At 37.8% G+C, this 144,179-nt stretch overlaps 10 protein-coding genes across 35 annotated transcripts; 2 read left to right on the top strand and 8 right to left on the bottom strand.

The window, feature by feature from the left end:
- Positions 1-24,570: 24,570 nt before the first annotated feature.
- Positions 24,571-28,685, bottom strand: LOC126762520 (uncharacterized). Its single transcript, XM_050479326.1, has 5 exons — positions 27,891-28,685; positions 27,619-27,825; positions 25,953-26,089; positions 25,545-25,674; positions 24,571-25,478 (listed from the first exon to the last, which is right to left on the bottom strand). The coding sequence occupies exons 2-5, from the start codon at positions 27,734-27,736 to the stop codon at positions 24,706-24,708; spliced, it is 1,158 nt and encodes a 385-aa protein (XP_050335283.1). The 5' UTR covers positions 27,737-27,825; positions 27,891-28,685; the 3' UTR covers positions 24,571-24,705.
- A 227-nt stretch (positions 28,686-28,912) lies between these two features.
- Positions 28,913-32,421, bottom strand: LOC126762518 (uncharacterized). 3 transcript variants are annotated; one of them, XM_050479324.1, is made up of 4 exons: positions 31,742-32,421; positions 30,253-31,644; positions 30,003-30,167; positions 28,913-29,941 (listed from the first exon to the last, which is right to left on the bottom strand). In XM_050479324.1, exons 1-2 carry the CDS (start codon positions 32,123-32,125, stop codon positions 30,766-30,768), a joined length of 1,263 nt encoding a protein of 420 aa, XP_050335281.1. In that variant the 5' UTR covers positions 32,126-32,421; the 3' UTR covers positions 28,913-29,941; positions 30,003-30,167; positions 30,253-30,765. The 3 variants fall into 3 exon arrangements, with proteins under 3 accessions (XP_050335281.1, XP_050335280.1, XP_050335279.1); XM_050479323.1 differs by having other exon boundaries at positions 30,003-30,113; positions 30,253-31,647; XM_050479322.1 differs by having other exon boundaries at positions 30,253-31,647.
- A 720-nt stretch (positions 32,422-33,141) lies between these two features.
- LOC126762515 (uncharacterized) lies at positions 33,142-38,882 on the top strand. 8 transcript variants are annotated; one of them, XM_050479313.1, is made up of 4 exons: positions 33,142-33,232; positions 34,660-34,761; positions 35,834-35,995; positions 37,330-38,882. In XM_050479313.1, exons 2-4 carry the CDS (start codon positions 34,753-34,755, stop codon positions 38,632-38,634), a joined length of 1,476 nt encoding a protein of 491 aa, XP_050335270.1. In that variant the 5' UTR covers positions 33,142-33,232; positions 34,660-34,752; the 3' UTR covers positions 38,635-38,882. The 8 variants fall into 8 exon arrangements, with proteins under 8 accessions (XP_050335270.1, XP_050335269.1, XP_050335271.1 ...); XM_050479312.1 differs by lacking the exon at positions 33,142-33,232 and adding an exon at positions 33,577-33,657; XM_050479314.1 differs by lacking the exon at positions 33,142-33,232 and adding an exon at positions 33,702-33,830.
- A 2,570-nt stretch (positions 38,883-41,452) lies between these two features.
- LOC126762513 (uncharacterized) lies at positions 41,453-46,484 on the bottom strand. 2 transcript variants are annotated; one of them, XM_050479307.1, is made up of 3 exons: positions 46,080-46,484; positions 45,204-46,001; positions 41,453-44,052 (listed from the first exon to the last, which is right to left on the bottom strand). In XM_050479307.1, the coding sequence occupies exons 2-3, from the start codon at positions 45,318-45,320 to the stop codon at positions 42,034-42,036; spliced, it is 2,136 nt and encodes a 711-aa protein (XP_050335264.1). In that variant the 5' UTR covers positions 45,321-46,001; positions 46,080-46,484; the 3' UTR covers positions 41,453-42,033. The 2 variants fall into 2 exon arrangements, with proteins under 2 accessions (XP_050335264.1, XP_050335265.1); XM_050479308.1 differs by having other exon boundaries at positions 46,062-46,484.
- A 5,527-nt stretch (positions 46,485-52,011) lies between these two features.
- Positions 52,012-95,664, top strand: LOC126762521 (uncharacterized). 14 transcript variants are annotated; one of them, XR_007667468.1, is made up of 10 exons: positions 52,071-52,307; positions 52,369-52,485; positions 52,618-53,634; positions 65,580-65,751; positions 84,171-84,279; positions 84,329-84,450; positions 91,992-93,222; positions 93,319-95,001; positions 95,071-95,349; positions 95,408-95,664. XR_007667468.1 is itself a non-coding variant. In XM_050479329.1 (4 exons), the coding sequence occupies exons 2-4, from the start codon at positions 52,389-52,391 to the stop codon at positions 53,167-53,169; spliced, it is 588 nt and encodes a 195-aa protein (XP_050335286.1). In that variant the 5' UTR covers positions 52,012-52,307; positions 52,369-52,388; the 3' UTR covers positions 53,170-53,270. The 14 variants fall into 14 exon arrangements, 2 of the variants coding, with proteins under 2 accessions (XP_050335286.1, XP_050335285.1); XR_007667469.1 differs by having other exon boundaries at positions 84,344-84,450; XR_007667467.1 differs by having other exon boundaries at positions 84,171-84,450.
- On the bottom strand, positions 54,308-63,162 carry LOC126762517 (uncharacterized). 3 transcript variants are annotated; one of them, XM_050479321.1, is made up of 4 exons: positions 62,393-63,162; positions 57,455-57,651; positions 57,312-57,395; positions 54,308-56,131 (listed from the first exon to the last, which is right to left on the bottom strand). In XM_050479321.1, exon 4 carries the CDS (start codon positions 56,008-56,010, stop codon positions 54,643-54,645), a length of 1,368 nt encoding a protein of 455 aa, XP_050335278.1. In that variant the 5' UTR covers positions 56,011-56,131; positions 57,312-57,395; positions 57,455-57,651; positions 62,393-63,162; the 3' UTR covers positions 54,308-54,642. The 3 variants fall into 3 exon arrangements, with proteins under 3 accessions (XP_050335278.1, XP_050335277.1, XP_050335275.1); XM_050479320.1 differs by having other exon boundaries at positions 57,312-57,651; XM_050479318.1 differs by lacking the exons at positions 57,312-57,395; positions 57,455-57,651.
- On the bottom strand, positions 85,513-90,051 carry LOC126762514 (uncharacterized). Its single transcript, XM_050479309.1, is given in 4 exon segments — positions 85,513-86,626; positions 86,629-87,631; positions 88,556-88,606; positions 88,738-90,051. Coding segments are annotated over 4 exon segments (1,857 nt in total). The 5' UTR covers positions 88,747-90,051; the 3' UTR covers positions 85,513-85,832.
- A 6,065-nt stretch (positions 95,665-101,729) lies between the features above and the next one.
- On the bottom strand, positions 101,730-102,740 carry LOC126761768 (uncharacterized). The gene has a single exon (XM_050478147.1). The coding sequence runs from the start codon at positions 102,738-102,740 to the stop codon at positions 101,730-101,732; it is 1,011 nt and encodes a 336-aa protein (XP_050334104.1).
- A 2,986-nt stretch (positions 102,741-105,726) lies between these two features.
- LOC126762523 (uncharacterized) lies at positions 105,727-106,822 on the bottom strand. The gene is made up of 3 exons (XM_050479331.1): positions 106,539-106,822; positions 106,371-106,477; positions 105,727-106,166 (listed from the first exon to the last, which is right to left on the bottom strand). The coding sequence occupies exons 1-3, from the start codon at positions 106,730-106,732 to the stop codon at positions 105,868-105,870; spliced, it is 600 nt and encodes a 199-aa protein (XP_050335288.1). The 5' UTR covers positions 106,733-106,822; the 3' UTR covers positions 105,727-105,867.
- A 25,972-nt stretch (positions 106,823-132,794) lies between these two features.
- Positions 132,795-133,606, bottom strand: LOC126762524 (uncharacterized). Its single transcript, XM_050479333.1, has 3 exons — positions 133,278-133,606; positions 133,040-133,192; positions 132,795-132,982 (listed from the first exon to the last, which is right to left on the bottom strand). The coding sequence occupies exons 1-3, from the start codon at positions 133,501-133,503 to the stop codon at positions 132,942-132,944; spliced, it is 420 nt and encodes a 139-aa protein (XP_050335290.1). The 5' UTR covers positions 133,504-133,606; the 3' UTR covers positions 132,795-132,941.
- Between the last annotated feature and the right edge of the window lie 10,573 nt (positions 133,607-144,179).

Raw genomic sequence — 144,179 nt, forward strand, 5'->3', positions numbered from 1 at the left:
AGAAAAGGGCACAATAGACCTAAGGTCGCGGTACATTCCTCGGCTATTTATCTAATTTAAGTAACCGGAACGGGCGCGGATTTTCATGCAGCCAAGGACTTTAAACTCGGCACCATACCTCGAAATTACATAGGAAGGTTTTCTGTACCTACAACAACAACAACAACGCCAAACTGCGAACATGTTGTCACACTCGACTTTGTTACTGAACTCGGGCCAAATTGGCAATGCGACCGAGAAAAGCAGGTCCGAGGTGAAATAAACGCAATGTTTTAATTCCCTAAAATCAACGGTTCTGTGTTCAGTAGTGCCAACGACAAAATCGACATATTCATCGATGGAGCAAAGAGTGAAATAGGAACTGGAGCAGACTTCTTTGGATTTCATACGCAGAAGGTAGCTTCAAACTAAATTACTACGATAAGGCACACTGCGTTGGGTTATTCAGGAATAGAATGAAACAAAAAGGCAGGAGCAGCCAAAAACACCATTCCCCTAAACTGTTCTAGACCATATGTCTCTTTCAAGGGTCCCTAGAACACCTAAGGTCATCGAAGCTTAGCAACACAGGGCACACCACAATCATTCTTTGCGGTAGCTTTAATGGAATTTGATGAGGAATGATTTGAGGAATCATTGATGATGTTCCTACTTTTAGTCAATACTGAACTTAGCAACATTGTAGGGATCATCATTGGGGTCTTAGAGGTACCCCACCTACAGAAAATTGGTAAAGTGTATTCGGGAAGGATGAGGAAACACGAAAATAGTTCCTTTGCGAATAGCCAGTTTTCATCCGATTCAGACAGGATATCTCTTATGGCTTTTAATATTTCGGTTTAAGAGACATTGGACAGCTGGGGTGGAAAAAATTTAGTTCTTTACCCATTCCACTGAATTGTTGATCATAATTAATGGGGCCTAAAGATGGCTTAACTGTGACCTCTGTGGTACGGTGCTCTTGCCTTTCCCTTTTCAACCAACCAACTAACTAACCAAGTCAGTCTAGTTGTTCATGCTTCACTAATAGACCTAATAAAGATTATATATCTCAAATATTCCCCAAAAACATTTCTCTACATTGTCAGTTGCTGTAATTTTCAAGAGATGTCGTCAGAGTTATTATAAGACCTCAAGTAAAGGGTTTTCAAAATCGTTTTATGACTCCAAGAAATAAATTTGAAATTAATAAATAATTATTCAAAACCTCAAGTGCTCATTAAACAGTACTACCGAAACTTAAACTCATCTTATACTCTTAAAAAAATTGTATTTTCTTTCATTTATTTTCCAATTCGTTTTCTCTATACAATTTATGACCTGGAAGGCCTTAGAAAATTTATTTTTATTATGTTTGGAGGTTTTCCGGAATCTATTTTGATTAAAGCCTCAGATTTATTCCTACCGAACTCAGTAATGAATTGCTCAACGAAATTTTAATCCTCTAATCAGAAAGCTGCGGTAAGGTAAGGTTAAGCCAACTCAAAACGTCACATATGCTACTCAGCATTCCATCTTTACTAAACCAAGACTCAACCTCGCTACTAAATGAACCCATAACACAAATGATGATAAAGTAAAAAGTGCGGTACAAAAGTAATAAAAATAACATTCAATATCAAGTGCATGCCACAATCCTAAATTCAATTTGCTTTGCATTGGAACTGCGCCGTTGAGACGCAAATTAACCGCAAACCACAAAGGCCAAGTTGATATGACCACTAAATAAAATTCGCTATGGGTCTTCACCTTCGCGTTGAGCTCCTTAACACACCACCCGATTGCAGCTCAGCCACGTGTAAGCAACGAAATCAACAAATGGGCACAACAACACCAACTCACGAAGAAGCGTCTGCGCAATGAGCTACTGATTGCACTGCACCAACAACAATGCACGATCAGACCAAAAGGTTCAACCAATCATACATGGTAATTTGCTTTTACTGTTTGTTATTCCTGCTGCCAACCAACATCATCTGCTGCATTCGGCCTGCGCAGCCAATTTTGTATGCCACAAAGCGAGGCAGAATACGAAAATCATCAATTGAATTGACTGAAGCAGATCAAAAGGTCGTTCCAACTGAAAAATATCAAAAAATGAAATAGAAGAATGCCGGAGAAATGCGCGAGTAGCAAGCATGCCACAACACAATCGGTTGCTTAGCTGCAACGTGATTGATCCACGAACTTTATGGCGCGCACTAAATTTGCGATTGCAATGCAATCACTGGTAATAAAAGGAGTTACAACAACAACAGTGCATAACACTCTGTAGCTACAACATGCGCGCTCGCATATGCTGCGGCAGCTGTGCGGCATAGTTGCAAGAAAATGAATGTGCTACAAGGTTGCCGAAAGGTCACGAGTTGGACGTTGGGCGTGCGATCGATCCACATTTGCAACACTAAACCGCTCATAAGCTAATCTAGTGAACTGATTGCTAGGTATGTATGTGACGCTCATTTCCGCATGGTCGGCCAATTGCACGAGTGTTAGCGCCGTTACAGCGCACTTGTGTTGCCAATATGCACTATGCGCAAGTTGCCGTCTGTTACCAGCCAATGTGGATTAACGCATGCGCAAACGATTCGTTGTGGCTTCGTGTTGACCAAGTTCGCTTTACTAAGCTCGACGCACTGTTGGCTGGCTGACTAGCTTATGATATCGTGCTTACCACCAACTGTTGTCTTGCTGTGTGCTCTTCGCTCAAGTACTCTCCACTTGCTTTCCCCACATAGTGAGCATAACAGTGGCTGGGGTAAAGGTTTGAGGAGTACAGCGGAGAGTGTAGGAGAATTGGGTAACATTGGGGTGTACACTTAACAGCTGGAGAAAGTGCACATTAACAGCAGGGGTAAAATGTTGGTAAAAGGAGTAAGTGGGGTATGTAGCGCTGTTAAAAATGAGGGTGGGAAATCGTAGTTAGTGGAGAGTTCTACAGCAACTGTTATGTAAAGGTAAAGCATTTAGAAGGGGAAATTTTGTGCAGAGTAAGGAGAAATATGTTAAATTATGGCTGTTAAAAATGTCTGTTAATGAAGATGTTACTAGAGAACTTTAACTGATACTTTAACATTCTCTGATAACGTTTGGTTGTAAAAATGAATTTTCCGGAGACAAATTGTAGAAGCTTGATTTGTGCATACTTTTCTTCAAACTGAAAAATATTTAAAATAAGTGTTTTTTATTAAAATTATTTAAAAAACAATTAAAGTAAATATAAGCAGAGAGCTGACACTTTCAAATAACGGAAATCAAATAGTCAGGTACAAAGAACCTTAATAGCCGCACGCCTACTCTAGAATATTGTTCTAAATTCAAGGTGATGCGAGTAATAGTTTCGGAGATATAGCCTTGAGAACCTATGCGCTCGAAATTAGCTAGACTAAGAGCGCCGTCTTTAAATACTTTTATCTCGAAACAGTGTTCTTGAAGTCAGTTGGTAAGATTTCTCGAGAACTATTCAACCGATCTGCATGAAATTTTACACATGTCTTTGAGAAACAATTCTTAAAGACTTGGACGAAGGATTTTTTTTCGATTACAACTATTTGAAAAAAATTTCGCGAAATTTTCACTGAAATTTTTATTTTTTTGTAAAAATATCTGCCAAAAATCCAATTTTCAGTTTTTTTCTTTCGTCCAAGTTCAAAGTTAAGGTTTTAATTAAAACAAGTACTTTTTCACTTTAGATGGTTATTCAGCCAAGGCGGTCACATCTCTTTTCCGATTCATCACCGGAAATGGGGTCGCAATGGCCGAGTTTAAAATATTTTTTTAAAAAATTTCAAAATTTCTTTGTTAATAGTGTATGTATGTTTGTAACAATAAAAAATTCTAATAAAATATTTAATTTTTTATTTGAGAAACAAATTTTTGAAAAAAAAATGCTGTTTTTTACCCGAGGAAACCCATATACCACCTTAATTATTTGAAGACTCGACTAAGCCTAATCTCTGGGCGCGTCTAGGATTTTCAAAAAACAAATTTTTATCTAAAAATACACTTTAGGTTCCTAAAAAATGTAATTGAATTAAAAGAATTTCCAATCCGCTATATTGTCGAAGCCTACGGGTCCGTCTGTAAAACAGTAAACGCATTTTTCATGAAACCGAATTTTTCAGATCAAGCAACAATAGTACCCGGAGGCTATCGGATTTATCCACTTGAAATTTTAGCTGTAGCTTCATAGTAACATTGAAGCGATCTAGTGAACTATGAATTGCAAATTTTTTTTAATGAAAGCTGCTAATTTTTAGCCAATTTTGGTAGACTTGTAAACAAAAACATGTATGCCTTCTTTCTCTTTGTTCCTCTGGCTTTAGGAGCACTGCGCTGCTAAAAGCGATTTCATTTACAAGTATACTACGATCATTTCCAATTGAACATGAGTTTTGCACCTCCAAATCCAATGTACAAGCTGACACCGCAGATCGATTGCGCAAAGTAGTTCGCGTGCCTCTTGGAGACATATTTTCTATTGAAATATTTTTTTTTTTTTTGATAGTACTAGAGTAGATAAAGCCCGTCCAAAGGATACATGTCAGGGGTTGCAAGCGAGTGGCTCTACAAGTAAATGCCAGGATCGTTATGTAACAGCATTTGCTCTGCGCTATGTTATACAACCTGATCTCGGTCGACAGAATCTATTTACATAGCTAGGACGAAAGTGCACACCAAATCCAATCCGGACAGTGTGTGAAGTTGTTGGTTGAATAAGAGAGGCAGTTTGATCACTTCACTACCCCAATACACCCATCGTACTTACCAATAACTCTTATGTAGATTAATGTCTCGCATAATATTTTGCTCCATATAGCACAAAGCCTTAGAATCATCGTGGCCTTATTTTGTCTGCAAATTCGTCTCGCTTCCCTACTCAACTCTCTGCATCTATCCCATCCCGGCGAGGCGGTCTGTATTCTGTCCACTGCGACACGGCACTTCTCATCAACCAATTGCCTTTCCGAAAACCAAAGTTTAAACAAGTTAGAACTTACATTTTGTATAAAAGTCACAGTTAACTCAAGTTATGACGCTATTTTATGGATATATCAATACTCAATCAAAATGGAATGGCATGATTTTATTAGACCCATATCACACACTCTCCATCTGCACATTTTTTAGCTTTTGAATAATATGTATGCTGTGTAATAAAAGGTCCATTTTAAAAATGTAATTGAAATCTTATTTATAAAAGAAGTAAGGACGAAATAAATCAAATGATAAGACATAACACACTGCAACAGGGGCCGAACAGCGACGAATGACAGCTGCAACATACCAGATTTGACAATTCACCAAAAAAGCCCACAACAACAAAAAAGAGCGCAAACCACTGTCGTAGAATTGCTGAAAAATTAATTGTGAGGAGTGTGCAAGCCCCTTAAAGAATCAAACAATAACAACAGCAACAAGCTAAAGACATGTGAATACCATTAAGAGGCAAGAAAAATTTGGCACTGACAAATGTGCCACCTGATGATGCCGCGATATGCGCGACAAGCGAAGAAGCAACGAAGAAAAGCGGTAGCGAGATTGCGGCAGCCAGACGACAGCTTGCAACATGTTTTGCCAATTTGAAAATCACCTAATTACGTGCGACAGGCATAACTGTCGCCGCGGTCACTGTTGCTGCCACGGTCGTGGCCAATAACGTTAAGCGTGCTACCGTGAATTGGTGATTGCTTGTTGCTGTCACTCATTGAATTGTTAACTGCCAACATATTCTCATATGTATGTATATATGAATGTGTTTGAGTGTGCGTGTGTGTGTGTGTTATAGCAGCGATTGAAAAGTACCTGCATGTTGCTACAATATTATGACTTCTTTTCTTAATTGAAATCATCAATTTTCGCCACTTTTTCTCAAATGACGACAGCTGCAGTTGCATGCCACATAATCAGTAAAAGCCAGAAATACTTGCAACATGAAGCACACATACACAAATCTATGTGTTTTGTTGTTGTTGGTAGCGTTGTCGCTTTGGCAAAATGTCGTCGCAGATTTTCAAGTCCAACGCATGCGCAATGGATGAGTGTCGTTGACTGATAATGACAGTGGGCCGACGCACTCGTACCCACCGCTACCAAACATGTTGCATATACACCTGTACATAACAGAGGAGTTAAAATGCTTGTATGCATGCCGTTGACAGTAGCTGCCGCCGCGCTAAAGATGGGCAGCCGAAAACAAGTGCTGTGTGGCAGGATGTTGTTATTGCCACTTGGCCACTGCCACTTGCTGCCACCGCCTGACTCTTGCACGCTTAATTGCACGCAATTAATTGCGCAGCCGCACAGCCGTGGCGATAAGCATCACACACACAGACGCTGCTCTTTGAATGTTGTACGCGCAACAGCGACATTTCCGCAATTTGGTGGGCAATGTTGCAACAAGACGCCTTACTAAATAACACTGGCCATATGCAAATGCATGTGTTTATGTAGCATCCATGATAGGTAATCACTTGTTTAGCATGTTGGCATGCGTGTATGTGCGTATGCGTGAATGGCTCAGTTGTCGCGCATTGACCGGTTTTTCTTTTATTATTCATTCATGCGTTTCGCTGGCCGATAAGCCAAATGCGACAGTTGCAAAAACAAATATTTTCGCGTCAAGTGGGCCGCAGGCGCTCCAATCCACTTGTCAACTGCGCCACGCAGCAACGCAATGAACTCTTCACGCGCACCGCTGCACTTCTTGCCACACATAGCCACTTGCAACAAGTTGCTGATTTGCTTTTGGCCACTTGTTAAGTAGAAAAATCATATTTCTGCCAATGTTCGCTTCCATCATAAGCCGATCGCTGTGTCTTGACTTAAACGCGTCTTGCGCATGCGTAGCTGGTCAGCCGGCCGAGTGACGTTGCACCGCTTTTGACACCTCTTATCGTTACGCGCACACAAGCACACACACACACTCGCATATATAATTTATGCATATACGAGTTTAGCTACTTATGCGCCTAGCAATTAAATATTATTTATATTTCATCTATAAATACTCAAACAAATGCGCATACATATTTATTGCATGTCTATATATTTATGTGCGTAATTTGCAATTTCCTGTTTGTATGTATTTTCCACTCGCCACAGTTGTTATTGTGATATTTATTTATCCTCCAAAGTTGTTGCAAGAATTTTAATGCGTCTCCACCACTACAACTAACTGCTGCAGCACGTGTGGCTTATCATGCTGCCACCAAACTGGTTGCAAGCAATTCCGCCGCTTCTAATGCAAAATTATTGCAAACTGTGTGTGAGTAGCATTGGCGCTGGGTAGACAGTAGTTGGCGTATTAAAAGCTTATAAATCAGGTGTCGAAATGGTGTTTGTGAAGTTGATGCAAAAACAAAAATTATATAGGAGCAAAAAATTAGAAAAAATTAGAAAAATAAAAACTGAAGCTACGTTTCTGAAAAGTGGTTGACACATAAATATATTTTTTATTCAATTTCGAGTTATGTGGCAACTTTCGGTCAAAAGCTTTCCTCTAACTCATTTATGATTATGCTGATTGTCGTCCGTCGGTTTGATTTTTTAACCGCAGAAATCAGTTAATATATTCCCACAGGCCTCATACATATACCGAATGTGATGTGAGGATTTATGTCCAGGTATATTTTATGCATCGGTTTTATGTGGAATATTTTATTAAATCAGATGAGAATTCTATACATAGCTGTCGTCATTTGACATTATATATCGACATTGATTATAATACTATGAAACTTTCATGACGTCACGATCTTGTTTAGTTTTCCATCAAAAACAAGCCATAATCATTACGCGACGAAATGGAGTTTACTTCTACTACGGCGGTCTCTTTTTCATGTTAATCTTTCGAGGGAGAAAAAAGCATAGATTTTTAGAAAGGGTCTGGATTTTTCAAAACTTTACTGTGCCAACAGCTATTGAAAAATACATATTTTATAAAATTTTTTCCGGATAGAAAACTGAACTTAAATTACGATTTATATAATAGAATAGAACTGTGAGCAGAAAATAGTAAGACTTTGCTCATAATTTTAAATTTCTTATATAATTCTTCAAAATCTATATCGTTCCCCTCAAAGTAACTCTCCTTGGCCCCAATTACTTGTGCCAATGTCCTTTCCAATCTTCGAAACAGCTGTTAAAGTCAATTTCCAGAAAAGCATTCAATGCACTTAGCGATTCCCGTTTAATGTCTTCTATTCACTCAAAGGTGTACTTGGAGCGGCCGTTTGAGCTTTCTGAGTAATCAGAAGTCACACGGAACTAAATCAGGCGAATAGTACGGTGGTTGTGGCACGATATTGGATGAAAATTTGGCGAAAATCTTACAAAGAATCAATGCGACCATTATCGTGGTACAAAAACTGAGAGTTGTCGGCACATAATTCCGGCCTCTTTCTACGTATAGCTTCGAGCAAAGGACGCAAAACACTCAAATAGTATTCCTTGTTAACAGTTTGGCCGGTCGGAAGAAGTTCGAAGTGCACCGCACCTCGAAAATTGAAGAAAAATGTCAACATAACCTTAATTTTTCACCTGCTTTGACGTGTTTTTTCGGCTTCGGCTCACCTTTGCCACGATTTCGGCCAACTGATCGCATGTTTCCGGGTCGCAAGCAAACATTCAAGACTAATCGCCAGTAATAATATGTTTCATGATATCCTCGTAGTCGGAAATTATTGCTTCACAGACATTATTGCGACGCTGTTTTTCGAAAAAATTTAGTGATTTTGGAACCAATCGTGCTTTCACTTTCTGAGACAAAATGATCTTTCAATATGGTTTTCACTGATCTTTCCTATATTCTAACGATGCCATTAAGTTCTCTGACTGTTAATAGTCGATTCTCAAGCATCTAATTCCTTTATTTTATTGACGTGTTGAACATCAGTTGATGTTAATCACTGTGCTGAACGTGGTGGCTCGTCAACGAATGTCGACAAACAATTATCACCGAAGCCCTTTATAACTTTTTGAACATTGCGTCACCAGAAATTCGATTCCGCACACAAAATTTAATGGAACTTCTTAATTGAATAATTTCACTCATCGTAAAAATCGCCGAATGCACTTAATGCACTTCAGAAAGACAAGCGTTTAATAAGTTAATGATTATTTTGATATGACATTTGGCATAGATGTCACTGACAGTGATATCAACCTTGGAAAAAAATATTTCGACGAATCGGTTTTCGCGCGAAATTTAAATTAAAAAGCCTTACTATTTTTTACCCACAGTAGAATAAATAGAAATATATTGGACCTATTGTGCCTTCTTAATGACATCATTTCATCTGACTGCACCGCGGGAATAGACCTAACAACGCGTTTGGGATGATGAGATAACGTGCGGATTAGCCATACTGATGATTTAGCTCATTATTCATACATTCACTGTGCATTCAAAGAGCGAATAATCCGTTGTCCATGTGGCGGTCGCAGAAATTCTCTACTTCTGCTACTCTGTGGTGGATCAGATCTAAATTATTTCAGATTTTAGTCTCCAAAAATACTTTCGCCTGACAAAGCACAGTTCATGTAGTCAGTACCGAATTCCTTTCATTTTTCACATTTCATCTTCTTCAGGATTTCTTCTTTGATGGTGTGTAAATTCAGTTGAAAGAATTGCTCCGGTTTCCTGACCAGAAGGTTAGCCATTGCGTTTTCTTCAATGTTCTTGAGTCTAGGGATTCCGCATTACTATACTGTTAACCTTGTCGATCTTCATTTTCGGCCCATTCATATGGGCACCGGAAGAAATTCAGAGCAAATTTCAGATTTTGTAAAGAATTAAGTGTACTTTAATAATCCGCGATTGGTTGCCCTTGATCCCATATAGTTAATGTCCAGGAGTCGGAGGTGAGAAAGATTTTTCTGCTTAAAACTATCTCAAATCTAAAAACCAAAAAATAAAATTATTATAACTATAGATGAATACTGAAATGATCGAATTTTGGCTTTTAACAAAATGGCGATTTTCAAAAAAAATTTAATTTTTTGTGAAATAATTTACTTTTAGAGTAGCTTAAAAATTGAAGTTCTATCGAAAAATCTTATTCCTTCCCCTATTGTCTGATGAATATATCTAAAAAAAGTCGTGCGAAAATTTCAAGTCGATCGTTCCAGCCACTTCTGATATTCATATTTACTTCACCGCAAAAAATCGATTTTTTGCAATTCATAAGTGAATATAAACCTTTTAGGAAATGGTGCTGAAATCTTCAGAATAGTGCTTCAGATATGACTTTGGGACTTATATTTGAGGAAGTGTTATTCATAAAAGTAGCTAATTTTCATTAGAAGGATAGTATATGATTGTCTAAAATACATTTAAACTCGTAGTACCAGGACAAATGCCAGAAATGTACATGGTGATATTAAGGAACGACTTTATTGGCTTTTTGCATGTTATATCAATGATATTAAACTCATTTGGGATTTTAAATGGAAAAAAATTAAATTCCAGTTTATTCTTAATGGTCATAAGTACTTAATTCCACTCCTATAGCACATATACATACATATATATATACATGTTATCTCAAGGAAAAAGGAATCCAAGTAGAATAAAATAAATAATATATTATATCATTTCTATTACGAGCTCTTTATCTTATGCATTGAATAGTTAATTCGCTCTTGTCCTGTAAATTAACCGATATGACTATCGAATTGATGCGCACACACACGCGTTCCATTTCAAATTCATTAACCATTGAGCAGTGGCCCGAAGTGCAAATACAGCTGCAACAATTCCGATGAGAAATATTATTCTCCCATCAACGAAACATAGATCAAATCACTCCACAATAACACTGTCATAACAGCGCGCATTCACATCGAGCAAACGGAACAAACGGAACAAAATGCATACAAAGTGCAATTGCGCTAATGAAACAATAATCCAATTCGAGGGTAACAATAAATGTTCAACTTGCATACAAAAAGTTACAATCAACAAAAGCACACCCCAAAATCGCAGAGTACACAACAAAACACTAAAGCAATCGAAGGAAGGCAACGCGAATGTCAGAGAAATTCCCACGCGCACGTGGCGGACGCACGTACGGCAAGCGCAGTGAAGGCGGCTGTCTAACGGTAACGGCTGCGCTGAGCTCATCACACAGGCAGATAATTGAGCCGAACGCAAGGCGAGTAGCGCGATGGGGTGGTTGATAACGGTGAACTGCGACAGGCGTTTATGCGGCTGCGAAGTGTACAAACACTCATCGGCAAAGCCCATCGGCGACAATTGGTCGTCAAAACCGAATTAGCGCTTCGAGAGCAAGCGGTGGCGCGCAGCTGCAGTCGCTCAGGTGTCGCCGAACCCATTAAGGGTTGTGCGCTATGCGCTTTTCATACGCAGATTGATAAGCTGCTGCAAACTACTGAGTTAAGCCGACAATGTGTTTTTGTTTTTTTCTTCTATACCAAAATCCAATCGCTCTTTCACGCACAGTTCGCACTGCGTGAACGATGAGGCAAACCCTCGCACCTTCAAAGCGCTACTAAAACACTATTAACACCAGCGTTTAGCGTAAATAACGTCCATTCAACGTCTGCTGATTCGTCGCTTTGACTGCTGTGAATTTAACTAATTTTGGAATAACTGCCATGCCACTTGGGCGCAGAGCGTGGAAGTTCCCATCGGAATCGGTAGCGCGGTTGAAAAGTCACACGAGAACCACGCCATGTGATGTGAAAATATTTTAGAACGTAAAATCGTTTTTGTTGAGTTGTTTTTGCATTTCATTCGTTTGAAGCGATTGTAGGTGCTGGCAATATCACCGCCCGCATTTTAGTTGTAGAGGAAATTTTTTGTTGTTTCTGCACGCAATTCGTTTATTGTCGTTAGGGACGAGCAAAGAACTGACTTATGTGAAGAATTTCGAAATTGTTACATGTATAAGTGGAACAGGCCTACAAATACACAAGACGTCAATTGAAAGTTTACAACTTAGGGTTTCGTAAGTCAAACAAGAAGAAACGGCAACTTCGGTTGCAGCGAAGCTACAATGCCCTTCACATGTGCAATTCTTAGAGCATAAAAGGGTATAGAGAGATCAGTTTGTATGGCAGCTGAATGCTATAGTAGTCTTATATCGGCGGTTTCAACAAGTGAGTTGATTCTTGGAGAGAAAAGGATAGGTGCAAAATTTCGGAGCGATATCTCATAAGGTCAGAGACTAGATCACGTATATACAGACGAATATGACTAAATTGACTCAGCTCGCCATGTCCATCATTTATATACATATTTTGTTGGGCCACCGATGTTTTCCTCAGGGTGTTCGTGGCAAAATTAATACACCCTGTTTATGGTATAAAAATGCGAAAAAGCTGATTTTAATATGTGATGAAAATATGCGGAAACATTTTAACCCTACAACCAGAATCTCTACTACAAATATTTGCAAAGAGTTTACGAACTCAAGGACTGCGCCTAAAATAACAAAATCAATATTCCACAAGTATATAGGGCTTTCTGAGGCTTTTCTATTTGAGTCTTAAGACTCAAAAGTATGAGATGAACAATGGATTTGAAAATGATACAAGTTCGGTTGATTCCCTTGGACTTGGAAAAGCTTAAACACCTTTGTTAAGGTGTTACAAGGGTTTACAGGTTTCAAAAAATCGATTTTTTGTTGTTCAAACTATGTTCGAAACTATGTTTTTGAAGTCGGTTGGCAAGATTTCTCGAGAACCACTTAACCGATCTTCATGAAATTTTACACAGGCTTTGAGATACAATTCTTAAAGACTTGGACTTAGATTTTTTTCACTTTAGATGAACCTTTAAGGAGTTATTCTGCCAACGCGGGCGCATCTTTTTTCCGAGGGGTCACCGGAAATGGCCTCACAATGTATGTTTGTAACAATACAAAAATTTAATAAATTTTTTTTATATGAGCAAAAAATTGTTGAAAAAGAAGTGTTTTTTACTCGAGGAAACCCCTGTAACCTCTACAAAATAATTAGATTTATATACTAAAAATTTCCGAATCAAAAAGTTCCAAAGTTGGGCAAACTAACTGTTTTTCTTCAACTCGTTAGATTACCAATAAAAAGAAAAACTGTATTTTTCGAATATTAATGTAATATAAATTCGTAAGCTTTCATTTGACCGGCTTTGTACCCAAATTTAGCTTAGTTCAGAACATGTTGCGTGCGCCTCAAATTCCCACCAACCACATACCCTCCCCCGCATAGACTTCAATTCACGTTTATTAAGAGGCATCCACACAATGATTTAATTCCATTTAAATATAATACTTTTGTTTGTGTGCAAAACGCTGTTGCACATTCTTTCTCAACCGGACATCCCGTACAACGGTTGAAGAGTCACAACAATCAGCGCTACCATACAGACTTGGCTTGGCAGTCCAGTTAAACTATGACAATTATGGACACACAATGAATTAATAGTAAACAAACCCGCAGCTTAACCAATATAACTAACAAGTGTGTGTGTGTGTGGATATCAACATGATCGCCAATAACGATGAGAGCGACGCGTGCGCGTCGGCGCGTTAAATAATATTACTTTGTTGTTTGAGCCTCTGGAATACCGTTCACACGCCAAGCAAGTGTGGGAAACCCAAAAAGTGTGAGACTGAGAAACGACGAATTTTGCCAAGTTCACGCAATGTTCTATGTGAGAGTGCGTTTAGATTCACATACACACGGATGTTTATATGGCTAAGTATTTACAAAGAATTTCTTAAGCATTTTCAAAATTGCTGGTTTTTCAGCATACAAATTTTTTCTCAAGCTTAAATAACCAATTGAGGAATTTGGATGATTTTAAAAATTCCCTGAAGGAGACGTTGGCTAGAAATATGTACATATACATACATAAGTACAAATAAAAAACAATGCATAACGAAAATTCATACAAATGCAAATGTCGTCCCCCTCAAAGTAATCCCCCTTGGCCCCAGTACAGTTGTGCCAACGTTTTTTCCAACCCTCTAATCAGTTGTTAAAGTCAAAGCTCACGTTTAATATCTTCATTTGGCTCAAAAAGGTTTCCCCTGAGTGGTCGTTTGAATTTCCTGAATAGCCAGAAGTCACACGAACCTAAACCAGGCGAATAAGGTGGTTGCGGCACGATATTAGTTGAAAATTTGGCTAAAAACTCACAAAGAATCAATGCAATAGGCGACGCTGCATTATCGTGGTGCAAAAACCAAGAGTTGTCGGCCCATAATTCCGGCCTGTTTTAATCGAAGAAAACTGTTAAAATATCCTCGATTTTTGACCTGCTTTTTCGTGGTTTTTCGGTTTCGGCTTAACTTTGCCACGATATTCGAACGAAACATCGTTTGTTTCCGGGTCCTAAGCATAGATCCAAGACTCATCGCCAGTAATAATACGTTTCATGACATCCTGGTCGTCGGAAAGCATTGTTTCACAGACGTTAACGCAACGCTCTTTTTCGAAAAAATTTAATGATTTTGGTACCATGCTTTCAGTTTTCTTAGGCCCGAATCATCTTTCAAAATGATTTTCACTGATCCTTCCGATAGTTATAGTCAAAAACACTTGGCTGCGATAAACAATTATCACCAAAGGTCTTTTACAACATTCTGAACGACCATCTAAAAAGAGTATTTCGACGAATGTGTTTTCGCGCGAAATTAAAGTTAGAATTATTTTTTGCCAACAGTAGCATGTTCGTATAATCAGTAATAAGGGGATGAGGGCGCTGATAAACGGAGCCAAGCAATGCTCAGGGTCTTTTGACAATGTTTTGATATAAATTTCCTTACCAAAAGCATTTCTATATTTTTTTCGTTTCATAAGTAGATGCAGGTTCTTAGAAGACTTGCCTCATCACCTATTAATGTATCCATAGAGAAATTAAGATTAAGATAAAAAATCCTTCAGAGAGATCGTCATGACTTAGTAACTAACCAACTAGATTCTTTCGACATTACATTGAGAAAAATACTCTTCAAAGAGTCATACCTTCTAAACACACATTTGGCCGAGTAATGTCAATGGCCCGCTTTACATATCACTGTCGGTTCTGCGACCTGGCGGCGGTAACGCCACAGTATACATATATGTTCTTCTCGATTTCCACGCGATCGCAAGAAGAAAGAGTTAGACTATTGCAGCGAGATATTCATTAAGAGAACATTACATCTATCAGCTCAGACGCGTTGTTATTATATATCCACGGAAGCTTTCTTATTTAGGTGTCCTATAAAATATAAGAGGTCAGGCAACCGAAATGCTTTCAAAGATGAAAAATGATCACTTCACTTGACAGTATTCTTTCAATTATTAAAATTTAATATGTCCAAATTGGGGTGAGAAATAAGCTTGTTAAATTTCACCAAGAAAGTCGAGCACAGCTGATAACTGCTTGTTTTTTATTGGATAAGTGGACTTTCGGAACACTCAACGTATGCTTTTTCTCAGTTGGGTTAAAAATTAACTTCAGAGTTGTTAACAACACTTGGAATAAATGGAAGAAATAGTAGAGGTTGCAGGAAGAAACCCTTCTGCACATTTTCCACTCATTGGCTAAAAGCTTTGACAAACTTTGATTTAAGCCCTTTGTTACGCATTTTGTAGTTTAGCGATAGGCTTTAGAGCAATTCAGTGCAAAGTAGCAAGTGCTTTACTTACTTATCACTATTTCTCCCCTCCTTACAACTATCCATGGCGTCCAAGCTCTAAAGAGAATAGTGAATGTGTGGTTATGGTATCTGCAACATGTTGGCAAAGAAGCTCATTTCAATGGCTACACAGGAATTCGCTATAAAACTCCACATCCACTGGCGGCCGCGATAGCCGCAAAGTGCATTTATTGCGTCGGTTACGATCAACGCCCACTATGGTCCGCTTTAAAAGCCTTTTAGTGACTGAATTAAAAATATATGCACATAAACTCACCGTCATAAGGCAGAGAGCATGTAAAACTAAGTTAGTCATGGAGGTTGCTTAAACAATATTTGTATTAATAAACAGGCTTTCTATGTAATGCGCACGTGCGCGGTCTGCATTATAGTTTAGAGGCGGTGCAGATATGATATTAAAATTATATTGGATTCTAAAGGGTGGTTCCTAAAGTGGAATATTGCTAGAAATAAAAAATAGCAAAATTTAAAAAGCTTTTTCGAAAAAGCAAGCATTGATTTTGTTTACGGTTTCAGAGTACGCAGTCATATTGCATTGAAGTTAGTAAAAAGCATTACAGTTCGGAAATTTTCAAAATTGATTTTTTTGCATATATCAATTTACCTAAGAAATTGCATTGCCATTGTCATCACATATTAGGTCTACTATTGTGTTAATTGCGTCCTCTGTCTCCTTAACATTTGTCCTTATTCGAGTTGTGACTCTTTTGGAGGATGGAGTCATGTGTAGACTTCCCCCAAGTGAGGAAAGTTCTCTGACTGCCATTCACTTGACAGTGGTGAAACGATTCTTTTACATATAGCTCAAGTAGCTTCCGATTTTCGGTCTAAGACCAAGTATCCTCTGGGTAGCCAAAAAAACATCCATTTGAAGGCAGCTTAATTAAGAAGGGGAACCATCCCTCCCTGCAAAAGATGTCATTGGTTTTCGGAAAATGCAAAAGAACAGCTGGTACGATGAGGAGTGTCTTGTCGCAGTGGAGAGAAAACAGATTGACTACCTCGCAACTGAAGAAGAGACAAAAAAAGAGAGAGGACGAAATGCGTGAAACGAAGAGTTTGACAAGCTGGCCGAAAGGCCGAAAATTCTACGAAAAGATACCGCAACTAACAGAAGGTTTCAACACCGGAGCATTCTCTTGTAGAACCCCCAGAGGTTATCTAGTGACTGATGCCCAGAATACTAAAATTATGGAGGGAACACTTCTCCAGCCTGCTGAATGGCAGTGAAAACATAATACCTGGAGTTGGTGAAACCGATTCCTCAATCGATGACGATGAAGCAGACGTTCCATTGCACCTTGAAGAAGTTCCTACAACCATTACCCGTCTGAAGAACAACAAAGCGGTGGTGGCTTATGCATTGCCGGCCGAGCTATTCAAATAAGGCGGCGAAGAACTGATAAGGAGCATGCATCAGCTTCTCTCCGAGCCGTTCGACACCAAACGAGGTTTCAGACAATGGGACTCCCTTCTGTGACTGTGTGTGACTTCTGCAACCTACTCTTGGAGAAAATAATTTGAGCTGCGGAACTAAATAGAGAAGGTACCATTTTCTATAAGAGTGTACAGCTGTTGGTGTACGCCGAAGACATTGTTATCAATTTCCTCAACCACCACGCCGTTAGTTCGGCTTTCTCTAGATTGGATAAGAAAGCGAAGCTGGTAGTGAGCGAGAGCAAGACAAAATATATCCTGTCATCAAACAAACAGCCGTCGCATTAGCGACTTGATCGTAGATAATTTCGTCTATTTTGGAAAAAGTAAGCAAGCAACAACAATTTCAGCCTCGAAATCCAACGCAGAATAACTCTTGCCAACAGGTGCTACTTCGGACTGAGTAGGCAATTCAGAAGTAAAGTCCTCTCTCAAAGAATAAAGACCAAACTCTATAAGTCACTCATTATCCCCGTCCTACTATACGGTGCAGAGGCATGGACGATGACAACATCTGATGAGTTGAAATTACGAGTTTTCGAGAAAAAGTTTCTGCGGAAAATTTATGGCGCATTGGCTACGGCGAATGTCGCATTCGATAGAACGATGAGCTGTTTGGAGGCTACGCTGGCTAGAGCTCCTGCTCTGCTCTGAAAGTATTCGACGCCGTACCCGTCGAGGGAAGCAGAGGAAGAGGAACCCCTTCACACCGTTGGCAAGACGAGGTGGAGAAGGACCTGACTTCGCTCCAATCTCCAATCCAGCGAGAAAGAAGAACGACTGGCGCACTGTTGTAAACTCGGCTATAACGGCGTAAGCGATGTCTAAGCCAATAAAGAAGAATATTATGGAAAGTGTCATCACAATCTCCGAACATATATTATCAAAATAACTCAATAATCTTCAAAAAGTGATTCCTTTCATTCATTCAATTCAACCAAAAAGCACAGCACGAACCACCCTCTGTCCTAAGCTCCACATAAAAAAAGTTATAAACCAATGAGAATTAAAAGAGAAATAATGAAAACCAATTGCTTCAAAAACATTCACAAACAGATAAAATTTATTTGAAACCACAAAAGGAAAACACCAACAAAGCAAAAGGCGAATTAAACGCGCGCAGCCACTTTGGACTCACGAAAAAATACTTTTGCGGCTATAAGTGTAATAACTGGAGCTGCGGCTCGGAGGCCTGAACTCGAACGCCTTTTTGAAATAATGAAATTATTATAATTTAAACAAATGGAAAGCTTAATACAGCATTCACCAGCGCTCCAACAGCAAGGATTGTGCGCTTACACCAAGGCTGGGCGATCGCAACGACCGCAGCTGATATCGCGAACCACCAAAGACTCGCAAGGCAAAGCGGCCAAACGAATTTCATACAGAGAATTATGCATTTAATAAACTCATAGCGATCGTTGGGAGTGTACTCAACCATAACAATTTACAGCAACAGTAACAGCAACAACAATGAAAGTAACTTTTACGAAACACAACAAGTGATCATCAAAGCGATCGTGCAACGATCTTTGTGGCAAATTGCTGGCGCAACCGATAATAAACGGCACAACTGAGCAATTGTGATCGGAAAACAATGCAATCTGATATTATGTTGCAAGTACGCTTACTCGCTTGGCCGCTGTGAGATATGGCGGTATCACTTATGGGTTCATAAACCCATTTGACTGCGGGTTCATCTAACCAAAGATGTGCACATACAAAAGCACTTGCATATAAATGTGCAACAATAGAAGCAGCTGGTGGCACGGCCCTCTGAAATTTTGTAACTACAAGTGTATTAGGTTGAAGCCCGACTATCTGTCTCTATTATTACACCAGCTCGAGATCGTTTCGATTTTGGGTGCAGAAAATTGCTGACCAATTGTTGCTTGCGATTTGAATCAGCTGCTTAAATATAAAAAAAAATCAAAATATATTTGCATGTGTTTGTGGATTAGTAAATAATAAAGAAGTTCGTGTAAAGATTGCTGATGTACGCTAAGAAGGAGATGGCTCCACGTAAAGCTTTAACAATCAACGGCTTGTAAGACATCACACTTATACAGAATATAAGTAGGTTTATTTCGTTAACAAAATTTTGGATAAGCTTTAATTTCAATGTGGTTTAGTTTGTGTTGATTTGATCAACATAATTGCCGTCGAAAATGATACCACGATTTAGATGATCTTCCAAACTTTGAACACCAATTTTGTAATATGATTTGTATTTTGCGGCAATTGTCTCTTCTTTGTCGCGAAATATCTTTCATTCGTCTTCTCTTAAGCTTTAGAGATAGTAAAAAGACATTGGAGCTGGACTCATGCAATTTTGTGATCATTATCGTTGATTTGTGACACTGTGGCACACTAAATCGGTCAGTTAAAAGAAATCGGGTTACCCACTTTGCACAAAGCTTTCTCGTATCTAAATTTGCATAAACCAAATATCCAATACGATATTTTGATATGTTCGGAATGTCAACTGTATCGATGAACTTTGTTGAACGGTCATCCGAACTTATTTTGTGACCTTTTGATGATTCGGACCTTCCTGCCATGGACGTCTTCTTTGCTCAAATAGCCTGAATGAAATTTATCAAAAAACTTACGAATGGTAGCCTGATGCAGAACCTTGATAACGTTAACCAAGCCAATTTTCGGGATCATCACAAATACTTTTCTATTAAAATACAAAGCTTGAACCACTCAAAATGCTATATTTTGACTATGATCCGCCAGCAGATAGAGTTATACTCGTGAAATTTTAAGATTAAGTTTGAACACAAAATTTGTAGATTCACTTGTAGTAGCCCTTTTGTAGACTCTATAGGAACTTTTCAAACTGCCTAGCATGCATCCGGAAGTGAAATGAACATTCGTTTAAGGTCCCACTTCGAAAATCATAATATATGTAAATATATAATTTCATAGCATAGGGTCTGGTTGTGAAAACATTGTTCAACCTATTTAAGGACTAGATTTCATGGTTAAATTTATGCCGCCCTTCTTCTGAAGAAAAAACTTCGATCGTAATTCATACGAAAAAATAACGCTAGAGTGCATATAACTCAAAAATTTTCATTTATGGTTGCCAGGTTGTATTATAAACATTGTGACATAAAAGTACCCGTGAATTGTAAATAAAACGCAAAATGTTAAATAATTCATCAATATTTATTTTTTGCCCTTAAAGTAATCCCCACCAGATGTAATACACTTATGCCAACGTTTTTTCCAGTCCTCGAAACATTTTCCATACGGACTTTTTATTTTATCTCTTCGATCGACTGAAAACAGGTTCCACGGAGCGGCAATTTCAATTTGAGGAACAAGAAAAAATGCATATGATACCAAATCTGGTGAATCCGGCGGCTGATCGATAGTATTCATTGCTTTTTTGGCTTTAAATTCGGTCACAATCGTGACTTGATGCGATGGTGCATTATCATCGCGTAAATTCCATGAATTGTTATTCCACTATTGCGGCCGTTTTCGACGGATGCTCTCACGCAAACGCCTCAAAACGGCCAAATAGAACTCCTTATTGATCGTCTGAGCTTCCGGAACAAATTCTTGATGCACCAAACCACGAATATCGAAGACAATGACCATCATTTGATGATTGATTTTTGAGCGGCTTTGGGTGGCTTTTTTGGTTTCGGCTTGTTTGTTTTTTTTCCTCCATTATAATGTTTGTTGACTTGTTTAATGTCACAGTACTTTGCAAAAAAATCTCCCAGTAAACGTCGGAAAAGTTCAAGAAACAATGCTTGATAATCGTCAGGTAGGCAAAAGATCTCGATGCAACTTATGCCTCTACTGAACACATTTGGGTTAAGGTTTTGGGTATGAATCGTGTCAATGCTAAACTAGTATCAAAAGACGTGAATATCTTCCAAAAACGACGTCGAGTAGAGGTCGCAAGACACATACTTGACGCATCCTTACAAGGTGACGAGACCTGAATTTATGAGTATGACGTCGAAATTGTCCAACAATCGAGAGAAAGACGTTCCAAAAATGAGCCCAAGCCGATTAAATCAAAACTCGCTGAAGGCGCAGAGACGCTTATAAACAGTTTACGGAAAATTGGATTAACAGTTGACATGCTTATGTTGAAGGCGATTTGTATTCAAAACCATCAAAATGTTTTTTTTTTTTGTCAGTCTGTCAAAATTGATCAGGGCATATATAATTACATATATGTACATATGTATGTATATGATCTCGTGTATTGCCTTTAATTTGGAATTTTTTTGCTTATTCTTTGATTATGCCAGCCTGTTAGATTTATACCAGCTGTTTGTTCGATTCGGCAGTCTTTATGTGCAAAGGTATCACATAGAATTCCAAAGCTGCATGCATCCCTCGAATTACTTTAAGCCAGAAAACACTTCATATAATTACAAGCTATCAATGGCTCTCGGTATGGGAATCACTCTAGTAGGTTGTTGATTGCACTGACCATATATGGCAAACCCCCGCTGTTACTGGCGCGTTCAGCATCAGCTTCTCTATGAGGATATAAAGAGGCGTCCATAATATATTAAAGCACACCATTTAACAGAAATTTAGAATGAAAATCATTTATAACTTCCACTTCAGTCGTGTCAACAATTTTGATCGACATGAAATTAAAATCAAAAGCAACCAGATTGTTGCAACGGCCCCAAGACTGGTTGAGCAGCGAGATTGCCACAAGTGAAGTGTGTGTACAAATGCAAATTAATTAATAATCAAACTTATTTGCAGCTGCTCATTTGCCACAACGACGACTTTATAAATAACTAAACTTAACTACAACTAAGTACACACATACATACACACACATACACACGTAGGCTGTGGTGTGCAACAGGAGTGTGAGTGATGAATAAATATTTGTCGAATGGGTATATAAAAATCAAAGCCAGCCAAATCGCCGCAGAAGTGGTTATACTTGTTGCAAGTAACCCACTTGAAGCGCATGCACATGTGGCGGCGGCATGCAGCATCTGCCATCATTTAGGCGATCACAATGTGGACAGGCGAGAACAGACAACATTTGCACCTGCCGTCTATGTGATTTTAATGCAGCGCCAAGTTTTCCCCCCACGAGAAAATCCAATGACAACAACAACGACGACAATAACACAACAATTGCCCCCTGCAATTGTGCCACACGGCGGCGGCGCAGGCAACATGCAACATGCATACTCACGTATGTAACTGGTGGCATGTATGTGATTTGGTTGCATGCTTCTAAGCGAGTGCATGTGTAAATATCAGCGCTAAATGCTGCCACATTGTGGCCATGAATAGAAGCTGCATGAGCCACGGTCGCCGCCGCTCCAGTGCGTCCATTGACAACAGATGCGCACCGGGGCGGCTGCAACTTGTTATCTGCCGTGTTTCTCTAAGCGCACACGCACACACACCCATGCAAGAGTTACATAGTTAGCTGGACGGCTCGGACGCTTTTACCACATGGTCATCGTCGGCTTCCACGAATCATTCATTCATTGAGTCATTCATGCGCCCAGAGTGCGCAAAGTGTGTGGGGTGGCTTTGTGCCGCCGGTATCCGTGGCATGTTGTTGTTGTTGTTGCATGTGAAAATCTGAGTTGTTGCCGCACTTGAATATGAGCGTGGCATGCACAGCTGCTAAGTGAGTGCGAATAGTTTAGATGCTCGGCTATCTACATACTCGTACTCGATGTTGTTGTTGTTGTTATTGTTATGTTGGTTACCAGCAAACTAGCTGATTGAACATCTGCCGGTTGTGGAATTTAAAGAGCCACTTGCAACATGCGATGGTCATTGCTGCCACAATATGCTGCTACATCAATAAAGTAAATCTAATAGCATGTCTATACTCGTCTATATACATACATACACACATTCAACGTCCTTCTTCTTGCTAACTTGTCCCGCATTTAAGTTTTTTGGAGCAATAATTTCAAATTGCTGTGAGCAGGTGGCGCTTAATTGAAGGAAAACTCAAACCAACTGGCACTGCTGTTGGCAATCAATCTTCTGCGAAGAAAGTTGTTTTCATAACCTCACTTAATATAAAAAACATAAGCTCACTTAATATTTTGCAGTGGAATGGTGAAAACCTTGATTCAGCGCTAATTTGATCGCATATATTTTGTTATTTTCCCGAAATCACGTTCCTAAAAGAACGATTTTGTGTTGCCACCGGAACGGAACCGGATTTTTATCCGACAAAGGACTGTAAACTCGGCATAATTCTGCCGCCACCACAACAACAGAAATTGAAATGTTAATTGTTCTGTTTCCAGTCGGATCTACGTAACCGCAACAGACACGGATTTTATCCGAAATTGTTGTTATTGTTGTAACAGTTATCCAGCCCTCGTTTGGGTTAAATGTCATAAATATCATCAAATGAGGACCACAGGAAACATGTTTTTTCGACGGGATCGGACCATAGGGATAAGGGTGTTAAATGTATTGGTGTCATAGGTAATGCAAAGGTGGTTGAACTCCTGAGAAGACTCATTGCATGCAGGACATATGTAGATCTGGTACGTCGGTGCCGATTCAGGATAAGTAGGAGGCTAACCTGCCACTATAACAACGTCTAGATTCACAAGACTCTCTTCTCTTTTTGCTATGGCCTGGGGTTTGACTCCAAAGACGCTGCGGGGAGTAAGTGGAGGTCTTGATAGCTCCACTGGCGTTCATTGCTTGTCTGGAGTGCGTTACGTCCGTAATGTCGTCGTCATAATTTTGATCCTACGACGCGGCTCTAAGCAGATGACTGCAAGGCCTGTTCCTGCGAAAGAAAGTAACGTTTTTTCACAAAAGGTAGTATTTTGGCACAATTCTGACTAAACTATAAAATATTCAGAAGTTTTTTGGGATGTGTTTTTTTTTTTTCTTAGTCTTTTTAAGCTCGAAAACCATAGTCAAAAAATGCACTTTTTTAATTCGCTGTCATTTTGTTAATTTTTCAAATATTCAAATAAGCTTTTTTGTCCAGATGTGATTGAGGTTATAAACATTAAATTAAAAATGTTGGTTGTAGGTTCTAAGGCTGAAATCCATTGCTAAGGAGTACATTTTTTGAACTAAAAAAAAATTGTTTCTCCGTTCAATATTAAACTTTCATTACTAAATTAAAACAATAAATTTTCAATTTTTGATCACAAAATCAGCATTAAAAATTTCGAAATTTTATATTTAATACCAAAATCGAAATTAAAGATTGCAATTAAATTTTCAATTACAAAAATAGAATAAAAATTTTAAATTTTAAAATAATTTTAATTTTTAAAATTTAAAAATAATTTTAATTTTAAAATAAAAAATGTAAAAATTTATTTTTAATCACAAAAATAGAATTAAAATGTTTATCAAAATTGTTTTAACAAAAAAATTCGCAATTCTGAACTCAGGATATATTATATACATACATAAGTACACATCTCAACTACGTAATTTCCGAACACTGCTTATTAATAAACGGTTTCAAAACAGTTTTTTCGAAAATAATTTTTTCAAGTCAATTTCTTGCACAATATCAAATATTCTTAGAATACAAATAAAAAAATTAAACTAAAAGAAAAGATGTAATACTGTTTTATGACACTATTATAATATACTATTCCGTTATGTTGACTCCTTGATGTCGTAACGCTTTCACCAAATCCCCCTTAATGCGACGCTGATGAAATTCAGGTAACCGTTGTGTTGCACCTAACATTGCGTCAAAAAATGCTTTCAAGCCCTTTTCTTCCGATGATAAGTTCTCGTAGGGCGTCGCCTGCTTACGTTCCGTCATAGTGTCTGTTGTCGTTAAAGTAGTTGTAGCAGCATTTGTTGAACATGTTTGATGTGATTTTGTGCGTAAAGTATTTAACTTACTCTGTTTTATTTGAAAATCATAATTAGGAGATTCTGAGTCTTCTGAAGTACACATTTGAATTTTGTAAACCTTGTTATCGATTTTTATTTCGATAGGACTTTCATCTTTTTGTTTATCAGTTACGTAATCCATGTGTGTTTCTTTGTGGGATCTAACTGTAAGCGATTTGGATGTGGAAGGTTTCTCAGTGTCTTCAGTTATATCTTCACTGATGTCAATCGTCTTCAATTCTGTTTCTGACTCCATATTTCTGTTTGCTTGCATATCAGCCGTAAGAATTTCTTCCTTTTTTATTTCTTCCTGTATCGCTTTTAATTTAGCATCGCCCACAATGCTTTTGATAAAGGGCATCATGAAAAGCATTTCTTTGAAATAGCGATAGTCATGAAATTTGATGCTTCCGTTATTAGGTGTTGGCAGTCCGTCGTTTGGTGGTCTTTTCTTGGACACTTTAAGTATGTGCACATAAAAGTCGCTAAGCAGTCGCTCCCAACGTTTTTTGGATTCATCTGAAGTTTAAGAAAATCAATTTATTTAATTACATACACACATGTATTATTATAATTTTAACTTACGTTTTTTAAATCCACATGCGGTGTCAATTTTCTGCCAAATTGCATTTCGCACTTTCATCGACAGACTAGTGTATACCAACGGATTGGTCTTCACTAAATTTATTATTTTTAAGTTTTCTTTTACGCAGGGCTGTTTTTATTAAAAGAGAAAAAATAAGGTTGGTGAGAAAAATTGTGTGCTAAACATTTTTGAACATTATTTTTCCTGATTTAAATGTTTTATTGAATTATGTACACTAGAAATTCTATATCATCTACATTTCTTAAATACATCGAGTTCATATATGAAATTTAAGGTTATGTATAAAGTTAGCATCTGTAATTAAAACAAGCTAATAATTTAAGCTAATTTTAAATACTACTATTAGTATTTACTTGAACAAAACACTTATTGCTTTTCATTCTTACCTCTGATCTTTCAGCAGTGGGAGTATCATGGACGAGCAAACGCTGGTCAGTCGTAGTTTTTGTCTCCGATGCTTTAGAAGAGTTTTCATAAATTGATGGTACAACGCCACGCTTCAACAATCGATTCCTAGCGTATCCTAGAACATTTTAATAACACAATTAAACATAATTTAAGAAACAATAATGTTTGGTATTATGAAACTACGTTAAAGTGAAACTTTTTACAGATTGTTTTAAAGTTTTTTGGAAAAATTATTAGTTTTTTAAAATCACGACTTTAATCTTAATTTAATAAATAACAGGATAAATGATATCCAACTATACATTTTAATATCAATTTGAGAATAAAAAATATGCGAATATGCAAAAAAAAACAAATCTTTGACCATTACACTGTGGAACATTTTTGGGATTATTTTTTTTTATGTTAAACTACGTTAAGCGAAAACACATCAAGATAACGAAAAAATTTAAAAGGTCATAAAAAAAACTGACACATACGAACGCCAAACCCTTTGAGGGTTTTACTATACTGACATAGTACCATCACCCTGACTTGGAATTTCTCACCCCCCAGATTAGCTGTTGTACTGTGTTAATTAAACCCGCCGTTTAGTCGAACTTTGAATAAATATAATATATGTATACAGTCAAACCTGGATAAGCAAGAGTTCAAGGGAGCACAATCTCATTCTCGCTTATAGAGGTTTCTGGATAACCCGAGTGCGATAAAATAACAACGTTATTTAGTTCCACGCAATAGAATAGACACAATATTGAAAAGAAAACAATACAAAAACAATTGTAGGAAGTTCCACGAAATTTAAGAATGAGCCATAAAATAGGAGATGTTAAATTTTGTAATTTGTTTTGTCATTTGTTACTGTATGTGTGTTTTTATCTTTTGTGTGTATCTCCTAAATAATATACATAAATAAATAAACCTTGACTGTCGCTTATAGAGGTATAAATAAGTAGCATTCTCACTTACGGAGGTCCATGAGGGAAAAACGACTCTCTCTTATAGAGGATTCTTTTTCTCGCTAATAGAGGTTTTGGGAGCTTAAAATGACGGGTCCTGGCTATAACTCTCACTTATGAGTTTTCTTACTAGTCCAGTTCTCACTTACCCAGGTTTGACTGTATATGTTATGTTTACCACTCGCACAGGATTAGACGTTATAATTTGTTTGCTTAATAGTTGTTTTGATTTGTGTTTTCCAATTGAAATATAATAAAGGTAGCGAAAAAAGAGTTCGGTTGGATGTTGTTGTTGTTCTTATGATGCTTGGAATTTTCATTGCAATTTACATAAAAATACAACATATCACATACGAATGATATAAAGATTGACAGTCATTCACGTGATACCTACTTGTATCACTGTTTAGGTTGTGTCTCGCTTAGAACTGACGCACGAATTTAGCTGCTTGCTTCTTTTTTCAAGTAATATATGGCATTGTTTTGCATTTAGCTGCATTTTCCTTTACAAAAGCCTCACTGCTTTGAACGATAGACTTATTATGGACACAACTCGATATAGGATCACTAGTAGTACTAGTACATGGCTTCCGTTACCAGACTACTAAGTAAAATTAAAAGTAATGAATGAACGGAATATAAATTATAAATGCATAAAATACAATTTTTCGGCACCTTCTTGTACCTCGACTCGTATTCGAAACTATGTCTCCTGTGCTTCGATTAATTCTAGAGCTCAATTTTAACCGCTTGTGTTTTTCACGATGCCGTAGGTATAAAAGTGCTTCTGCATTTAGTCGCATTCTACATAGACGTTTTTCTGAAAGCGGCTCACAGCTTTTATCGATAGACTTTTCATTACTCAACGTGACATCAGCTATCAGTCCACTAGCTAAATAATTTAAATATATTTAATAAACTGTTTATAAATTAAACGACTTCATTAAATTATCATACCAAGATTCTTTTTGCTTTTCCTAAAAGCACGAACACTGTCATCATTCTGCCTCCTGGGGCGCAATTTATCCACACAAGTTTTTTCATGGTTATCGGCTTGTTGGAATCACTAGTGGCACTTATGTCCATCCAGATAAAGTAAGAATTTACAATCAAGCGCTGATAATATGTACGTTAGAGACATGTTTGACAACCGTTGGCGCTTTGTTTTGATCTAACATCTGTTCTCCTTTTCGTTTTCTTTTTGGTTTTGGCGTTGCCACTCATCGCAATTAAAATGAAGATTTTTCCACCAAGGTGCTGAACATACTTATTGACATGTGTTCCCAAATATTTTGTAACTAAGACATGGGCTCTGTATATAGCATCAGAAAATATTTTTTGGAGGAATTCTAAATTATGAAGACACCTCCAAATGATGGCGAAACGAAGAACCGCAAAAGATAGAAACTGTTGCTATTTTTCCAAACGAAACATTAATTGAAAATAAGAAGTGTGGTCCAAGCCAAATAAACCAAGCAATGTATGTATGTAGACCTTGTAAGCAGCAAAACAAACTCTTATGACAAAGTTGAAAAACTAGCGACTCGTAAATGAAAAACTCTAAAAACGGACCTGTTTTTAGAACCAGGAAAATTAAGCAATCAACAGAGCCGAATTTCGATAGGGCCCTATAGGGGGCTACTATTACCTTCTCGAGATACCCACTACCAAACTGATACGTATTAACAAATGTACTTAAATATATATGTAAGTATTCAAATATAGAGGTGTAATGTGTCATGCAACAGAAGGGCCAGATAATTCGATGCGACAACTAAAAAGTTTCACTTTAAATAAATAAATTAATGTGTTTCTATACTATACCCATTTCGAATTGAAGACTGTTCCCAAAGTCGTCGCGAGTGAAATGCTTCATGCATATAAAACTAGTCTTTGGATTAAAGTAGTCTTTTCGCCTACAAAATTCCACCCACTTTTTTGCCAACTCCATATTCGAAGGGAAAATGTAGAAGCTACAATTGGAGGCTTTTGAGTGATTGTCGCTGCGACAATTGGCAACTGCACATTTCATTTTTATATAAATTATTTTACAATGAACTATATTTTGTTTGTTGTTATATTATATCTTTTAAAATAAATTATTACTTTTGTTAAAATTACACATTATTTTACGTAGTGAAAATATGCCTTAAAACACACACACAAAACTTCATTAACTTTTGCTAGCCTGACGTCAGCAAACAGCTGATTATGTCAAATGTAATAAGAATAATTTTGTGTGCAACTAGGTAAGATCTTTCACGAATTTCCTGTTTTATGTAGCAAAGATAACTGCATATTATTATAAATCTTTTCACTGATGATTATAATAATCAAATTTCAGTTTAACCAAGCTGTGATTGTTGTTGGTGTATCGACAGACTTACAGCCTTACAACAAGCTGTAATTGTTCTTGGCATGTAGCACAGTTGAGAGATTAAAAACTAATGTATCCATATTTCGCACATAACTAAAAAAAACATAGCGTTTGTGTATTCAACTATTTTGCTGTTTCGCCCTGAGCAACGTCCTTTTATCAGCGTCAGCTAAAATTTCTGCCGAATTTAGCGATTGTAACATGTCTCGCTTAACTTTATTTTGCCATTTTAATGGTAAAGTACACGTTGCACGGTATATTGCATCGAAATAATTTCGCAAACATACTTCATTTTCTGTCATGTTTGCCTCACAAATGGCCGGTATATCCATACGTATGTTCTCCAAAGGTGTTTGGGTCTCAGCTGACGCTCTTACTGACGATATGGTTATTGGCTGAATACTACCTTCTAATTTTTTGCTTTTGCTTATATTAAAAAAGTTCTCTCCCAAATCTGTGTTTACCGCTATAAACGGTAGTATGAAACGCATTTCACCATAGTAATCCCAACAATTTGAATCATCAGACCCGCTTTCATTACTTTTTTCAAGATCGTTTGTTACAAATTTATTGCGATAGTTTGTCATAAAATAAGTTTTAAGATCTTTCCATGCTTTTTCCGCATCGGCGCCTAAAATTATTAATATATTGAAAACATATACTGAGATTTGTGGTTAAGTAAAATATATTACCATTATCATAACCACATTCCAGCGCAACATCTTCCCAAATCCTGTTCGTACGTGGGTCTGCATCCAAGTAATTTTCATGCCGAGTATCATACAAGACTTTATTCTTTCGTACTGCTTGTATAAGAGACAATATTTGTGGATTATTTTCTAAGGACATGTTTAGGTCTAAACAAAGTTAAGAGAATGAAAAAATTTCCACACTTATAATAAAAAGCAAATATTAATTATGTTATATTATTGATAATATTACAAGTAGTAGTAATATTTCATTTAATATTTTTGTGCTGGATGTAAACAAATAGACTTTGCAGCTGATTTAATGGTTGAATACACAGCCGGTAAACATATCTCTGATGTCGAATTTAAGACCTATTAAACACAGCTAGTTTTAATGACGATTTTGAACTAAAAGTGCTAAAAGTAATTTATACTTGATATGTGAACTGCAAATATTATTAGTTTTGGTAATTTTATACTAAAGGTAAAATATCCAATTTTATTTTCAAACATATTTTCATGTTATAAAAATTAAAACTAGTAACAAATGAGACAAGGAACACACCTAAACTATTACTTGAGTCAACTGAACACGTCCAGACGAAACGATAGAAGAAGAAACATCTGTCATCGCAGTCATGTGTAAATAAAAGAGGAAATCCACTGATTGATTGATGAAGATTGACGCGTTTTCGGAATAAATAGCGGTAGAATTTGTTTAAACTCAGACATAAAATTCACTTTTGGCCTTTCACTTATATACAAGTCAATGTATGTATTCGTGTAGCTGCATTTGTTCACCACCGACTGCATATACGTAAGTGGGATTGCCATCATCCATGTGCAGTAATGTTTCTTCCGCCATATGTTCTGTAACTCCCTCATTATCCTCCATAATCTCATCCTTTTCGTATTGCGTTGAAACTACAGGCTCCGTAGCATTAACATGTGTTTTGACATTTTGTTGACGTCCTAAATTTCCAAGGCAACCTTCAAAAAGTATTTCAGCTATCGCTTTGCGTGCATAAATTCTTTGCTCCTGGGACATTTCTTCATACTGTATTGCCCACGATTTCGCTAATATCTCTGTAGATTCACTAATAGCAAGACCTGATCGAGATGATTGCACCGCACGTCCTCTCGCCTCTTCTTTAATTATACCAGTTATGGGTGTCTTTTTGATTTGTCTAGTCGTTAGCAGTTGCTGTGACAGTTCTGATGGCGTAGATGCTATGGATTCAGCAGTTACATTCTTACTACAGTCTTCGACGGTTTTTACATCTAACATATCGTCGGCAGTATGCGATGAATCATCAATGTTGATGATTTCATGATAGTCATCGGTGTCTGCATCTCCAACCGTTTTGATGTCATCATCATCTGGCGCTGTTATTATATGCTGTTGCTTTTGGTTGGGAAATGTAAGTGTACGAAATTGATTCTGAAATTGCTGCTGAAACGAATTCTCATCTAAATACTGAACCGCCTCTAAATGCTCCTCTGTTTCGTTACCATTGTCAGATGCATATTCGTATTTGTTGAGCTGCATTTTGTATTCGCTGGAACTGTCTTGTGATGTGTGTGGTGATTCCAAAAGCTGTGACCTTACTTTCTCAATATCCGAATGTGATCTCGCCATCCGCCGCTGCTATGGACAAATGACAAAAACAAAGCAATGATTTTACAAATCTAAAAAGTCTACAAACAAATTAAATATTTTTTTAGTTGTCTCACAAACTTACTAAGATTTTCTTCTCACTATTCGGCACACGTTTTCGCTCTTTACGAAACTCTTGGCTCTGCAAAAAGTCGAGCATGTGAAAGTACCAGAGCGAGGTGTTATACCGTTTGCCCATTTGATTGCTCGCTTTAATGCGTGTGCATTCACGTCGATAATTGGTACGAAATATGTTGATTTTGCGCAAAACATCTTCCCGACATGCATGCGGATCAATTTCGCGCATTTTCATTACCAACATCTCATAGCCGTGTGTCTTACTCTGTCGATCCTTATACAACGGATTACTCAGGTCCCATAGCGCTGGTAAACTCTCGTATAGCGCAAAAAACTCTGTCCAGAAAGCGCGCTTATCAATTGTATGTGCATGCGGGCGGGCATTCGCCATTTTGTTGCTTGCACCGGAATTGTGTTTGTATGTATATAGACGGCAACGCAACAATGTCAAAACACCGTGAATCACCGATAACGGCAGCGAAACGCAACTTCAATCACACTAATTGGCTTGTCCGGTCGGCTTGATTGCTCGACATCAACTGAGTCAAGCATATTTTTTCAAACGCTCTCCCGCTCTTTCGATTGCTTGATTTGACTTTCCATTTTACTGTTCTCTGTTTATTTTTTTCATGTGCGTCAGCAGCGCTGCTTAGCTGCGCTGAACGAGTGTACACATATTTGTTTAGAAGTGTGTGCAGTACCGAAAATAGGTTTCTGTAAAATGTAAAAAAATGCAATTCATGAAATGAGCAATACTTTATATATGCAAATGTAAATATGTATGTATGTGTGTTTTTAAATTTACTCATAGAAAACGAGGGGCTTTGACGGAGCAAGGGCTTGCTTTTTTAAATTTTGATGATTTTTTAAATCTTTCTGTGGTAATAGGTCCCCTGTAGTAATCGGGTTGTATGTGCTCTGCTCTAATTTTTCAAGCGACCTTGAACTTAAATAGCAAAATAAATAATTTGCTTATCGATGTAAAAATATTTGCGTAAAATCCCACCTAAGCCCAAATACACAAAACAGTTGTTGTTGTGTTGTTGTTGTTATGTGTAGTTACAGAAAGCATTCCTGGAGTAATGACATGGAATGCTGCCAGGTTGACAGTCCTTGGACCAAAATTCGGATCCGTTCAAGTTACTTAGACCCGCCTGTTGTAGGAACGAACAAAAAAAAAAATAGTCTACTTTTCATTAATTCTCTCCTAGGTGAGTTGAGAGTAGCTGAACTCTTCAAATATGACATTCATCTCATCGTATTCATATCTACAAAAATATTTATGTTTGTGCATACATATGTACATATGTATGTATGTATGCATGAGTAAATAACTATATTTCAGTTTTCATATTTAATAACCAAATTTTGTATCCCTCTGCCAGTACGTTGATGCGCTACCGTTGAATGACCTTCAAAACAGCATTTCGCGAATGACAGGACAGGGAATAGACACGGTTAATTAATACAAAAGCTGAAGTAACTCTTTTACACTAAAGTAAGTTTTCTTAATTCAAAAGGTTTTTTTTTTATTTCGTTAATGCATTTTTATGCTCTTTATGGTCTTTAGCAACTCGTTTATTGTTTATTAGCGTATTTTTTAACACCTCAATCCAAAACAAAGCAAAGAACATTTATGAAGTGAGAGCTGTTCTTGAAAGGCTCTGCTTGGGGAAGCAGCGCAGTTTCGCCACATGCATGTGTTATACAAACATATGTACATATATATACAGGTAGGGAGTATAGCAGAGCCGCGTGTTGAAAAGAGAGTTGAGAGCCAAGGTTACCTGGTTGCCTACCCTGCTAATACAAGTCCACCGAGATTTGTTTATTAACACATTGCGTAGTTTTCAAACAGTCGACGTCGTAGTAATAACAAAAACAACAAACAAAAGTGGCAAAGGCGGAAACCTTACAAGAGAGGTAGGAGGAGGTTATTATTAGCGGGATGAAGTTATCATAATGAAACTCACAAAAAACAACCAGAATAGCCAGTGAACTTTTCAATTATAGCAAAGCATTCGGTAGTTTTGCGCGACCTCAAATGACACAAGCGCTGCTATCTGCACTGGGAAGGCCCCGCGCTGAGATTTAGGGTATGTAAATACCGAATATGCAATTAAACACATACATATACACATACATATGTATGTAGGTAGAAATAAACATGTGCAGCAGCATATCAATGCCTGCTCATATGTGCGTTGTTCCGACGAAGCTTGCATTGGGACCGCGTATTTAGTGTTGCCCAGAGACACGACTACGAGGCCACATCTCACGCAGCAACTGCGTAACGCACTCGATATATAGCGAAATTCTGTTTTGTGATTACGTCCATAATTTTGTATTTTTGCACGCTTGTTCGGTCGTTCGCTTGGCTGGTGCGCCCGGTCGAGCTCTGTACCCGAGGCTTGGACTCACTCAGCTGTCTCTTTCGTTATACACTTCACTGGCCTCGCTTTATCGACGTGTTGGTGCCGCTCTTCGGTGACGACGCCACACATCTATTATGTGCTACGAGTTTCGCGTTGTGGAGCTTGTTCGGTCTGTTTTCTGGTGTATGACACTCAGTCGCTCGTCGGGTTCCCTGTAAATTTCACGTGTTTGGTCTGGTTTTGCAACAGTTTGCCGGTTTTTTGCTTTTAGCTTGTGTTGTTATTGTTGTGTGTTTACCGAATACTTGCTTTGCATTTATATTTTTTATTATCGCGCGTGTTTGTGACTTTGCATTTGCTTTTGCGCTCGCCAGACGAGACAGTAAGCACACATATGCACATATGTATGTGCATATGCTTGTGTACTCGCAATAAATTGCCACTTTGAAAAGTTGTGGAGGTAGCGAGAGCACTTTTACGTCGTTTTTGTTATTAGTGTTGTTGTTGTGTCGGCTTTATTTGATTTCATTTCGATTTTGTTCTTTTAAAGACAGACGAGCTCTAGCCAGAGTGTTGGAGTTTGGAAGAAGTACAGTTGCGGACCTGCCCTTCTGAGTTTGGGTTCACATTTTTGGAAGGAGTTATGAAAAATGTAAGTAAGTACACAGAGCCGGTATTGATTACTCTCAATCATTCGTAATTGCATTTAATCGCTTTAATACAGCGAGCATGAAGTTGCTTGAAGAGGTGTTTGTTTTGAACCTATAGGTCGTAAATTATTATTGTGTGTACTTATATACATACATACTTACATATGTATGTACTTACATGCAATCATACATACATATATACAGGTATTTGTATAAGCTTTACGCTGAAATAATAGGTGCAAATAGAGCATGACAACTCTCAGTTCATAAAATTAGTATAACCTCACTTTTAACCAAGTGGTCCAGGCTTCATACCAAGTTGGAAGGGGTAAGGAGAAATTACGCTCGGTATATTAGGGTCTAAAATTGTGTAAATGGTAGTATAGTTAGTAAAACTTTCTGACTTACATATGTATGTATGCTTAGGAGCCAAAATTGTAAGGAAGAATTAATAGCGAGTAAATTGTATTTGGCACTCACTTAAAAACACTGAATATTCGGGAACTATGAAGGGAACAGAGCAAGACATCACTTCCATTTTCCTATATACATACATACATACATACAAAAAGAGATCAGACATATTTATAAATTTATTTGCAAGATGTCACGTTGCCCAAATCTAACCGAAGATGAACGAAAAAGAGTTCATTATTGGTTGCTGAAGGGAAATCTGTTCGCAAAATATCTCAGCTCATTAATAAAACTAAGAGATTTGTTCGGAACATTTTAAGAGGTTATAAAGTAAAGATCATTAAGATCATCTGCATGATATCGATTAGATAACATTCGTAAAGGGCAAAAAGTGTGAAAACTTGAGTAAAATAAGTACCGAATGCAAGATTAATGTTTCCCAGCGTGGGATGACGAGTTAGGCTAGTTGTAGGACAATCAGCTGATATTGAAACGAGTCAAATAAGAATGTGTTATTGAATTGTTTAAAGCAATATTATATAAAATATAATACATTATTATCAAACAATTTATATATTCATTCGCATGTAAGTCTCATTACATTGAAATCTTTCGTTTCATCAACATTTTTTTCATTATACTTTTAATTTTTTGTTGTAGATGGAAGAATCATCAGCTGTAAGAACATATTTTCTAAAGGAAAGACAAAATAAAAGTTATAATGTTGACAAATTAATTGAGGAACAAATGCCTGTCAGAAAGTTAATGAAGAAATCGGTGCCCTCTAAGCAAACAAAACCGGTCTTCCATAATCAATACACTGTAAGAATTCTTAAAACGTTTACTAACTATTATTACTGCTGCATATTTAAAAATTATTCATTGTTCTAAAATACCGGTCAAATTGAATACATACTCATTTAAGGGGTTAGACCAGTCCAGAGCGCTGAAAAACGGCGAATGTTGCCAAAGTATTCTGGGATCACGGAGAAATCGAATTTGTCTCTTTGAGGTTCCATCAAGAGGTTACATGGGTTTCAACGGGTAAAAACAACATTTTTTTTTAAGTTTTTTCTCATATAAAAAATGAAATATTTTATTAGAATTTTGTATTTTTACAATTTGGCAGGACAACTCCTTGCAGGATCATCTAAAGTGAAAAATATGTGTGTTAGTTAAAACCTTAACTTAGAACTTGGGCAAAGGAAAAAAACTGAAAATTTAATTTTTAGCATACATTTTTACAAAAGAATTAAAATTTCAGTGAAAATTTCGCGAAATTTTTTTCTCAAATAGTTGTAATCGAAGATATGTAAATCGTTCATCTAAGTCCTTAAGAATTGTATCTCAGAGACCTGTGTAAAATTTCATGAGGATCGGTTTGAGTAGTTTTCTAGAAATCTTGCCAACTGATTTCAAAAACACAGTTTCAAAAAAAAAACGCATTGAAAGACCGCGCACTTAGCCTTTCTATCCTCGAGCGCTCAAGTTCTCAAGGCTGTATCTCCGAAACTTGAAATTTTAGGACAATATTCTAGAGGTGTTATAGTATTTAATAAGACAATAAAAACAAGCCAATTTTTTGAAACCCATAAACCCATGTACCCACCCTTTAACATGTTTTTGAGCGAATACAACCAATTGAAGCTGCAATTTGAAATCCTAAAACCTGGATCCTATTTGATTAGATAGGGCATAAAATTCTATAATAGTTTGAATAATATTTTTAGAAGCCTTACTTTCTTATTTTAAACCTTATTGCAAAAAAAATTATTTTTATTAAATCTTCGATGGCCTAACCCCCGAAAATACTGAAATTTAAATACACACCTTTCATACAAATTGAGTGAGTTATTTATGAGTGTTTTCCCTAAAAAGCACCAAATTAAATTACTAACAGTGAATATTTTCTGAGAATGGCATAATTCAAAAATTTTTACCTTTGAAAAAAGTTATAAAAATAGCACAAGAATTTTATTTTTCGTAATTTTTTTTTTTAATTTTTGGAACCGACTGAAAATTTGCCATTAGAAAAATTTCATTTAAAGCATATGTATATTCATACAATTTAGCCATACACACACATATATACATATATGCATGCAATATATGAGCACAAAATATTTAACTGATATCCAATAATTTCCACCTTGCAGCCCACACGCTATGAACGCGAACGCGCCACAATGAAGAACAAGCCGCGCAAGGTGCTCAATCTGGAAGAGCGCGTGCTGGCCATACGCCTGTACCAAGAGAAGCCGGTCTACCAGCGTGTGGCGTCCGTCTTCAAGTGCAGTTGGGAGCAAGTACGCAATGTAATCGCCAATCGCGACGACATACTGCGCTATTATGGCGAATGTCAGACTGTGACGCACAAGGACACGCCACAATATGCGCGCAACAAGAAAATCAACTTTCTCGGCAATGTCACATACGAGTTTGTGCGACGCGCCCACTACCACCGCAGCGCGACGCTCAACGATGAGACATTGCGACAGCGTGCGCTCAAACTACGCGACATCCTGCAGATCGAACAGTTTCATCCGAATAAGGCATGGTTGGCCGATTTCAAGAAGGTCTACAATGTGGAGTGGCAAAATTTGGACGCGCTGATTATATGCGGTGTACCGCCGCGTTCGCTAGACAACAAGGATTTGATCGAATACTGTACGCGCATGGTGTCGAAAGCACAGTCGCTAATAGGTAAAATGCCCAAACCGCTGTCAAAGAAGGAGAGTTCGCAACTCTACCATACGGATGATGCGGAGTATGAGTCGGCCAGTAGTGGTGGCGACATTGATGTTGGTGTTGGTATTGAGGGTAGTTTCGATGACAACGCATCCGATTCGATGTACGCTGAGCAATACGATGATGTGCCTGTGGTGAATGAAATTGACGATTTTTCCGGCACTTATTTAGACACACCCGACAACGATGATGAGGGCTTTAATGGTTTTGAGTCAGAGCCAGCAGGCACCAACAACCATTACGCTAACACTGTGGAAACAGCAACATACGATTTACCACGTACCAGCGTAAGTCACGAGGCTGCGGCGCCCACAGAAATAACAGCGGAACCCGCTTTGCTAGCCGAAGTGCAGATTAAGCAGGAGCGACGCAGTCGCAGTCGTAGCCGCAGTCCACCATTGCTATCGCCATTGACCGTGACAAGTGGCACGAGCACGAGCGCCACGACAGCGGGTGGTGCTGGCGTCAAACGCAAGCACTCACCTACAACAACACCAAACACAACAACAAATAGTGCCGAGTCAAATAGCAAGCGTTTGAAAACAGACGCGGTGACCACTTATGCGGAGGCATTGCGCAATATGTGCCCTTTAGAGGACTTCGCGACGCAGCAAGAGGATTTTCAGGCAATAAACTTGCTTATGCAATTGGCGCGCGTCTTCGAGAAGGGCGCCAAACGCAGCACAGCACAAAGACGAATTCATAATTCGTAATTAAGACATTTGAAATGATAAAGAAGTTATAATAAATATGTATGTTAGCACATTTAAGCGTACAAGCGTATGTAAATATGTTAGTTTGAGACTCTCTCTGTAGTTATAGCGTGGATTAAGTGATGCATAATAACTTAATGTACAATAAAAATACAAATTAATTAGCCCACAATTAATCGAAATATTATATAATTTGTGTAAGGTTAAGCGCAGCTGAATAAATTTAAAGTTTTCTATATGTACCAAAAGCAATTTGTATTTCTTCGTTGTAAAGCGCCACCAAACTCTCTTATTTGTGCTCTTCGCCAGAGCGTAATTAGTAGCGCGCTGCAATCTCACAATTTCTACGGATCGCTGGCGGTTCTTATCAGCGCTGACACGTTTATGAATTTACAAAATTTTACATTTTACTGTGCTGGACACGATTGCGGCCGCAGTAACAAAGGTAATAAGTAATTACAAATACAAATATAGCATTTATTGACTCACAAAAGTTGGGTCGCAGCTTGGCGTGTTTGCATGCTTGTTCTAAATATAATTGCCAACTTTTTTGCGATAATACAATGCAGTCACAATGCCCGCCACGCTGAGAGGCCCATTTCAGCGCTGAGAGCGCGTTCTATAAGGCGTGTAGACTGAATGTGCGCATTACTGTGTATGTAAATGAACTAGTATATAGTACTGTGCATATATTTATATCTACGAAGCAATTTACTATTCATATATGTATGTATGCATATGAACTAGTCATCGCTGGCAGACGCTTTAACTCAGTGGGCAGACATGCGCATTGGCGGTCAGGTCAACGCTAGAAGGAGATGTTGCTAATGTGCACACGTATTCCTATGTATGCACTTATATACATTACATATTTAGCATATAGACGTGGAATGGACGTTTGTTTAGGTAATTGATTTTATAGCTATATTTTCTGCTTATCGGTCCTCAGCAGGCAATAGTGGCACTAATAAGTGTGTTTCCGTGAGTGAAATTCTAAAGAGTTGCATATTTATTGAGAAACATGCAAAACCGAATATTTCGGCTGCTCCGAAGCTATAACATCCTTCCTTAGTGCATTTCTTGTAGCATGAAAGGGAATAAAAAGTTATTTGTCTAGATTTTGGTCAGCCAGTTTGTATGGTAGTGTATGCTATAAAGGTCCGACATCGGCGGTTCTGACAAATGAGCAACTTCTTGGGGGAAAATAAGCTGAACAAATATCGATATATCAAAAACTGAGCAAATCGTTCGCATATATACAGACCGACATGGCTAAATCGACACAGCTTGTCACGCTTTATTTCATCATTATACTCGTATGTACGTAACTCCGAACTTTCCTTCTGGGCTTTGCAAAATTCGTGGCAAACCTTTGTACAGGTTATAGAAATATAGGTATTTTGTTAAAACAAAATCTTTTTATTCAAAATCACACTCTTCTCGTCAGTTTTTCTTAAAACTCCTTCGTAACCAACTCAGATTAATACTTGACCATTGATTGTGTCCTCACTAGCATTCTCTAAAGCAACTTAAGGAATATCCTACGCCAATATGATAGAGCTCATTTTATACAGCTAGTTCTGTTTAATATTTCTTCTTCTATATTGGCGTAGACACCGCTATAATTGTGTATAGCCGAGTTTACAGCAACGCGCCAGCTGTTTTTATTTTTCGCTGCTTGGCGCTAATTGAAGATTCCAAGCGAAGCCAGGTCCTTCTCCACCTGGTCCTTCCAACGGAGTGGAGGTCTTCCTGTTCCTCTGCTTCCCCCGGCGGGTACTGCGTCGAATACTTTCAGAGCTGGAGTGTTTTCGTCCATTCGGACAACATGACCGTAGCCGCTGAACTATGTCAATGTCGTTGTATAGCTCATACAACTCATCCTTCCATCGAATGCGATATTCGCCGTGGCCAACGCGCAAAGGACCATAACTCTTTCGCAGCACCTTTCTCTCAAGCACTCGTAACGCCGACTCATCAGATGTTTCCATCGTCCATGTCACTACACCACATAGAGGACGGAAATAATGAGTGGTTGTTGTTTGTATTAATGCTGGTTCCAAGATAAACGAAATTAACTATGACTTCGAAGTTATGACTGTCAACAGTGACGTGGGAGCCTAGTCGCGAGTGCGACGACTGTTTGTTTCGTCTTGACCTCTTTCACTACCAGACCCATTTGCTTCACTACTTTGTCAAACCTCAAGAAATCAGAACTAACGAGGCGGTTGTACGCCAGCAGATGGACACTCTTATAGAATATTGTACCGGTTGTTGACTTTCCAGGTCTAAAGCCACACTGATAACGTCCAATAAGTTTGTTGACGGTAGGCTTTAATTTTTCACATAATACGCTCGATATAGCCTTATACGGGATGTTGAGGAGGCTTATCCACGGTAGTTGAAATTCCAATCATCGGCCTCTGCCGCTTTATTGATCTTCAGACGGGAAATTTCAATTTGAACTTCTTCATGGGAGGGCAACTGAACGTCTACTCCATCTTCATCGCTTGGGGAATCGGTTTCGCCATCTCCTGGTGTTATGGTTTTACTGCCACTCTGGAGGCTGAAGAAGTGTTCCCTCCATAAAAAGCAAAATTTCGAAATTCCAAGACAAATATTTCGATTTCGGAGTCTTACTTCGAAAAATGCAAAACCTTACTAGAACTAAGTAAAAATTGTTTTGACCCAATACCCAGAAAATTAATCGAATTTGACGTAAACACCTCTGACACTTTGATCTCTGCTCTGATCCATACAGTTTACATTATTTAATTATTCATCAAGAATTGTTACATTTGTTTTCGCGTTTTCCACTAATTGAAGATTCCAAGCAATTTTCTTTTCAAATTCCTTTTTATTCAACTTTTAATTAATTGGTAGCTTCTCTAAAAAATGTATGCACATACGTGGGTAAGAATAATATTTCATTGTTAACGTACAAATATATGTAAGTATGTATGTATGTGAAAAAAAATTAAATACAGTATTGATATTCACTTAAAAATAAAATATTTCATATAAAATAAACAAAACAAAAATGGGTAACTCCAATACAGGAGGAGTATGTATGTATGTAATTTAGTAACTATATACATAGATGTGTCCCTTGTGCACTTCTACTTAGAAATATGTGTTTATGTATATAAACCTCTATATAGTATGTGAAAAAATTGATTTGTATATAGGCTGCATACATATGTACATACTCACAGGAGTATGTTTGTATGTACATAAGTTTTCCCACTTTACTTACAAACTATGGTAACAATTACCGGCTTTGGTATTCATAGAAAAAGCTATACTCTTACATTCTACGCATGGATACACATACATATGTACAACAGATGTGTATGTGTGTATTAATTTTAAACTAGAAGTTTGTTTGTAAACAACAACTCAATCCACATCCACGTCGTCGTCCCCATCAAGCTCGCGCAGTACTTCGTCGGCACGCGTGATCAAGCCGATCAGTCTAAAGTTCTCTTTAACCAGCGCGAAATCTTCCAAAAGTTTCAGATATTTACGCGCCTCCGAGCAGGACTTAATGGGCGGCAGCAGTGGCATATTGTTTGTGGCGTGTTTGCGTTTATTCGCCAAGCGATTTATAACGGCATCCGGTGCCTTCGTCAAAGGCGGCAATGGCGGCGTAAAGCATAGGGATCTACTCATGGCGGATATATTGGCGGCGGGTATACAAGTAATGGCAGTCGTCGATGTTGGCAAGCTCTGACGCTCAGTCGTGCCCGATGTGTTGGGGTTTAATGGAGCGGGTAATAAAATGGGTTTCGGTGCTAAAGGCGGCACGGCCGACGAGACGGTAGGACGTACACCGGTTGCGGATGGCGTTGAAGTTGCAACAAGTTTACCTTGCGTCTGTATGAGTCGCCGCAAATTGGCTAAAGCTATATTGTCATCATCGGCTGTTTCAGGCGCGCGAACACGCTCCTCAACATCCGTACTACCACTGGAGGATGTATCACCTTCTGGTGTAAATGGCGCGATATTATTGTTAATGGCATTCGCTTGCAACGCAGTGTTTGTTTTCACAGCAACCTCAGTGGGCTGTTGGTGGTCCTGCTCCGTTGGCTCCTCATCCTCCGCGTCTGAAATATATTCCTGTTTGATTTCAACGGGCTCCTGCGGCTCCTGCTTGATTTCCTTTTTAATATCCAGCATCGGTGGTGGCACATTGGATTTCTCGGCATCCGACGCAGGTGTGGCGGCAGTAGCGGTTGTTGTTGCCAGCGCGGCAGTTAGTGCAGTCGGTGTGGCAGTCGGTGTGGCAGTCGCTGCAGCTGTTGCAGTTGCCGCGGCTGTGGCTGTGGCCGCAGCAGCTTGCATGCTCTGCGATTGTGCGATAGTCGCCAGCGGTATGATTGTCATGGTCATTGGCTTGCCGCCTGGCATCTGACCAGCCGGCGTTATGGGTGTGGCCACCAGCACCTTTTGCGGCATGCCGGCGACATTGCCTTGTAGTGGCAATGCGACCAGTTGACGGAATGGTGCCAATTGCGGTGCTGCAAGATTGTGCATGGCTGGTGACGGCGTGTTCTTCTTTTGTAAATTGGCGGCTAATTGATTATTCGTCATATTCCCGTTGGGGTTTGTGATATTTATGCGTTTCACAATTGGATTGCCAGTTGCATTTAGTGTGCTACCAGTTGGCTGTGGTATGTTGCCTGCAACATTGCTTTTAGCGCTTTGTAGATTACCGGCTGCCTTCAGTCGTCTCCGCTTTGCCTCCTGCTCCGCATCACCTTCGTGCGCTTTCGTATTTTCCGTATTATCACACTCCTCCTTAATCTCTTCCACTTCATCGTCATTGTCGTCGTCATCCATCGGTTGCGTTTTGCTGCCCGCATCCGGTGTACACTCGTTGAGCACGTCCTTCATGACATCCTTTATTTGCACAGAATAGCCTTGTGTATAGCCAATATTCAGCAGTTTACTGTCGGTTGTATGGATTTTGTATGTCTGTCGAAATTTATCACACCAATCCTGATGCGGAAAGAAATTCTGTAGACCCATGGCGCTTTTAAACTGCAGCGCCGTCTTCTGTATGAGCCCATCCGTTATCTGTATGTCCTGGTAGTAGATCATGCGGCGTAGCCAATCGAAGACCGCTTTGCCCAGCATCGACACGCGCACCACTTTCATTTCGAGCGTTTTTGCATCGTGACAGCGACGTGTACGCTGCTCCCAAGCCTCGAGTATGTTGTCTTTCTGCTGTACTATGCGCTTGATCTGGTCGGGACTGCAGTGAAACATGCGTCCGATGCGCTTGTACACCGGCGACTTTTCGTACTCGCGTATCGCGGCCACTTTCTCGTTGAGCGCCAACACATTTTTCCGACGTATTCGTGTGTCGTAGAGCATTTTCTCGTGGAATGGCTGTGCCAACGCTGTTGGGGGGTTCTGTAAAACCGAAGAGAGAACAGTAAGTGAGTGTGTGTGAGGAATTAGTCATTCGTGAAAAGTGATTGAAGTACAGAAAAGTAGAATTTGTGTATGTATATGTATGGTAGCTGGTGGCATGATCATGATTGTATATATTTACTAATGTACCAACTAGTATATAGCGTACTCTTAAATATATTACGTCATTAAATGCATATAAAGATTTTTGCCTGACACGCCTCATTTAATGTTGCAGATTTTATTTTTTTTCACAAATCACAAGTAAAAGGTGAAAAATATAATTTTATGAATACAAATGTATATACTTGTATGTATGTATATCCCTATGAATCCGACCCCCTTTTTTACTTTCCGCCAGAAAAAAAATAAATTTGGGCTTTCTGCTTACTTCTTTCACTCTTCTGTTATTATTGTAACGGTTATCTAGACCCTGTTTGGGTGGCAAGGCGTAAGTTTATTGTCATCAAAGTATTCTAACGGGATGCCCAGGAAACGGACTGATTCGGAGGGGTTGAACCATAGAGAAATAGTGGTTAGAGTCATGCAGGGGTTCACAACAGCCGGTTAACACTCCGGAATTGACTCGAATTTTTTTCGGCTAAAGGCGTTTATTTCGACGATCTACCTCGTTTTGGTCGGTAAGTAGTAAGGTGAAAATTTTGCAGAAGAAGAGGAAGACTTCCACACCGTTGGAAAGACTATGTGGAAAAGGACCTGGTTACACTTGGAATCTCCAATTGCCTTTCGACCCTATTTTAAATTTCACTAGCGGAAAGACGTCGAAAAGACCCATGAAGTCCTTTGTAGGTGATCGCGGTTGTATCATCAGAACACACATTCCCAAAATAATTTTGAAGAATGTAGCATAGCCCTTGGTCACATAAAAATCCAAGTATATTGACCCTATATTAATGGGAAAGATAGTCTATAACTTTCTCCGCCTCCTCCTGTAACTAATATACTGAGATTCGTCTGGTTAGTACTAAAACTTTGTCTATCTCGAACAGCAAAAGAGATGTAGTATATATTTATGTATCTTAATGAAACTGCAACCGAATAAAATGTCGAACTTCGCCGTTGTCAATGTGTCAAGGCGGACTTCCATACATATGTATGTACATTGCAAATTAAACGCTTTATCCACTTACATTCTCAGACTTATAGCCATCGGCGCCATCTTCATTAGCGTCGTCGTCACTGTCATCTAACTCCTCGGCTGCAATCGCATGCTTTTCGGCTACCTTTTCGCGCTCCTTCACTTTCATCGCATTTTCGTTGTGTTGAACTGTGTTTGTGTTGTTGTTGTTGTTGTTATTGCTTTTACAATTGCTGTCAATGCTATTCTGGGTATTATGCCTATTGATATTATTATGAACCTGCTGGTGCTGCTGCTCAGCAACACTCGGTTGTTGTTGTTGTGGTCGCTGCTGCTGTTGTTGTTGTTGAGCACTGCTGCCGCCGCTGGTGCTACGCACACGGAGGGGTTTTCGCTTGCCGCGCGACAACAAATTTCGCAAACTTCGCAATTTTTTCGGACCCAGCGAGGATGACACCGTGGCCGCCCTTATAGCCGCGCTCGACGTCACCGATGTGGCGAGGTGCACGGGCAGGCGCACGCGTCGGCCGACACGACTAGTCGTGGTCGTCGTCGTGTTGATGGCACTAAATAACGGCGGTTCGACTATTCGACGACGACGTCGCGAATTTTGTTGTTGCTTCGGCGTATCCGATGCGAACGCCGGAGCGGCTGACACCGTTGTAGACGTCGTCGTGGCTGATTGTATTATAACACCGTGTGTACTTTTGCAACGTTATCGTTTTGGTGGCTGCGACCGCTACTGCTAGCGATATTGTTGTTATTGTTGTGGTTATTATTGTTGTTTGTGTGGCTGTTGTCGTTGCGTCGCTTTGTCGTGCAATTGCATGCACAATTGGTCGCCGCACTTCTGCAATATACAAATTCAGTTTATTTTTCTTTCTTCCTTAGCACGCAATCACACACACACCCACAAATATATACATACATCTAAACACACGTCAATGCACTTGCTTAATATGCTGCGAATTTATGGATATATGCACTTCCATCTACCAAATCCAAAGCGATTTGACAGAACACAAAGCACTTAAAATGCGATTCCAAGTGTGCTTTCCTCCCTTCTCCGCTGCGTATGCCCACAAACACACAAACATACACACGTAGGTATTCTAAAACGTGTGTATTATTTGCTTCGTAGACGTTCCTACAAACTGCTGTGTTTTGCTTTGTTTTCACAGATGACGGCTGTGCTGTGCTGCCTGGTGATGGGCGGGCGGGCGTTCGTTGTTCTGTGGCTCTTCGCGAACGCACACAACTCGTAGTAAAACGTACGGTGTAGAACTTTTTCAACCAGATTGCCAGAGCGCGGTGTCCCAACTAGAACGTTGCGTTTGTCTTGAAGCGGAAGCAACCAGCAAACCAAACAGCCAGTCAGGCCAGCCAGCCAGCCAACCAACACATATGTATGTCAACGAGTCGAGTCGAGTCAGCGCCGCTGAGTCGTCGTCTATCGTTCTAGTGTTCTAACCAACACACACACGCATGTGACTGCGCCGGGCCATGCGGAGAGCGCGAGAGCGTTTGCCGTGCAATAGCCGCGTTGGTCGTCTCTTTGCGCTTGCTCTTTGCGTGCCACTACAGCGTTTATCGCTGCTGGCGATTTATTCCACACACACACATGCATATGTGTGTATATGCTTATGTACCAGTGTGTTATTGAAGTTTATTCAGCATGACTTTGGGTGCTTGCTGTTCGCTGTTTCTTTTGCTCTGTGTGTTCAATTTCGCTTTCGTTTGGGTTTTGGAAATTTTGCTTTCGTGCGCATCTGCAGCACATTTCTCACCGTCGCGCTCTCCATAGCCGTCATCGTTCTCAACAGCTCAGCTACTGGCCGCTCATGTGCTTCTGTGATTATTGTGAAAATTATGAAATTGGCGCTGCTTTCGGTCTTCTTTTAGTTAGAAGGAGCGCCGGCGTTCAACTTTTATTTATTTAATGCAAGTACGCGCATTTATTATATACATATGTATGTATGTATGTATGTACATTTAGAGCTTTGTATTATTTGTTTAACATGTGCTGTTGCAGTTGTTTTTTGTATTATCAATTTTATGTTCAATCGCCGGATTCATCCATTAATACCTTCGAACTTATCAAAATAAAGTTCAAATATATTTATTTAATTAATTTTATTTCAATAGAAGCCTTATAAAATTTAATTCAATCTTTTAAAAAAATTCACAACAAATACTGTGCATTATTATTGCACTTTGCAAGTTACACTCTTTAAGTTTCATTCGAAAATAAATAAATAGTTTTAATTTATAGAAAATTAACCTGAAATACACCTTATACTATAAAAATATGTATGTACATACATACATACATACATTTGTAAATATAACGTACTATACTATATATTGTCGATCGCTGGTTTATTGAATAAGATTATTATAATCCATTCGCCCTTCAATCCACATACATACGTGTATGTATTTACATACATACATACATATACATATGTATGTATAAATAATACATCTACATATACATATGTACATACGTATAATAAATATTATTGCTGATGTCTGTATTCTGAATGAATCCAATAAAAATCTTGCTGACACAGTTCAAAAGTCAATTCGCGATCGCTGATTTTTAATTCGCCCTTTTGGTATATTGAAGAGAACGAACGCAGAGCAAAGGTACGCGATAAAATTCTGTGTAAAACTCGGTAAATCTGCGACAGAAACGTTTGATATAATCAAGCAGGCTTACCCAGTTCTTACTTTAGAAAAAAGTGGTGTGTTTTGGTGGGACCAGGCCTTTTTGGAGGGTCGAGAAGAGGTCGCTGATGAAGATCGTGCTGGGAGACCTGCGACTTCGACAAACATCAACAATGCGCAAAGTTTTGAACTTAGACCGTCAACTAAGTATTCGTTTAAGGGGTTAGGTGGGTTTGAAAATTTCAAAAAATTGATTTTTTTTGTTTGTCTTATTAAATTCTACAACACTTCTAAAATATTTTCCTAAATTGATCCGAGTAATAGTTTCGGAGAAGCTGTGTTTTTGAAGTCGATGGACACGATTTCTCGAAAAGTTATTAGCCGATTTAGTTCGAATTGTGAACTCGTCTTTAAAATATTATTATCTAGTTATTGAACGAAGGATTTTTTTTCTTTCAATACAACTAATTTTTTTTACCAATAAATGGCGAAAATTGGGCCAAAAAATTAGGTTTTTTTGTTTAAAGTCAGAGAAAAAAAGGAAAATTTTAATATTTTTTTTTTTTTCTTAGTTCAAAAATGGTTCTTTAAAGTATATATGTATATTAATGGATAATGTTTAGTTTTTTAATTTTAAGTGGACCAATAATAAGATATGGTCATATAAGAAGATATCAAAATTTCAGGAGGCATTGTTCAAATTGTACCTTTGTTATGCCATATTGTATTTTTCAAACATATATGTGTTTGCTTATATTAAAAAAGAAATCGTCAAAATACCTTCTTTTGTACCTCTATAACCCACCAAATTTGTGAAACAGTTTTTTTTTAATTTGACGAGGTTCTTATTCACATCAACACTACAACCTCCGCAAATACTGATCAAATCGGGCCACTATAACATATAGCTACCATACAAAACGATCAAGATCATGATAAAAATTGAGTCCTTTTGTGCTACTATATAAGAAATGTACCTATAACGGATCTTCGGGGATGTTTTTTCTTGTTTTTTTTCAGAAGTTTGGTTGGCTGAGATCAGTTTTCAGCGCAACCATGCCAATGGACATATTGTGATTTTAAGTGGCAGTCAAGCAGCACTCAAAACTAGTTTCCAGTTGTAGCTTCTGACTCTAAGAATACTATACATTTTAAACACTCGTTTTTGCCACGCCCCCATAAATGGACAACTCCCTTAGCCAGACAAAAACACTGCGCCGGTAAGTGTCCGATTATGAGGAATGTTCTTTAATAATCGGTGATTGATTTCGAAAAGTTTTTCCCTTAAAAAGGTGTTTGGCGGTGAAAAAGAATTTCTTGCTTAAAATAAACTTAAATCCAAAAAACTTCTTTTTTGTGAAGAGAAGAATTTTTCCTTGCCGTCTTTGAAACGCTAGAAAAACGCGTTTAAAGTGTGCCGATTATATCAGGATAAAAATTGTTTACAAATAAAAGATTTTAACGCATATAGAAAAACATTTTTTTTTTTAATTCACAAGTAGATGCAACCCTTTATGTGAATTTCTAACACTAAATTCCATAAATTTAGTCTGACATTCATTCTTATAAATCCATTGTTTTAATATCAATTGAAAATACATACATACATATATGTATGAAATTCCACCAAAATTACTTCACGATCAAATTGATGATCATAGCCAGATATGTACATACTATTTCAAAAGTCATACACATGTACATACAATACATACATACATATGTACATACATATGTAAATCTGCGTATACATACATACATACATACATATGTATGTATACACAGTAATACAATTGCTTGGGTCGAGTACACTTGACAAAGCTTGTGTGAATTAGACCTATTTTTGTAAAGAGCAGTTCAATAGGAGTAGTAGCATAGATAAATCTATGGTAGTAGCGCCTAAACAATTGACCTAAACAATTAAATCTCAAATTAGTTCTGTAATAAATAAAAAATAAACTAATTCTTACACAATTTCGCTTACTTATTCATTCGTGCGCTGCGAATTTACGCCCAGAAAAGCAACGTAACGAGATGACGTACATACATACATACATATGTACATATGTACATAGTTGCGTACTAAATAAAGCACCCAAAGTTGCAATTGCGCATGTCAAGCAAATCTTATCGCTGACTTCTACTATTATATATGTATAATAAATACACACACGATTGAATAATGCTCAAAATACATGCATAAATACATTCATAACAGTCGACGTCGCAGTTTGTCGGATACCGTCGTGGCTACTCTCCACGATGAGATCGATCCCAGCGCTTATATGCGTGTATTTGTGTATATAGTATACACCACCCCTTTCGCGCCAACCCTAACCATGCGCCGTTGCGCTGACAATGTCATTTATTAAGAGTCAAATGAAGAGAAGATATATGTATGTATATGATTTGCTCTTACTCTCAATAATGCTTACAATTTGATAAGATAAACTTGCAACCTTTAAAATATTTTAAATAAAGAAATAACTTTGTTTTTAACTTTTAAGTAAATGTGTAAAGTAATATAAATAGCAGATGTTCAGATAAAATGTATTTCAGACATCATCTTCAGTTTGGAAGTTAACGCCTATGTCCTCTTCATAACCCGTCTTTGAATTGATCGAAAATAATTGTTAATCTCTCTAATACTCAAATGAGAGCACACACTTTGGTTTGAGCGCCTGATAAGAAAGGTCATGTTTTGAAGGCAAGATTGTCATATTGCTCACAGAATCACTGATTAAATTTTGTTATTATCAGTGACATATCAGTAGATGTGATAAGTAGAGAGAGTCTTGAATTGATATTTAAATTCAATGTAGCATATAGTATAGAATCGAGAATCGTTTAAGCGTATGTACGCCTGATCAATATAAAATCAAAAACAAGCCTTCAAGGATTGATAACTTTATTATTTATCTCTTAATACTAATGAAAATATAATCATAGGATTAATTTAAGAGGATGCAGAAAGGCTTTAGGTAATGTTAGAAATAATATATATTATATATACATATTTTAAATTGGTCAATCCTTAACCCTTAATACAACGACTAGCATGTTCACACTATCTACTTTGTATACCTTGAAGAGGGTATATGAAGTTTGCCACGAAGTTTGAAACAAACAGAAGAAAGCGTCGGAGATCACAGTAATATGATCAGCGTGCCGAGCTGAGTCGATATAGTCATGTCTGTCTGTATGCACATTTGTATATATGTACACGAAGTATTTCCTCATTTTTTTAAATATCGATCTGAAACTTTGAACACGTTCTTTTCTCTCCAAAAAACTGTTGATATCGAACCACTATAGCATAAAACTCGAGGCTCTATGTTCCACCTAGGAACTATTGGAAAATATATATAGCAAATAACTGCCATTCAAGCTGAACAATCAGAGTTAGATCTTTGTATGGAAAAATATAATAATTTGACTTGATATTGTCACGAAATTTGGGTTGGACTACCGCCCAAGGCACCGGTAGCATCTCAGAAAATTCAGATTGGACTATTATTGCATATAGCTGGTTTCCATTTATGGAAAACTTTATTATTTGACAAAAAATATTTGAAGAAATTGTATAGTTCGGATCGCACAAACTGACCTATTAAAATCCAATTCTCGTATGGAAAACTTTTGTGTTTGAAAGGGTATTACATATAATTTCGGTCCAACCGACCTTAACTTTTATTTTATTTTTTAATGATTACATAATTTTATGTCACTAAACTGGCAACTCTTATTTTCTCGATACAAACTTGTGCTGTATTTATCGATAATTAAAGAAGACGATTTAAATCTCTATTGGTGAAGTTACCTAGCTCAAATAAATTTTTTATAATCTGAATTAAAACATTTCAAGGAAACAAATAAGACCTATGCATTAGTTGATATCACTCTCGAATTTGAAATTTCTCAACAATATTCCCAATAAATTTAAAATCGCATTTTTATACATATTTACCAATAACTTGAAGTAACTGAAAATTCCCAATTATAGATATATTTAGGACAAATTAAATTTTTAAAGGAAAATATTTTTTATTATTTTGACAATTTTTTTTGAATTCTATTAACATTTATCCATATTTGATGCAAAAACTTTAAGGCCGTGAAAGAACAAATTTTTCTCTGGCACCTCTGTGATAATTAGAATGAAAACTAAAATTACAAAACGGCAACGCCAGAAAGAGTTTTTTCGGATGTGGAACTCGAATATGTTGTTTTTGAGGAAGTTTAGAAATATTTAACACTGTATTTGCTAATACTTGTTTTATTTTTAAGTACATCATATCTTAGTTGAACGTAAAACAATCACAGATTCACTGAATTACAGTTTAAGTCCAAGTTTCTTTAATACAATAACTATGATATGGCATCACAATATGTGCATCTGTTTTTTAGTTGATACAAAATCTATAACATAAGTACTGTGATATGTAAATAATAACTAAGAAAAAAAATTTTATTTGTTGTGTTCGCAGTAAGTTGTAATTATTATATTTTTAAATTTTGAGTTAACACATCTTAATTACTATCAACAGGGCATACAATTTGATTCGATATGCCTAAATTTTTGAATGCTAGGAGTGAGAAGCGAAGACGCCAGAGAAGAAAACATGAAAATAAGCCAAGGTTTAATTGTTTGGATTCAAAACAAGGTATATACAAAATATAATAGGTAAAGTTAAATGTTAAAAATATGGTTATTAATTTTACCATAACACCAAGAATAAGAACCAATAGTAAAATATTGCAAATTGTTAAGTTTTAATTATTTGCTTTTATTGCAGAAAATAGCGCTAGAACTAAAACATGTAACGCTCAACCAAATGATGTAGTAAATAGTCAATCCGATTATGACATTCCCATAACGCATGTAAATTCTATGGATGTGTTGTCCCCGAAGAACAGTTCTACAATTGAAACCAGCAACTTTCAATCAATGGCTGTAGTAAAAAGTGAACCATTAGAATACAATGATGACATCTACTTAACGCAGCTAAACTCTAAGGATGTGTGTACCTCTAACCGCAGGAAGGTTGGCCAATTGACATATGATAAAGATCAAGATTTTCTATACATTAAGTCTGAAGAGATCGCTGAGGACAAGGATCTAGAAGTAGCTGGTAATGGCATGCTATACGAATTAAATGCAAGAAATCCGGTAGTACTGAATGTAAATCAACTTAATACTGAGTCTGGCAAACATACAAAAAATCATGCGTCTGAAATTGCAGTTACACAACATCTACAACTTCCACATTCTGAAAATTCAAAAATTCGAAAACAAAATACAATATCAAAAATTTTTACTACAAATGGCACAACAACCAACCGATTAATCCCTAAAACACCATATTTTTTGGAAATACCCGGAACGTCAAGCTTACTACAGAAAGCATCGAGCGGAAGAAAAGTGGCTTCTTTAAAAATAAACAAAACTCCCCATGCAAAAATCCTAACAAACTTCAGCGAAGGCACGAGTAAATGCGCTTGTCATTCAAATCCAATGAAAAACGTTGATGCTCATAGCAATTTAGAACTAAAGGATTTCTTTGAAAGAATGTTTGAGGAGACGCGCAAATTGAAACTCGAAGACCGTCAAACGATTAAAACAGAATTGCTCAAAGCAGTTTCTCAAGCTCAAGAAGATGTGGAGGCTGGAAAGTTTTGTGAAAGGTGCTATACAATGTTGGCACAACCAAAGAAGAGATGTTGACGAATAATTGTGGAAATCTCAAATTACTTAATTGATTTCCATACACGCTTACAAAAGTTTTGCGTTATCTGCCTGATAAGCATGCACAGTACGTAGCACTTTTCATTTCAGTTCAAATTTTAATATTTAATTCAATAATTTACTTATGTACACGTGTATGTACAATGAACCTGCACAAATTATTCACTGTTAGAATATTATTTTTTTACTACTTTAGTTGCACAGTTGGCACAGGCGTTTATTTGCCCAAGTTTCTTAATATGTTTGTGGTTATTGGCCTATTCTGGTGGCGTAGACCCGACAGTCATGGCTAATAGACGATATTCAGGGCTTCCTATGTTGGGGTAAAAATTAGATTTTAAAAATAAATTAAAAGTTGATAAAATATGAATCATTTTAATGTGTAAGTTTGCAGACAAGTGCTTTAGAGAAGTAAAGATGTTATGGCTCTATGCAAGGTTTAGTTCAAAGTTGTATAACACGAAGTACGCAAACACGACAAAATGTAAATTCTAAAACAATTTCTTTTATTAATTCTTTCTTATATTCTGGGTGTAATTTTTTTCAATCCGGTATTTGGATTTATCTCGAATTTTGGATAATTTTTATTTTATCCAGTACTTTGGAAAAAACTTAAAATTTGTTGTAAGGGATTTCAAAATAAAAAAAAATAATTCAAATGTTAATTAAACTATTTTTTAATGCAATATTTGAATCTCTTAACGAAATATATAAAATTAGTGAACAAGAAAAACAAAACATTTTGGATCTTATGAATGGAATATATTTTTTATTTGTGTAATAAATAAAACACCTTAACGTCGGCATTGCTTGCTATGCAGTATTTTTAGTTAAGGATTGAATAAAGTATCCTTACATTTTATATACATTTATTTCTATATTTTAGATATTAATTTTCTTGTAAAAGCAAATAATTATTCAATTAACCATTAATTAAGCATATATTCTATAATAATACTAAACATATTTAAATTTTTTTTACAAAAACTAAATCACATCAACATTTTAGGAATTAGTTTATAATTCCTCTTATCGCTTCTGCTCTTTAAACATGTCTTATTCAGTTGAATAATGCTTATTTCAGCACCGCCGCCAAATGTTTATTTTCACCTTTTCGTAATATCACCTCTAATTGTGATATTAGCCCGATTGCGCGGAAATTCTCCCTTGAAAGTGCAAACTCCTCCAAAGGCTTAAGGTGTTCGAGCGCCTGTGTGTAGGACGAGAGCTCGACATCCGCATGTTTGGTAGTACCATTTGAATTACCATTTGTACTACCACTATTACCATTTGTAGTACCATTCATTGTGGGTTTCGGCGAAGCAGCTGGTGTGTGGCCATTAGTACCATTTGATGTTGGTGTTGCTGTACCATTGAGTTTAATTGGCTTAACATCACAATCGTTTATTTCGCAATCGCTAGTCAAATCGGTTACGTTATTACCATTTGTTGCTGTTATTTCGCTGACCTCACCGTCATTGGAACGAGGTCGTTTCGCAGGCGGTTGTAGTATTGGGCTGGCACGATATGCTGGAGAGGCTAATTTTTGTAGCTGTTGCAGAGGTGGCGAATTCGAGGCAGGACGTTGGGGTTGTGGGGAACTATAATTACTATGTTGGTTTTGACGTTGATCGTAGTATCCCTCATAGCTGTCATAACCGCCATTGTAATTTGGTATTGGTTGACCATATGCGTCATATCCAGCATGGCTCTGTTGTTGATCCTTTAGCGATGCACCCTGTGAATCCTGATCATCATCCTCTTCATATTCACCATACTGTTGCATATAGTCCATATACTGTTCAGGTAGGCTTTCTAATTTCGCTACACGTTCAGCACTAGTTGGCGGAAAGAGATGCTGCAGATCTTGTACAATATCGGGAATCCACAAAGATACGCCGAGTGGTTTCAACTGATTGCTAGCCAATTTTTGTGCAAAGCCGCTTAAATGTGTCTCACGGAATCTATTCAGCCAACGATTGTCAGCGACAAATGAGGTTGAACCCACGAGTTGTCCTGCTGTAGCGGCTTTTTCCTTAATCATGCCGTGTGTTATGGAACCACGAAGTTGTGGATTCAAGTTCGCACGCACCAACCATTCATAAACAACTGCATTGATGTATGCACATTTGCGGCTTCTCTCTATTTCCTCAACCATTGCTTGTTGTTCGACAGCTTTCAAATCATTGGGTACATCTAGGCGTAGCGATGGCACAGCTGATGATGTTAATCTTCGGCCGCCTATAAGATTTGGATGAAAGTGTAGTGCACATACAACAGGCTTTTTGAAGGGTAAAATGCGATTGAGCGAAGCATGGCATGCCTGCTTCCAGAGACCATAGAATGGGTTTTCCGGGCGGGGGAATTGGAAGAACTGCAATTGTGGGCTCTGTCGGGAATTAGAAAGGCAACCCACGATGCAGCAACGTCTTATTGTAGGCATTTTGTTGTTATATTAATTGTTTATTTCTGTTTTAAGAATAATAATTCCTACTGCTTTGCTGATTTTCCTCTTTCGAATTTATGCGTTTTTGCTTTAATTTTTGAAGTCCGTTATAGAACAGCTGAAATGAGAAGAGTAGAAAAAGTATTGTAGAGTGACCAGAAAGAAATGAACATACGTTTTTAAGAATGTGGGAATATTAATAATAGTGTACAAATGTATGTAATATACATACGTAAGTTAAAATAAAATCTTAAGGATTCTATATAGATACACTCATGTCTTAATATTGGCAAAGCAACATATTTTTTTTTACCAAATGATAAATCCTTCATTTATATATGGTATTAATTCTCTTATTGAATTTTGTTAATTTTTTTATTGTATTTTTGTTTTTTTTTTAGTTTTTTATTTAACTTATTTTTAAATATTTTTTTTTTTTGAATTTATTTTTTTTTTTTATTTATTATTTTACTTAATTTTTTTTCTATAATTTTTCATAAAACAACTTTTACTATCTCATTTTATACAATCATTTTTTTGTATTATTCTCACATATTTACATATTTCTTTCCGAGAAATTTTAACATTTAATAGTCTACTTTTTAATCAATTATTTTTTTCTTTATTGTGTGATAGCAACAGTTGCCATAAAAACTGAGTAATCGCTATTACGCGCGAAATCTGAACTCTTCCTATAAAAAATAGCATCTGGGGAAACAACTGACAGGAAATTACAAAGACTGCTACCAACTTCAAGTTTTTATATGTATTGCCCGTACAAAATTGCTTAATGCATATAGATACGTATGTATGTACATATGTATGAACAAAGGCATTTATAAGTTTATCTGAAGGTATACTTTTCCTGAGAGTCAGTTTTTGAATTGTGGAAACACCCTGGGGGAGTTCCATACAGCAAAAGTTTTCAAACTACCGCTGCGAGCAGAGCAACAAATAATCACATTTACACTCGTACACTGTGGTGGTTGTAGAAGCCCACAAAATAAATTACAGATACTTGATATTCGACCAAAAGTGATAAATTATATCAATATAAAAGTAGGTATGTATGCACGACTGTAGCCACGAACTCACTGCGAATATGTACATAGTAAGTAGTACATACACATATACACGCAACAGTTATCGTTAAGACCCCAAAAAGAGAGTCGTTGTAACCGACGCTTCCCTTTTCAGGCACTTTTATCAAACAAGTATATAACTACTCACTGAGTGTATCCGAAACAAATCGATATATTCAGTTGTTGATAAATATGAAAGTACAAACATGAACATACTTATATTCCTTTTGAAATTCCACTGACTCGGCTGGTATCCCTAATTAGTATTGTTGCTTCGGCTTATAAAGGTTTTTGAGAAATCTGAAATTCGTCACAGGTAAACGGAAGTTATTGTACTACTTATAGGTATTTTTACTGACAGACAGCGCAAAGATGTTTCATTTCGATTGGGTACTTTTGTGTGTAACATCATTCCAACTAACATCTTTTTCGTATGCCATTGTGTTGACTCAGACAGCTGCCGAAGACCGAGTGAGTCAAGCTGAGTGAGTTGCTTATTTCTTCTTATTTTTGTGTCTCAACGATTAACTGTGGCAATGAAGATTACCTGAAATAACTGAAAATCAGGTTGATGGTAGCTATAACATATTATGTACAGAAGTCTATATATGCACAATCTGCAGATGTACATCATACATACACATTTATATATGTGTTTGTATATTTTTATGGTGCTGGAAACGGAATCGTGCCTAATGACAGACAATTCGATAACGCAGCACACGAAGACTCTCTCAGCGCCCAAAACAGCGTCGCTATATTTCTATAAGCTGACTTCGTTTAGCGATTTATTCATCGCGTTTCGAGTTCTTCTAAGGTTGAGTTACGACTTGAGGCTGTGGAATTTGTACTTCGATTCAAGTGGTTGTACATATGTATGAATGGCGTGTATGTCTGAGTACGAGAGCTGTTTGCCTTGTATATATCGATTTACATACAAACATAGAGCCAGTTGTAGTCTAACATTTCTATTGGCACTGTTGTAGCGCGCCTCTGACGCTCTGACTGTCTCATGCATAGTATGTATACAGACATATTTTTCCCCCAGTTTCCACTTTTGCCTCCCGATTAATGGGTATACAAGTAGTTCGCTTTGAACATTAAATATACAATTTTTCTTTTGAATTCGAAGTCGCTCGGTTCCCATGCTTTGCTTCTAGCGGATGTTCGAGTGGTTTAATCTTTCATCATATTTAGGTATGCTAGCGGTTAGTCTATAAATATGTTTGGCTGTATATGTATGTATTTGTATATATTTACTGGGTTGTGAACAGATGTCTTATCTGTAAGAAAGTTCATTTCATTGTTGGTCTTTAGCTATCAAATCACGTAATCCCAACTGGGTTGCTGAAGACAAGCTGGGGATTTATATTTATATGTATGTGCCAATATATGTACATACATATGTATGTGTTTGCATATAGGTTTATGTCTCTGTAACCGTTTTTTCTATAATAGCCCACGCTTAAGTCGCAGCTGCCAATTTTAGAGTTATAGAGTTTAGTTGCCCTACCTGAAATGTGTACTTGTGCCACACACACGTACAGATTTATATTGCCTGTTCCCAAATATAGATTTACAGGTGAGATTATCGAGAATTTTCTCAATAGCACATGTTTTTCTAAGATTTTTGCTTTAATTCGGAATTTTTTGTGTTCATAAATAAGCTGTAGCTTTAGTTTAAATTGAGCTAGTTTCACTATGTATACTATATTTTCTGAGATTATATTTTGGTTTGCATTTAACGACACATTAAAATTATAATTAATAATAAAATATTCTTATGTAAAAAACGGCATAGAAAATTTAGATTAAAAGTTTAAAACTAAAAAAAAAATAAAAGTTTAAAACTAAAAAAAAAAAATAAAAATAAAAAATTAAAAATAAATAAAGTAAAATAAGAAATAGAAAATAAATAAAATGAAAATTAAAAAAATTTATAAAAAAAAATAAAAAAAATTTGAAAAATATTTGGAAATTTAAATATTAAAGAAAAAATAATTAATAAATTACGAAAATATTCTAAAATATTAGACATCGAAAAAATTGTAAATGTTTCAAAATAGAATTTAATAATTCAAAAGTTTTAGTAATAAAAAAATCAGAAAATATTTTCCGGTAAACTTCACAAAAATAATAGAAAACAATTTATATACATATAGTATTTCATTAAAAGTCATTCTCCTGCGTTATAGCACATAATGGGGTTCCCTGATATCTCTCTCTCTGTATATACTATGCATGTGTTTAATATCAAAAATTATGTACAGATATAAATATATGTATATATAAACAACACCCAAGAAACTCCCCGAAAAAGATAGCGCAAAAATATCTGTATGTACATACATATCTACTATATAGACATATACAACATACTACATATGTACATATGTGTACATATATAGTGAGACTAGACTATTGGTAGTTATTGTAGATTATTTTATTTGAAAGCAGATGGCACCGATTAAACCAAAATGTTCATAAATGCGAAATAAAATGAAAAAGTGTCTATGAATGATGACTGGACTAAGCATTCCGCAGTACACCTACAAGAATATCTTTGCAATCTTGTGTTAAAGATCCCAGTAAGAAATTTGTTAGGTTTTTTTTTTTAACTTTAAATATGTACATATGTATGTACATAGTATGTATTATAAAAAAAAAAATTATTTTCGTTTAATGAAAAAAATTGTTTTCGATTAGAAGTTTCATGTAATTCCATTGAGTTTAAATCTGTCTTCGAAATCCCTTGGAAAGTGGCGAATCGAATAATAAATAGTGACCGAATGAAAAGTGGTCATAAAAATGTAATGAATTTCTCTTGCCATTTTTGACAATTATAAATTGCTTCGACAAGAGCCATAAATTTGTCTGGCGATTTTTACCATGGAAAAAACTGAAAACGAGTTTGCTTAAAATTTTGGGTATCCAGTAGAATCATGGCTACTTAATTGTTAAAAATGTTACAAAAGTCTTTTGAAGAGTCCACTTTATCATTTGAGTGGTACAAAGCATTCAGTGAAGGTCGTGAAGTCATCGATAACTTGTTTTTTTTTCATGATGTGATGGCCATCCACTTCTGTTAATGACGATAACATCGAACAAGTTAAAAATACAGTGCTTGAAAGTCGACGTGTTGGCAGCAGAGAGATAGAGATGCTTGACAACGTCATATTTTTTCGCAGTCCGGGTTAAATTTGATCAGATATAAATAAATTGTTATATATAAATTTGATCGGTATATGCAAAGTCTGTACTAAGTAGAGTTAAGCTTAACTTTAGAAACACTAAGCATTTAATTATTAATTGATTCCGAATTGATTTTCGAGTTTTTCAATACAAAATCTTAGAAGTGCAATGCAATATCATCAAATATTAAGCAGTTATATTTGAGAACATTATATGCATGAGAACGTTATATGAATATTATGTATAAGTACAAAGCAATCAATGTAAATGATTAATGTATTATGTGCTAATTTGACCTTTTCGATATGTATGCATGCGCACACACAATCTCAAGATACAAAAATGTGTTTGTGTGTATGTCAGTATGCTGTTGATTGTTGTTGGGATTAGATGTTAAAACCAAATGAGAGCAGGCTTTTTTTCCAGCTTCGCTTTAGCTTTGATGCATTCATTATATTGCTCTTAAGAGATTAATGATATATCTTCAAAACCTATTATTGTAAGGGTGGTTTTCGTCACCACTAATATGTGTTGGATTGTTCTTAACCCCTCGGACGTGTGTACTACACATTTTTTATACCCTGAATAGGGTATGCAAAATTTGCTACGAAGTTTGTAACAAGCCAGAAAAATGTGGGAGATTATGTATGTAATAAAAAATTTTATAAATATATGATCCGCTTAACGAGTCGAGCAGATTTAGCCAAGTCCACCACCTGTTTGTATATATGCGTTCTAGTTCATGAACTTTTGAGATATTGATCTGAAACTTGGCACACCTCTCTTTCTCCTTAAAAAGCTGCTTATTTGTCGGAACCGCTGATATCGGACCACTATAGCTTATAGCTGTCATACAAACTCACCGATCAATACTATGTCTTCGTATAGGAAACTTTTTTATTTGATGAGATATCTTCATGAAATTTGGCATGGATTGTTTTCTAAAGCAACGGTATTATCTCTGAAGAAATTGTTCAGATCGGACCACTATATGATATAACTGTCCTACAAACTGTTCGATGAAGATCAAGTTCTTGTATGGAAAACTTTTTTATTTGACAAGACATCCTCGCGTAATTTTGCATGGATTATTTTCCAAGGCAATGCTATAACCTCTGATTATCGGTGGGCTATATCATATATGTACATAGCTGCCTTGCAAAACGAGCGCACAAAATCAAGTTCTCTTTGGAAAACGTTTTTACTTGTGAAAGTTATTAAAGCAACCGAAGTTAACATTTTTTCTCATTTAATTTAGGTTAGTTATTGCTCATCGCTTGTGTCTTTTAGACTAGAATAAAATAGGATTTTTCTATACGTAATACTTTATTGATGATTTTGGATGACTAATAACTGTTCGAACTCGTTAGTATTGCTATAAGTCTTGATTGTTTTTATTATATTTAGTGTTCTAAATCATTAATAACGGATTTTGAACGTCTTTAAATACAGTTAGTAAGCACTCAAAATAACTGACATACAAACATATACTTTGTCCATTTGTCATGCTACTTATTTGGCGCTAAAGAGTTTTTTTTACTGTTTTATACAAAAACAATTCTCCATTAGTCACTTTGCAAATGACAAATCCGATTCCTAAACAAATGACATTTATCTGTTTAATAGTAAGTATATCTGTATAACACTTCAAAAAGAGCATATCAGAAATATTAAAAAAAAAGAAGAAATGCTTGTTCTTATTTTCAACAATGCTGCTCTCATAAGAAAGTCAAGTAGTCAGCCGGCTTTCATGCTTACTGCTTGCGAAATCTGAAATATCACGCACCAAATCACAAACAGTTGTCAAACGAAGCACTCACACACACACACACACACAAGCGCAACAAAGTTTATGTCGCTTACAATATCAGCTGTGCGAAACACAAATATAAACAACAACAAACACTTAAAAAAGCGGTAGCTGTAATAACGATAATAATAACAAGTAATAAAACGCAGTGAAATACGTAATGACAACAACAAAACAAAACCGCGTCTTAACGCATACAAACTAATTAATATGCATGTGTGTATGCATATCTACATATATGTACATATATGTATGTATGTATGTATGAAAATATTCACATATGATTGATAATTACCTTGTACGTGCACACACACACACATCAGCACAATTCTCAAGACCCCGTCTCTTGTCTGACTCGTTTCGATAGCCTCGTTGTCGTATCCACTCAGCGCGCTCTTGCGTTTTTTTGCGTGACCGTTACACACGTACACAACACGCCGGCTTTTGTATGTGTATTGAGTAAATTTCAGGTGTCAGTGGACACAATCTCCTATAGCCGACGTCGATAGATCCCAACACACCAAGTATACTTATAATGTCTATATATTCGAGCGGTCTTCACGCGCTGGCCTCCGTTTGCGATATGACGATTATTTTTTCTTTATTTTTTTTTACTATTTTAAGAACCACTTTCGCAGCGCTACTATTATGAACGCACGTAAATATATATTTGTCAATGCTAATCAATGATTACTTTCTGAATCAACTTTTATATCCAGTAAAGCGCGCGTCACACAACAAACAAGCTGTTCCGTAGTATTTTTTAAGCGTTCGAAATCAAAGCGTCTTTGCGAGGAATAAAAACAAAACACTCCACTCACTATTATTCAAGTTAAACAGCAGCTAAGGCGAGAGAGCGCCAACGTTCTTCTGTGTTCTATGTTCTTTGAACGCCTAGTACCAAGTACAGCACAAATATTAGATACTACAACAATAATAATCACACAAGTATCGTATAGAATAGTAGTGAAAAAAGTATAATGATACTACACCATCAGCGAGGAGAAGAGCGCGCTGACAAAATTACAAACGTTCAAAGCGACTGCTCAGCACTAAATGAAACGTACGTACAACCGACTTGGTGGTCGAGGTCTCGTGCGCCCCAAAATAATACTCGTTTTTCCCATACGCGTATATAGACGAAAATCCTCCAAGCATAGTGTGGCCCGGCATCCGTAGTCGTTAGTCGTGAGTCGTCAGTGCCAAGCGTTGTTCGATGTATAAGCACAAAAACAACTCTATACAATATGCACACAAACACACACACGCACACACAAATACCCTGTGTATATATGGTATTATACACTCATACCGTGGAGGGAAGTTTGTATGAATGACTGACTGACTGCTGCATAGATGGTTGCTTGGTTGGGATGGTTTGTTGGTCGCGTTCACTGTGGTTGCTGGGACGAAACGCTTAGAGGTAGACTAGGTAAGGCAAAAAAACACTCAGGCAGCACAAAGGCTTATGTGCGGTGCCAAGGTAAGAGGTAAGCTGTAGATGCATACGACGAGTTCGTTGTGTCGTCGGTAGTATACTCGGTAGTTTTGTACGATGTTGTCGATGACGCTGCGATGCGCAGCGACTTAAGCAGAAGAAGCAGCAGAACCCAACTGAAAGACTGACTACCTACGACGTCTATACGGGTTGCATCAGAAGAAATGGAGGCGTTCATAACAGCAACAACAACAACAACAGCTGGGTATGTTGTACGTCTTTGTATGGTTGTTGTCGGTATTGATGATGATGTTGTAGAAAAAGTCGGTGAATACAATCAAGCTGTTAGTGATGTCGCTAGCATGACTCGTCGTAGTCTACATTGCCGTCATCGTATCGTATCGTCGTTGTCGTCTTCAGTCAGTCAGTCAGTGGTGGAAAGTAAACAAAAGCTATTGAGACCCAGCCGTGAGGCCATCCATCGGTGAGTTATACTTATGTACATAGTTCGTTCCGTAGCGTCGCTTTTATGGTATATTGTGATAGAGATAGAAAGGTTGGTTGGTTAGTTCGTTGGTTGTTTTTTTTTTTTTTGGCTGCTTGCTGCTTCAACGTTGAACGTCGAGCTCGCTGACAGTCGTTTATTCGATCATCTCACCTGGCGCGTCGCTTGGCTTGCTGGTTTTTTCATTTCTTCTTTGCTTGTACGGCTCGCTACCTTCTATGGTAGTTTATTATGAGCTACCTATCTATGGTTATTATACTCGAGCTCGTTTCTGTGTTCACTTCTAAAAACTTTGCGACGACTTTGTGAATAGCGCAGTTTCCAAGGCTTTTGGTTTCGGGCTTTGAAAGTAGTATAACAACTCGAGCGGTAAGTGCTAGCTAATGCACATGTTTACATGCAGAGGCAGCTATAAGCAACCCACTTACAGATGCTGGTATTAGTATATAGCACATATATGTACATATATATGCTTGAGAGTACTTAAACGGGTTCGTTGGTCCACAAGGCTACCAGCAGAAAACTCATATGCACGGCACTTCAACTTTCAGAAATTTATTTTTACACGCGCATACCTGCTAATTCTGATGCCTGAAGTCATTTCGAGAAATTATAGCAACCTGAGAGGTGTATTCATGTAGATGTTTGCATATATACTACTGTATATATATTCTGTATGTATTCGATTTCGTGTATCTGTTGTGAAGCCGTTGAACTGCGCACAGCGCACATTTGTCGAGGTTGCCTCAGCCGTTTTGGGTCTCCACGCCGACAAGCGACAGTCGAGAGCCGACTACTGACGACCCACACGACTGGCGTCCGTTGCTGCTAGGGGCCGTGCAGCGCAGTGAGAGCGACTTTTAGTCGAACATTTTGCTTGGCGTACAAATACGCCCTCATATCATGACAGACCCACACCCACACCCACTTACCATATATACATTTTGTTAGCGCCTCTGTGCTTTATACATATACTATGTACAAATATTTATAAAACCATTTTATTATACGCCAACATTCACATTTAGGGATCCTTTTATTTATGATACTATGGCATAATAAAAGCTGTACGAAGTTGTCGGGTAAGTTTTAGGGCACGGGTCTATAAAAAGCACAATATGCGAGCGAGGCGAAAACAGCTCGTGTTAAGGAGCAAGGAGGGGTTTTGTGTGGTGTTGTTCTATGTGTATGTGTGTGCGTGTGTGGTGAATTGGTATTGGTTAATATAAAAATGCATCTGTATAAGTTTACTGTTATTTCAAAATGTATATGTGTGTTGAAACCGTTTTTTAACGGTATTGTTTCTGCATTATTCATTTCAGCAAAGGGGAGAATCTATAAATTAAATTATTTATAGACATCACAGTGGGCATAGAGTTCAAATCAGGATATTAAAGGAGGAAAGTTGGTTGTGGTTATGTAAATTTATGCATTTAAATAGTTTTGTGTTAAAATTTTTTCCGGCAAGTTACTTTTGAGCTACCTTATTTAATATTTCTGATTTAATTTTTTTTATTTCCAATATTTTTTTCGTTGCAGAGACTTCAAACGAGCTGCAGTTCTTTACTGGCGTAGACACCGCGTACGCGGCTATAGCAGGAGCCGAGCTGAAGTTATACTATATTCGAAAAGGGGACCATTGATGATTTAAAATGCTGATATCTCATTTCATAACTTGACCATAACTGTTCCATAACGTCCCAGAAAATAGGTGAGTATTTACTATTTATAAAATTCTCTAGTCGTTTAGTAGAAATTTATCGGTTAATATAACTCTGAAACCCTTCAATTTTAGATGTATGACATACATATGTATAAGTACATAACTAAAAGCTTAGACCTGAGAAATTCAGGTTTTCTTGCTTTCTTCAACTGTAAATACTCAGTGTTAATCCCAACCAATAGTCAGATGTTAGACTATGAACTCATGAGTGCTCATGAAATTGCTAGCCAGCCTAAAGAGTAGCTTTCATTAACCTTTGACCACCACTATTGAATTGGCGATTACGTGCTAGATCGAATGGATTCTATTGCTTAAAGAATAACAAACGAAGATCAAGGCTCATGTGATCTCATGCCTGTGGATCACAGTATTTATTTAGGACTTGTTAACGTATAGTGAGCTCTAAGTCAAAACCGATATATCTATCGTGGCGATCGACGTAGAATTTTGAGATAGTTCTTGATAACTAACTGTTTAATAGGACGTTGCAGATATGCAATATTTATATATTATGCCAATCCCGAAATTTCGTAGATTCCTGTAATTGCCAGTTTTTTACAATTGGTCGCGAAACTCGGGATTGGAATTTCGGGATTTTTTTGGAAGAAATTTTGCGATTGAAAATTGTTTTTTATCAAAAAAATAAATAAATAAATGAATTTACCAGATTGTCATTTATTTTCTATTGGCCCCGAACACTCGGAATTGTAATTGCGAGATTTTTTTTTGAGGAAATTTCGGGACTGGAAAACAATTTTATTAAAAAGAGTTAAGTGCACCAGACTAGCATTTCTTTATTATTGATCTCGAATTTCGAGTACCGAAAAATTGTAATTCACAACATTAAATTAAATTCAAAGTTGGGATTGCAATTATTTTTTGTATTCAGCTTTATTAAAAACAAATTCGAAATATCGGTATTAAATGGCATTTTTAAGATGTTTGTAATTTTCAGTTTGTTATTAATTGTAATTTAACAATTGTTGTGTTAATTCTCATATCCCAAAGTTACGCTATTGGAATTTCAAACTTACAGATTCTTTTAACTGTCTTTTATTTACTACTGATCCCGAAATAAAATGACATATGCTACATACCTGCAATTTGGAATTACAATTTCGGAATGTAAGGACTTAATATTTTTACTAATCCCGAAATTTCGGGATTGCAAAATCGGGATTGTATTGATACATATACATATGTACATACATATGTTTTGAGGAAATTTCGGGGTTGTGAAACTAATTATATTGGATTGCCATTTATTTATGTATTATTGATTACGATTTCGGGATTCCAATTTGTTTTTTTTTTTATAAAAAAAGTTGTTTATAAGATACTAATTCCAAATTTTGGGATTTTATAATTCATTTGCAAGTATTTCATACTTTTTAGTTTGTTATTATGGGTTCCGAAAATTCAGAATTGTGCTTTAGCATTTTTTATATTGATTCTAATATTTTGGTTCCGAAATTTCCAAATTTTACATTCTTGTAATAGCCATTTAATTACTATTGGACCGCATTTTCAATTTTTTATGCTTGGAGGAACACTGTTTTATCACTAATCCCGAAATTTCGGCATTGTGAAACGACATTTGCTATACTCCTGCGAGTATCGTAAAATTGATATTACAATTTCGTAATTTAAGCAACATTATTTCTTAGAAATCCCCAAATTTCGGGATTGAAAAGTCGTGATTGCTGCACATGAGGAATTTTGTTAGTTTTTTGAATGTAAAGGACAATATTACATCACTAATCCCGAAATTTCTTATATGACATGATGAGAAAACAAGTAAGGAAGGGCTAAGTTCGGGTGTCACCGAACATGTTATACTCTCGCATGATAAAGTGATAATCGAGATTTCATAATACGTCATTTACATATTTTTCAAATACCGTATTTTTGTAAAGTTTTATTCCGCTATCATCATTGGTTCCTAATGTTTATACTCGTATTATACAGAGAAGGCATCAGATGGAATTAAAAATAGCGTTATATTGGAAGAAGGCGTAGTTGTGAACCGCCCCATATTTCGTACATGTCATCAGGGTGTTAAGAAAATATTACATACTGAATTTCATTGAAATCGGTGGAGTAGCTCCTGAGATATGGTTTTTGGTCCATAAGTGGGCGAGGCCACGCCCATTTTCAATTTTTAAAAAAAGCCTGGGTGCAGCTTCCTTCTGCAATTTCTTCCGTAAAATTTAGTGTTTCTTACGATTTTTGTTAGTCGGTTAACACACTTTTAGTGATTTTCAACATAACCTTTGTATGGGAGGCGAGCGTGGTTATTATCCGATTTCTTCCATTTTTGAACTGTATATGGAAATGCCTGAAGCAAACGACTCAATAGAGTTTGGTTGACATAGCTATAGTAGTTTTCGAGATATGTACAAAAAACGTAGTAAGGGGCGGGGCCACGCTCACTTTTCCAAAAAAATTATGTCCAAATATGCCCCTTCCTAATGCGATCCTTTGTGCCAAATTTCACTTTAATATTTTTATTTATGGCTTAGTTATGACACTTTATAGGTTTTCGGTTTTCGCCATTTTGTGGGCGTGGCCTTGGGCCGATTTTGCCCATCTTCGAACTTAACCTTCTTATGGAGCCAAGAAATACGTGTACCAAGTTTCATCATGATATCTCAATTTTTACTCAAGTTACAGCTTGCACGGACGGACGGACGGACAGACAGACATCCGGATTTCAACTCTACTCGTCACCCTGATCACTTTGGTATATATAACCCTATATCTGACTCTTTTAGTTTTAGGACTTACAAACAACCGTTATGTGAACAAAACTATAATACTCTCCTTAGCAACTTTGTTGCGAGAGTATAAAAAAATCCATTATTTGATACTTTGGAAACCGAAGATTAATTACTAATTTATAAAACGTAGTTCTTTGTTGCTTATAATCTCACCCTCTAAATAGCAAATCTCATTTTCTCTATTAAAATCTCAAATCTATTTTCTGTCAGAAACAACAAAAAACTTCCCAACATATGCCAAACCATTGTTAGGAAAACATCTGAAATTGATTTTTTTGTTAGATAGTATTCTCTACAATTTATTTGAGGTGTGGACCCACCCCAGTACATTTTCTGATTGTGCACACACAGCGCTTTCATAAGGCCTGTTGTCATTGCTCTATACACACAAACAAACTATATACATATTTATAAAATATATTTGAACATGTGTTAGCACATTCCCCTATTAAGTGCATAATTCTATTATATGTGTTGTTGCTGTGAGCATGCTCGATCCGTAAACTTTTTATATCGAACACGGTCGTATTATACGGACGAGGGGTGTGCCAAATTCATTCAACCCAATGAGCTGATGAGCAAAAATGCAGTATCTACACTCTAAAAAAAGAAATATTCAATGCAACCCTTCGGGGACTTATAGCAGCAGTGGTTCAAATACCCCATGAGCAATGATCCCATTCTTGAATGCTCCTACAACGTACATACCATAGTGTCAAATATATGTACGCGCAGAGCAGAGTCTACTTATACCAGCAGACCAACAGACATACTAACAAATATACATACAAGTATTGTAGATATGTCTGCTTCCCTGCATCGCTGCCTTGGCTTTATATCTGCTATACAGCTGGGGATTATCGTCGTCAGCATCATTGCCCAGCTGCCATTATTGTATGAAAATCGAGCATTGCGTCCCAATGTGTAACGAACCAACCCAAACTCGAACTACTTGAAAAACTGGCAAACTCATCGTTTAACGACGAAACGAAACCATGAAATGGAATTTTACTCGGGCAAGAAGTACTCGTGCACAATATAATTTTCTGTATCTGTGTATCTGGATATTTGCCAACTCGCTCTGACACATGCCGTCGTGCCAATGGATGAGTGGTTGAGTGGACGCATGGACAAGCGGACGAGCGGACGTTGGCCGATTGGATGGCGCATATAACTTTTTATGGATTCGTTTGTAGTTATAGTGCTGCTGCTGGCGTATACCTACAGCATTATACTTCTACATAAGTATATACTCGTACAAAAGTACGGAAGTTAAGAGATATCATTTGGCCGGGCAGTTGTTTGTGTAAAACAAGAAATGCTCAAACTATTGGAGATACTACGAATCAAGTATTAATATTTGGGCACTCGGCGGCACATTTTCGGTATCGAATTATTCTGTCTTCCGCTTTTATTGTATGGTGTACTAAGTAGGCCGTGGCTGGGCTATGAGCGCTGTGTCGTTAAGTCGTTTACTGTCGCTGGTCGCTTAGCCATTCGAAGACTTGCTTAGTTGTGTTGTTTGGCCAGAACAGAGGCGCTCTGTCTCAAGGTGCTACAGCTTGTGCGCTTAGTCGGCGCACCTTTGGTGCTGCTCCACCTTTTTTTAGTTGCGTCGACTTTAGATATACACTTACTTCGGCTCACAATTTATCTTCTAATTTGTGCTGACTATCTAAAGATAGGGTCACCTTGGTTGGGGCATTATTTTACCGTTTCATTGTGCTTAACTGTTTTCTTATGGCATATGATATAGCAATATTAAGCGCAATCGCATACAGGGTGGCTATAAATTAAAATATACATGATAAACATATGCAAATTTCGGAAAAGAGTAATAAAGTCTTACATTTTGTTGCTTCGCTTGAGATAATTCTTGACCATTATTAACTTGTTTTATCTGTATACCTTTTTAAGTTCGTTATGAAGTCTGCAACGTTAAAGGAAACGTTGGGGGACCCTATAAAATAAATATAAGTATACTTATACAAACAGGGTTTGTCCGGAGAGTAATAGGACTGATTTTCTTCCGCCGCGACTGTACTTCTTTTCGCGCGACGTGTTTCTGTGAGTGGTGCATGCCGTTCGTTACAGCAGAGGTACGCGATTGAATTCTGTGTGAAACTCGGTAAATCTGCGACAGAGACGTTTGATATGATCAAGTAGTCTTACCCAGATTGGAGCCTTTTTGGAGGGCCGGGAAGAGGTCCATGATGAAGACCGGAAGATGAGCAAATCCAAAGTGAAAACGATGCTCATTGTCTTTATTGATCAAAGACATCGGGCCTTTTGGGTCCGAAAAGACATCGCAACCGATTAGAAGTTGCACCACGACAACGCCCTGACCTTTCTTTTGAACACCTACCTAACCAAGGCCGGCATCCCAACGCTTCCGCAGCCGCCCAGATGAGGCCCTTCCCGGACTTGTTTTGTTTCCTTGCCTAAAAAGGCCGATGAAAGGCAAGCATTTTGAGACGACAAAGGCGATCCAATCAGCATGCACCTCGGCTCTCAAGGCTTTTCCGGAGAATGCCTTCCTTGACGCGTTCAATGCCTGGAAATCGAGTTGGTAGCGCTTCGTCGACGCAGAAGGAGCCTATTTTGAAAGCTTTTAAAAAAATGTAACGATTGGTTCAATAATTTTTTTTTTTAATCGACTCAGTCCTATTACTTTCCGTACAAACCCTGTATATAGTCATGCCCATCTATCCGTCCAATTGTATCATAGGCGAACTAGTAACTCAGTTTTTGAGATATCGATCCGCATTTTCCTTTTTTCTCTAAGAACCTGCTGATTTGTCAGAATCGCCGATATCGGACTACTACAGTATAAGTTGTAATGATCTATAAAAATGTAGTACTTGTATGGACAAATTATTTATTTGATGATATCTTCACGAAATTCGAGAAACAATCTATTGTTATGGTACTTTCCGAAAAAACTGTTCAGATCGGTCCACTATAGCATATATGTAACTGCCAAACAAATTGATCAAAATCAAGATAAAGATCTTTTCGTAGCATAAAAATACATTTTGAAAATACATTTTTATATACAGTTGAAGTTCCCTAACTCGAATAATAATCCCCAAAAAAATTTCGATTTAGAGAGACTTCGAGTTATGAGAGGAAATTTGTATGAAATTTGCCTTCTATTGCCAATTCAAGAGTTTGAGTTGTGGAGAACTTTTAGTTATAGAAGTTTGAGTTCTGATTTTTTTTTTTATTTGTGGCAACAATAATCGCAGCATGTAGGAAGAAAGATTGTTCGTTTTAGAGCTGATAATGAAAAATTAGGGTAAATCTGGAATTGGAATAATTTTTCGAAATTTGAAAGATCGCAGAAAAAGCGGATCTCTATGGTCTTGGCTTGTTTTACATTTTATATATGGAAGATCGAGATTCTGCAGGTTTTGGTGGCTTCTTTTAGGAACTATGGCTATCAAGAACCCAGCCATTGGTTTACAAGCTCTAATGCCCAACTTCTTGCCAAGCAATATCATTTGTAATTAATTTTGTGGGCTATTTAGTTAAAATATTTTATTATAATTTCAAAAATTTCAGATATGTATTTTTTTACACCAAAAGTTGTATATCACATGTATAGCACCCTGTATTTCCTGTATATGTATATACATTTATAGATCTATGCATTGGTAGGGTCAGCGACTGTGTAAATAACGGCTCAAGTGACCTTGTATTGAAGGAAATAAAGCTGCTTCATACTGTCTAAACCAATAATACCCAGAAACAACCCAAACTACGTTCAATCATTTTCGTCTGAAAGAAACCAAGGCATGAGCATACCCAAATGTACATAAACATAGTATATAGTATCTAAGCACATAAGCAATTCTTGGGCGTATCAGCTAACCTAACCTGAACACAACGAAATCGTTCAATCATTCAATGTCTAACATCCTTAGCGTCCTTTCCGGCGCACAGCAACAACAACATATGTATGTGTGTATACACATGAACAAGAGATTTCAACTCGGATAACAGCATTACTTGTTCAAAAGAAACACACAACTACATGCGCACACACAATAGGCGACGTCAGCAGCGACGTCGACTGCAGCAGCATCAGTATTATCATCGCTCTTGCTTTGTGTATAGTATTCTTGAACCTTTTGAGGGATTTTGTATAAAATTATACGTTCCCATTATTGAAAGTAAAATGTGTATACTTCGAAGAAAAACAGTCTGAAACTTGCTTCTTCTCTATACCTATGTACGCGCATAATCACACATTCTTCTTTGCTGGGCGAGCGTGTATTTGTTAGGGTTCAGTTTTACTTGATTTTCGGTTCGTCCCCTTCATAGCTAGCGCGTCGAATACGGGCTTGGCGAACCCATTTTATACTTCAAATTCTTTCGTCGCTGTCGTGCTCGTTCTCATTCTCACTCGCCTAGCTGTGTTGTTTGTCATGCTTGTCTCAGCAAGTTTTTCATTCTCCCTTTAATGAGTTTTTTCCATGCAGTCATCCATCTCGGATTTCCCAAAGACTGCTGGAAATCTAAACGTCCATCAAAATATATAAAAGTTAATGGATTATATTTTTGAGAGCTGAGACATTGCTTTTGTACGAGCACTTATCGTAGTCGTATAGCGTTTAGAGATGAGGTCACAAGCGTGTACGTTTATATGTTTTAGTATGTATGCATGTATAGATATTTGCTGAATGTTCTCAATGCCCTGGGTGTGTATTGAGGTCGCCGGGTTAGCTACTAATTTATATATCTTCTTGTACATATGAACATAAAACGATTGCCAAGAAGGTATAAAGACTCGACGCAATGATTTTCCGAAATGAATTATTTTTATGTAGAAAGATAGTAAGATAAATATAAGGGTCTGGTTGTGCAGTAACGCCAAAATCGCTAGCGTTGAAAGAGTTTGTACAATAACTAGTGAAGAAACATTTCTCTATCTAGTCAAAAATTAATGTATCGGAAGATAGCTTAGGTTATACTGGCTAGCTGTAATGGCATTTTCGTCATATAGAATGTTTTCGAAGTTTAATAGAGGCTTGATGTTTTTCTTCATCTAGTCCCTTGCACTGCCACACTCTTAGATAACTAAGGCGAATTCTAGATAAGGTCGGACAGAAACAGGGGAGCTTCATGGCGTAAAACTTCAATCGTCCAAGAGACCATAGGAAACGAAATCCTTCTCATGTCATGAACAGTTTACCCCGAAGTTTGTAACACCCAAAAGGAGACGCCCGAGGCCCTATAAAATACATATGTAAATGAAGGAAGGAGATATGAGCTGAGTCGATTTAGCCATGTTTGGCTGTCTACCTGTATATATGCGAACTAGTCCCTCAGTTCCCTCCAAGAAGCCGCTCATTTGTCGAAACCGCTAATATGGAACCACTATACATATAGCTGTCATACACACTGACGATCAAAATGTAATTCATGTTTTGTATTTGACCAGAAATCCTTATGAAACTTGACATGTATTAACAATATTCGGAGATCGGACCGCTATATGGTATAACTTTGTATGAACGTTAAAGAAATGAGATCTGGTATGAAAAACTTTTTTATTTGATAAGGCACCTCTTTAATCTCTGTATATATCGTTAAGATCGGAGTACTTAAGAATATAGTTATCACACCTCTGACCGATCGAAATCAAGCTTGTGTATGGCATCTTTGGTATTTGTGAAGGATATTATAGCTTTGGTGCTACCGAAGTGAACGTTTTCTCTTGTTTAGGGGATGCAATTGCCATTTATCTTACAATAAGCTTTTTCCTAGAACTCGGCCTCATTACCCTAGTACCCAAACATAACCCACAAGCTACCTTGAATATCCATGGTGGCAACAAAGAAACAATATGGTCTCTTCAGCGATTGAAATTTTTATTCTGTGCTGGGTTATGCACTAAGCTTAGCTTATTATTCATCCTTGATCTACGAGGGCCACAACTGACCTTTAATCTATTTTTCAGTATGTCATCATTTGGGTTATGTTAAGGCTCTACTTTAATTTCTAACTGAAAAAAGAGATAGGGCTGCTAGATTTTTTTACTATATAATTGCTTATGCTAAAAATGTTCTATGGATCATGGATCTAAACCGGTTTCAAGCCAGCGATTTTTAAAACTAAGCTTAAGAAAATCTGAATAATCCATTCTATGGTAGGAAGATGCGTGATATAGTTGTCCCATTTTGCCGATTCCGACAAATGATAAACAGAATATCAAAAGTCACCTATGTAACTTAAACTTAAACTTCTTTCTGATATCTCAAAAACTAACGTACAAATTTGTATAATCCCTAAACAACTACATCTTAAAATCGTTGGCTTGAAACTAGACCCATAGTCTCTTAGGCAAATTTGTACAAAATGATCCCTAGACAACTTCCCGCATACGCAATTTTTCCGTTTTTTATTGGGTCCCTGTAAATCGACCCGCCCTAATGTACATATGTATGTACCATCTGACGAACCGAATCAATACATTTTTTTTTTTTTGATTTTTTGCTACAACCTTTTTTATGTTCGTGTGAAGTTGGATCACCATATGTCAATTAGTGCGAGCTTTCTTTTTACGGTGCTGAAAGTTTTTTTTTGGAGTTTTTTACCACGGACAAAAAATAGAACACTGAGTTTGCTATTTATTCAATGAAATCACGGGAATGCAGAAGTAAAATTTAATCATTTCGACTCGTTGTTGGATCGTATATCTTTCCATGATGATATGGCAAACCTTAGTTAAGAGAAATGTCAAAAGAGCGATGAAAAATGTGGCGTCGTTTGTCTGTCCCTGCCTAGTGCCCTATTGAAAACCCCTATATTTGAGTGGTACAAATTATTCAGTAAAGGACGTGAAGTGATCGAAAATTTACCTCAAGCGAGTCGTCCAACAGCCTATGTTAATAAAGATAACCTCGAAAAAGTGAAATATACATTGTCTCAAGATCGTCGTTTTGGCATCAGAGAGATGGCAGAGGATCTCAACATCACTTATGGATCCACACAACACATTTTGTTTAATGATTTGGGTATGAAGTGTGCCAAATGCTAAACCCGAGCTGGATTTTTTCCGAAAACAACATCGAGTAGAAGTCGCAAAATAGATACTTGACAAACGCCGCATTTTTAGTGTTGAGACGTTGGTTTACAAATATGACGTCGGAACTGTCGAAAAATCTAGACAGTGGAGCTCCAAAAATGAGCCGAAACCAAAAAAAACTTAAATTCGCTGAAGGCACTGAAGGCCATCTCAGCCGAGGCTTATAATAAGTGAATCTAGAATTAAATTAAGCATTGGCTTACTCGTACCAGGAGCCTATTTTGAAGATGACAATAAAGATTTGTTTTAAAGTACGTGAAAATGTATTTTAATTGCCTCAGTCCGGCTCAAATTTGATCAGATGGTATATAAAGTAAAGAGATGATAATGTAAAACTATATGATTATTATATTTTAAATGGCTTGCGCATTAATTTTTTTGTAAGCAGATGCTTTAGAATCAGTTTGCCGAATACCATGCTCACACATACGAACATTCAAACACACACTCGCACACAAACACCGGCAAGTGGGCAGTACAGGTGGAGTGATTTCGGCCTTGTGCGCGCGCGCATAATTTGACACCCATACACGTTTGTATGTATCTCAATATATGTATGTTGAAACAAAAATGCAACAATTTACACACACACTTACATATATACTACATGTTTTTATATTTATTATTGCAGAACCGCCATAAACTATCTAACTTATATATAATAAATAATGGCGAAAAACTATGGATTCTAACTGTCTATAGTACACGCCGTACACACCCAACAAACATACCCATTCGCCTAGACACAACACGACGATAAGCTGTTATTCGTTCGGGTGCGTGCGACCCAAACTTCAACGGACCCCAAAACTGATGATTCGATGAGCATACAAATACAAATATTGCTATGCACATCGAAACTACAAATACAGTTGCAAAGCCAATAAATATCTATCTCTACACAAAGCCATATTCGGTGAACCAACCCGAATTCCTATTCGAAAGCTATACACACTCGTAACGCGCTTGTAAATCGAATAATTTTATTTGAAATTAGTAAGAAAGTTATAAAGCTTCATTAATAATATACTACATAAAATGTTGGCCAGGTTATATGATTCGCTACATTTTTGGAAACCACGTAGAGAACTTTTACGGCAACGCCAACAACAGCAGCAACACTCAACATATGCATACATACACACATATTCTCAGTCATTGCAATAATCAGAACAATAATCATCATCAGCATCAACTGCAGCCGCAGCAACAGCAGCCGCCAGAGTCAGCAACAATGCTGCAGCAGCAGAAGCTCAGCGTCTGACCCCACCAACCCACCGCCATACACACACCCAAACAAGCAGCTTCATTAACATCCCCACACATATGTACATACAGTGATATCAAGCGCTAACGCTGTCGCTGCCGCCGTTGGCGTTGTCGTTGTCGTTGACGTCGTCGTTAGTTGGTTTTCGATATCGTGTCACGAGGGGGCAAATATCGCCCGCCTTTCCTTTCAGCATAACGTTAGCTTTGCCATCGTATTGTTGTTGTCTGTTCGTTGCTCGTGCGCTCCATTCACCAGACCGTTCACCTCGTTGCGCCCCAGCCGGTTCGACTGGTGGTTCAGACGTTCGTTCTGCCGATTACTCAGTCAGACAGTCAGCCAGTCGAGTTGTTGGGTCGCACGCTATTCGATCCATCTGCCTCTCATTTATGTATTTTCGCCTCAAGTTCTCAGCTCACAACTGTCGGTTGCATGGCGCTCGTCCGGGTTGTTATGCCGGTCTGACTGGGTTCTTTGGTGAGTGGTGTTGGCCTCGTCGAAACGGCAATGACGATGAGCAAAAATTTTCGACGCTTGGCAGTTTGGCAGCTAGACAGCTATGGGAATGGAAAGGAAAAACAAGTATTCAGCTTGGTTCTATGCCATTTGGACAATGTTCAAAACTGCACTGCACGATTTATTGTGAAGATAAACTGGGTATCTGCTTGTAGATACATACTATAGTAGTAATACGATTGGTTCATGAGCTGGATAGATACATGCTTGTGCGTCATTAAAACTTTGTGAGGTAGTATACTCTCATTTCCAAATGCCATATATATTGTATGTACTATTTTATGTATCTGGGTATGTTGTATGTGCTTGGATAGCGGGTCAAAATTGGGTTCAAGTTGTTGTATCTCTTTAATTTAGATCTCTTTAGCTTTATTTATTTGCAGTTTATGTGCGCTTGTTTTGTAAAGTTCCGCATGTCCGACAAAATATGTTCACCCTACTTTATGGTAATGGGTAGATGTTGACGACCTAGGCCGCCATGTTGTTTTGATGTCATCTGTCTAATCTGCTGTTTATTTTTCATTTAACGTTGCTTATTTGGGGCTTAGTGCAGTTTAAAAGCAAAGTTTGCGAGCGTTTTTACGGAGAAACGTAATCTAGCGAACAGATACTGCTTTTGATGTTACTTCATGGAAGGAAAATTGTTGAGAAACCTGTGCTCGTCTATGAAAAACTAAGGTTCTATGTATTATTAGAGTGAACAAAAGAAACCGTGAAATGAAACAAACAGACATTGAAGAAACAAAGTTAACCTCAAAGTCCAAGAAACGTTCAATTAAGAGTCTCCTAAAGATCGATGACGATATTTTATAAGTTTTCTTCTTCCTCTAACATTGAAGACTGGGCGAAGGACTCTCTGAAAATCTGTCCAACAGAAAATGTTATGAAAAAGTTAAACTCGCACCGCTGAGGTCCGCAATTGAGTGCGAGGTCTTGAGTACCAATTTGGTCTGAGGTTTGAAAATGGTAGGACTTTTTCCTACAGCTGGCGACCCTAGCCCAGTATTCATACAGGTATACTATAGAAACCGTACGGAGTTGACTTACAACTTGTAGAATCCCTATCTTGCCAGCTTATTTTGATGGCGATAATTACGATTTATATTAAAAAAATAATTATTTTTTTATCACTGTGGGACAAATCGGATGGTATTTATAAATTTTATAAATATATATTGTATATATATGCATATAATATATAGTTATATTTAAAATTATTTTAAATATGTGCAGCTATAATAATAAGCATATTTATCTGTCCAACCGTTCCCTTTATCAATTTCGTAATTACATTATAATTTTTCCATAAACCCTACAAGAACAAGCCTCAGTATACGATAAATATATACTCTTACGTGTATATTGTAGGTATGCATGATTATTATTATTTTACCCGACCCTAGTCACCTTCAAAAGAACGTTCAGGGTGTGTTTTCTTTTCAAACAAAATTACTATGTACGAGTATATATGTATGTATGATTGTGAATATATGCACATAGGGGAGCAAGCAAATATGGGTTTCAGCTCAGCTGGCTTGAGTGCGGTGTTATCGGTAAGGGATATCAGATTCAAGCATGGTATTTATATGGGCTCGTTGTTACTTCTGTCGCCGTCATTGTCCTCATTCGGATAACTTTTGAAAGCAAAGTTATTATCGCAAGAGTTTCGTCAGTTATGCCTTCTCTGTTCTTCATTGCGTTTACTTTCAAAGTGTGAGTCTCAATTTAATATAATGGCGTCGTAGAGGAAAATCGTATTTTTGGGTTTACGACAGTCGTCCATTATTTTACGAATATAAATGCGCAGTAGTAATGAATCGTTTAATCCTACGTGCCTTAGATATCAAGTTGGCATACATAAAATATTAAAAGTTTAGGTTGAACCTTTATTTATGCGTGGAATATGCGGTAATCATAATTTGTAGGGTAAATGATTGTAAAAGGAAATTTTTAAAAGTTTATATTGAGTTGCAGTCTGATGAGAAAATGTAGCTGAAACTATTATTAAGGTCTGTTGCGAGATCCACATAATGAACATCTGAATCTTCAACTAATATTTAATATTTGTCCGTCAACAATCCACAGAATAGGTTCTATTTTACATCTTTGGAATAGTTGTGTTATGGAGTTACATGGGTTTCTTCGAAAAAAATTTTTTTTTTCATATAAAAAAATAAATGTTTCACTAGATTTTTTACTGTTACAAACATACACTATTAAAAAAGAAATTCTGATATTTTTGGAAAAAAATATTTGAAACTCCGCCATTGCGACGCCATTTCCGGTGAGCCTCGGGAAAAAGATGTTTTAGTTAAAACTTTAATTTAGAACTTGGACGAAGGGAAACAATTAAAATTGGATTTTTGAAAGACATTTTTACAAAAAAATTAAAATTTCGGTGAAAATTTCGGGACATTTTATTTTGCTGTAATGTTGTTTTTGTAATAATTGAAAACGAAAAAAAATCCTTCGTCCGGGTCTTTAAGAATTGTATCCCAAAGATCTGTGTAAAATTTCATGAAGAGCGGTTGAGTAGTTCTTGAAAGATATTGCCAACCGACCTCAAAAACACAGTTTCGAGAAAAATCGATGTTTTAAAACCTGTAAACCCATGTAACCCCTCAACTAAAACGAGGTTTGACCTCCAAAGTGGAACTGGGAATTGTGTTTCGAAAATATGTGTAAAGTTATCACATTTTTATATTCTTGTAACATGTTTTGTTCACCTAACGGTTGTTTGTATCACCTACAACTGGTCGAAATTGGTATGAAGGATCCGATAGGCGTGGCACCGCCCATATTTAGGTAAAATCACATATCTCCAGACATACTCGACCAATTTTAACCAAATTTGGTGCGTAGGATTATTTTCAAATGTATATTACGCTGTGAAAATGGGCGAAACCGGACTGGAACCGCCCCTTCTTCCCGTACAACACAAATTTAAATCTGATTGATATATCTTGATAAAACTTTGCACGAATAGTGTCTTTGAGGTGAGTCACTTTATGACTAAAAATTGTGCAAGTCGGGCCAAAACTATACACGCCTCAGATATCGAATATGTGGACGACAGTTCCTATTGCGAACTTTTACCGAAAATATAATCAACATGTCAGGTTTAATACTGAAATTCGGGTTACACCCGAACTTTGTCCTTCGATACTTCTTATGTTTGCTCCACGTTTGGTCAATCCTCAAATACCTGGTTCTGTTGTTGAAATCGCGGAGCAGTGGCGGCCATTGGTCGACATTTATTACACACACATTTTGACCGAACTTGAGTATTTTATTTAATTTTAACATCCCGGCGTCCTTGTTGGTAGACCCTAAATTTTTATCATACAGAAAGCTTTTGTAACCCTTTTTATTTTGCTGGCCATTTTTTATAATTTCATTTATTTGTGATTTTAATCCAGAAAAAAATTGTATATGGGTGGCAACCCTTCTCACGCAAGTATAAATATTTCATAAAAATTGATCGTTTTTATTGCAGTGCCTAAGGACGATTTATTTCAAAAGCAAAAAAACAAAAAATCTTTAATCTACATATTTTAAGAAATTGCAGACCTTGCAGGTAGTTTCAACTTTTGTTGTCGACCATCAAAGAGAGGGGCGTACCTAGTATAGGCAACATATTCCAGGAAACTGCTTTTAGTCACCACAGAAGTCTCTACCTATATACTTGTATCTAAAATAATTGCAATACTCACTTGAGGGCGTCAGACATACATATTTTTGAAGGCCAGTTAAAAATTCATTACCCGCTTGCAATACAAACATCTGTCACGTAAATATTCGTATACTTTATTAAATTCCATTATTACACACAAAAAGCCTCATTAAAGCGAATGCATCTTTTCAAAGCTATTCTTCTTTCAACACCCTTCGCTTTGGAAACATAATTCAGTAAAATCAATTTATTAAATTAAGCAAATTACATACAAACTTATGTATGTAGATATACCACAGATATTTATTTACTTTTCGAATGTTGAAAACTGCCGAAGAAGAAAGACATCATTTGTTATCGGCCATCAAAAGAGAGATAGATGGACGAGATTAACATCAAACAAGTAGAACTAATGAATTCACATGAAGAATCTGAGTTAATACCATCACAAATATACATACATTTAAATGAATACTATATACATATGTATGTATATATATGTACATAAAAGTTTTTACACAAACATTTTTGAGATTGACAAAAACAACACTCAGCTTACGAACGTCACCAACTCAATTGCACAGGATGGTAATTCAACCTGACAACTTTCCACCCTCACAAAAGCTTGGTTCAATGGATGGACGACGGGCATACAAATGAATATAAATAGACCCTTCGTTACCGCCAACCGACCCGATAAAGTGTGTACACAACCTACAATGGTTGAAAGAAACTTTTGGTTTTACTGCTCACAAGGACTTTTCCATGAATTTCCGGACTTTTGCTGACCAGTTGCGGATGAAACTCAATATCTATATATAAAATGACTGCGACTGAAGGGTGCGCTAAAACCCGAAGGAAATGTAAGTAGTAATGGTAGGGTATAAAATAAATGAGAACCCATAAACGAGGTAGTAAACCATCGAGTTGCCTAGCAGCTGTGTATCTACCTACTGAAGAAGTATGTATGTACATAGTAAATGGTTATAAGGCAAAATTGTTATAAAGAAAATATCTCAAGTTACCTTGGAAAGTTCGATAGCAAGCCAGCTGTGAGTTCAAAGTATATACTGTAGTAGGTACGTGTGGCCTAAGTAGCATGACGGAGATGTACTGAATTTCTAATGTGAGTAAGGGAGTTCGACTTCCAGTAAATTATTCAGCTTAATTTTTATGCATTTGCAGTGGTCGTGAGGTCTGATGTCTGAAAAAAAAGTTTCCTACATTGCTTGTCAGTTGTCTAGCAACTGGTATTTAGTTAGAGTTAAATCTACATTTTCGTAAAATAATGGCTTATGTGGATAAACCAGCTACGAATAACCAGTTCATTATCAATATTCAGTGTGTCGTTATAAGACTGGTTATGGTATAAACAGTAGTCGTTGTAATTGTTATAATACTCATATCACGGTTTAAATCTAAAACTCAGTTGAATTGAAACCAATACAACTCAACTTTAAAACAAATTAACTCTTTTTTTGGCATTACAACTAATTTCAGTTGAAGTTAAATTGTTTGCCGAACTAAAAAGTTATAATTTGACAGATAAAATATATATCGCTTCTTTCTTCGATATATTTGTACAAAATTTCTGAACAATAGTCAATTTAAAATAAGTTAAACTATTCCATTTTTTATTAATAAAAATAAAATACAATAATTCTCCATTGATAACTAACGGTAATATTTCAAAAAAATGAAATACTTTAACAATTCAACTTAAAATTTTTAGGCAGGTTGAGTTGTTATCGATAATATCGGATTGGTAAATTCTCAACCGAATGGAGTTAGGTTGTAAATTGGAATATCGGCATTAAATAAAACTTGCATCTCTTCTCCTTAGAAGCCTTACTTAATTATAAAATTTTCAACAATCAGAGCTCTAACCATTACGTGAAAAACCTATATAAATCCTCATCAAGCTAACCCTCTTCAAAAAGTTTTCAACTGCTACTAAGCAGTTGTAATTGACATTAGTGCGTGTATTTAGGAAAAATATTTCAATTAGTTATTTTGTACAAATACATAGAAAGGTGACAAAATTGTTGAGCTCGTGGAGTAAACTTCCGAGACTGAACGAGGTGAGCCAAAATGTGATCCATTTCGAGGCTCCCTACTTTTTTAAAGAAAAAACACAGAAACTTCAAATGTAATGGGAAATGGTTATTATCATTCGAAAGAACATTCTATTTTTCAAAGATTAACTCTTTCAAATCTTGGCCGCGGCTACGACTCAGATGGTCCGGTGAGTCCAATTTTCCATGACTCCTTCGAACATTTCGACTGGGAACAGGCGAACGATGATGTTTTGCTCTAAAGTTTGAATCGAACAGGAAAAAAGTCTAACGGAGTGATATCACAGGATCTTGGTGGCCAATCGACCGAACCAAACCGTGAAATTATTTGCTCACCGAAGTGTTCTCTCAATAAATCCCTTGATTGATGTGATGTGTGGGAAGTGGCGTCGTCTGGTTGAAATCAAATTTGGTCGGTTATCAAGGCGCGTTACGGTCGTCGTTACGTTCTCACTGGTATCATTTTTGAAAAAAATATGGATGAAATGTCAGCTCTTGAATCTTTTCAGGTTGCTCTTCGTCCCAAATGCGGCAATTTTGCTTGTTTACGTACCCATTGAGCCAGAAATGGGCCTCATTGCTGAACGAATTTTGGGTCCAAAACGTCGGGTCTTCTTGGAAATTTTCATGAGTCCACAGAGCGAAGCGAAAAAGGAGAGTCGAGCGGCTTCAGTTCTTGCATAAGCTGTATTTTGTATGCTTTCAATTGAAGATTTCGACGTAAAATGCTCCAAGTCCTTTCATAAGTCAGTCCGAGTTGCTGTGAACAGCGCCGAATCGACTCTCCGTGTCCTCCGCATTCAGTTACAGCTACTATATTTTCTTCACTTCATTTGTCGGAACTGCCGATATCGAACCACTATAACATATAGCTACCATACAAACTGGACGATCGGAATCAAGTTCTTGTATGGAAACCTTCACATTTGACAATGTATCTTCACAAAAGTTAACACAAGTTATTTTCTAAGACAACAATATAATCTCCGAAAAAATTTTTCAGATCGGATTACTATAGCATATACATAGCTGCCATACAAACTGAATGATCGGAATCCAAATGCTGGCATGGGAAACTTCCTCATATGACGATATACTATTCACGAAATTTGGTATGAGTTATTGTTCATAGAAATTTTATTTCGGAAAAAAAATTTTCAGATCGGCTCACTATAGCATATAGCTGCCATACAAACCGAACGATCGGAATCAAGGGCTTGTATGGAAAACTTTTGCATTTGACGTGGTATCTTCACGAAAATTGACATGGATTACTGCTTAAGGTAATAATATAATCTCCGAAAAAATTTTTCAGATCGGATTACTATAGCATATGGCTTTCATACAAACAACACATAGTTACTAAAAGAAATTTTAAGGGAATACTAAATCGGCTGAGTTGCCATGATACTGAAACCATAGACAGGTAGTTTTGTATAGTCGAAATATGAAATTTTCTAATTTAATATGATGTTTTAATTATAAACAGTTTCATTTTAATTTTTAGTTAAAAATATTCAAGAAAATTATTTTAATATTTTACAGAAATTAATTAATCAAAAAAATTATGACTAATTCAGAGCAAAGCCAACATAATTACATAAGATTATTGCAAAATTTAGATGTATCCATAAATAGTTGTATCACATATAGGCTATGTCCGTAAATGCATCATGACTTGCAGCATAAGCAACAGTAGCAACACTGCAAGTTTGACGTTTGATACTTCTTATACAATTTTTCACAATTTTTGACAATTTGCAGATACATTTGTTTGCATTTTTGAACGCGTATAATACTAAAATGGAAATTTTGCAGAATCTAACACTAGACGAAATTTGGGAGCAAAGAATGATAGATTTTCTTTAAATTTAAGAAAAAGAAGGGTATTGAAGTCAAAAAGAAAAATTTGAAGGTACAAATGTTTGTCTTTAAAAAGAAAAATACCTAAAAACAAATCATTTATTAAAACAATAAAGTCGTTTCCCGAGGACATATTCAACCGTACTCTCAGCAATAACTGTGCCTCCGCATTACTGAGATTTTCACTAAAAATTTAAAAATAATAATTTATACAATTATTATTAACATAATTTAACTAAATTCCAATACAAAAATTAAAATAAAACAGTTTTGCACTTACTTTTCGTCAGACATCGTAGTTAAATGCAGTAAACAATTTTTTGATAGAAATTATGTATGACAGTTGATAGAAGTGTTAATTTTTTAAACAGTTTGATTATTGCAATTTTTAGCAAAAATATTGCAAATTATTTTAATATTTTGTTTAATTAATCAAAAAAATTATGACTAATTCAGAGCAAAGCCAACATAATTACATAAGATTATTGCAAAATTTAGATGTATCCATAAATAGTTGTATCACATATACATACATGCGAGTAATCTCACTGACTGACGTTTCTATATCTAATAGTGTACATTTGTATCTGTGTTGGTGTATTACAACACAATAAACTCAATGTATGCGCATAAATATGAATTTTTAATATTTATAAGTCAAAAAATGTACACTCTTACTACAAAAAATATTTACAAGCATGCTCTCACTATAATATTTTTTGCGGGGCTAACTTTAAAACAAGTCCACAGCGCCGCCTAAGGCTACTTTTTATAGAAAACATAACTTCACAATCAGCTCTGTTTAGTTGTCCTCCTTCGGCGGTGGATGCTTGAAAATCTCTTCGAGCTGTGATATTAAACCGATGACACGATAGTTCTCCTCCAGCATCGCGAACTCCTCCAATGGTTTCAAAAGCTTCAGCGCGTCGGTGTAATTAGTCACGTGTTTGGGCAGCTCCTCCTCGTCGCGGTCGCTATGCTCCGACCAATGTCCCGGACTATGTGCTGGTCGCTCGCTAACTGGTACGCCAATCGACTCGATCTTTTGTATTTTCAGCGGTTGGTGCGTGAAGCTCGCCTCGCTGCTCGGACGTTTGCGACCTAAGCTTATTGTTTGTGTTATTTCAGGGGTGTGCGTATTATTGGTTTGCGATGTGACCGGTGACGCAGTTTTTGGCAACGGTGCTAGCGGTGGCACTAATTCACTTAAGCTCACGACTCTCAGAGCGGGCAGTTGAGCGGCATGGGACGTGGTGGCTGGCGCCGCGTGTTGTTGTTGCACGGTTTGTGTGGACACCGGCGTGGCAGGTGGTGTTGGTGTTCTGCGGCGTTTATTAGTTTCGACAGCTGCTGCAGTTGTTGTCGTAGGCGATGGTGGTGGTGGCACAAGTTCACTTATGTTTGGTTTAACATCCTGCTCCTCTTCATCCGCGTCCAGATCTATAACTTCTTCTTTGATTTTCGTCACTAACGTAGTTGTTGTTGTAGCTGGTTTAGCGCTTGTTGCGCTCTGCGCACCCGTAGGTTTGCCAGCCTCATCGCTGCGTCGCAAGTTAAAGGTGTGTATTTGCACTAGCGGTGTGGTTGTTGTTGTTGTTGTTGCTGCGCAGTTTCTTTTGGCGCAAGTGTTATCGTGCTGGGCGCCTGTTTTTTATTCTCCTGCCTGCTGCAGTAGCTCAGTATGTCCTTCAGGTCGAGCGAAAGCGGCGGCGGACGCATATCCTGCGCTTGCTTCAGCATTGCCGGATATATGACCGTTATGTACTGCGTCAACCACTCTTTATCCGGATAGAAATTGTCGATTTTCAGCATCTCTTTCAATTCGAAAGCGACTTTGCGCAACGAGTTCTCATTCATACGCATCTTATGGTGGTGTCTGGCGCGTTGCCAATACTCGAAGAGCGTCTTCTTGAGAAAGTTGATTTTGCGTAAGCGCCGTTGTTTCATCTCCTGCAAAGCGGCTTCATTCTCGCCAGAGATAGCGATTCGCGTGGCGGTGCGATATAGATCGGATTCTCTGTCCTCAATCGCGCTTGGGCTTGACGCCTCCGCTTTGGCTTTATTCTTCGTGCAATAGGTCATGATGTCCTTGAGATCCAGCGAGGTGGGCGGTGTGCGTGTGATCGTTATTTGTCGATTTGACAGCGAAAAATTGTAGGTCGCTTTGAAGTGATTAATCCACGCCTTGTTCGGCATGAAATTATCGATTTGTATGATATCGCGAAATTCGATGGCTTTCATGCGCAACAACTCTTCCGTTATGTGCGCCTTTGCGTGAAATTGTGCACGCTGTATGTACTCGTAGAGGCATTCGCCGAGAAAGCGTATTTTACGCGAACGTACCTCAAGGCGATTGGAATCGTTTTGCGTTTCAGCGCTTCGGGTGGCCATATAGAATTCCATTATAGCATCACGATTGGCGATTATATTCTTGATTTGCTCCCAACTGCAATTGAACATTTTCGCCACTTTCGTGTACATGGGCCGACAATCGTAGGCCTCTATGGCGGCGACGCGCTCCTCCAGCGTCAATATGTTGCGTATGCGTTGCGGACTCGGTTCCAGCACGGTTTGATCGATGTCGATGTAGTCCTTGACACTCTGAAATGTTACGATTTGTTCATTAATCAACTGTTTTGATATTGAAGTTTGTAGTAGAAATCTGAAGAATTGTAAAGGCATCATTGTCGTTGTTGAGTGAAGGCGAGGACTAATGAAAGCTCTTGTGCGGTTTTTTCGAAAATATTTGTCTTTGACAGTTTCGTTTGACTTAAAAGCCCTCAAAATTGGAGACATAATTCAAATAGGTTTATGTCACTTTTGACTTTGAAATAAAACTCTTTAGAACTACATATCTTCTCTTGCGCTACATGTTTTAACCAATGATTGTGGTTGGGACCAAACCACTGTCTCCCAGCCTCATAGCCAGTATAAGCTGTTATTTTCATCGAGTGCATTTTGATCTCGGGTTTATGTCTAAAAAAATCCTGGTTTATCGGTTTACAGCTCGAAAATTTGTAAATTTGATAAAAGACGAATGATAAATGAAGTATAGAAAATTGAAATTTCTCTCATATGCAGGGTTGCATTTTTTTAATTTAAAAAATATTTTTTTGATCATTTATTTTCAATTATTATTCACGATTGTGGAATAAAAAAAATTCAAATAATTTTTTTTTGCTGCGTAGAGTCTCCTCTCCCCCCAAAAGTTATATTATATAAGAAAAATACTTGGAGTTGCAAGTAAAAATTATACAGTTCCCACCCCGAAGTTCTACTCTTGATCCACCCCTGATGGATATTCATCATTGTCTCCTGGTAAATGTTAGAAAATCTAATTCTTTCTATATATTGTTTTAACAGTAAGCAATAAGATCTAATCCATTATAATGTATGTTTAGATATTTATATATCAATACTATACATAAATAATGCAAATATATTATATAATATAAATAGTACCTATAAACGATTTAAAACCTCTACCCAAGCTTAATCTAGTTCAAAAATGTATCTGTTACTCACCTTTTTCTTGCTGATCTCCGGTATCGACTTGTTCCGTAATGAAATTGTGTCCTGTGACGTTCCAAAATGCATACGAATATATGTACATACATATGTAAAATAAGTAAATATTAGAATATGAATTAAATTAATTATGCATTAAAATATCCAAAAGCGAAAGAAGTTCACTTGGCCACACTCACCTTAGCCATGTTCGACGGCTGAAACTGTAATGATAAATGGCAAAGCCTGTTTTAGCGTAAAACAAAAACCGTTCAAACGTTCCCCGATTTGAAATAAAAAAAAACAACACGTAAACAGCAGCAACAACAATAACAACAATGATAACTAAACACAGAAAACCAGAACACTTAAGAGCTCAGTGTCGTTAGAGTTGAAACCAGACCCACAGCGTAGAAAAAACGAACTCGCCCAACCGGTCCGCGTTTCGCTGGCGCAAGCGGTAACCAGTTTTTTCCTTGTGCTGTTCGCAAAACGCGTATGCATCAACAACAACAACAGCAAAAAAACGGCATGAGCAAGCGCACTGTGCAGGCTGGTCGTGGCTAACCGGTTTTCTGCTAACAATATTTGCAGCGCTGCTCCAGTTGTGTGAGTGCGTGTATATGTATGACTGCGCGAGTGTAGGTTGTTGCTGCTGCACTCGGCAGTGTTGTTGTTGTGGCTATTTTGGCAGCTTGTTGTCGTTCGGTTAGTCAGGTGATGATTGCTTGCCAATGATTCACGCAAAGCAATGTGTGAAAGCAGCAACAATAAGAACGCAATCGTAGCCGCTGCAGTAGACTTCGTGAGCTTCAACAACTCTACGTTGTTGTTGTTGTAAGCAAACAGCGACTAGCTGATGTGCTTGTGTGTAAATTAACTAAGAGCTTTTGTGGGCGCGAAATTGCTTTCTTTTCCCTCGCAGATCTTGATATACACTCCAACTGTGTTTGTGTGCGAATGTGTGTGTGTGTTAAAAATTAAGTAATACGCTGACGATCCAACACTTTTTTCGTTATCAACACTGAAAGCTGCTAAACAATACTAAATTCAGTTCGACGCTTCTACAATGTTCGCTAATGCGCTCCCTACAGTGCCGCCAACAACCGCTAACGCCCTCGAAATGGAGCTGAAAAACAAGCGCAAGTGAGCGTCAAAGAGAAACGCACACGGACAGCGCGCAAGAGAATATTTTTGTGCGTGTGGGAGAGTCACGATTGCAGGGTCGTTAGAAGCGGCCTCTCTCCAACGGTTCTTCGTAGCCACGTTTTTCGCCTTGCACGCCAGTTGAGCAGCCGCGGATCGAACGAAAAACGTGTTTAGCAAGAGCAAGAATAAGTGCAACAACAGCAATAACATACAATTGCGGGCACACACCGCAAGTGAAAGTCGGCTGACGAGAGCTAGTGTCATTGTCGGCGCTCACATGCGCTCGCTTTGCCATTGCGAATGTGTAGAAGAAGCGTTGTGAGAGCATTTACTCACATAACCGCTTCTTTAGAACATGCTTTTACAGGCGCTCTGAGTATCGCGTCACTGTGTGCGTTAGATAGGGTTGTGAAATATATATGTACTGACAATAGCATATATGTAAGTATGTATATAGTTGTATTTTCATATTATGTATGTACATGCATACATGTGTGTATTTATACATAAGAATGTGAATTTAGGTTATTTTTAGATGTGGCGCTTCGGCTAATATTTCATATGCGAACGATATTTAATAAATATGATAAATCGAACGTAGTTTTGAGTATTTATTTACATTATTATTATTTAATAAATACATTCATATGTACATACATATGTATGTACATAATTTACTCTTAGCTAAGGGATTCATAATGAAATATTTAGTGATCTTCAAGTTTTCGTCTATTTGTACGGAAGTATAATATGTATGTATACGAGATGTGTTCAAAAAGTATCGCGAATTTTGAATTTTCGCGGGTTACGTATATTCGAATTTCGAATTTTTTGTGGCGTTATGTTGGTACTCATGTCTCTCACTTATGCCGACAAGCTCGGCCATTTTGAATGTTCATTTAATTGTTGACAGCTGCTTTGCTTGCACGTGTTTTGGATCGGCTTCGATTTTTACCTATTCAAAACAATGGATCAAAGAACCTGTATCAAATTTTGTGTGAAAAACGAAATTAAGTGCGCTGCATTCAAAAAAGAAGCTGGTGAAGAAACGTTTATCGGTGGTACAAAATGTTCTCAGAATGCCGAGAAGATGTGAACGACGAAGAGCGTGCCGGACGCCCGAGCACTTCAACAACAGACGAAAAAATTAATGAAGTGGAGAAAATGGTATTGGCCAATCGTCGAATCACCGTTAGAGAAGTTGCTGAGGACCTAAACATATCGATTGGCAAGTTATGCGCAATTTGCGCGAAGCAATCCGCCAGAAACGCCCGGATTTGTGGAAGAACAAAAATTGGCTTTTGCACCACGATAACGCCCCTGCTCACACATCGTTGCTTGTGCGCGACTTTTTGGCCAAAAACAACACACTAATGATGCCGCAGCCACCGTATTCCCCAGATCTGGCCCTCTGTGACTTTTTCTTGTTCCCTAAACTGAAGAGGCCCATGAAAGGACGACGTTACGCTTCTCTTGACGAGATAAAGACGGCATCGAAGGAGGAGCTGAAGAAGATAAAAAAAATGATTTTTTGAAGTGCTTCGAAGATTGGAAAAACCGTTGGCACAAGTGTATAATATCTCATGGGGATTACTTTGAAGGGGACAAAATAGATATTCATGAATAAATAAATAATTTTTGAAAAAACACAAAATTCGCGATACTTTTTGAACACACCTCGTATATCAGTATATATTATGTATGTTTGTCTATATTATGTATTTATGAGTATTATCATATCGTAAATAAAACAAGTCAGGTGAACTTAGGTGTGAAACGTCACCCGGAAGTTCGAAAATCTTTATAACTACTTATTTGGGGCTCAGGGAGGTATTGACCCGATTTAACCCATTTTTAATACGCAAAGACACTTTAATCAGAAAAGTATTATCTCTGAATTTCAAATGTATGTACATACATACATATATTTCATACATTGGCCGATATTTTTGGCTAAATCAACTATAGATACTGGGGTTCACATACGCTATCTAGGAGCTTGAACAGTTTTGGTTCGATTTAGACAATTTTTGGGCATAAGGTGGCTTACCTCGAAGGAATTATTAGTGCAAAGTTTTATCCCTTTATATTAATTGCTTGTAGTTGTTCAATTAAATCATAAAGAGTATACAAATATCTTTATAATAGAATTGAAGAATTACTGTTTGATTTAATAGGTAATGAATACACCCTAACCCCTTAGAAAAAAATTGTAATTTACATATATATATTTAAGTGTTTCAGTAATTCTTTATGATATAAAATTCGTCTTAATTCATAAATTCCTTATATTTCTGTTTTCCAGAATTTAAATGTGACCTTGATAACCGCAATGAAAAATGAAAACAAGGTAATTTGGTAATATACGACAATAACAAAATGAAATCTCGAGGTCTGGATCTCTCAAATGGAACAAAATCTAATGAAACTCATACAATTATTTAAAAAAAATGTCCTTCAATAAAACTTGTTATGCGTACTCGTTTGAATTGAAGAAATGTCAGTATTAAAAGAATACAACCTTTTAGTGACCGATCGAGTTCAGTTGAAAAGCAATAAGTGAAAAGGAAAGGACCTCATAATGGACACAATGAACATTGATCAGTACTCGTTTTATTGACTTGAAGTTGTGGGCAGTAAGGCGGTATATTTTCTGTGCTGAAGGTCATTCTTAACATCCGGTCACACTTAGTAACACCGACCTAGCTGGTCCCAAGCCCATGTTGAAAAAAAGGATGCGGGTTGGTATGGTGGAATGACTACTAGTAAGCGTCTCGGTCTCGGTCGTCTGGCAGCCGCAACCAGTACACAGGTCACTGTTACTAATGCCGAAAACAATCAGCTTCTCAATACTGAAAAACAAATACAAAATCCGGAAGTAAAATACCAAGCCCCCAGCGAGGTACCCAACAAAATAGCCAGCAGTAGTTCAACCGCTCCAAGCATCAATAAGAAGTTTGTATTCACCGCTGGTGGCGACGCTGGGCGTTCGGGAGGGAAGTATGTCAGCGGAGTGCAAAATTTCTTCCTGGCGGTGTTCAGCGATGGTCTAATGGCCCTAATCCTGTCGTCGTCCTCGGACATATGTGGCTTTAAGTTACATAATGCGCGCTTCGAAAAAGGTAAACCTGCAAAATCTCCCCTGGAGAGTTTCCCAACTACCGTTGCGCATTCTAAAAACATCACAGCGTGGGAACAGACTATACCGCCATCGGCACGAATAACCACTGAGAAACATCTTGGCGCTCCTTTGTTTAATAATAAGAAACGTTGGAGAATTCATACCACAATGAGCTCGTCGGGACACCCTGGTAACTCCTACTCGCAATGGTTAACAGGAACAGGCGATGCCGAGGAGCTAACTCCTTTTCAGGAGTATAAGCCTTTTAGTAGAAATACTGTTTACGCAAATTAAATGTCGCTTGTCCCAAATATCTGCATATCAAGCCTGCGGAAGAAAAGGAAAAGCAACTAAAGTATATTCCTTCTCAGTAGAGAGATGTCACATATGAGGAAGTTAGTTTCAAACGTAGGTGGTGGGTATGAGTGAAGCTCCTATTTTAATCTATGTTTAAACTGGCAGGTCCATTACTTCACTAGTATATTTCACTTTCTTTCACTTTCACTTTCAGCAACTAGATAAAGCAGAATAGTCAGAACGCGGTGCTGGTAAATTTCAATATGGAGGCTAAAAAGGACGAAAATCGGGCTGGGATACCAGTCCAAACGTCGGTGGGAAAAGTGGTTGCTACCACCGGCGGGCACAGCGAGTTTACAAACTGTGTCGCCAGTGGCCATACTTCTGCTGTGAAGGGAGCAGTTCACAGTAGTAGTGCTATTGCCATATTCGGTTTACAATGTAGAGGTGCCACAGTCCATGTAGATATGGACCTTGCATGTATTGACAGCGTCAACATAACTGAAGAGTAAGTATTGCCAGGCTCTTCAGGGGATGCTGATTCGCCGAAAAAGCCTAGGTTTAGGTCAAAACCCAATAAGGAGGTTAAAAGTGAAAGCGATCTACAAAGCTGCGGTCGAAGTCAACGGAACACTTAGCTGCAAGGAGGAAATGTTGGCTTGGGCTACAGGAAAAATGGAAGAAGGCCGAGCTTATTATGCATCGCGACCGCTGAAAGCGAAACAGCGAGGCCAAATGACCGACCGAAGAGGAAATACGACGATGTAAGACAAAATGTCAGGCTCAGGGTCGACGGAATAATCGCTGGCAATTGGCAGCTGTCCGATGAAAGCGAAACAGCGCGTCCGTCTAAACGACATAAATGGAAAGACGATGCTGTAAGGCCAAATGTCAGTCTCGATCGTGTTAGAATTGACTACAACCAGCCATACCATACGTCGCGGCAAAAATTCACGTTCACGGATCCGAGATTCGCAAATCGGGTCGACGAAAGAATTTCAGCCAAATGGCAGCTGTCCGCTGAAAGCGAAACGCTCTGGCATACTGAGAAAATCGAATACAACTGGCCTTACAATACTTCACGGCAGCAATTCACTTCGACAGATACGGAATTCGCAAACTGGATCGATGAAACAGCTTGCCCGTATAAACGACCGAAGAGAGAAGATGATGCTGTAAGGCCAAACGACTGCCTCGATCGAGAGAAACCCTCAACATCTAGGGCGGCAGCAACGGCCAGCGAGATAGCCAAGAGGCCCTAATTGACCGTAGCCACCCCATGCGCTCTTCGCAAGAATCGATAGGGCTCCGGGCACGCTTATACCAAATTTCGATGGACGGGTGAGGACAGGTCCTCACTTCTATGGGTAAAAGAAGTGATTAGGAACCTTCAAGGCCTGTGGAAGGGTGCCCTTCTGGACATTGTGGACCGTAGCTGCATTCTCATTCCTCCGAAAGCGAAGGTGCTCATTCCACGAACGGTAGAACCGGAGGATGCACTGCGGCTATTCAGAAGAAATAAATTCTGATATGCCGACGGAAGATTGGAGGGTCTTGAAGGTTACCAACTCCGACAAGAGAGATGTCAGCCAATTGTACTTTCTTCAAATAAATAAGTCGTCCGAAGACATTTTATACGGCCATCCAGACGATAACAATGAAAATACGTTGAAGGATAACGAGATGGAGGAGGATCTAGAAGATATTCTATAGGCCACCTTGAAGCTCCATGACGCAAGTAAAGGTGAGCCGGTGACTCAACCCGACCCCGAGAAGAAACCCGAATTTAACAGTGAAGGTTCTTCAAACATACCTGAATAATAGCAAGTAGCCTCTGACTTTATCTAGACTAAAGTCACCAACATACTAGTCGTACTTCCCGAGTTAAACAAACAAGGTCAGAACAGCTACACTGCTAAAGAAAAGTACTATATGTACTCACATATTGATCAAAATTTCTCTTCAGATGACCTGACTGTGGTAGACGTAAAAGATGGCAAGAATTAGACACACACCTTTCATCCAGTTACATGACCCACGGTTATGAAGGGCCACTATTCCAGTAGAACTCAGAAGGTTGGTGGATGCGGCAGATAAGACGAAGAACTCTTTTGATAGGCACGGACGGCAATGAGCATAAACTCATACTCGGTATCTTAGGATTTTAAAAAGTATCATTCGGAATTCAATTCGTCTCGTCAATCTGATCATATTGATACACAAACATAATTCTATATCTTCATTGGTAAAGAGAAATATACACTTTTACTAGTTTTATACACATATTAATTTGTATTTTTCAGATGCATTGTGCAGAATACGCTGAAAATCGTTACGTTACACCTATAGAAGAAAAAAGGGCGCCGAACGTCACACCTCAATATAATCTGTAATAGTAATATTTGAAGGAATTAATACGCGCCGCGACTTCTCTGTTAGCGGCTGTTTACAAAGTCGAATTTTTCTAAAAAAGCGATTTAGAGAATCACGTGCCAATTTAATAGTTCGAGCTATGGAAGTTGGACTGTGTTTAAAATATATAAATAATTTTTTAATTTTTCTTAAGTTTAATTTTATTTGCCATTACAGATCTATATTTTCTATCTATTTACACCTAATAAGCCCATGTGCCATTGAACAGAACAAATAATAATCGGACGGTGCAATACTTTGGGTATACCATAAGCGTCTCCAGCTAATTTTTAATGTGTTGAAATGCCACTATTCCAGTAGAACTCAGGAAGTTGGTGGATGCGGCTGATAAGACAAAGAACTCGGTTGATAGGCACGGACGCCGATGAGCATAAACTCTAACTTCGGTTAGGTCGAGCGTTGTCATCAAGTATCATTACTTTTTGTGCCTTTCGTACTATTGAGGTCATAAGGAACCGAAGCGCCTTATTTCTGGATTATTCCGAACGACTCCAATTCAGCGTCTTCGAAGGTTTTTGGCCTTCGTTCACGCGGACGGTCGTTGATAACGAAATTGCCGTCTTTGAAGCAACGAAACCAATCACGGCATATGGTTTCCTTTTGAGCAGCATCTTCGTAACTTTTTGGAAGGTTTTAGTTAAAATTTCTAAGGTAGTCTTTAAAACACCAAATTATGAAGAAATTGTGAAAAATATGCTGACAAGCTTTCTGACCTTCATCCTTCAGGATCAATCAGAATCATCTGGTTAAGTTTTCGGATAATTTTTGAAATTATATTGAGGAACAGCGAGAGAGCGGTGCATTCAGGATCTAAAAGTGAGGGAAAAAGTTATCAAGTCCTTTGGGATCGTCATATAATGACTATCTCAATGAAAAGAAAACAATCAAGAGCCCTTATAATATTTTCTTCAAATAAACTAGTTAAAAATTATCAGACTAAAAAATTTATTTCGGAAATTTTAATTGCTAAAATTATTAGAAACATGCTAGAATCTTTTTGATCTTACAAATCTACAGCTAAAGATAACTCTGAAAATTCTTTGGAACATAGTATTGAATAATTTGTATTATTACATAGACACCTAAAAACTTTACCAGCCATTAATCTAGCAGAACAAAGTTATTAAAATGTTTTAACCTAACTTAAATTTATATAGTTAATATTAATTTATATTCCGTATTTTATCACAGCTTCGCTGTTCGCACCACTATCTGCTTAGCCTTATTACGCTAATTACAACAGCGAATCGCAGCACTTTCATTAGCATATTGCCTGCGTGCTCTAAAAAATGATTTGTGCTTCCGCGGTACAAAAACAAATATCTATATGTGTATGTATGTATGCCGTGGCTGGCCTACACTAGTCACTTCCAAGTATGTTTTATATGCTCTCGCAGGTATATTTCATAAACCTAAGTACATATATTAGTAATTATCTTACGTAGCTTTACTTTTCGCATCGGCCGTACTCCTAAATATATACTCCAGTTGTGTTATCAAGCTAAGCGCGCTATAGTTCTCCTCAGTCATGACGAAATTCTCCAGAACTCTTAAATAACGCAACGCCTCCTTATAATTTGTTATACGTGTGTTACGTTTTGGCTGATTTGTTGTTGGTTTTTGAGTTGTTGTGCTGTAAGTGTTATCGCTAATATCGGTGGATTCAATTTTAACAACCGAGACTAGTTCATTCTCCGCAGCTTCGGTTTTTATACTGATTTCAGTGGGTTCCACTACCTGCGCGCTCTGAGTAGTGCTTGTACTTGGCAGAGACGTTTCGACATTTTGTCCTTTGACATCTGACATTATGCTCATAACAAGCGCTTCGATATCGTCTTTAAGACGTCTTTGGGTTTTTGTTGTCGTGGGTACTTTTGCAGTTTTTCCTTTAGTTTTTGCACGCTTCCATATTCAGTTCAGTTTCACTTTTGCATAACTCTTCCACTCTTTTGCTCAATGCAGCAATGCGCTTATCTTCGGCCAACAGTTTGCGCTGCTCCTCTTTCTGCTGCTCGCGCACATATGCAATAATGTCATTGCAATCCAACGAGCTACGCTTACCCATATCACTCTCCAATTGCTCCAACGTCTTCATGAGGTCCACATTATTGTGTTTTAGTTTGAAAGCATGCAGCCACGCATCGTTCGGTGTGAAATTCTCAATGGCCAGGGCTTCCTTCACCTCCAACGCTTTGCGGCGTATGGCGGTCGCATCGGTAGACATGCGATGATTGAGTGCGCGTAGTAGAAATTCAAAGATCACTTTGCCGAGCAATTCGATTTTCGCCTCATTTGAATTGTCCACTGTGGCGTTTAGATTCTTGGCACGTACGCTCTCATAGCTCTGCAGCAGTTCATCCTTGCTGCCCATAATTCTCCTAATCTGCAATTCACTACAGCCGAAATGCATGGCCAATTGCCGATAGTTTGGTATGTATTTGTAGGCCTTAATCACTTGTATGCGTTGGCCCAGCGTCAGCCTCTTGTAGGACTTGTACTGGCGCCACTTCAGCTGTTGCGGCTCCATTTTACATATATTTATATATATCTAACTTTATATAAGGTTGTATAAATATGTATGTATGTATATACAACAAAAGCATGCAAAGCTATTTAATTTTGAGAATTAGTCATATAAAGCGCCGGAAAACCACCGTTACAGACGAAAAACAACACACCACTACCAAATTGTATCGGATACTGAGCAGCTGACCAAGCCTTGGCAGTGACGATCGTCAGAAACACACATGTGTACCCATTAATATACATATGTATAAGAAGAGTAGTAGCCGAGGGAAATAGTGCGCTCATAATCGTATTTCCCACATATAAACTCATGAACAAAAGTATATACATACACACCTAAACATACGTGCATAGCTAAACACGAGAGCGTCTCACCGCTTTCAAGAGAACAAGTTTTGGTGCAATTTTAGGCGCGAGAGCTGAGTTTGAGAGTCAATAGTATACATATATATGTAGTAGCGCGTTTATATGTGTATGTATACTTATGTATGCATGTATATATGTAGTATATATGTAGCTTTCAGCACTGAAATTTTGTAAACATTGCGTGCTCTCTCTGCTATCGCTTGCCGAGCGTTTGGCTGTTATATTAACAAGTCAAAACAATGCCGAACAGCTGTTTGAGAAGCTAAAAACCAAAATATACATATAAATACATATGTATGTATGTACATGTAGATAGGTACATAGGCATGTATGTACATATATATGCATATATGTAGATAGGTGAGTATGCAAAAAATCTCAGTAAAAGTTTTAATTAATTGTATAATATTATGGATATAATTTCAAATACTCGTACAACCGTTATTTATTGTAAGTGTAACAATAATAATAAAATTTGATAATTTTATAATTTTCTCAATATCTATAATTAAGATCTCCAAACGTACGCGAGAGCCCTAATACATGCTAATTCTAAAAGTGAGTATGAGAGAGCGTCTCATTGCTCTCTTGATATTCGCTGAGATAGGCCAAACTTTTTGGGAGTCGTAGAACAGGTGTTTTGTATTTGCATGAAATGCTGAAAAGAAAACAAATTTTATATTATTTGTAAAAGCTTAGAAGCGTGTGATGTGAAACAATAAATTGGTGGATTTAGTTCGGAACCGAATTACTGTATGTATATTAAATACTCTTGCCACTTTTTAGGGTTACTGGGGTAAGGTATGCTTAAAAATTTTCCATACCAAACTGCACTGTTCTAAATAACGAATAAATGAATGCCCTTAAAGGAAGATCCTTGGTCCTATCACGCATTCAACCCCAACTATTTGGCATTAGATCGTCGGAAAATGGAAATCGGAATCGTGGATATTGGAATGAATGAATTAACGGAAGTCATAATACTCGTATACTGCAAAAGGGTGCTTCATAAGAGACCATCGACTCATTTTCAAATCACGCTTCTTAAAGCATAAAAAATTTAATATTCACGAATGATGATTGAAGTTGAACAACTGGCTTCATACAAGGCTTAGCTGAAGTGCATAGTTAAGTTCCGAGTTGACTTTTTGTGGCACTGTGAAATCGGGTAGTCTTTGAAGCATAATGCTGTCATTGAATTTGGCTAGTATTTACATCTATGTACATATTATGTATGTAGATAGCTTAAGTGATACTTATCTTGGAGGATAGAGAGTCAAACCAACTGCAATTCACAAAAATTGATAAACCAAATAATTTTCCGTTTTGAAGAGTTTTTCAGAAGCTCTGTCATTTTAATAAATAATGCCTAATTAATTCGGGAGAATGCAGCCTAGAGTACAGTGTTTGAAAGGATATATGCAAATCCGGATTCGTTCCGGTTACGTAACAAAATTTAAAATATCGTATGATAATTTCAGATCTTTGATTCTATTTATGTTATTTAAGATTTCATTGTAAAACTAAAAAAAGATTGATCGAGTAGATGCTTTAAATCTTTGGCGTTTAAGTAAAAACAATCTCGGCAATATGTCAAACGACGTGAAAATTTTTTTGAGTTCCACGTAAGCAGACGATACACTGATTTATTGTGATAGAACTTAATTTGGTGGAAAGTCTCTTCTATAGGAGAATGTGAGATTACTTCACAGCCACAGTTGAAGTATCTTGGTGTAATAGTGGACTCAAGGCTCAAATTTAAGGAGTACTTGGAAAATACGTATTGTAAATCAAATAAAATGTGTTGTGTTCGTTCCAGCCGACGTTTTTTAATAGCTAAGGTAATGAGTTCGGTTATACTGTAGGCGGCACCAATATGGATACAGGCGCTAGACATAAAGTAATATGCTGGACCAATTAATGCAGTGCAAAGGCTTTCTGTAATACGAGTGATAAGTACTTTCCGAACCATATCAAATGACCGCTGCTGAGGTATTAGCCAGTATGGAGCCGATTGACATCCAGGGAGACGAATTCGCGCGAATATATGTATAACTTATCAGAGACGCGTACTGCAGCAAAAAGAGAATCAAAAGCATCGCAATGTGGCACTAACAGTGGCAAACTTCATACAAAGGACGGTGGACCTACGGACTGATTCCGGACAAACATGGGGATCTGGCTTTTCACCTAACCCAAATATTCACTGGCCATGGGTGCTTTAGAAGCTACCTATACAAATATCGTCATGACTTCAGTCCATATTGTCCGAGGTGTACAGAGTGTATAGAAGACTCTGAACACGTACTCTATCATTTCCCTCGGTTTTCAAGTATAAGGGAAAAGCTGAAAACTACACTTGGAGGTAGTCTCACAGTGGAAATTTTGAATGCACTTACAAATGTGTGAGACCTATGGAAAACTGTCAGTGAAGCGGCAGCTCTAATTATGACAATATTGAGATATTTACAACAGATTAGGCGTCAGTCAGTCCGTACAATAGAGAATACTTAAATGTCTGCTTCTCTCACATGATACTTTCTTCTGTGTTCCAGTGGAAGAGGCATGAGATGGTAAGATTTAGTGGATTAAAGTCTCGCACTACGGCTTTCCATGCTTTCTCCTAATAAAAAAGGAGCATAGCTCTATGATTGTAGATAAGTGAAGTGCTTCCAACATTTGGGGCCGATATACAGTTTATTAATCACTAGTAAACATTAATTCAAATACATTTTTAGTTTATTTTTGCAACCCTTATGTACATGTGTATTCATTGGAATGTTAAGAAGTCTTAGGAGTCTATAATCAAAAGAATATAGAATTGAGAAAAATAAATGATAATCAAAAATAGTACTTATGGAAGAATGTATAGACATTTTTAGTATAAGTTACTTTGACATAACTGAAACTTTAAAATATAGCAATTTTTTTGTTTTAATTATTAGATATAAATCTTTTTGGGTTAAGCAAATATAACCAGATTACTTTAGATAATAACATTACCTTACAAAAACAACAATAAAAAGATTTTAAAAGTAATTCACTGAAAATGTAAAAAAAAAAATATATATATAAAAAAATATTAGAAAAAGCTTTTGTAAAAAGCCTTTGTCATATAACATTTAGAAATGCGCTTGTAAATATAATCATGAACTTATTTAAATATACATACATATGTATGCATGTCAATTTTTACTTAAATTATTCATATACTATGTATTAATTTAACTTAAATAATATATTTGTATTTACATATTTCTTTAACAATTAACTGAACTTAGTTTAAATTCCACTTCCAATTCAATGAGTTAAACTCTTCAATTTGGGTGGATTCTTAAATATCTGCTCCAGTTGAGTTATCAAGCCGATGGCACGATAGTTCTCCTCAATCATCGCAAAGTCTTCGAGCACCCGCAAATGACGCAAAGCCTCCGGATAACTGTGTATATCGGGGAAGGGGGGCAACGATATCGGTTTTTGCGTCGAAATGCTCTGATTAGTAGGCACGTTGATTGATTCTGCTTTGGCAAGAGAGACACCATCATTGCTCCCTTCCTCGTCATCCGACGCTAGATTCACGACAATCGGCTCAATATTTGTACCGACGAGGCTATCGTCATCATTACTTTTCATATCAGCATCGCTGAACACCTCGCCACTGTCGTCGACTCGATTATTCACCGTATGCTCGTAACTGCACGAACTATGACTGCCATCCGCATCACTCTCCCACACACTATTGCAATTCTCATCTTTCGTCATTGTCAACATTTTGCGCCGTTCTTCTCTCTCCTGCTGACTAACATACTCGATTATATCGATGCACTTCAGCGAACGCCGCTGATCCATATCGCTGGGCAAGTGCTCCATCATGCTCGCCAAATCCAAACGATTATAAGTGGCTTTGAAGTCGCGCAGCCAAACATTGTTGGGTGAGAAATTTTCAATGGCAATCGCTTCCTTAACTTCAAATGCCTTTTGGCGTATGATCGTGGTGCCGATCGGCATGCGCAGGTAGAGAGCGCGCAGCAGAAACTCATAGACGACTTTGCCGAGAAAGTCGATCTTCTCTTGCCGTCGATTGGTCACCTCATCGGTTAGCTTATTGGCGCGCACGCTATCGTAATGACGCAACAGTTGATCCTTATTCGAAATGATGTTCTTTATCTGCTTGGCACTGCAGCCGAATGTGCTCGCCAAACGTTGATAGTTCGGCATGCGTTTGTAGGCTTTGATCACCTTAATGCGCTCCGCCGTCGTCAGTATATTGCGCGTTTTATAATCGCGATGTTTCGCGTTTAACAATTCCATTGTCTGTATGTTTGTACAAAAAAAAAAGAGCAGCGAACTACAATTACAACAATAAGCTTTATAAAGCTCCGGAAAACCACGTTTAGCAGCACAGAAGCGTCCCCTCAACCGAATAAACAACTTATTGCTTCCAAACTCTATCGGATACTAAGCTGGCGTAACCGCATAATAGCCGTCGATCGGCTACGATCGAGAGACATGGAAGCGAAAACGCTGTGCTGTGCTCATTAAGCGCGGTTGAAATTTTCAATTCAATTCTTCGGCATACACTCTTGTTCTGGTTATGTTCATAAGTAAATATATACATACATATGTATATGTATATCTAAGTAAACAAGCGTGTAGGTATGCGCATAGGCAAACGAAGTTAAGGCAAGCGAACCTCAGAGCGTAAAATGGCAAAGAAGAAGTGCTGTGAAGCTATTATTGGTGAGAGCGCTGAGTCGGTTTCAATAAATTTGCCGAGTGTGCTCCCGGCAATTGTCTAAGCATGAAGTTACTCTCGGACACATCGGCTTTTGAGCAATGGTTCGGTTCGGAGCATTACGGCTGAGCGAATATCTACCGACATCGTAGCATGCGAAGAAGTAAGTATCAACAAGTGAAACCGTATACTATCTGTACGAGTCAGTGAGATATACATACATATACAGACAATGGCATGTACTAAAGTAGACATACTTACATATGTAGGTACGTCAGTGGTATAAAGGTAAACTTTTTATAACAGACGTAAATTGCTACATATGTACATAATATGTACATAAGTACATATGTACAAGGCTTTGCACGGTAACTTTTTCATACTTCCGATAAGTGAAGGTTGTTGGATCAGTCTAAAAAGCTTTGAATTTTGCAAATGGCAGTAAAGAAATATATACATACATACATATACGTACATATATAAGTATATATTAACCATACATTTGTTCATACATATATTTAAGAGAGGCATAATGAAGCCAGTCGAAGTCCATCTCGTGAGTATGAGCAAATAGAGCATATCGTATCGCTGTCTGGGGAGAAGCAAGCTTTTAAGCTGTTAGGTTCACAAATGCTTATATTCAACATTCAATGTGGAATTGTGTCGAATTGTATGTGCTTGTTAGTATGTAGATATTTGTTTATTTATATGAAAGTAGAAATCATTTTACACATTATTTACTCAGAGAGTAATGCTTTAGTAAGCTTGCTGGAGCGTTTTGCTCAATTAAGTCGATCATATTATTTTAAGGAAATAAGAAAATTTAAACCTAAATTTTTTTCTGGTTCTTATCATATTTATTCATTGATTTTCTGTCCTTCGAAGCATTTAACTTGAGTACTTTGAGTATAAAAAAGCTTTTTTTCATTAAAAATCTTGTTTTTGTCTGGTTGTTTAGCTCCCTTTCGAAATATCTAGTGCAAACCAAGACGCTTTCTTCTAGTTCTTTCTAGCAAACCAGGTACTATTGCATCTGTCCTAGCCGGAGTAGACTTCGAAACTCGTTGAATTATAATGACGTCATCACAAAGCTCGTTTTTCGTTAAAGTCTATAAATATGTAGGTATAGCATAGACGGATGAAGCTTTAATAAGCTGCGAAAATATTAATTGAAATCGGATGATAACCCCGCTTACTCCCCATAAAACGATTTTTTAAACAACTCAAAGAGCCATAATTCAATAACTAAATACATCAGACATTAAATTTTACAACCGGGTTGGTACTAGAGGGCTTTCCAGGAGTCGGTGTCAAAATTAGACGAGAAGTGTGGAAGCGCTTACCTTTAAGTGAAAACCCATATCTCTGGACCTATTCAACCAATTTTATCCGAATTATTCGGTAACATTATTCTGATATTCTTATCTTATAGTGCAAAAATGGGCGTTATCGGACAAGAATCACGCCTACATTCTATATAACAAAACTTTAAATGAGATCTGATTCAATCTGTTTCCAGTATAAAAATCAAAGCCCAATGAATATATCGGGGTTAAAGATTGCTTTTAGGGTATACCATTTCAAGTCTAAAAATTATCAAAAGCCGACCATAATCGTTCAAGCCCCTATATACCGAAGATGAAGACCACACAGCATATAGCTGACTTTTTACCTAATATTATATATCGGTCAATATGTAAGCTACTTATGTAATAGAAATTTGAAGAATTGAATTGAGAACGCTTTTCTGATAATTGATTGCATGTCGAAATGGGTTGAATCGGGACTTTATACCACATTTATCGATCAACATGGGGGTTATCTAAATAAAATGGAGAGACCGTTTCTAATAGCTGTCAATCTTTTTTTCTAAAATTGATAAAAGTGGATGAAAATTTGGTCTAGCGCCCAAATAATTAATACAAGGATTTTCGAACATCCGGTTGACTCTACTCTTTATATATTATATTGGTGATGGTATGAGTATGGATTTTCTTAATAATACTTATGTCGTAATGCAAAAATTCATAAAATCTGGTCAATACCATTCTCATTCTCCTTACAGATGTAATGTTTTCGTTATTCTTACAAACCTTATGCCGATTATGTCGTTCAGTGTATAAGTTATATGAAGAAGTGCTTGAAAATATGTTTTCGAGTATACCTGAGTAATGTCAAAAGTTTATGCAATCAGACCAGTGACTTTCTGCCCTTAATATATCATATTTTTGTTTTTCCATCGGCTTAAACCGTTCAGGTTAGTCAAAATCTGTGATATTTTAGTGAAATTAAGTGGTTTAGCGCTTAATATGAATGGAATTGGTTGAGACCTTGGTCCACACCTCATATTCCTAATGTAATAAATTCCGATATATTTTTAAGTTTTAGTTGGCCCATTTCCCAAACTACCTGCGTATTCAACAACAGGTACATACTTACATATGCCATACATATGTACGTTTTCATAAAAATTTCCAGTATTCAAACAAAAAAATATATATACATAAACATACGTGTGTATGTATATTCGTTTACACCAAAGTCGTAAAAATAAAAAAAATATTATTTTGTGAATTTGTACAGTCTTTTATGTTAAACCATAATTGTGTTTTTATAAATGTATGGCTTACGGTAAAACAACAAACATAAAAACTATATCATACTTATATCTATATTTGTAAGCATAAAAGCCCAAGTCCAAGACTAATTTTGGCGACGAAGGAAGTCGATGAAAGCATCCTTCATCTCGCGAAAGTCATTGACATATTTTTGCAAAATAATTTGCTGTTTTTCATTAGCCTCCTTCCATGTCTGAGTCGCCTTCAAAAAATCCTCCCGCATTTCTTCTATCACCGATACTGCCGTTTTATTTTCATTGTTTCCAATGCCACTGGATGAAGAGTGATTGGAGTTATCGAATGCAGATGCGTTAGTCCTCGGAAGTGTTAATTGACATTCGTTTTCGCAATCCTCATTAATCGGCTCAATGTTCTCAATATCAACTGAAATGAAATACATACATATAAGTATAAAAAGACAATAACAACAAACAAAGAAAAGCATTGAGAAATGTTCCAAAAAGGCCGTTTCATTAAATTTAATATAAGAGCGAATACGAATTTCAAATAATACGAACTAAAATTGTATATATTTATTTAAAAGAGACAGTCCTTTATCGATGCTACTCCAATACACTTACAACTTACCCACAATGCTGTCTTCTACAAGCTCGTCGAAGCAAAAGCTATCTAATACTTCGTGGACCGCATTAAAATGTGTCCACGACGAAGGGCAAATTTTCTGTTGCTCCTGCCTAAAAATATTCAACAAATACTTTTTAATAATAATCTTTTATTTGTTAATTTATTACTTACTTGTATTTGTTGGTGAATTCATACAGTTTCATCTTTATATCTGCGGCAGTATACTCGTGGCTAAGTGTCTCCATAGCGTCCGCCATCTCCTGATATACGAGTATGTGGCTGCTGTATTGCCTGTCCGATCGAAGCTGTGGTATTTTTGCTCGCCACAGCTTTATAAGATCGGCTTCGGCAGCCTCACTCCACATCACTTCAGTTATTCTTATGCGTTTAATTGATGTTGCATTTAATTTATTTGTTTGTTTACAGGTTTTTTCTATTTGACAGCGTACATATGTACATATAAATCTGCGCTGTCTGTTTGTTGTGCCTAAATCAGCTGTGAAAAATTTCCCTTCTCAACCGACAGATGACGCTATATCAAAGTCGCACTGGGAGATTTCGTGTAGATTAGATACAAATCACCTGGTGACGAGATATACAAGTGCTATTTTTGTATCGATAATTCTTGCTAAATACAGTATATTAGAAAGATAAGCTACTCAACAGCCTAAATGTTATGAATAGATGGCGGTCGGTAAATGCTATAAAGTACGACTTCGGTTCTCAGTAAAAATATTTCAGTCTGACGCATTTCAAATAATGTCTGAGCGCTCAAATCACACGGTTAGTCGATTTTAGTCTCTGCAAGCCGACCTTGGACTCATGCTGACGAATAAGTTCGAAAACAAGGTTTGCTTTCTAATCTTATATATAAATTAGCTACATTATTTTCTCAGTGTACAATTTGAATTAGCTTCAAGATTTCTAGCGTTTACAACAACCACATTTCTTGCGACATCTAGGCAGTTCTTTTCGTCACAGTTGCTAGCGGTCACCATGAGATGGCGCCAGAAACTGAATATTTTACATAGACCTTTGGCGGATATAAGATATAAGGGTTGTTATTCGTGTTATTCGAAGACAGTAAAACCAAAATCAAGTTCCATACATAATGGAATCGAATGTACCCCAACTGTTTTTGTTGTATTTAATAAGACTCGTATGAAAGACCCGTTATAATAGGCATATTGATATTGAAACAAGTTATAGAACGATAAGAGAACGCTATTGAGTTAAGTATGAAACCAAAGCTCTTCTAGACGAATCCAAGTTTATGGCTATTGTAAGTTTGCTGGAAAGGGAGCAAGTTTCGGTGTGCGTAGATAGCTGCTGCAGAGTAGATATTACATGGCCCACTTCTGTTGTCACAACACGTCGTTAAATCCTATCGATTCAAAGAAATTTAGTAAAGCTCCGGTGTATTACCTTCTATCACCGGATTAATTTATTCGATTGTCTGACTCCTTCTTCTTGCGATTACGGTTACAGAAGCAACCGATCGGTGGAACAGTAACTTAAACTGTGTAGTTGACACCTTAGCCTGCAATGGCCTGTATGAAATCCTATAAGCTGTCTGAATTTGTTTCTGGGAAGAATGATTATTTCCTATACCGTTTTGTATCGAACTCTTCCAGAAACAGCATCACTTGTCAAAGCCCGGGCACTTGCTCCTCTCGTAAAGCGAAGAACGGTTTTGGTTCCATCGAACTGTTCGGCTAGCTCATTTCCATCGATGTCTCTATCGCCAAGAATCCATGTTATTTTCCGTAGCAACTCTGTTAAGCATTTTTATGCACTCCAGTATAATTGTTGGTTTGATTTCAACGGACAAAATAGTTTAAAGGGCCGATTCTCTAACACTGAGTTTGACCGTTCAGTTTAAAGACATTAATGTTGAGTTCCAAAGAAATTCTAGATTGTCAATGAAAGTTAGGGAAATGTTTAGAGCAGGGCCCTAGGGAAATAGTGGAGCATCTTTTGTTCGCTGTAAGCATCTGGGGTCCCCACGCTATGATACAGTGGAGGAGGTATCGATAGTGAGGCCGCAGAACTTGTAAAAGCAAAAGCGCAGGCACCCTAAAGGGTGACTACTTCTGTTGGACCTAGGAACTGAACTCCATCTGGTATCGCAAAGGACTAAAACTGGTCTATGCGTGGCTTATTGGACTACCAGTTTAACCTAACCTTTTTTGTGTGAAATTTACTGTTGTCTTCTTCTCATTTCTCTTTGACCTCTTAACCACCTCGTCATCATCAATACCAGTGATAAAATTCAAAGCCAAAGTATGCCTTGAACTCATTCGGCGGTCAAACGCTGGTCTGTGGTACAGTTGTTGAGGAAGGTTATGCCAAGTCGAAGCTTTAGCCAAGTTGAAGCTTTAGCTAGAAACAGTTCCAGTCTATTTTTTATAGCTTCCGTTAAGAAAACAATAGCTTATCTCGAGCAAGCATTTCTTTCAAGATAAATAATGAGCAAAGCAAGCACTAAAGGCTTGTTCAAATACTCTTCTACTTACATCACATATGGATATATTATATACCCTACATTCACCCATCAGTCTAAGAAAACGGCAGCTATCGCTTACAAACATACATACTACGAGTATATGCATGTGTCATAAGCCTTGTTGGGAAGTCAAGTTCCGGATGCAAATTACCACAAATATTGACGTAATGCCGCCTGAGCGGTTGATAATTGCTCGCTGGCCGGCTGCCCTGCGGCGATATCAGAAATACCCACCAAAAAAAGAGTGAAGAAAAAAAGGAAACAGAGCGGTCAGCAGCTGTGATTCCCTCGATTCGAAATCGTCAAATTGCGCACAGCTGCGCAAATGTAAAGTGTACACACATACATACATACATACAAATATTCTTATATGGATATGCGAGTTCACACAGTCTGGTGAGCGGTCATGAAATCTCGGCAAAAGTGGTGATCGTTGCTTAGCGGCTACTTTTACTTAGCGGACTTTCAAGCAGACTCAATCGAACTGGACGGAACACTTGCGTATGTGTGTACGCGTTGATAAAAGCCTAGCTGCATTTGCATATTGCATGTATGTGTTGTGTGTGCCGCCAAAAGTGCAAGACATTCCTGACAGGGTCGCGTAACCACTTTGCAGACAGCTGAAGAACGCTCGGGCGGTCAGTAGTCACTCTAGCGTGATTCCTTTCAGTGCGGCATGCGTGTTTGTGTGTTTGGACTTGTAAAAGTGCGCAAATTTAAAGTCATGCGCTCAATTACGAAATTATTTACTATTGTTACGAGGGTTGTTTGATAAGTTTGTGAATTTGGGATTCATTAGCTGGGTCATTATAAATCCAACACTGCGTCTGTTAATAGAAAAACGCTATTCGACTACTGTTAAATTTTAAGCAGATTTTGTGATGTGGTTGGAGATCCAATCCTTTTTAAATTTATAAAAATTTAGAGTACGTAAGTGGATTCTTGAAGCTTTGAACGAAAATTGTTGTAATCCAGTTTTCTGTACTAGATTTGGTTAGGTTAGGTTATACTGGCAGGCTGTCACGCCATACATATGTATACCTAATATTCATAGTAGTGCCAGATGGAGGTCCATTTTATTTTAAGCTGAGGTATGGTATTCTTCATACAGGACGCCAACGCTTTTGGCGAACTTAAAGATTGACTTGAGATCTAATTTTGATACTGCATCTAGTCCCTTGAACTGCGAAGCTCTCATATATCTAAGGCAATTTCTAGACAAGACAACAGACAGAACAACATGTGGTGTGTCTTGTATGACTACTTCCCGGAACTTTCAGCATGCATCAACTTTACTAATGCCCATCCGGCTCAACTTGAAAATTTTGACTAGGCCAACAAACGTCATTCAGTCTTTTCAAGACCGTGTGAGTAAAGTGCATCGGGGTTTTTGTACATGTTCTTGGTGATTCGGCATGCTCATAAAGTATTTTGCCTCATCCGTCTGTCATACCTTTCGAAAACTTCATTATGTATTGTTTTTAGTGAATTACAGGGTATCTGTATTGGGTCGATAGTCAGAAAGATGGTCTCCTATATTAGAAAGGCATTAAGTTTTGTGGGTAGAAAACATTATCCAAGCCAAGGAAAGTCGGTGGTATCAATATGGTGGTATCAATAGGTTAAAGTTTTTTGGACGACGGTACAAATTATTCCGACAATTCACGAATCCAGGAAAAACCATACTAAGTATCTTCAATAAAATGAACAGCATGATATTAGATGATCTGAGGATGAGGTTAAGAAACTTTAATAGCACAGTTTTTTTTTCATTTCTCGGAATCGCTGATATCGGAATATTATAGCATATGGGTGCGATATAAACAGAACGATCAGATTTAAGTTTTTCTTTGACAAGATATTTGGCGCAGTATATTACCTAAGAGGACATCAACCAGCTGGGCAGCGGCACCTTCCCAATTAAGGGACCGGGCATTCCAGGTGCATGCCCTCAATTCGTAGTCCTTATTTCGTTTGCCATGGTCGTCATCAAAAGGGGGGTCTCTCATCCGAGGCTGGTTGTAGCTCTTCACTGGGGGTGTTTTTTACGTGGCGGGTCCCAAACCCAGCGCACAACCCTTGTAGGGAATGTTTCGCCTTCTCACTTTAGCTCGCCTTCGAACGGATGTTCTTAGGCTACCCAGAGGATACTTGGTCAAAGACCGGAAGTAGTGAGCTGCTTGAGCCATGTGTAACAGAATCGTTTCTAGCCACTCCCAAGTGAATGGCGATAAGAGAACTATCCTCACTTGCGTGAACTTCTACACATGACTCCATCCTCCAAGATTCGCACCCGCCTCTGTGCAGCAAAAAACGCGCACCACCAAACACAAGGAAGGTTCGACGTCGAGAAGCTGCAATCACAACAGACAGCCGAACGATTTTCTACTCGGCTTGCACTCCTGCTCTCTGAGAGCACTCGTCAACAACTCGGTATAAGGGAACTGTGGGACGGCATTTCAAACTCCTTACGTACAGCTGCAACCGAAACCATTGGTTTTCGGAAAGTGCAAAAGAACAGCTGGTACGACGAGGAGTGCCGTGTCGCAGCGGAGAGAAAACAGGCTGCCTACCTCGCAACGTTACGATCGACCACTACACGTGTGGGATGGGATAGATACCGAGAGTTGAAGAGGGAAGCGAGACGCATTTGTAGACAGAAGAAGAAAGAGGCTGAAATGCGTGAGTACGAAGAGCTTGATAAGCTGGCCGACAGGGGTAATGCTCGAAAATTCTACGAAAAAATGCGGCGGCTTACGGAAGGTTTCAAGACCGGAGCGTTTTCCTGTAGAACCCCCAAAGGTGATCTAGTCACTGATGCCCAGAGCATACTTAAATTATGGAGGGAACACTTCTCCAGCCTGCTGAATAGCAGTGAACGCACAACACCAGGAGAAGGAGAACCCGATTCCCCAATCGATGACGATGGAGCAGACGTTCCATTACCCGACCATGAAGAAGTTCGAATAGCAATTGCCCGCCTGAAGAACAACAAAGCGGCAGGGGCCGACGGATTGCCGGCCGAGCTATTCAAACACGGCGGCGAAGAACTGATAAGGTGCATGCATCAGCTTCTTTGTAAAATATGGTCGGACGAAAGCATGCCCAACGATTGGAATTTAAGTGTGCTATGCCCAATCCATAAAAAAGGAGACCCCACAATCTGCGCCAACTACCGTGGGATTAGCCTCCTCAACATCGCATATAAGGTTCTATCGAGCGTATTGTGTGAAAGATTAAAGCCCACCGTCAACAAACTGATTGGACCTTATCAGTGTGGCTTCAGACCTGGCAAATCAACAACCGACCAGATATTCACCATGCGCCAAATCTTGGAAAAGACCCGTGAAAGGAGAATCGACACACACCACCTCTTCGTCGATTTCAAAGCTGCTTTCGACAGCACGAAAAGGAGCTGCCTTTATGCCGCGATGTCTGAATTTGGTATCCCCGCAAAACTAATACGGCTGTGTAAACTGACGTTGAGTAACACCAAAAGCTCCGTCAGGATCGGGAAGGACCTCTCCGAGCCGTTCGATACCAAACGAGGTTTCAGACAAGGCGATTCCCTATCGTGCGACTTTTTCAACCTGCTTCGAGCTGCAGAACTAAACAGAGAAGGTACCATCTTCTATAAGAGTGTACAGCTGCTGGCGTATGCCGACGATATTGATATCATCGGCCTCAACACCCGCGCCGTTAGTTCTGCTTTCTCCAGGCTGGACAAGGAAGCACAGAAAATGGGTCTGGCAGTGAACGAGGGCAAAACGAAATATCTCCTGTCATCAAACAAACAGTCGTCGCACTCGCGACTTGGCTCTCACGTCACTGTTGACAGCCATAACTTTGAAGTCGTAGATAATTTCGTCTATCTTGGAACCAGCGTAAACACCACCAACAATGTCAGCCTGGAAATCCAACGCAGGATTGCTCTTGCCAACAGGTGCTACTTCGGACTGAGTAGGCAATTGAAAAGTAAAGTCCTCTCTCGACGAACAAAAACTAAACTCTATAAGTCGCCATATGGTGCAGAGGCTTGGGCGATGACAGCAACCGATGAGTCGACGTTACGAGTTTTCGAGAGAAAAATTCTGCGAAAGATTTATGGTCCTTTGCGCATTGGCCGCGGCGACTATCGCATTCGATGGAACGATGAGCTGTACGAGATATATGACGACATTGACATAGTTCAGCGAATTAAAAGACAGCGGCTACGCTGGCTAGGTCATGTTGTCCGAATGGACGGAAACACTTCAGCTCTGAAAGTATTCGACGCTGTACCCGCCGGGGGAAGCAGAGGAAGAGGAAGAACTCCACTCCGTTGGAAGGACCAAGTGGAGAAGGACCTGGCTTCGCTTGGAATATTCTATTGGCGCCACGTAGCGGAAAGAAGAAACGACTGGCGCGCTGTTGTTAACTCGGCTATAATCGCGTAAGCGGTTTCTACGCCAATTAAGAAGAAGAAGATATTACCTAAGAATACACAAAATCTTCTAATACATTTTTTAGATCGGATTACTATAGCTGATCAGTCAAAATTAAGTCCTTGTATGGAAAGTTTGTTATGCGTGGAGGGTATTACAGCTTCGGTGCAATCGAAGTTATCGTTTTTACTCGGGAAAAAACAATTTTTGCTAGAGAAAGGGTCCTAGTATCAAGACGTGACTTCAAAAATTAAAAAATTAGTTTTTTAATTTAGTCTTCGATGATTCCTCCTTCCTACCAAAAATTGGGGTTTTAGTTCCCCGATATGATATTTGCAAGTAACTGCAGGGTTGATTTTAAGATAGCAGTATATTATGAAGTCATTAAATTGAGTTTTTTTGCTGACATAAAACATTTTTAAAATATTTTTTTTTCCAAAAACAAAATATATTTTTCCAGGCCACAATAACTGCTGGAACCACCCTCGTATCACTCGCGCTCAAATATACTCATAAGTATAAATGGAATATTTGTTTTTATTGTTGGGCACGACTTCTGTGCTGCGGTGTCACCGCCTATGTTTTTGTTATTGTTGTGCGACTATACGCATATATCCAACCCCTTTTTTCCGCTTTTCTTAGAAGATTATTCGCCTCTATTTTTGCTGCGTAGCAATCGTTCTTGCTGACTGCATTTCTCAAGGAACTACAAATTTATCAAGAAACAAGCAAACACACACAGAAAATACTTTTTTGTTTAAATTTTTAAATATGCAAAATTGAGCAGCCCGAATACTTAATATTTTAGATTTGGAACATCTGTGTGGTCATCAACACCTGGTCTACCTTTTTATGCGGATAAATTTCAACGCCTTTGAAAATATGTGATATACAACAACATATACATGTACATATGTATGTGTGTATGTGTGCGGAAAAGTTAAACATCTTATCAAGCGTTGAGGGATGTTTGATCGACCTTATATTTGTACAGTTGCATGAGAACAAACACACACACACATACACGTGTACAGCGCCTATAAGATTGTGAAAAGATATCAGTGTTTGAGCAGTTCACAGGATCCTCATTTGAAGAGCAGAAACTTGCTTCATGACGGCGAAGTCAATTGTTGCTGATAAGTGCTTTTATCTATTTATGAATGTACACACATACATACATATGAGTATGTATGTTCCTAAATTGTTTCCACTTTTACCAACAATTACACATAAATTTAGGTAAATTGCTTGTGTTAAAAAGAAAGTGCAGCTTGATAAACTTAGACCCTCATTAGCATATTTTATTCATTTTGAGATTTAACCTTTCATACTTTTTTACATCGGTTATGTAGAGAAGGCACTCTCTAACTGCCATAATTACATAATGCCTACTCAAAGTACAGAAGGCCATTTGTCAGCGAACATATCAGTAGCAAGATCGTTAGTAAGATGTCATGGTACCGAATGCCACGCACTTCGGTGTATGAATCTACTTACTGTGATATAAAAGGAAAAAATGCTGAACAACACAATTTTAATGTTTTCAACGTCGATTTTTTGAAAATTAAATACATAACTATGTATATATGTAACTATGATAGATATTTTATCCATAAAATTTTATGCAAAATTTCCACTTTAATTGAAGTTTTTAGCGCAAATCTTCGTTTTACCATTCCATCAGTATATATGTAGTTATATTCGATATTTTATCGAAAAAATATTTTCGAAAATTTAAATTTTTCGGGAATGACCATTCTATCATTTTATAATTATGATCAGTATTTTAGATTTTTATCGATAAATTGTTATCGAAATAAAATAAAATATCGATATTTAAATTTTTTACGTATGCATCGTATTATATCAGATACATACGATTGGTACAATTAAATCAAGTTAAATAAAATGTAGCAATGTTCGATAATTTATCGCTAAAATGTTATCGAAAATTTCCATTTTTCGAAATGTTTTCGTAAATGATATTTGACCAATCAATCATTTTATAATTATGATCAGTATATCAGATTTTTATCGATAAATTGTTATCGAAATAAAATACAATATTTTTTTCGTATGCATAGTATTATATCAGATACCTGCGATTGGTATACAATTAAATCAAGTTAAATAAAATGTAGCAATGTTCGATAATTTATTGCTAAAATGTTATCGAAAATTTCCATTTTTCGAAATGATTTCGTAAATGACATTTGACCATTCAATCATTATATAATTATGATCGATATATTACATTTTTATCGATAAATTGTTATCGAAATAAAATATCAATATTTCAATATTTTTCGTATGTATAGTATTATATTAAGTAAATAGGTTTGGTATACGATATTATATCAAATAAAATAAAATGTAGCAATGTTCGATAATTTATGGCTAAATTGTTATCGAAAATTTCCATTTTTCGAAATTGTTTTCGTAAATGATACCCTCATTTGACCACTCAATTATTCTAAAATTATAATCGATACATTAAATTTGTATCGATAAATTGTTACCGAAATAAACTAAAATATCGATAGTCAATGTTTTTCGTATGCATAGTATTATATCAGGTGCAAAAGATTTTATGTCAAGTAAAATAAAATGTAGCAATGTTCGTTAATTTATCGCTAAAATGTTATCGAAAATTTCCATTTTTCGAAATTTTTTTCGTAAATGATATCCTTATTTGACCATTCAATGATTCTAAAATTATAATCGATACATTAAATTTGTATCGATAAATTTTTATCGGAAAAATATCGATATTTAAAATTTTTTCATATGTATAGCAGTATAATATCAAGAACATACGATTGGTATACGATGTTATATTATGTAAGCAATGTAGCAATGTTGCACTATAGCTAATTATCTTCACAAAAATTTCAAGCTCTCCATTCACTTGGCACACTCCACTAAGTGAACAACAATTTTTCTACGACTTTTTTATTGCGCACTAACACACCTACAAATGAAGAAATTTTCTTTTATAAGAGTACAGAAACCCGCCACCTTTGCCTGCAACATTCTTTGCGTGCAACAAGTGCAGCGGATATAGCAACAAGCTCATGAAACGCTAATTAACCAGCACATTAAAGAAGTCAAAGTAACAAATTCTTTACACGCTATAAAAACAAAACTCCCCAGCAGAAAATGGTGTATGCAACCAGATACATAGAGCCGGTAGGGGGGTGTTTGTGTGTGTAGCTGGTGAATAAGATCGCCGGCGTAAAGCGGCGACAAGATCGCTTGGCTTTCAAGCGCTATGCAAGTAGAAGTTATCAGCCAGCTGAGTGTATATACATATGTATGTATGTGTATGTGTGTGTTAGTGCATGTAAAATAGCAGGTTTTAAGTAAGTCAGTAAGTTGGCAGCGTTGAACGGTAATTAACACCCAACCGGCGGCAAACTTTCAAAGTATTGCTTCATTTGGGCATCAGCCAGGTGTAGATATGTATGCTTGTCTAGCTGGTATGGTTGTATGCATGTATATATGAAAGCAGGTATCTTTTATGAATAGCAAGCGGCAACTTTTCATGGCTGCACGTGTTCGCAGACGCCAAAAAGCTTAGTTAAAGAAGGTCAAGTCTTGATCTTCCAGCCGCAGACAAAGCGGCTTATGAAAGCACAAGAAAACATTTTAAGAAAGGCACAGCAAGAGCCACAGCGTATGAATGAAAAAATAACAAAATTACAATTTCAGATGATAGGCTCAGATACAAACATACTTACACACATTTATGTATGTATGTATATATTGAAGCTCGAACGCCGGTGCGAAGTTGGCCGCAATATCCAAAGTGATTATTGTATTTCTACAGACACCAACAGTCAAAAAAAAAAGCTTGATGTACATATATCTCTATACATACATGGTATATATGTATGTGAAGCAAATTCGCCAGCACGATCGTTCGCACCATTCAAGTCTACAGACGTCAATCAACTCGTCACTTTGAAAGCCAAAGCACTCCTACCGGCTCTTAAGCAGCGTACGAGTGTGTGAGTGAGTCTGCACAAGCAGTAGAGTTACATGGGGTGTGTTTTTGGAGGTGTCGAGTATACTAAAGGGATAGCTGTCAGTTTAGCTGTCAAAGTAAGAACATTGAATTGACATTCATCTTCAGTATACTTTGGCAAAGACTTGCATTCAAGATCAAATATGACTCGGACTAGTCCATTTAAACCGAATCGAAAAATATTTCCCAAATTGGTATGAACCTTTTATGTTCGTGAGAAGAATGATCTCCACATAATCTAATCATTAGTCTGCTATAATCTAGTCAGCTTTTTGTGTACGACGCGAAAAGTTTGTTGAGCGATTTTCATATATTGGATCTATGGACTTATGATACGTTCCCTGAAACAGGTTTTCCTGTTTCGAAAAGAGGATAAAGTCATAGTGAGCCAAATGCATAAAAAGTTTGAACTTTAAGGTCGTCTTTCTATTGTCCGGTTTCCAATTCAAAAGTAAACAGAAAATTTTTTACCAATTGATTTAGGTTAGTTTAACTAAAAAGGATCTCACTTGGACAGCTTATCGCCGGTACGTTGTGGTACCTAGAACTCCTATATGATCATAAAGACCCTCAAAAAACGTTGAAGAGCTTTGAGCCGATCACAAATTGTTGAGACGGCTAACAAGTCAGTTTCGGCATGTCTCCTGGTTCATCGAAGGTATGACTGGCGAGATGTTTCAATCTCAATCTTGCAAAAACTAGACAATGAAGGAAAAAGTGTCTGGACCTCCCACCTTCTTCCATACAACTTTGACAGATTGAGTCCGACTAAATTTTTAGCCTCAGTACATGGTAGGTATTCATGGATGATGATCTTCCTACCAATTAAGGGCTGTGCAATAACTTTGTCCATGTTTTCTTCGAAATAAAAGTTCAGAACTCTAATAAAACCACCCTTTATTCATACATATACAAGTATATCCATAAACATAGGTTTACACTACGATCACGCCGCACAATCGCGCGCTAAATTATCAGCTTCATTGATCAAATGAAAATTGTTGCTCGACATCACATTGGCATAGTCAAATTGTTGCCGCTTCGCAGACAATCAAGCGTTTTGACTGCTGTAGATACCACAGATATCTGCTGTACATATCCACAAGTACATATACATATGTGTAAGGCTGAGCTGCAATGAAAGCCGCTTTCGGCAGAAGGTGATCGCACAATCGATTGTGTGATCAGACGATTAATGAATCGGGAGCAAATTTTACGCTACGCTGAGCTCTATGTAAACCAATAGTCTTGGTATGCCATGGCAGTGAGTGGTGCAACGCTCGCATGTTGTTGTATGTAGATTCCACGGTATGATATTACATCGGAGAATTCGTATGGAGCGCTTGTGTTAAGCGATCGGCTGCTTTTAGGTAATGATTTCGATTGCATTGGTGCGAGGGATGGACAGAAAATTAACAGATTGAAGTTAGATTCGGACGAAAAGAGTGTTATTTGGTTGTTGAAAGCTCTGAAAGAGCAATTTATACTAATCAAGAGATTCAGGTGCAAGCGATCAGTGATCAAAACGACAGATTGAATTCAGTTCTTAGTAAATATAATTTACACCATAAAAATAGTTTTTAAGTACAACAACATCCTTAAGATATCCAAAGTATTTTTACCCAATATTATTGAGCGAGTCAGGAAATGTGAGCCGATATTGTATTAGGATCTTATTATTCCAAGCATCCGTAATTGAGGACTTGGGTATGAGTTAGCATACACATAATAGGTCATTATTATTAAAAAAACATTCAAAAGTTTAGACTTAGATAGGTGATGAATTGGTCACAAGATACATTTGCTCTGGGAGCCATTATTATCGATACTACAAGCTCTTAGCAAGGTTTACATCGCCGCAATGATAGTTTTCCTAACTGGTTACTGTCCCATTGGCACTCAAGCGGTGAGGCTAAAGATTTTGGAAGTAGTAACTTGAAAAAATTGCAGGAAGGACGATGAGTTGGGAATAACTCGACACTTTCACCTTCAGTGTCCAGCTTCCGCCAGATCAAGCTAAAATAAACTGGGTTGATTTATTTTCTACGAACCCGGCGAATTGGTCGGAATTGATATTGGCCGTCTCAGCAAATTTGTTCTGGGCAACACAACGGACATGAGACTTTCCAAGTGGGATTATTCGTGGTTTCACGAAAATCCGCCCATTTACCTAACCTGACCTACCTCTATAATTATTGATTCAGAGTAACACCGTCATAACCGAGATACTTGTTAGGGATTAATCTATGGCTTAAGCGAGTGAAAGATATAAAGTACGATGAGGGAATATAATTTAAATACCTTCAGCACTGCGGAGCCTCGGTCCATTCAAATATTGTGTAATGGTCATCTAGTTGCCTTAGTATAATTCGCTGAGATATGGTTTCCTCCGCCTAGACTGTTAACATTGGAAGCATGATTACCACGTGATGGGTACCGGGTTCAAATATAAAATTATAAGAGTTCTTCAAAAATCCATTAGACATTTAAAGACGTGTTCCAACTAGTAACACTCCACTCCAAAACTACCTCTTGTTGGTTAAGAGAGCAGAGAGAAATAGAGAGCATTTTTTTTATAAATGTTGAACTACACGAGATTTCTATACCATTCGTTATTTTCGAAGACATAATCCAGCTAGGGAACTTTACAAAACCGCATTCGATATCCTAACTTCCTCATCCGCCCTTGTAAGTACATATGTTTGTAATACGACCGCAGTGAAGCAAAACGATTACATGCTCTTTTTCGGATGGATTTATCGCTGACATGCGGCCAAGCCAATCGTTCGTCCGCACGTTGTGACGTCTATCAGTGCTTTGTGCTTTGGTGCATTCATACCTTTTTAGCTCCCACTTTGCGCTTGATAGCTTTTATATTGGGAGCAGGCACCTAGCACACATACACACACCGACGTACTTACAGAGTGAGCGAGTGATCGATTTTGCTGCGGTGTTCATTGGCGCACACACGCAGTACTTGTGGGGGTCTTTGGCGGCGCACAGCTGTGCAAATATCGCCCGTTTCCCAGCGAGTCAGTCAGTCATCCAGTCGGTTGGCTTGATAGTGACTACCAACCCACTACTCTTTGCATTCTGTGCCATTGAATTTCACTCAACGTCACTTCAGAGCACTACACCCGAACGCAACGCGCATTTCAATAGCAATCAACGGCGTCAGTCGCCTTTGTGTATTTAGTCAACTTCAACAGCTTCGACACTGGTGCGATCGACAAGATCGTTGGGGATCGTTATGGCGGCAGCAAAGTCGTGACCCACGATCGTTGAACCTTTTTATGTGGTGAGCTTTTTCGTACGGACTTCCGCAGCTGCGAAGCTGTCTTTCTATTCTCTTTATTCGTATATTTGTCGCACGAATTGCGGTTTTCGATATCCACCGTCCAAATACTGAACGAATGGTCGACGCTGACGGTGGCACTGTCGATGTCAAATTGGCTGTTGTACTGACGTTCCCTGACTCCCACTAAACTTGAGGTTGTTCAAAAGCGTTCTTTACCTCGACGCAGTCAGTACCCACTTGAAAGTACAAACATATACAACTGTCCGCCTGGCTTGATGAGTTTGATGGCTTCGTCTTAAATTACAACGTTGTTGACCCGCAGCTGTACTACTTGTGTATTTGCTATTGTTGTGGCTGTAGTCGAGCGGCATTTAAATACGTAAACGTAATAAAACTGACATCACGAATTACAATTTGAGTGGAGTTTTGTCGACACGCAATCCCCCGCTTTTACTTATGAAGTTTTGCTGTTCTTCGTGTGGGTGTGAGCCAGTGTTGGTATTCGCCTGCGGGAAATTTTTGTTATGCCTTCCTATTCTTCGTTTGTGCTGGTTTTTTCAATAACTTTTCAGGTGTGGGTGATGTAGAAACTTCTAAAGTAACACGGAAAAATCAGGAAAATCGTGAGATCGGTGGCTTTCTATTGAAATACCAAAGAGTTTTGAATGGTCGGGGTGGCCATTGGGTAGTATAAAGATGTGAAGAAGGTTATGCCATATTTTTGAAGTTCCAAGACTTTCTAGGTTGTTTTATTTTTTTCAAAATAGTTTTAAACAACGCTGCCGAGTTGTCTGTCTTCGGTGGGTTTCGTTCCGGTTGCATAGAAACGAATGTTTTTGAACTTTTTATGAAAACTGGTCAATGTAGTCGGGTAACATGGATCTAACAAATTTGATAGTTGATATTGCGGCTCGGCAGCGTAATATTTCTTTGTAGCGTTAGAAGTTTTCAATAAATTTACACGAACTGTCTTAACATTTCCTCGAAAATTATAATTTTTTTGTTTATATGATTTACCAGATAAAGTGATTCTTAATCACAGAGACTCTGAAAGTGCTTAGTACTGATCCAAAGTAGATTATTTTCCTCTACCATGATCTAACATTACACTTTTCAGCAGTCGGTAACCATATGATTTCTTTTGAGTCTTTCTTAGGAAGAGAAGACATTATTTATTGCTGATATCAGCCCCCTTTCCACTATATACCAAATGTGAACCGAACTGACAAAATCTCCATCTTATTATCGTCTCGGCATATTTTTGGCGCCATTAGCTAGATTGTTGGACAGTTTCGATTTCATCATATTCATAAATCCAAGTCCAGTCACCAGCATTGATGCGTTTGCTAAATGTAGGCTTCTCAGCTAGGTTGTCAAGCACCTCTTTTGCGACCTCTACTAGAAATCCTAGTTACAAAAGATTCAGGTATTTTTATTTCCTCTTTTGGAAAGAGTCTAACATTGTTATGCTACATACCCAAAACATTAACTGAAATCTGTTGAGTCTATCCATAAGAGTTGAGATCCTTTGCTATCTTTCTGATTAATAGAGGTGGATGGACGACTCGCAAGAGCAGAGTTTTCGATGATTTTCCGATCTTCATTGAATCTTTTGTACCACTAAAATACTTGAGTTCGTGTTAAAGTAGATTTTTCAATACACTTCTGCAACATTTTCAACAACTTGGATTTTCCGACACTATTTTGTTCAGATGGTATATCATTAAGAGTTATACTTTAAGCCCGTAAACTTATATGTTATAGTAACGGTTAAGACTTGCCATATATGTATGTACATAGGTGCTCGAGCTGATTTGAATTATGTCTATTTAAATTATTTTCACTCTGGCAGATAAACAGTAGATAGAAACAAACAAAAAAAAAAAACATACAGTAAGCAGCGTGCAGCGGTCAGCGCCATCGACCCCTCAACCGCCGTGAATTTCATTCACCTTTCCCCTAACTCACACATCTGCATATTTCTAGGCATATCTTGTATTGCCGTGACGATCGTTGAAATTTCGCCATATCATCGTCGTCATCATCGTCATTTCCACTAGTCCGCCCCCACACGACTACCGCAAACCCTTCATTTCTTGCGTTGCCTTCCTTCGTCGGCGCTGCCTATAATTATTATGTCTTACATTCACCTCAACTTAGAAAATCACATACCGAAACAACAATGCGCAGCAAGTGAGTCGAGTTGAATGAGCAGTTGAATGGCCAAGTGAGTGATGGCTTGACTTCTAGACCAATGTTGACCTGCCTGGCTGAATAGATGGCGGTATGTAGGTATGTTAGTAAGCTTGGTTGTTGCGCCAGCATATTTTCTCACCATTTAAATGGTTTTGTTCCTGTGTTTGCCAGCTGAAGCGACAAGCCCTTCACGCTGACTTTATGCTTGAAGTCATGGGAACGCACCGATTTTACAGCAAACTTAGACGCATACTTACACACATACATTTATTAGTGTTAAGACAGCTGTGACGCCCTGTTGATTGTTGTGTGAGGTCAAATAGGGGCATTCAGATCTTTTGTGATTTTCGAAGCGCGATGATCAGCATAGGTGGGTTATGTACATATGTGACTACTACGAGGTGGATAATAGGTTCGGCACTTGGACACCGTCGATGCTGCCAGCGCGATTTTTAAGTATTGAAGGCGTCACGGTAGGCATTCTCCGGAATAGCCTTGAGAGCCGAGGTGCATGCTGCTTGGATCCCTTTGCCGTTTCAAAATGTTTACCTTTCATCGGCCTTTTCTCGCGATTAAATTCAAAGATCCATGATTCGTTACCTGTGATTACGTTATTCTAATATTGGGGGTCACTATTTATGTATATATTTTTGGAACATATTATGAAAGGGCTCAAGTGAAGTGAGTACAATAAATGGCGGAACGTTTTTGAATACATGGTTTGTTCGGAAAGTCATTGGACTGATTTTCTTCCGCCGTGACTATACTTAGGAGGGTGGATTCGGTAGAGGGCGTTCCTAGCTAACGAACGAGCGGCTGGTTAGTTATCCCCGAGCACCTGGAGAGTCAGTACAAGCATTTTCGCGCGACGTGTTTCCGTGAGTGGTGCAAGCCGAAATTGCAGCCTTCTTTAGAGCAGAGGTACGCGATTAAATTCTGTGCGAGGAGAAATATACATAGTAAAGGTCTTTTCCGGAAATGCGCGGACAAGTGTACTCCAGGAGCGCCTTTCTTAAAAGGTTTTGCATACATTTTGTGTTTTCGGGTTCGAAAAGCTTTCTTTGCCGATAATGGTACTAATTAAAATCATCTAATACTGTTTTCAAAAGCAACAATGTGAGAGAAAATGTGTTGAACTGGTTTTGTCTTTTATGGACATTTTGTATTGACAGTAGCATCCATGGAATTGTGCTGCATACTTTGGATTTGTCAGAAATTGTCGAAAATTCATCGTTTCATCATTTTTGCCCTGTTTGCTCACCTCTTCGAAAATCATAGGCAAAATCAGCCATAACACTTTGCCTTCCAAAAAGTTCAAGCAACATCTAATCAGTCGAAATATGGACTAACGGTAGGCTTACGTCATTCGGTTTCTATTTATGGAGAGTTACATTATTTGTTCGTTCAAAGAGCGCCAACTTTTAAGTCAACTTGCCAAGTTCCTGTTATGAATCCGCATACCAAACGAAAAGTTTGTTAAAATTTATGAATTCCACACACTACGATTAATTCCATTAAAAACTTAATGCCAATCGATGCAGAAGTGACAAATGGCAGTAAAATATATTTATTATCTTGTGCTCAGTCATACTTAAAACACTTCAGAACAAGAAATATTTTATGGACCGTAAAACGCAATTAGCGATTAAATATTAACTACACCGGCACTAAATGATTTAAATGATATATTTATTGGAATTAAATGCACATTGACATACAATTTATTTTTATTGACGTTTCTATATGCACATACAAGCATACAAATATACATTCATACTTACATACATTCATATTTAGTATATGGTATGTATGCATAAACACCCTGGGCGATAAATGCAGAATGAAGTGAGCTCGCATGGAGATTGATATGGAGCTATAAAAATCTAAATAAACGGATTTACATATCTAAGTATGCATTTTATGATTATCAGTTAAGGGGTTATACTCACGTGCAAGTCCAAAAAATGCGTTTGTGTGATTTTTTTTTGAAGAGACATTTTATTAATAAATAAAAAAAATATTTACAGAATTCATTGGATTTGTTTTGTGATTTATTTTAAAAGGTATTGGATTCCCTTGACTTCGTCGCCTTCAGCTCCTTTAACGAATTTTGTTTTATCTTCGATCGACTAAAAACCGGTTCCATAAGGAGACAATCTCAGTTTGGGAACAAGAAAAAATCACACGTTTTAATTCTGTAAATCTTCTTCGATCGATGGTATTCATTGCGACGTTATTATCATCGAACAATCCATCAAATTGTTCTTCCACAATTCCAGCCCTTTTCGACTCATGTTCTCACGCAAATAAAACTCCTTATTGACCATCTGTCCCTCCGGAACAAACTAATGATGCACCAAACTATGAATATCGAAAAAAACAATGAGCATCACCTTGATTTTTGAGCGGCTTTGGAGTGATTTTTTTGGTTCCTTTTTTTTCCTCCATTCCGATGCTTGTTGACTTGTTTGCATGTCAAACTCATAAACCCATGTCTCATCGGCAGTTATAATACTCTCCATGAATGCGAGGTCGGAATTCGCACGACCAAGCGTGTCCAAAGAGACCTCTTTTTAAAAAAAATTCAGCTTTATTGGTACGAGTCGAGCAAGAACGGCTTTCCTACCCAAAATATCCACCAAAATCATTCGAACAGACATGCGAGAGATGTCGAGCTTTCTTGCCAATCGATAGATCTCAATCGGACATACTATTATGATCAAATCGAAAGGTGAATTTTTAATTTATACTTCGCGCGTTTTTCGAATCGGTAAATTTTTTTTCTGTAAGTTGGTAGTACTGTTAGTGATATCTTTGCTATGAGGCTCTAAAAGTGAATGCTTCGATTTTTACTTTGTCTGAATTTATTGAACAAAGAATTGCGATAATGCACCATCTCATACTGCATTGGTTATTCGTGATCATTTCGCCGCATTTCCAGCGAATTTCCTGCCGCAACCACCGCATTCGCCTGATTTACCTTCGTGTAACTTCTGGCTATTCAACAAATTCACATGACCACACCGAGGACGCCGTTTTGTGTTAATTGAGGTTATAAAAGCTGAATCGAAGAAGGCTCTGATGGCCATTACGACGGAGGATTTTTCCAAGTGCTATGATGACTCAAAAATTCGTTGATATAGGTGTATTGCAGCGGGAAGGGATTACTTTGAAGGAGATGAAATGGACAAAATTCACCTTTCAATTTGATCACAGTAGTATATTTGTACTTTGTGTTATCTATAAACGCCTAAAAAATGGATCACCTCATACTCATAAATCAACAATGTCAATATCAGCCACTTCGTTAGGTTCGCCAAAGATAAATATTTCAATCTTAGTACGGAAAAAGCCGGGCAGTAGAAGAGAAAGTGACGAGATGATTCCACCTCGCTTTACTCCATACAGCTTTGGCAAAGATCGTCCAACAAAATATGTAGCCGCACCGCGTGTATACCTATTGGACAGTGTCCAGTCAGAACACATACAATTGCGGCGAAACTTGCTTTGCTAAGAGCCAGCAGTTCGGATAACCTCTGAGGACCTTCAGGCCCTTATGGATCTTGCAGTCGCACAAGTTCTGGTTGATGATCAGCGTTTGCTAAGCTCCCTGAAGGTACAAAAATCTAGTGCCACAACGCAAACACACATTCGAAAACCGGCTAGCTTCCAATCACATGGAATTCTCATTTGCAAGCTCACCGGCTTTATTTCTAATGAGGTCATGCAGTCCTTGACTAGTTATGAGCGCACAGTCAGCGAGCTCAAAGCTAGTATAGCCGACGCATCGTGCTCTGTTTCCAATATTCGATCGACATAATCGTCCAGCAGAGTCGGTTATTAATGCAACACTGGATCATTTCGTGTACACTAGTGGATAATGCGAATCCTTAGTGACGAAGTACAGTGCGCACCGAAGATGTTATTGTGGAGCAGAGTATCGAAGAATACCTCAATGAGTCCATCAGCCATCGCGCACAACAATTGGAGCTGAGGCCATCCACTTTATGAAAAATTTTGTGGAAGGATTTCGACTTGCGGGCTTGCAAAATTCAAATATTGCCGAACTTGAAGCCGAACGGCCATTAGGTCACCGATCCCGATCTGAAAGCCACTGAACCCGATTTTCACAAGAAATTTTTTTTCAGCGATGAAACTATCTTTTGGTTGAATGAGTATGTTATTAAATAAAATTGTCGCGTTTGGGGTTATTATAATTCACAAGCCATTGTTGAGACGCCGGTATATAACCAAAAGTCACTTCTTGGTGTTATCTATGGGCAGAGGGAATCATTGGTCCAAATATCTTCAAAACTGAACCTGGCCATAATATTATAGACAATGGGGACGCTATAGATCACTAATTACTGTTTATTGCTTGAATTAGGGGATGTTGATGTGGACAACCTTTGGTTCCAATAAGACAGCGCTACATGTCATACAACCAATGAAACAATAAATTTTAAGAAATAAGGACAGACGTTTTTTATAAATTGTAGAGCTTACAAATCCTGCTCGTGCAATGCCCATCCGATATCGTGTAGTGAAATAAATTTGGCATAGAACAGCTTCCTCGCTAACTGCCTTAATAGTCAGCGTCGTCTGTGTCAGTATAGTTATTCAAAATCCATACACCAACTACGCCTCCGACATCATTCGGTGACAATTTACTAGTCTAGGGTTCAACATATTTTTGCGAATTTGGGCGTAATTTTATTCCGAACATAATATAAAGTCAAAGTATGGCACTTTCAAGCTATGAGTCAGAGAACGTTTATAGCATGCCTCGTTGATGGGGGAGTTAAACGATCGATCGCGAAATCTCGCCAACTGTCGTAAGTCATAAATCATTCGACCGCAATATGAGCACTTATGCCTCAGAGATATACAATCTCCATTCAACTGTAAACAAATGTAGATCACGCGAGCGAGTGTGCGCTCATAAACCGGTACCGGCGTTGTGCTATTTATGCACCAAGTGCAAAAGCGCTTGCATACGAGTGTGCCTACGGTGCGGGTGATGAATATGTAAACGCGCGCAATTTACCGTTTGGTTGCTGCCACCGCCATCTTTTTAATGCCAAGGTGAGGTGCGCACAGCTGAGATTGAGACTGCGTCTGAGACGGCTGCTCAGCTGAGTTTGGCGCTTGACATGCGGCAAGGTAATCGATCATGACGATCGTCGGTTAAGTGATACAGAAACAATAGCAATGTTCGCGAACATGACTACAACAACTGCAAAAATTGCGAATAAAATGCGAAAATCACTGAAAATTGTGCTGAGCATGCGCACCGATGGCGTCACTGTTGAGGTGCAGCGATTTGTAATTGAAATAAAATTAAATTTGAATACAACGCGGGCTAATGAAGCGCGAATGTGAACATGAAAATAATACAAACACGTAAAAAACGAAAGCCAAAAACGAAACAATAATAGACAAAATCAAAGATTTAACAAGCAGTTAGCCAAGCAGTCAGCTGGTGATTAATCAATCAGCACTCGAACGCGTTTGCATTCACCGTAATAATAATGCGTTGCCATTAAGGCATAAATAAATAATATTGTTCGAGTTTGTGTTGTTTGAGGTTTCGGGATTTGAAAATTTAATTTTCGGGATCCCGAAATATTTGAATTAGTTTCGGAAAAAATACGTTGTCATTCAATTATTAAATAAAAAAACAGTACATTTTGTGTTGTAGGGGATTTCGGGATTTGAAAAATTTAAATTTCGGGATTCCGAAATATTTAAATTAGTTGCGGAAAAAATACGTTTCCATTCAGTTATTAAAAAAAAAATACATTTTGTGTTGTATGAGATTTCGGTATTTGAAAAATTTAATTTTAGGGATCCCGAAATATTTGAATTAGTTTCGGAAAAAATACGTTGCCATTCAATTATTAAAAAAGCAGTACATTTTGTGTTGTACGGGATTTCGGGATTTGAAAAACTTAATATTCGGGACCCCGAAATAATAAGTTACCTACTTTTTTAGGGATCCCGAAATATTTGATATTACTTAAAATGGCAAATATGTACTTAATTTTCAGAATCTGAAAATATTTGAATTAGTTCTGAAAAGGGTTGATTTACATCCATAGGTGTAGTTTGCTCGAAAATCCCGAAATGCAAATCCCGAAGTTGAGTTCCGAAATAACGGGATCCCGATACTTAACTTTTTAACAGCCTCAAAACACTAGAAACATAAATCCCGAAAGTTGAATCCCGAAATAACGGGATCCCGATACTGAACTGCTTAATATCAGCACAATAAATATTATTCATATACATATTTACTTCATACATATATTTATGAGTGTAACCCTATCTCCCGCAAAGAAACTGCAATTTGCCTATGCAAAGGTACACACATCATTTACATACAAACATATGTATGTCCGCACCACATGTACATACATACATATGTACACACGAAGTATGCAAATATATGCAACAAATATGCATAAACAGAAATAAAATTGCGCCAAGCGCATGCATGTGTGAGTTGGCGTGCAGTGGGAGTTGACCGTGATCGCTTGTCTGCGGTGGCTTATGGGTGCGTTTGCGGCAGGGCCAGCCGCCAGCGCGTGTTGTTGCTGTTGCTGTTGTATAAGAACAGGCTATTGCTGGCGCGATCGCTTAAGAATTTCACTCGTTTCTTTTTATTAGCACCTTAGCACACCTGCAACACGCAACGGCGTAGTGGCAGCGTAACCGGTCATCAGCCGCTCACCGCATGCTTGGCATTGCAAACATTGTTGTTATTGTTGTTGTTGCTATTAATGCTATTTTTATTGGCAACTTGCAACTCACAAGTCGTCCACGTGTGGTATGATATGAACGGTGGTTGTTGTTGCTGCTGCTTGTAATTGAAGTCAAATGAGCGCGCCAACATTCGCTTGGCACTTGTGCACACACCGTGCTATACATATGCACGTATTTACGGTGTATATATGTACTTGTATTTATTCTACACTTCACAGCTGCACGATGCACTTAAGCGCTTAAGTTGCTCTTGTTGTTGCATTTACGGCTACGGCATTTTATTGCTTCGACATCATTGTTTTCGGCCAAGTGTTTCATATGTTATTGCTGCCGTGATTGGCGCGCTTCTTCCTTAAATGGGCTGCCGCTGTCGTTGGCGGCGACTGCGACGTCAGTAACGGCATTGGCGTCGCCATTGCATGCTTATGGACGCACCAAAAATGGCGCTGAACTGGAATTTGCTTTTAAGTCGCGCTGGTATGCGGTCCAGTGATTGCCGATCACAGATCGGTTGAACATCTGGTGCGTGATTTTTAACGGACGGTGAATATGATATGGACTAGTATGTGTGCATATATGCATATAGTACATATGTATGTATATGTAAATATTATACAGTTGCCACTGCTTATAATATTATTTTAGATTATAATAATAACAGTTTGGAGAAAGCAGAGTGGCAACCCTATTTGTAACTGCTCTGTATTAAAACCCTCTGAAAAGGCATTTACATACGGGTATATAATAAAATAGAAGAGTTAAAACTGCATAGTTATACTATGTTTCATATTTAGATAGTTGGCAACCCTTTTATTTATACTACAACATAACTGGTTGAATTAACTTCAAAATGACTACAATTTTAAAGAATAAATAATAACATAAACTTGTTTTCCTCACCATATGAATTACATCTACTTTTTACTGCTTATTTATTTTGAATATTTTCGTCTTTTGGCAACCCTAAACAAATTTACAAGTATTAGGTCTGAAACTATATTCATGCACAATAGTATCATTCAAAGTATTGCGAATATGAAGCCATACAAATTTCCCATCTTTCTGGCCATTTGCAGATTACATCACAAAGGAATTGCTCCGGCTAGGCAGCAGAATGAAACAAGCCAATTCTGATACCCTGTGCTGATGTGAGCCATATACCAGTAAAGGAATCATCAGAACAAAAGGAGAGGCAAAACTTCCCAGCCCCTGCTTTCCAAATAGTTTTTAATCGGTCTTGCAGCATGACGCCGAGTGCTGTCACGATGGAAAAGTATTGCCTCATGTTTAGTCTTAAATTTGATGATCGCTCGCTTCAATTTGAGGAATTGTTGGCGGCAGCGTTTCCTATTAATAATGTTTTCACCTGGTGTTTCTACCAAATACTGAGCAACCCTTTGGAATCATGGATTTGTCGGCTTTATCGAATTGGCTTTGTCGTTGATTTGGTTGGTTTGCTAAGTCTTACAAGTGATTTCTCGATTCAGGGTTGTCGTAATGAATCGAGACATTTTTCATCTTCATTTTGTAGAGTTCAAATAGTAAATGTTTTGAAAATGGCTGCTTGAGTGACTGCCAAATATTCCGCGAGCTCTTCTTTCGCTTGACAATAATCTTTGTTGAGTGGTGCTTCCAGTTCCCCATTTTCAAACTCTAATTTTCAAAGTCTTCTGGAACGTACTTCGTCTGACAAGCCAAAACCATCACTTTTAAATCGTGTAAATGACTTAGCTAGAGCATGTTCACCACAATCTTCCTCCAAAATACGGTGCCCGTCGGATGAGGTTTTTCTCATATTAATGTAATGGGGAAAGACTTCCCGCAGAAGTACTTACTATAATCAAATTACGTCATATTTGGTAAAACCGTCCGATAGGATCTCCGACGTTTCCTTCTGTGTGTTACAAACTTCGTGGCAAACTTAATATATCAGGATATTCAGGGTATAATTAAAATAAAATCTCCACTCTAAGAAAATTATCGTAGCTAATGGGTCTACCAACAAGAACATCTCGTCGTTAACATGAAATAAATTACTCAAATTTGGTTAAAATGACTTCGTTTGTTTATGCAGATAATTTTATGTCATTCATGATTTTAATAAATCGTCGGCCAAATGGGCACAAGGGCTCCGTTTGCATATTTCCACCCGTTTAAGGCAATTTTCGATGATCCAGTGGCTGTAGTCCGCTAAATGCTGTCTTCGAGCGCCACGAGCGTTGCTGATTGATTGGCGTGAACTTTTGATTAACATTAATGTAGGATGATGATGGGAATACTGACTGGTCACTGGATTGTGGCGACACAAGCCCGCAAGATGGGGCTGACAAATCGAGAAGACTGCATGAAATGCCTAGAGCAGGGCAACAGGGAAACAATGAAGCATCTCTTGTGTACTTGTCCAGCATTGGAAGTATGATACACTGGAGGAGGTATCGACAGTGAGGCCGCAGAGTCTATTAAAATTCGCGTCAAGCGTAGGCATTCTAAACGATGATTCTTGGACTTAGAAATTGAACCCCATCTGGTATGGCAAAGGACTAAACTGGTCTATTGACCTACCAGATTATCCTAACCTAACCTAACCTGATTAACATTCCTCTAGAGAAAATAATCTAGAGGCGCCAAATCGCATGATAATCTTGACGGCCATTTGATTGCGCTTTTTCTTGAAATTAACGAGTCGCCAAACTTTGCACGTAATGCAAACATGTTTAGACGTGAAGCATGATGCGGACCACGGCCTCGCTGGAAGTAGAGATCGTCATCGTTGTAAATTCTATCAAATTGCGAGGAAAAAGTCGGTCAATATCATGTTATAATGCTTGATATTGCTGGTTACAGAATTTTCTGCCTTACTTCAAAAGAAATAAGGCCCTATGATGCAGCCATACCAGAATCCGCAACAAACGATACATTTTTGGGACTACAATTGGGCTTCCTGAACCAGAAGATGATTTGACTCATCCCAATAGTGACAATTTTGTTTGTCATTAAACCAGAAATGTCGCTCATCTGAACATGAATTTGCGTTATGGACACTTTCCAAGCGCTGTACCAAAGTGAAACGTGACATGAAGAAATGGAAAACCTTACTGAATACACTGACAAAATTTGACACAAAACCGTAAACGAGCATGACAGCCACGAGCCTTATTGGTAGACGCTGTAGCTTGGGGTTAGCCGAAGTTAACTTTTTTCTTGTTCTAACTACTTATGAAACAAAAGCTCCGTTTTAATAATTTGATGAAATTCAATACATAAAAATATATACAAATATACATACAAATATTATACATGATTCATTGTTGTCATTAATGGCAAGCTCGTGAAACTTACAAGATTGTAGAGTTACCAACTAATTTGTATCACACTCTGCGTGGCCAAACAGACTGTACGCTGTAAGGGGAAAATACAAATAAATAAACAAATCAAATATAATATGGCAACACTTACTTTTTCCAGAGCGACAAATATGGGCTTCCAAAGCGCAACTATGCGAAAAGGTGCGTCTGACACCGTTATATTCAGCACAAACGGGGCTATAAATCTCTACGCAGGCGTCAATACACTTTTCCTGACACTCTTCTTTGGTGACTTCTCGTAACTCTGTCGAAGACGAAATAATTAAATAAAGGTAAGTTATAATTTAAAACTTATTTAGTTACAACGGTGCTTTAAAGATCGCTCTAACCTTCTCGTCTACTATTTAGACGCTGACAATTTTCATTTTTCAAGTGACAGCCATTTCGCCACACAAAACACTTGCTGCCATCCGTGGACCAGACGACTTCTTCAACATCTGCACACCTGTACGCTATCGGACAGCGTCGCTCGGATGCGGCGGCTAAAATACAACCCACCAACAATAGCGTTAGTCCACAATTAAGGACAAATTGTTCGAAGCCACGCTTGCACATTTTTAAGGGAAATTATTATTTTTTTTCAAATTCTATTTAATTTATTCACTTATAGGCAAGTCTGCTCTTGCCGGCTAGCGTTCTGTTTCTGTTGTGCATTTCAGTTTTCGTCGGCACTGTTATATTTGTTTTCATCATTCGCAATTATCTGTATTTAAAATTTATTATTATACTATTGTTTTTGTATTTATATACGTGCACTTGTATATGGAAAAACCAAAGCACAGAGGGGCCGACAAAGTTTGTAGCTGAACGTGCAAGCGTTTCCGAGTCTAATTAGCAGAAGTGCCAAACTCTCATATAGTAGTTTTTGAGAAATAGTTTTTCTCCTGGAAAACAAATTTGTTAAAAGTTTTTGTAAAAAGTACTCATAATTGAGCTGTTCGAAATTTTATTGACAACCTTACTGTAAAGCCTACTAATTTCCCCTACGTGACACCAACATATGCAGCATTTAAATTAACATAAACTACTTTTGCGACTTATGTGATTTTGTAAAACTATTGTAGATTAATTTTCATATGAAATTTAAAAAATCACCGGCACAATCAGCAATTTTTTATTAATTAAAAGTATTTATTGTAACCGAATAACAATAAAGATACGCGATATATACTTGGATACCCCTATATTATTTGTATTTAACAGATGTTCATAATCATACAAAGAAGAATGCAATACTCTGATAAATATGTACTAGTAGTCTCTACAGTACGCCCTTGGAAAAATTAACTGGTCAAAAGTTAAAAATTCAGATAGTTTCCCTGAGGCTAGCCACCCAGTGTGACAGCCTAAAAAAACTTCGATTATTGGGAATTAAAAAAAATTAAAATTCTAAATAGATTCTGCAAAATCTATGTCGTCCCCCTCAAAGTAATCCCCATTGGCTCATCCTCGAAACAGTTGTTAAAGTAAATTTCCAGAATAGCGCCTAGCGATTCAAGTTTAATGTCCTCTATTAACTCAAAACGGTGCCCGCGGAGTGGTCGTTTGAGTTTGTGGAATAGCCAGAAGTCACGCGGAGCTAAATCAGGCGAACACGGTGGTTGCTTCACGATATTGATTGAAAATTTGAAGAAGAAGAATCAATGCAGTATGCGACTGTGCATTCTCGTAGTACAAACGCAAAGAGTTGTCGGCCCATAATTCTGGCCTCTTTTAAGAGTAGCTTTGCGCAAACGAGGCATAAACTCAAGTAGTATTCCTTGTTGACAATTTGGACGATCGGAAGGAATTCGGAGTGCACCACAATTCGATAATCGAAGAAAACTGTCAACATAACCTTGATTTTTGACTTGCTTTGACGAAGTCTTTTCGGCTTTGGCTCACTTTTGCCACGATATTCAGCGGACTGACAGCCTTTTCCGGGTCGTAAGCAGAGAACCAAGACTCATCGCCAGTAATAATACGTTTCATGACATCTTGGAAGTCCGAAAGCATTGTTCCACAGACGTTAACGCGATGCCGTTTTTCGAAAAAATGTAACTTTAGGCATAGTGTCACTGATAGTCATACTAACCTAGAAGGCATTTCGACGAAAGGGTTTCGCGTGAAATTTAAATTAAGAAGTCTTACTATTTTTTGCCCACAGTGGAATATAGATTTTTTTTTCAAATTTTTAGAATACACAGTGAAAAATTACATATTGTATTTGTTGAGTTATACGATATCTCCGATGGCGCTAAAATGAGGAGGTCCACTGGTGCATGATGATTGGATCATTTGTCTTCGAGTTATTACTGCAGCAAATTCGAAAGATGTTGTTTGGAGAAAAACGCGCTTAAAGATGAACTGGTGGATTGAACTGAGCGACTACCCTTTAAATGGCTGTAACTCAAAACTATTTGGGATATCGCTTTGAAATTTTAGTATGTTATTTTTAAAAGTATAAATATTTATAAGTATATCGAAATATAAAATTTTGTTTTCAAATTTTCACACTAGGTGTGTCTTTTAGGGCTTATATGTAATTGAGAATTGCAAAAAATCGGTATTTTGTTCTCGATATTTTGAATGTTTGAGGAAATGTTCCCCGAAACCTTAAAATTGGAACTGGTTTGGAAGTTTTGAGCGTTATTGTTCTAAAATTTAAATACATGTATTTTTGAAACCTGTTTTTAGAGTCGGTGAGAAAAACTTCTGCGAAACGTTTAGACTGACTTGAACTTTTCTCACAACTCAGATACATTTGTCTGGTACTGATAGAAGCAATATGATTTTGATAAGACTTACGATTTCTAAAGGCACTCTGGAGTGCAAAATATTTAATTTTTTTTTGGAAAACGTTATTTTGTCAAAAAACTAAATTTTGACTAGTTCTTTGATCTTTATAATAATATTATTTTTTTGGTTTTTGTATTGAACATAATTTTAAGCAAAAAATGTTCCGCACTGCCTTAACCTTGTTTGGAGATCGGCCTCATGACTGAGGGAATCCAACATTTTTTAAAATCACCGGTTAATAAAATACATAAAATTTTGCAATATCTGTGAAAACAAGAGTCTTAGAACCAAGATTTTTTGTTCTCTTTAGATGGTGTATAAAAATTGTTTTCAGACCTTTCTTTGAGAGCATTTAAGCTTTAATTACTAGTCTTTGACTAGAAGTGATCTAAACTAACCTAACTTCATTGAAAAAATAATAATAAAAAATAATAATCATGTGAAAAAATAAAACAGGCTAATTGAAAGTGTAGTGCTCTAGCAGAAATTCGTAGGCAGAAAAACCATTATAATGATCGCGATCTGGTTCATTTGTGATCACTTCAAAATTTTGTGGTTATGCACCAAAGTTCAGTATTACATTCAATACGGTTACAACGAAGCTATAATACCCTTCACGCAGAAAAAAATTCTATAGAAGGGCTTGATTTTGATCCATCAATTTATAAGGCAGCCATTGTGGTTCGATAGGGGTGGTTCCGAAAAAAACAGCTTTTCGGGGAGAAAACCATGTGAACAAGATATCAGATCGACATCTCACAAATTTAGGGGCTAGTTCATGTAACTACAAACAGTTAGATAGACAGGCGGATATGGTTGATTCGTCACGCAGATCATTTATATATATTTTCAATATCTTGTAGAGTTTTTGACATCATCTTCTTGGAGTTACAAACTTCGTTGCAAACTTAAAGTACACTGTTCTGGGTACAGAAATACATACATTTATATATATACTTATTGGTTTATGTATCCAGTTTGCATAGCTACACATTTGCTCCACTTACGCGTACATTTCATTAGCGTCGAAGACATGCGTCTGCTTTTTTCTTTACCAGTTCACACATCGCACGATCAGTGAAGCTCTCAAGTACCCAAACCATTGAACAGCTCAAGCAATGCGGTGCTCTACCGCTCAGCCACTTTGCCACTCAGCCACCCAAAGCAGCCAGTTGGCAGTTGCGAGTTGCCAGCTGCCATCATTTAACATTTACCAAACGAACTTTCCAATTTCGTTTCAACACCCCAAGTGGAGTGAATGGAGTGTTTAAATATTTCGACAAACAATTCAGCTGCACTGAAGTGTGATAATTAACCCATTTACACTGTGCAACAAAATGCGCGCGCCATTGACTGTGAAAACAAATGTATGCTTGGCTGCTTACATGTGTGTGTGTCTGTGTCTGTGCACTGCTTTGGCGCACGGGAGGCTGGAAATCTGAATACAGATAAATAAAGGCGAAAAAACGAGAGCAAAACAATGGCAGCATTAAATTGTTTTGTTTAAGGCAAACATGCTAACAATTAAGGTCACTTGGCTTGGTCAAAAAGCTGTTGAAAAGGTTTCACCGCTCACCGCCAAGGAACTTTCACAAATCTGTCACAATCCATTTGCGCTCGTGCAGCCTTCATTTAATGGGTGTGTATGTGTGGTGTGCGCATTCGTTGTGACATTCTTAATTGAAATTGAATGGAACGAATGGACAGTGGCAAGGTACACGCGAGGTACATATGTTTATACATATCTACTAATACATGTACTTTATATACATATATATGTCCTAATATATAATTACATACATAAATGTAGCTGTAGCACGCCTCAATTATGCTGAGGCACTGTGATATTGAGAGGTGTTTTTGAATTCAGGGAACTGGCAATAAAAATCTTTAAATATTTTTACAAACGAGAAAAATCAAAATCTAAAGCTTCTCTCGTCCGCTACTATCAATATGAAGAATGAATGACTAATTCTAAAATATTTAAATAGTTCTATCACACTGTAACGCGTCAAAAGCAAAATTGATTTTCAGTCATGCCAATATCACCCTACAGTTAGTCTTTCTATGGTACCTCCCATAGGTAAATTCTAAATAAGCCTTCGAAGAATTGTAAAACTTTGATATCCCGAAATCAGAACTAACTCTGAAACTAAGTTCAAGTGCACTCGTGTGCAAAAAATGTATTCGCTATAGATCTCGTTGTAGCCAACATTGTTGTGAGAGAAATAAGCAGTCACAAAAAATTTTGCAAATTTTTCAATAATATTTTTCAAGAACTACCTTCCGACCTTACGGATCTTATGGAGTGGTTACCGAAAGAATGGCAGCCCTCGTTAGGGTTCAACTATCAACCATCAACTATGGAAACAGCAAAGATTTGCCTGTGGAGGAGGCGATACTTAATAGCCTATTTGTTTGCAACAGAGTTTGCTTTATCTAGGTGCCGTGCCACAAGGAGGTAAACGTTCATTGCAGACTCAAGAAACACCTATATAGCATAGGTATAGTCTTTTGTGTGAAGTGCCGGTTTTGACATGAAGTTGGAAGATTCCGAGCACTTGCTCCCAGATTGAGCAGCTATTTGTGGACACATGGATAATACACTGAATCAATATAATCGAAGACGGAGCACGTTGAGTAAATAGTATTTAGCAGGATCCTAGAATTCTTCAGAGTGCTGATGCTATGGGAGTGCAAAAACTTAATTTATTCTATTCTTGCGGGTTAATGATAGCAAAATAACGGAATGTCGGTGACGGTCAGATCCAGGGAATACAGTGCTTCGTTGATAATTTGCATTTGGAAAATTTTGAGATAACGCAATAAACTCGTTTTGGTTTCATTAGCAAGTTTTTTCATATTGCTGTCTTATTAACCGGAAAGTAATAGGGCTGATTTTTTTCCGCCGCGACTGTACTTCGAAGCGTGCGCGCACCGACTGTATTCGGTAGAGGGCATTCCTAGCTACCGAACGAGCGGCTGGTCAATTGTCTCCGAGCACCTGGATTACAAAGCCGACATCACAACGCTTCCGTAGCCGTCGTATAGCCCAGATGTGGCCCCCGGACTTTTTTGTTTCCTTGCCTGAAAATGCCGATGAAAGGCAAGCATTTTGAGACGACAGAGGGGATCCAAGCAGCATGTCCCTCGGCTCTCAAGGCTATTCCAGAGAATACCTTCCGTGACGGTTTGAAAACTTGGAAATCACGCTGGCAGCGCTCCATCGACGCAAAAGGAGCCTATTTTGAAAGTTTTTAAGGAATTGTAACGATTTGTTCAATAAATTTTTTTAAATCGGCTCAGTCCTATTACTTTCTGGACAAACCCTGTCATGTTCAATCTCTCTCTTTTGATCCAAAGAATTCTACTTCAGGTAATATGAGACAAAAAACAAAATGGTGAGATTTCCATAAGTGCCATCTGTCTGGCTACCGAACCAGTACAGTTAACACGGAAGTTATTAAAAACGGTATATGACACAATAAAAGTTCTGACAAACATGCCGGAACGTCAAGAACATGTGAAAGAGTGATGAAGAAAAAACGCACGCTTTTTACCCACACGATCTCGAAAAGACTGCAGGAAGGTTGTTGATCTAATGACAGGTCACAATTTATTGGCATCGCATGTGAGCCGGATAGATATTAGTAACGACGATGCATGTAAAAAGTGTAGGAAAGTGGGCGTGAGAGAGACGCTGGAACACCTCTTATGCTTCTGTCCAGCGGTTTAGAACTCGCCTTAGGTGTCTAGAAGCCTCGCAGTTCAAGGGACTAGATGAAATATCAAAGCTAGATAACAAGTCGCTCTGAAAGTTGGCAAAAAGCGTTGTCGTCCTTAATGACGAATATCAGCACAAAATAAACTGAACCTCTATTTGGTATTACCAAGAACAGTAGGTCTATGTATGTATGTATGACGCGACTGCCGGCCAGTATAACCTATCCTAACCTTATATGAGATATATCCACAATAGACTCGGTTCAAAGAGAGCGCCACAACAATTTTTTCAAATGATTTTTGTAAGATTTTTTTTTTCAAATGATTTTTGTAAGATTTTGTGCTGCTAAAAGTAAAACAACTTAAATTCTTCTTTGTCCTCATGGGCGTAGAGACCGCTTACTACTTAATTGTTTGCAGAAAATCTTCAATAACAAATCATTCTCGACACATTTCCATTATATACCTTCCAAAATTTATAACCACAACGCAAGAGCTTCTTCAGCAACAATGTAGTCGACTCAATTAAAATTAATAAAGCATTGTTGGTGACAGTTTAAAAGTCAAAAGAGTGAACAAAACACCGCAGCCTGCAACTGGCAACTGATTGTTCGCCTTTGAGCCAGCGAAGAAAACGGCAACTTGTGGGTGACATGATGTTGCGCAAATTGGCTTCACGTTCATCGCGGCCACTGTTGCTGCGACTACAACAATAACAATAACAAGCGATTTTGTGCGATTGCGCGAAGCAAGACAATTACAGCGACAGCTTGTTGACAGCGTAATGGCGAGCGTGTGATGGCTGCCAGCTGATATGAGACGACGGTAACGAACGCCGCCAGTCAGCGGCTGCAGCTGGAGCTTGCGCTTGGGTTGAGCGCGTAGTGAAGAAGCTGCAACCGTACGCTAACGGTAGCTTGCAACAGATTTGTGCTGGGAAGGCGCAAGCACACGTGTGCCAGCAGCTGCCGTGGCACGAAAAAAAACAGTCATCGCAAAAAAGGGATTTTATGCCAAAACCACAGCGCTTTCTGGGCTTTCAAGCGACTTTTCTAATGTAGCGCCAGCAAGGGTTGCATGCGGGCGCGCTCAGCGCTTGGCTCTCACGTTGCGCATTCGCATTAAGGCTATTATATATGTACTTATATGTATGTATATATACCTAGATATATATCACAACAGTTTGTCGTCTACCTTGTTTAATGTCACCATTGTTTTTTATGCTTCGCTTATTGCATGCAAGTTGCAGGGCAAAAGCAAAAAATAGAAAAAATAACGTCTGCAATTTATTTGTGCGCGCATTTGCGAAAATTCCCACGTTCCGTTTTGTTGCTGCTCAGCTGCCACACAGCGCGGCGCCTAGCATTTTTGCGTACTTTCCACAGCCAACCGCCCCTCAGCAGGCAATAACACGCCGTTGCACACACGCACACACACACGTTCCCTTTCACTTTGGCAAAGTCAACGCCAATGTCCTTTGATCGCGTCTGCCTTGTTGAACTCTTCGCGCTCAGCTGCAGTTGCAAGTCGTTGCCTACTTTGCAGCGCCGTACGCGCTGTTGGCCACTCGTCGATCGCCCCGAAGTTGCCACAATTAAGGGTTGTGATTAATGATCGCACATATCAACATTTGTGCTCAGCGTCAGCGCTGTCAACGGCGTCGTCAAATTCTTTCTTGTTGTTGTTGCCTTTGGTGGCGCTGAAATTTCCCTAAATTTTCTTAAACGCTTACGCAACAATCACGCGCACAGCTGTTAATAACACACTCGTTTTCAACTTATTTTTTGGTATTTTTTTCGCTTTTCTTATTGTTGTTGTGGCGGCCGTCTATCGGCATGTCAACTGGGGTAAATATTTGCATTGTTCCGGTGCGTCTCGGCGTTTTGGTACCACAATTCATCGTTTGTAATTTTATTTTAATAATCGTCATGTGTTGTTGTAATTGTTATTATTGTTGTTGTAGTTGTTATTATTGTTGTTGTTGTTGTCGTCTGTGTGAATGATTTCTTAAGTGGCATTGCCGCCTCTCGAGCTGCAAAGTCACACAAATCGTTGCATTGCTGGAGTTCACGAGCTTCGGTGGTGGTGTTCGTGGTGGCAATGAGGTTCGACGGGGTGTATGTAATATGCGCGGCCTTGCGGTTATTAATATTTCCTTCTTATTTTGTATAATTTTTTCATTTAAACGTTTGTATGTATGTAGATTTCATAGCTGATTGCTCTTAATTGAGATTTCGTTTGCGCTCGTACAGCTGGAACCGAATTAGTTACGATGGACAGAATGCGCGTTGTTGAGATTTAATCAGACGGAAGTGCAATTATGAGTGAACGTCATGAGATTTGAGAAATTCCCACATACTATTTTGCAGCGTTTAAGCGATTGTGTTGTTGTAATATATTAATATGGTCACAAATGTAGAATTAAATATCAGCAATCAATCAGATGTGCCGAGTCAGCCGAGTACGGGACGGCCCGATCGAAGCAGATTTTATAATTTAGAAGAAAAAATATTCTTATAACGTTGACTCTTGTCTGGTTATGTCTATTTTTTAGACATTTTTTCTACGTAATGAAGTTTTGCATCAGCAGTTTGGATCCAGCTAAAGGCTTCTAGAACTTGTTCTTACATTATTACTTGAGACGTATTAAAGATCTGAAGGAATCAAGCATCTGATCAAACTGATTCCATTGAATACTTTCTCTCTCATACTTTTTTATAATAGATTAGATATTAATCCTGTAAGCAGTAAAAATTTCTTTGAAGGTCTCTTCGTTGGCTTCAAAACTCTTACCTTCAAGCTACTGATTTTAGAGTGGAAACCAACATTTCTTAAATAAGCTAAAGTTTTAATTCCTTTTGAAGAAACCATTTGTACATATGATTTCCTCTCCAATGGCTCGACCTTACTAATGAACAGGATCGTTTTGATTAAAGATCATGCTTAAAACAATTATTTTGAAACATCTCAGAAGACTCATTGTCCGATCGCCGATTCGAGGTAATCTGCGAGAGCCGAGTTGTAGGCAACCAGAAGCGTTAAAGGTTGCCGATAATGAAAGGCTTTTAAATATAATAGTTAGCTGTGAATAACCAAAGAATCGGATAGCGTTCAGCGAGTAGGGGGAGCTGGTCTGAGAGAGGTTTGTGTTGCACTGAGTACTTCATAAATCCGGAGAGTCTATGGTACCTCTTTCGTTATAGAAATAGTTTTGGAGCCATTCAATAACCAATTCAATGCATAACAAACTACCAAATGACTTAGCGGATAAGCTCAAGCGAGCCAAAGGTACCATTCACAGACTTCGAGGAAATCTACTACTTATGTGTTTGGTCATCAAAGGCGGCTGCTTCCTACTAAATCTTCGACTCCGAATAAGAGTTAATTTCAATATGGCTCTAAACGGCAAGATTAGAAAGTATCTCAGGAGGGCCATTTATCCAGATATCAAGGTATTTGTAGTAAAGCGCATTCTAAGATACTTAGCAAGTTCCCACTTCTACCTAAGACCATGGATTTTCAAATAAAACTTAAATTCGATCACCAATATTGCCTTCCCTTCCAAAGAAGAGCGGACAAGAGTAAGGCGGACAGGGACGCGTGACTAAGTATCTATACAGATGGGTCCAAACTAGATAAATGAATGGGATGTGGAGTCTATTCAGCAAAATTAGAAATCAGAATCGCCTACCGATTACCAGATCACTGCATGGTCTTCCAAGCGCAGATCACAGCAATTAAAGAAAGTCTTCTTGTTCTGATAAAGTGGGTGCACTGTAGAAAATTGGCTAAGTAGAACAATAGGAGACTATCGCACATCTTCTATGCGAATCCAAGACTTTGTATAAGAAATTAATCGCAACTAACGGCCGAGGGTTTCTCGACGAAGTTGCACATAAAAATCGTTTTGTATTGATGTACTTCTTCGGGGAGCAGGGTGGTTCAGGGAGTACGTAATATAGTGCGGGAGTTTTAGTTCCTGTGGTTTCACAATTTCAGCAGACGTTCGCCCTAACGGCAGAGAAGAAAAACTTGGTGACCCACTAACGGCGTAACGTGATCTGTATTCATACAAGGAAAGGGCCGCGGTTGAAAAGCTCAAGTGGTCAAGTATCTCTCATATTTGTTGAAGTTTTATCGACATATATTATATAATTATAGCAATTAAGCAGATTATCAATCTGTGTACATTCGATGATGGTTAGAAGTACATACTAATACGATAGTCCAACGCCAAGCTGACCCCTGGTTGAAATGATAAAAAATTTCAACGAACCGAAATTCCCACCATTAACCGCATGGCGGTCTTATTCAAAATATATTTCGAAGCAGACCAATACATCAACGCCAACAAGGCCCTCCGGCTGCAATTGTATAATTAAAAATTAAAATTCAAGATTACAGCGACCACTCAATTGGCAATTTTAACAAAGTAATTGAAAGCGTCGGCTGGCAAAGCCACCAAGTGGCAACAACAGTTACAACAACTGCGATCGGACAGTTCAACTAATTGCCAAATGTTGCCGCATGTCACGTTGCAATAACAAATCTGTCAAATTTTTCAATAATTCAATTTCGCAGCGCAGCGCACACATACAAACACATAGCGCGGCACCGTATAGCATAGCACAGCATAGCGCACGGTTCAGCGAGTAAGCGCGCTTGGACTGTAGGTTGGCCGGTTGTCCAGCGGTGTCGGGCCGCAGGCGCAACCAAATCAACAGCGAGTA

This window comes from Bactrocera neohumeralis, chromosome 6 (assembly GCF_024586455.1).
Source record: "Bactrocera neohumeralis isolate Rockhampton chromosome 6, APGP_CSIRO_Bneo_wtdbg2-racon-allhic-juicebox.fasta_v2, whole genome shotgun sequence".
NCBI lineage: Eukaryota > Metazoa > Arthropoda > Insecta > Diptera > Tephritidae > Bactrocera > Bactrocera neohumeralis.

Coding starts and splice junctions, on each gene's coding strand:
- LOC126762520 (XM_050479326.1), bottom strand. CDS start 27,736: ATGCGACTAAATGCAGAAGCACTTTTATACCTACGGCATCGTGAAAAA. Junction 26,090..27,618: donor AGTTTCGAATACGAGTCGAG/GTACAAGAAGGT, acceptor AAAATGTTCTAG/GATACGCTAGGAATCGATTG. Junction 25,479..25,544: donor CGCATGTGGATTTAAAAAAC/GTAAGTTAAAAT, acceptor CTTAAACTTCAG/ATGAATCCAAAAAACGTTGG.
- LOC126762518 (XM_050479323.1), bottom strand. CDS start 32,125: ATGGCGAATGCCCGCCCGCATGCACATACAATTGATAAGCGCGCTTTC. Junction 31,648..31,741: donor ATAGTGAGAAGAAAATCTTA/GTAAGTTTGTGA, acceptor ATTTGTCCATAG/CAGCGGCGGATGGCGAGATC.
- LOC126762515 (XM_050479313.1), top strand. Junction 35,996..37,329: donor TCTTCCATAATCAATACACT/GTAAGAATTCTT, acceptor TCCACCTTGCAG/CCCACACGCTATGAACGCGA.
- LOC126762513 (XM_050479307.1), bottom strand. CDS start 45,320: ATGAAAGTGAAGGAGCGCGAAAAGGTAGCCGAAAAGCATGCGATTGCA. Junction 44,053..45,203: donor ATGGCTATAAGTCTGAGAAT/GTAAGTGGATAA, acceptor TCGGTTTTACAG/AACCCCCCAACAGCGTTGGC.
- LOC126762521 (XM_050479328.1), top strand. CDS start 52,389: ATGCCTAAATTTTTGAATGCTAGGAGTGAGAAGCGAAGACGCCAGAGA. Junction 52,486..52,617: donor TTGTTTGGATTCAAAACAAG/GTATATACAAAA, acceptor CTTTTATTGCAG/AAAATAGCGCTAGAACTAAA.
- LOC126762517 (XM_050479318.1), bottom strand. CDS start 56,010: ATGCCTACAATAAGACGTTGCTGCATCGTGGGTTGCCTTTCTAATTCC.
- LOC126761768 (XM_050478147.1), bottom strand. CDS start 102,740: ATGGAATTGTTAAACGCGAAACATCGCGATTATAAAACGCGCAATATA.
- LOC126762523 (XM_050479331.1), bottom strand. CDS start 106,732: ATGTGGAGTGAGGCTGCCGAAGCCGATCTTATAAAGCTGTGGCGAGCA. Junction 106,478..106,538: donor GAATTCACCAACAAATACAA/GTAAGTAATAAA, acceptor GAATATTTTTAG/GCAGGAGCAACAGAAAATTT. Junction 106,167..106,370: donor TGTAGAAGACAGCATTGTGG/GTAAGTTGTAAG, acceptor ATTTCATTTCAG/TTGATATTGAGAACATTGAG.
- LOC126762524 (XM_050479333.1), bottom strand. CDS start 133,503: ATGTGCAAGCGTGGCTTCGAACAATTTGTCCTTAATTGTGGACTAACG. Junction 133,193..133,277: donor TCTAAATAGTAGACGAGAAG/GTTAGAGCGATC, acceptor CGTCTTCGACAG/AGTTACGAGAAGTCACCAAA. Junction 132,983..133,039: donor TATTTGTCGCTCTGGAAAAA/GTAAGTGTTGCC, acceptor TTCCCCTTACAG/CGTACAGTCTGTTTGGCCAC.